General features: G+C 43.1%; 4 protein-coding genes across 5 annotated transcripts; 3 read left to right on the plus strand and 1 right to left on the minus strand.

Moving 5' to 3' along the window:
- Nucleotides 1-28996: 28996 nt before the first annotated feature.
- LANCL3 (LanC like family member 3) lies at nt 28997-65890 on the plus strand. Its single transcript, XM_066177006.1, has 5 exons — nt 28997-29542; nt 56048-56171; nt 57209-57406; nt 58367-58574; nt 59629-65890. Exons 1-5 carry the CDS (start codon nt 28997-28999, stop codon nt 59786-59788), a joined length of 1236 nt encoding a protein of 411 aa, XP_066033103.1. The 3' UTR covers nt 59789-65890.
- A 1977-nt stretch (nt 65891-67867) lies between these two features.
- Nucleotides 67868-82345, plus strand: XK (X-linked Kx blood group antigen, Kell and VPS13A binding protein). Its single transcript, XM_066177009.1, has 3 exons — nt 67868-68121; nt 76236-76498; nt 81512-82345. Exons 1-3 carry the CDS (start codon nt 67877-67879, stop codon nt 82336-82338), a joined length of 1335 nt encoding a protein of 444 aa, XP_066033106.1. The 5' UTR covers nt 67868-67876; the 3' UTR covers nt 82339-82345.
- Nucleotides 82346-83076: 731 nt separating this feature from the next.
- Nucleotides 83077-114543, plus strand: CYBB (cytochrome b-245 beta chain). 2 transcript variants are annotated; one of them, XM_066177007.1, is made up of 17 exons: nt 83077-83195; nt 83469-83581; nt 86823-86974; nt 87888-87978; nt 93776-94003; nt 96357-96452; nt 97869-97979; nt 101355-101439; nt 102391-102536; nt 103343-103533; nt 107072-107201; nt 108114-108206; nt 109556-109809; nt 110092-110254; nt 111079-111225; nt 112395-112519; nt 113217-114543. In XM_066177007.1, the coding sequence occupies exons 5-17, from the start codon at nt 93959-93961 to the stop codon at nt 113341-113343; spliced, it is 1713 nt and encodes a 570-aa protein (XP_066033104.1). In that variant the 5' UTR covers nt 83077-83195; nt 83469-83581; nt 86823-86974; nt 87888-87978; nt 93776-93958; the 3' UTR covers nt 113344-114543. The 2 variants fall into 2 exon arrangements, with proteins under 2 accessions (XP_066033104.1, XP_066033105.1); XM_066177008.1 differs by lacking the exons at nt 83077-83195; nt 83469-83581; nt 86823-86974; nt 87888-87978; nt 93776-94003 and adding an exon at nt 95686-95770.
- An 11711-nt stretch (nt 114544-126254) lies between these two features.
- On the minus strand, nt 126255-133536 carry DYNLT3 (dynein light chain Tctex-type 3). The gene is made up of 5 exons (XM_066177010.1): nt 133437-133536; nt 132453-132494; nt 130534-130657; nt 129530-129607; nt 126255-128461 (listed from the first exon to the last, which is right to left on the minus strand). The coding sequence occupies exons 1-5, from the start codon at nt 133464-133466 to the stop codon at nt 128385-128387; spliced, it is 351 nt and encodes a 116-aa protein (XP_066033107.1). The 5' UTR covers nt 133467-133536; the 3' UTR covers nt 126255-128384.
- Between the last annotated feature and the right edge of the window lie 10008 nt (nt 133537-143544).

Genomic DNA, 143544 nt, shown 5'->3' on the forward strand with positions numbered 1-143544 from the left:
AAAATCCAAAAGGATATTGCCTTGCCTAAAGGCAGTTGTGAGTGGTAATCTGTTGATTCTGTTGGTGCCCACTTGGGGACTCAATGATCGGGAGCGGGAAAGAAATTATTTGTTTTATCCCAGAGGAGGTTTTGAAATATTTGCATTTTTTTCCTTGTGCACGCGGGGGCGCGGCCATGGAGCCCTGGTGTCTGTGACATCAGAGGGGACACGTCCCGGACACGGCGGTGCCAGCGCTGCAGTGCGGCCCCGGGCAGCGGCGCGTGCGGCTGGCAGGGGCGAGGCCGAGCTCAGCAGGGCCAGGCCGGGAGCACCAGCGCCCGGGGAGCTCCCAGGGCTGCGGAGAGGGTGGAGAACGCCTCGGGCAAGGCAGGTGCCTCCGCTGGGGCCGGTGCCCCGTCCCTGGGCCCTACATCTCCTGTCCCTGCGCCCTACATCTCCTGCCCCCGCTGCCCCAGCCGCCTTCTCCCTGCTGCCCGACGCCACTGAGCCCCTTCTCTCTCTCTCTCCCTCTTCCTCCCTGGCTGGAACGATCACCACAATCCTGCTGGTGCTGGCTGTCCTCCGGTACGCACTGAGGGCAGATGCCCAGACAGTGAAGGCCACGGCAGAGGCTATGAGCCAGCATGAGGAGCAGTGCAACCAGGAGATTACTTGGCTGGTGAGAAAGATTCTAAATCTCTCAAGTGACTGGGCAGCTGGGAGTAACTCCTGCTTAGTCTGTGAACAGCAGGGCAGTCATCCTCCAGCACGGGCTGAGTTTAACAGTGCCTGCGTCCCACTTGGGTCCCTCTGGCCTGCTGTTGTTTCCTGCCCGCTCCTCATCTCTGTTTTCGGGTTCAGGGGCCTGAGTACACAGAGAACAACAGGCCTTACTCTAAAGACTGAGGCAAAGAAGGCAATTAAATATCTCAGTCTCTTCCTCATTCTTTCTCAATGTATTTTACCCTCATCCAGTCAAGGATGGACACTCTTCTGAGCCTTCCTTTTGCTGCTAATGAATTCATAGAAACATTCTTATGCTTTTATATGGCAGCTTATATATAACCAGATGAAGTTCTGTTGGGGGTTTGGCCTTTCTGATTTTCCCCCTGCGCAATCCCCTGTCAGCTGCGCAGTGCTCCTGAGTGGCTGCCCCTTCTTCCAAAGGTCCTAAAGTCTGGCTCCGTGGGAGTTCCATCCAAAGCCCCAGCTGCCTGGGCAGGGTGTTGCTCCAGTGTCTCTGACATGAGAGGAGGGGGACACATGCCCAGATGGCCCATGTGGCAGTGTCACTGCTTGAGGCAGCAGGGAGTGGGGCAGGCTGGGGGAAGGATGAGGCACAGACAAGAAGCACCAGCACCCAGGGGAACTTCTAAGGCTGGGGAAAGGGTGCAGGGGCTGTGGAGATAAGTTTGGGAAGGGCAGGCGCAGAGGTGCCCAGGGCTGCCAGCTACGGCCAGTGCCTGTGGGGACGTGCCACTGTCCCCAAGGACTTTCCCAACCTTCTCCCGGACTCACCCCTGGGTCCACCATCTACTGCCCCCAAAGCCCCAGCCACCATCTCTCCATCACCCAGCCCTGTTGTGCCCCTTCTCTCCCTCCTCCTCCTGCTCCTCCAGACCATGGCTGGAAGCATCACCAAAATCCTGCTGGCGGCAGGCATCTTCCAATGCACGCTGAGTGTGGTGGATCTGCCGGCAGTGAAGGTCACGGAGGAGCTCCTGAGGCAGCACGAGGAGCAGCGCAGCCAGGAGATGGCCAAGCTGCAGAAGATGGAGCAGAGGATGCAGGAGCAGAGCAAACCCACCCAGGAAAGTGTGCTCCACTCAGCCCCCAGCAGTGGCGGTTCTAGAACTGCGCTGAAATCATCCTCATGCTCTTTGGGATCTACTTGTTCCCCAGTCAGAAGAGAGCTGGTTCTGGTGGTGACAGCCAGAAGAAACCCACCTGCAGTTCCCAGGAGCAGATGGAGGGGCACAAGCCTTTGGATAAGGTAGGGACCTTCACTGCTTGTCCTTCCCACAAACAACATTCTGACAGCTGCATCCAGCCCTGGGAGCTGGCAGCACCTACAAAGTCCAGAGCACCTGGCAAGGGCAACACCATCAACCACCTGCTGCTCGTGCCCCTGAGACCAACCACTGCACTTTTTCCACCAGAGCTGGGCACTGGGGAAGACCTGCTGATACCACTGCAGCCACAGGGAGCAGCAGCCACAGAACGTGCCATGCTTCCTCCTCTCCCACCTGAGGAGGCAAACAGAGTCCAAATCCCTGCTTCCTACGCAGCCTCTGCAAATGGTCCCAGTTGTGACGGTCGCCCTCCCAGGAGATGCAGAAGAGATTTCCTGCTTGTCCATCTGTTAATAAAATTGTTGATTTGCTTTGAGAAATCCTGTGTCTGTGAGGGTCTGGGCAAGACTGCGTTGGGGGACGGCTCCATCTCCCCTCTGTAACACGGAGATGAAGTTTGTGTTCTCGTTGATGTCTGCAGTGGTGACACTTGTGCTTAGGCGCTTGCCACCTCCCTGCCTTCTCTCATGCTCTTCTTGCCATCTCCTCCTCTCAGCATCCTTTCCCATGCCTTGGAATACCTCTGAACTTGCTTCAAAAGATGCTGCTGAAATCAGCAGTTCCATCGTAGTGTCTTTTCCTCAAGCCGTTCTTTAAAAGATGATTAACCCATGAATTGAAACACCCAAAGGACTGTGGAGGCCATTGACCATCACATCTTGACCAACAGCTGGAGGCTCAGCCACCTCTAGACACAGTTTGATGGGTTCTGGGACACAGCCTTGTGCACACAGACCTCCTGCTTTTCCCCCTGCACTCCCCTCCCAAAGTGGGAACATTGCCAGTGTCTCCCAGGCCACTGAGAAGTCTTGGCTCAGGCAGAGCTGTGTCTTTGGCCCAGGTGTTCAGGCCTGGCAGTGCTAGAGGAGGCACGCGAGAGGAGACAAAATGCTGCAAGGGGGAGTGAGAAGGGAGGAAAGAACTGTGAGGGGCAGGGAGGAAGAGGAGGAGGGAGAGGAAGAGGAGGAATCAGTAGTAAAAGTGTCATTTCCAAATAAATGCTTTCAGGACTAAACTGACATGGCAATCAAGTATCGTTAGGTTTTCATGCATTCATTGGAGTTTTACACCTTTATAGTTCCATGTGTCAAGGGACCTGAGTAGGGTCTCATGGTCATCTTCATGGATGTCAGTCCTGAAAGCAGGCAGACCAGTTCCCCGTGCACTATCGTACAGGTACGCTGCACAATAAAATGAAAATCATTTTCATTCCTATCCCCTTTGAACACACCAAATGTCAAGACATCCGGAGTCTGTTTGTGTAACTGAGAGCATTTCACGTGTCAGCCTCTAAACAAAATACAATATGCATTTTTATTCCTGGAAGAGTGTCACTACCTTATAACATCATTGCTATTTGAATTAAGATGCCTCAAAGGAAAGTGTAACAGGGAACCGTGGGCAAAGGGCTCAAAGGCACCTTAAGCAAGTTTAGGGACAATTCAGAACTGGGGGGAGTGGCAGATTCACCTGAAGGCTGTACTGCCATTCTGTGAGACTTTCACAGGCCATTAACCCGGGACTGCCAAGTCCAGCACTACGCCATGTCCCTGAATGCAGTATCTACACGTATTTTATTCCCCTTCAGGTTCGGTGACTCAGCCTCTTCCCTGGGCTCTTCCTGTTCTAATGCTTGACAACACATTTGGTGAAGAAAATTTTCCTTCTGTCACCAATGTGCTTACGGAAATAGCTTTTGTCACCTTTTGGGGCATTTTCAGGGCCAAATTAACTTCCGGTCAGGCTTCGGCCCTTCTGATTTTCTCCCTGCGCAACCCCGTGAAGGCTGTGCAGTGCTCCCGAGTGGCTGCCCCTTCTCCCACGGTCGTAAACTCCCTGGCTCCATCTCAATTCCAGCCGAGTTCCACGGGAGGGCCTCGCAGGCGGGGCGGGGGCGCGGCCATGGAGCCCTGGTGTCTGTGACATCAGAGGGGACACGTCCCGGACACGGCGGTGCCAGCGCTGCAGTGCGGCCCCGGGCAGCGGCGCGTGCGGCTGGCAGGGGCGAGGCCGAGCTCAGCAGGGCCAGGCCGGGAGCACCAGCGCCCGGGGAGCTCCCAGGGCTGCGGAGAGGGTGGAGAACGCCTCGGGCAAGGCAGGTGCCACCGCTGGGGCCGGTGCCCCGTCCCTGGGCCCTACATCTCCTGTCCCTGCGCCCTACATCTCCTGCCCCCGCTGCCCCAGCCGCCTTCTCCCTGCTGCCCGACGCCACTGAGCCCCTTCTCTCTCTCTCTCCCTCTTCCTCCATGGCTGGAACGATCACCACAATCCTGCTGGTGCTGGCTGTCCTCCGGTACGCACTGAGGGCAGATGCCCAGACAGTGAAGGCCACGGCAGAGGCTATGAGCCAGCATGAGGAGCAGTGCAACCAGGAGATTACTTGGCTGGTGAGAAAGATTCTAAATCTCTCAAGTGACTGGGCAGCTGGGAGTAACTCCTGCTTAGACTGTGAACAGCAGGGCAGTCATCCTCCAGCACGGGCTGAGTTTAACAGTGCCTGCGTCCCACTTGGGTCCCTCTGGCCTGCTGTTGTTTCCTGCCCGCTCCTCATCTCTGTTTTCGGGTTCAGGGGCCTGAGTACACTGAGAACAGCTGGCCTCACTCTAAAAGACTGAGGCAAAGAAGGCATTAAATATCTCAGTCTCTTCCTCATTCTTTCTCTATGTATTTTACCCCCATCCCCTAAAGGATGGAGATTCTTCTGAGCCCTCCTTTTTGTTGCCAGTGAACTCAGGGTAACATTTTTTTTCTCTTATATGGCAGTTAATATACAACCAGATTCAGTTCTAGTTGGGCTTTGGCCCTCTGCACACCCCCCTGACAGCTGTACAGTCCTCCCAAAAGACTGACCCTTCCTCCAAAAGTCATAAACTCTGGTTCCATCTGAATTCCATCTGGTTTCTTTCCAAAGCCCAGCCTGGCTTCGTGTGGCGTTGCTGTGGGGCTGCAATGACTCTGACATGAGAGGGGACAGGTCCCCAGATGCCCTGTGTGGCAGTGTCACTGCTGCAGTGTGGCTTGAGGCAGCAGGGAGTGGGGCAGGCTGGGGGAAGGATGAGGCACAGACAAGAAGCACCAGCACCCAGGGGAACTTCTAAGGCTGGGGAGGGGGTGCAGGGGCTGTGGGGAGTGTCTTGGGCAGGGCAGGTTCCACTGTTGGGGCAAGTGCCCTCAGGGCTCTGGGGGTGGCTGCCCCCATTCCTGGGCCCCAAATTTCCTACCCCGGCTGCCATCTCCCCACCACCCAGCCCTGCTGAGCTGCTTTCTCCCTCCTCCTCCTCCAGGCCAGGACTGGAAGGATGACCAAAATCCTGGTGCCTCTGGGCATCCTCCATTACACAGTGAGGGCGGGCCTTCCATCAGTGAAGGTCACAGAAGAGCTCCTGAGGCGTCATGAGAAGGCGCACAGTGTGGAGATGACCCAGCTGCTGCTGCTGGACAGGAGGATGCAAGAGCAGCATGGGCTAACCCCAGGAAGAATCCTGCTCTTGGCTTGCCATGAGTGGTGGTTCTGGGTTGGTGCTGAAATCCTCCTCCTGGTCTTTGGGATCGACTGGCTGCTCAGGCACAGCAGCTCTGACCGTGATGATGGCAGAGAGTGGGAAACCTCTACCAGTGCCCAGGAGCAGATAAAGGAGGAGGAGGAGGAGGAGGAGGAGGCCTGTGAGGATAATCCTGACTCTCACGACCCACCGGAGAAGCCCTCGGATAAGGTAGGGACCTCTGGCACTTTTGCCAAGCCCTTGCCAAGAACAACTTTCTGAGGGCTGCATCCAGCCATGAGAGCTGGCAGAGCTGACAAACACCTGAACGCCTGCAAGGACATGATTGACGCCCTGCTGCTCCTGCCCCTGAGACCACTCATTGTGCTCTTTTTCCACTAGACCTGAGCGCTGTGGAGGTTCTGCCGCCGAGACGCTCCTGTGGCCATGGGGAGCAGTGACAGGAAAATGTGCTGTGCTAGCTCCGCTCCCGGCTGAGGAGGCAAACAAGAGTTCAGACCCCTGCTTCCTGTGCAGCCCCTGCAAGTGTTCCCAGTTGTGATGCTCCCTCTGCCAGGAAGTGTGGAACTCTTTGTAAATATCTTCCTGGAATTTTTGTTTGTTTTAATAAATCCTGTTTGAGCAAGAGAATGTTGGGAGATGGTGCTCCTTGTGTCCTGAATTACAAAGTGGGTCACTTGTCACAGGGGAGATGGGTTGGTCAGGCAGGACCTGTCTTCCACAAACCCATCCTGGCTGGGCCTGATGCCCTGGCTGTCCTGTGTGCGCCATATGATGGCTCTCGATCTGCTTCATGACCTTCCCTGGCACCAAATTCAGGCTGCCAGGGCTGTATTTCTTCTCACTGCCCAGTTTTGAATACCAGAGACTCTTGAATGCCCTCCTCCTCAGTCCAGCTCTGAACAGTGCCTACAGAGGTGCAAGGGGTTGCTCTGCACTATGTGCTGTGACAGATGGTTTCTGTTTCCTGTCTCTCACATGGTTCTTTCAGTAAGATATTTTGTTTTCTGTATATTGCCAGAAGAGCTGGCTTGCATACCCAGCACCCAATTTATACTTCAGCTGGAGGGATGGGTATAGACCTTTATTTCAGAATAGGCAGTAGTGTTTTGGGGCAGAAGACCATAGAGACCACCAAAGCCTGAACCTGTAAGGCTTTAAAAATATTCAGGCACTGTTTTATTGGTCAACACCTGACAACACCTTCCCAGCTTCTTCCCTTGAAAAATTGTGTCCAGTCACCTTGCAGGGCCTCTTTTTACACATCCAGTGCTGACTTTGAATATTTGTTTTGCACTACAAGCACTTTCTTAAACAGGCAGTCTGTCTAAATTCAATGTGTTGGATGTAAGGACGGGGGGTGTACTGCATCAGTCTGTTACTCTTTTACTCCCAGGGCATCTCTGCCTGTTGCAGTCTCTTTCTTCACCAAGCCAGAGGCCACATTAGGCAAATCTTTTTCCTTGATTCATGGTGTCTGAACCCAACATTAGGTGTGGTTTCCACCCTACCGATCCTTTCCAATGAGTAAAGGTGGAGAGATAAACACCGCTTAGCTAATACGCTTTGTGATCTTGTCAATCCTTGTGACGAGATAACTAACACGGTGCTATTTTGCACATCTATATTAGATATTACATGTCAAACGTTGTTAAAATAGCTTGAAAAATCTAATTTGAATATCCCAGCATCAGAAAATTCAGCATGAAGACTAAATGCTATCCTTTCAAGTGTACACTGGGTTTTACTTGGCATCCCTATTCAAAATACGTGAAGTAACATCCAGTGGGCCTCATCACACTGGCAAGGAAGAAAGGTGAAATTGTGCCCCACCTGACATGCTTGGTGGATATAAAATCACACAGTTTTTATCATACATAGCAGACTGTCTGCTAATAATTCTTAGGAATCAGAGAATTAAAAATTATTAGAAAGATTTGAGGTTCTTTGTTGTTGTTGTTGTTGTTGTTTTAACTGATTTAAATTTACTGTATTATACAAAAGAGATTTGAGTGCCTTCATGTCATTAATTAAAAATGTTAGTAACTTCACAGAGACTGAACTTCAGAAAGCTCACTCCTTTGAAAGATTCTATCAGTGTAAAAACAAATTTTTTGTACTTAAAATGGAGAGCATAATAAAATCCAAAAGGATATTGCCTTGCCTAAAGGCAGTTGTGAGTGGTAATCTGTTGATTCTGTTGGTGCCCACTTGGGGACTCAATGATCGGGAGCGGGAAAGAAATTATTTGTTTTATCCCAGAGGAGGTTTTGAAATATTTGCATTTTTTTCCTTGTGCACGCGGGGGCGCGGCCATGGAGCCCTGGTGTCTGTGACATCAGAGGGGACACGTCCCGGACACGGCGGTGCCAGCGCTGCAGTGCGGCCCCGGGCAGCGGCGCGTGCGGCTGGCAGGGGCGAGGCCGAGCTCAGCAGGGCCAGGCCGGGAGCACCAGCGCCCGGGGAGCTCCCAGGGCTGCGGAGAGGGTGGAGAACGCCTCGGGCAAGGCAGGTGCCACCGCTGGGGCCGGTGCCCCGTCCCTGGGCCCTACATCTCCTGTCCCTGCGCCCTACATCTCCTGCCCCCGCTGCCCCAGCCGCCTTCTCCCTGCTGCCCGACCCCACTGAGCCCCTTCTCTCTCTCTCTCCCTCTTCCTCCATGGCTGGAACGATCACCACAATCCTGCTGGTGCTGGCTGTCCTCCGGTACGCACTGAGGGCAGATGCCCAGACAGTGAAGGCCACGGCAGAGGCTATGAGCCAGCATGAGGAGCAGTGCAACCAGGAGATTACTTGGCTGGTGAGAAAGATTCTAAATCTCTCAAGTGACTGGGCAGCTGGGAGTAACTCCTGCTTAGTCTGCGAACAGCAGGGCAGTCATCCTCCAGCACGGGCTGAGTTTAACAGTGCCTGCGTCCCACTTGGGTCCCTCTGGCCTGCTGTTGTTTCCTGCCCGCTCCTCATCTCTGTTTTCCGGTTCAGGGGCCTGAGTACACTGAGAACAGCTGGCCTCACTCTAAAAGACTGAGGCAAAGAAGGCAATTAAATATCTCAGTCTCTTCCTCATTCTTTCTCTATGTATTTTACCCTCATCCAGTCAAGGATGAACACTCTTCTGAGCCTTCCTTTTGCTGCTAATGAATTCATAGAAACATTCTTATGCTTTTATATGGCAGCTTATACATAACCAGATGAAGTTCTGTTGGGGGTTTGGCCTTTCTGATTTTCCCCCTGCGCAATCCCCTGTCAGCTGCGCAGTGCTCCTGAGTGGCTGCCCCTTCTTCCAAAGGTCCTAAAGTCTGGCTCCACGGGAGTTTCATCCAAAGCCCCAGCTGCCTGGGCAGGGTGTTGCTCCAGTGTCTCTGACATGAGAGGAGGGGGACACATGCCCAGATGGCCCATGTGGCAGTGCCACTGCTTGAGGCAGCAGGGAGTGGGGCAGGCTGGGGGAAGGATGAGGCACAGACAAGAAGCACCAGCACCCAGGGGAACTTCTAAGGCTGGGGAAAGGGTGCAGGGGCTGTGGAGATAAGTTTGGGAAGGGCAGGCGCAGAGGTGCCCAGGGCTGCCAGCTACGGCCAGTGCCTGTGGGGACGTGCCACCGTCCCCAAGGACTTTCCCAACCTTCTCCCAGACCCATCCCTGGGTCCACCATCTACTGCCCCCCAAAGCCCCAGCCACCATCTCTCCATCACCCAGCCCTGTTGAGCCCCTTCTCTCCCTCCTCCTCCTGCTCCTCCAGACCATGGCTGGAAGCATCACCAAAATCCTGCTGGCGGCAGGCATCTTCCAATGCACGCTGAGTGTGGTGGATCTGCCGGCAGTGAAGGTCACGGAGGAGCTCCTGAGGCAGCACGAGGAGCAGCGCAGCCAGGAGATGGCCAAGCTGCAGAAGATGGAGCAGAGGATGCAGGAGCAGAGCAGACCCACCCAGGAAAGTGTGCTCCACTCAGCCCCCAGCAGTGGCGGTTCTAGAACTGCGCTGAAATCATCCTCATGCTCTTTGGGATCTACTTGTTCCCCAGTCAGAAGAGAGCTGGTTCTGGTGGTGACAGCCAGAAGAAACCCACCTGCAGTTCCCAGGAGCAGATGGAGGGGCACAAGCCCTTGGATAAGGTAGGGACCTTCACTGCTTGTCCTTCCCACAAACAACATTCTGACAGCTGCATCCAGCCCTGGGAGCTGGCAGCACCTACAAAGTCCAGAGCACCTGGCAAGGGCAACACCATCAACCACCTGCTGCTCGTGCCCCTGAGACCAACCACTGCACTTTTTCCACCAGAGCTGGGCACTGGGGAAGACCTGCTGATACCACTGCAGCCACAGGGAGCAGCAGCCACAGAACGTGCCATGCTTCCTCCTCTCCCACCTGAGGAGGCAAACAGAGTCCAAATCCCTGCTTCCTACGCAGCCTCTGCAAATGGTCCCAGTTGTGACGGTCGCCCTCCCAGGAGATGCAGAAGAGATTTCCTGCTTGTCCATCTGTTAATAAAATTGTTGATTTGCTTTGAGAAATCCTGTGTCTGTGAGGGTCTGGGCAAGACTGCGTTGGGGGACGGCTCCATCTCCCCTCTGTAACACGGTGTCTTGGTTTAGGAAGACAGGTATCTGCTAGGTAAAATTACAATCAGAGGCTCTTTGGCAAAGACTTGGGAAATAGGAATAGCAGTTCTTTACTAGTATGTAATACAAAGCAAACAAACACAAAAAAAAAACTCCCCCCCCACCAAACAACTACAGCATTAATGACAAACGACAACAGTACCAAGAACCCCGAGGGCTTTGTTTCACAAAACCCAGGGCAGCTTGGCCTCGGTGTCCCTGCAGGATCCTCAGAGCACCAAGCTGGAACAGTGGAAAAGTCCCGGGCTGGCAGCTGGGATGGCAGGGTGTCCCGGCAGGCAGGGGCAGGATGTCCCGGCAGCGCAGGGAGTGCAGGGTCACGCTGCAGCAAGAGGAGCAGCGCCGAAGCAGCTCGAAGGCGAGGCAGCAAGCGCCCAGCTTCTCCTCGGCGTGCTTTGCGGCGGCTGAGATCCTCGAGGAGCGGCCGACACGCGTCTCCCGAACGCCGGAAGCAGAAAAGCACACAGCCGCCTCAAGCTGTGTCTTTTACCTGCGTTATCTCCCCCTTCCACCTTTTGTCCATCTCTTTGTTTCAGCCAAGCACTCTCAAGTATCCAACACCCGGTCCCCTTGGCAACCCGTGGGGAAAAAATTCCCCAGATAAAGAAGGAACAAACCCAACCCCCAACATTATCCACCCCGAATTTTTTTCCCATACAAACATATTACATTGAGTTTTAACTATTAAAAATACATATATATATATGCAAATATGGATGCAGCCACATTGTCATGGGTAGTTCACCCCAAAACAAGGTCCCCTTGAGGTATGCATCGGGTCTCTCCATCCTTTTGCATCACCCACCAGGTGCAACCTGGTCCCTGAGCGAAGACAACCCCACGGATGGGATTGTCTTTGCTGGAGGCAGGATTAATCCAAACAGTTTTTCCCAGCATACCTCTCATGTGTACCACTGGAACCTTATCTCCGTCTGTCTTTTGCAAGGGCTCAGATTGGGCAGGACCTGCTCGGTTGGTGGAACCTCGAGTGTTCACCAACCAGGTGGCCTTTGCTAAATTAGTATCCCAATTCTTAAAAGTTCCCCCACCCAGTGCTTTCAAGGTAGTTTTAAGCAGGCCATTGCACCGTTCAACTTTCCCGGCCGCTGGTGCATGATAAGGAATATGGTACACCCACTCAATGCCATGTTCTCTAGCCCAGGTGCTTATAAGACTATTCTTGAAATGAGTCCCATTGTCCGACTCGATTCTCTCAGGGGTGCCATGTCTCCACAGGACTTGTTTTTCCAGGCCCAGGATGGTGTTCCGGGCAGTAGCATGAGGCACAGGGTAGGTCTCCAACCATCCAGTGGTGGCTTCCACTATGGTTAGCACATAACGCTTGCCCTGGCGGGTTTGGGGAAGGGTGATGTAGTCAATCTGCCAGGCTTCCCCATATTTATATTTGGACCACCGCCCACCATACCATAAGGGCTTCACCCGCTTGGCTTGCTTGATTGCAGCACATGTCTCACAGTCATGGATAACCTGAGAAATACTGTCCATGGTTAAATCCACCCCTCGGTCTCGGGCCCACTTATAGGTGGCATCTCTGCCCTGATGACCCGAGGCATCATGGGCCCATCGGGCTAGGAACAACTCTCCCTTGTGTTGCCAATCTAAATCTATCTTTGACACTTCTATCTTGGCAGCCTGATCTACCTGCTTGTTGTTTTGGTGTTCCTCATTAGCCCGACTCTTGGGAACATGGGCATCTACATGGCGGACTTTCACAGGCAGCTTCTCTACACGAGTGGCAACGTCCTTCCATTCATCAGCAGCCCAGATTGGTTTTCCTCTACGCTGCCAGTTGGCCTTTTTCCACCTTTCCAGCCAGCCCCACAGAGCATTGGCTACCATCCACGAATCAGTGTAGAGGTAGAGCTTTGGCCACTTCTCTCTTTCAGCAATGTCAAGGGCTAATTGAACAGCTTTGAGTTCAGCAAGCTGACTTGATCCCCCTTCTCCTTCAGTGGCTTCTGCAACCTGTCGTGTGGGGCTCCATACGGCTGCTTTCCACTTACGGTTCATTCCCACGATGCGACAGGAACCGTCAGTGAAGAGAGCGTAGTGTGTTTCTTCTGCTGGCAGTTGGTTGTATGGAGGAGCTTCTTCAGCTCGTATCACTTGTACCTGCTCCTCTTCGTCCGTGAAACCGAAGTTTTCTCCTTCCGGCCAGTTTGTAATTATCTCCAAAATCCCAGGGCGATTTGGGTTTCCAATACGGGCACGCTGTGTGATGAGGGCAGTCCATTTGCTCCATGTGGCATCGGTGGCATGGTGCGTGGAGGGAGCCTTTCCTTTAAACATCCACCCCAGCACTGGTAGTCGGGGTGCCAAGAGGAGTTGTGCTTCTGTGCCAATCACTTCTGAGGCGGCTTGAACTCCTTCATAGGCGGCCAAGATCTCCTTCTCTGTGGGAGTGTAGTTGGCTTCAGATCCTCTGTAACTTCGACTCCAGAATCCCAGTGGTCGGCCTCGGGTCTCCCCTGGCACCTTCTGCCAAAGGCTCCAGGACAAACCGTTGTTCCCGGCTGCAGAATAAAGCACATTCTTCACATCTGGTCCCGTCCTGACTGGGCCAAGGGCTACTGCATGAGCAATCTCCTGCTTGATCTGGGCAAAGGCTTGTTGCTGTTCAGGGCCCCAGTGGAAATTGTTCTTCTTGCGGGTAACCAGGTAGAGAGGGCTCACGATCTGACTGTACTCAGGAATGTGCATCCTCCAAAAACCTATGGCTCCTAGGAAAGCTTGTGTTTCCTTTTTGCTGGTCGGTGGAGACATTGCTGTGATCTTATCAATGACCTCAGTGGGGATCTGCCGCCGTCCATCTTGCCACTTTACTCCCAGGAACTGGATCTCTCTGGCAGGTCCCTTGACTTTGCTCTTCTTGATGGCAAACCCGGCTTTCAGCAAAATCTGGATGATCCTCTCTCCTTTCTCGAACACTTCAGCTGCAGTCTTTCCCCACACAATGATGTCATCAATGTACTGTAGATGTTCCGGAGCCTCACCTTTCTCCAGTGCAGCCTGGATCAGCCCATGGCAGATGGTGGGGCTGTGTTTCCACCCCTGGGGCAGCCGGTTCCAGGTGTACTGCACGCCCCTCCAGGTGAAAGCAAACTGAGGCCTGCATTCTGCAGCCAGAGGAATGGAGAAAAATGCATTGGCAATGTCAATAGTGGCATACCACCTCGCTGCCTTGGACTCCAGCTCGTACTGAAGTTCCAGCATGTCCGGCACAGCAGCGCTCAGCGGTGGAGTCACTTCATTCAATGCACGATAGTCCACAGTCAGTCTCCATTCTCCATCAGACTTGCGCACAGGCCAGATGGGGCTGTTGAAAGGTGAGTGGGTTTTGCTGACCACCCCTTGGCTCTCCAGCTCACGGATCATCTTGTGGATGGGGATCACGGCGTCCCGATTTGTCCGATACTGCCGACGGTGCACTGTCGAGGTGGCAACAGGTACTTGTTGTTCTTCTACCTTCAGGAGTCCCACTGCAGATGGGTTCTCTGATAGTCCCGGCAAGGTGTTCAACTGCTTAATGTTCTCTGTCTCCACAGCAGCTATTCCAAAAGCCCATCTGAGTCCTTTAGGGTCTTTATAATATCCATTCCTGAGGAAGTCTATGCCCAGAATACATGGAGCCTCTGGGCCGGTCACAATCGGAAGTTTCTGCCACTCCTTCCCGGTCAGGCTCACCTCGGCTTCAACCAGAGTCAGTTCCTGTGATCCCCCCGTCACCCCGGCAATGGAAATTGGTTCTGCCCCCACATGTCCTGATGGCATTAGAGTACACTGCGACCCAGTATCTACTAAAGCTTCATATTTTTGTGGCTCTGATGTGCCAGGCCATCGAATCCACACAGTCCAAAAAACCCGATTTTCCCGTGCCTCTTCCTGGCTAGAGGCAGGGCCCCTCTAGCACTGGTTATTATTGTTTTCTTGGACATACATGGTAGAGGTTCCTTCGAGGGAATCTGACACAGCATTCCCACCTCCGTAATACCTGGCAGCTTGCTCATGGGAGGCTGAGGCTGCCTTCATTCTAGTGGAACTCCCTCTGTTAGCGTTTCTCTCCTTGAGCTCACGTACCCGTGCTGCCAGGACAGAAGTAGGTTTCCCATGCCACGCTCCCATGTCCTCCCCATGGTCCCGCAGATAAAACCACAGGTCAGCTCGAGGGGTGTACCCTCTCTCTCTTGCTGGGGGATGTTGGGCTCTGATTCTGGGGCCTGTGACTCGCACCGGTGCTACATGGGAACTGTTCCTTCTCATCTCCTCTCTCACCTCTTTTATCTCCTCTTTGAGTTCCTTCACCACCGCAGAGACATGAGCCTGCATTGGGCCACTGATCATACTTTCATAATTTCTGAGCTTGTTGGCAACAGAACCCACTGTCTCTCGGTTATCCTCGGCATTAATTGTTGCGATGAATGTGGCGTATTGGGATGGTCCATGAGTTGCCAGATTCCACAACATGTGCCCTGTGCATTTAACCTTGTCGGGGTCATTATCATGCTGTCCGGTCCTCCCAAAAAGTACTTCCAATACTGCCACTTCTCTCAACTGTTGGATTCCTTCCTCAAGGGTCTTCCATCGCATTCTATTGTTGTGCTCTTGCATTCTGTCTCTGTGGACAAATCTCTCTCTCACACTCATTAGAAGTCGTTCCCAAAGGGAAAGGGGCCCTTGCTCTCTTACAAATACCTGATTTATACCTGAGTCCTGGGTCAAGGGTCCCAAATTCCTTGCTTCAGCACTATCCAGTTGCACACCTGTACCCATAAGGTCCCAGACTCGAAGTAGCCAGGCTGTATAAGCCTCACGTCCTCGTCGTGCAATATCTTTTTGCAGATTACGTAGACTTTCATATGTCAGGGACTCAGTGATGATCTCAACCTGTGGCTCTTCTGTGGACTGTGAGGACCCTCCTTTCTTACCCTTAATATCAGGATCTGACGATTTCACTTTACACTTCCTTGTTTCCACAGGGGCGACTGCTGCTGGCTGTGGCTGCCCTTGTGGTTCAGCTGGAACCTGGACAGTTGTAACGTCTGTGGGTTCCACTGCTGCACCATCAGTCTCTGCCTTCTCGGGGCAGGGGGAGGGTTTTTCATGAGCTGGGGAAATGTACTCCCTCAGCATCTGGCCCATCTCATGTATCTCTTTTACCAGAGCCTCAACCCAATCCGGGTGGGTCCTTTCTGAGGCAGGCTGTGGGGCAGAGTCAGGCTCTGGGGTATCATCCCTATTCTGTGGGGTAGGTATCAGGGTGGTTATCCAGGTCAATCTTCCCTTATCTCTGAATGCTAAACAGAATACGCATATTAGCAGCACCAGCCATTGTATGATATCATTAGCATTCAGAGAGGATTTAAACCCTTCAAAAACTGGTGGGGCAGACCCAAAGAGATGGGTAAAGGGTTGGGAAAAAGAAACTTCCCCCGGTGTCATTTCCTCACAGTAGGTACCATTGTTAAAGTAACTCCAAAAACACACAGTTAGTGTACGATAGCCCTGAATCCATGTGCCTGCCTTCCAGAGGAAATTAAAAATCCATGAGTTCTTCACCTTATTAAGCCATAAAATAAACTGGATGACAGTCACAGTAGCCTTAGTTATAGGGCCCATGTTTAGATAAGGGCCTGCAAATGGAAGGAATACAGCCACAACCACATGCCACCCAAACCAGGCTAAGTTAGACCACATGATGCAGCCTAATGAGGTTTTTATATCCAACGCACACAAAAGAAAGTACTAGGTTAGTTAAGAACTGCTATTTCTCCTCCCTTTTCTTTTCTCAGTGCCCTCAAGCCCCACGTTGGGCGCCAAAATCTGTCTTGGTTTAGGAAGACAGGTATCTGCTAGGTAAAATTACAATCAGAGGCTCTTTGGCAAAGACTTGGGAAATAGGAATAGCAGTTCTTTACTAGTATGTAATACAAAGCAAACAAACACAAAAAAAAAACTCCCCCCCCACCAAACAACTACAGCATTAATGACAAACGACAACAGTACCAAGAACCCCGAGGGCTTTGTTTCACAAAACCCAGGGCAGCTTGGCCTCGGTGTCCCTGCAGGATCCTCAGAGCACCAAGCTGGAACAGTGGAAAAGTCCCGGGCTGGCAGCTGGGATGGCAGGGTGTCCCGGCAGGCAGGGGCAGGATGTCCCGGCAGCACAGGGAGTGCAGGGTCACGCTGCAGCAAAAGGAGCAGCGCCGAAGCAGCTCGAAGGCGAGGCAGCAAGCGCCCAGCTTCTGCTCGGCGGGCTTTGCGGCGGCTGAGATCCTCGAGGAGCGGCCGACACGCGTCTCCCGAACGCCGGAAGCAGAAAAGCACACAGCCGCCTCAAGCTGTGTCTTTTACCTGCGTTATCTCCCCCTTCCACCTTTTGTCCATCTCTTTGTTTCAGCCAAGCACTCTCAAGTATCCAACACCCGGTCCCCTTGGCAACCCGTGGGGAAAAAATTCCCCAGATAAAGAAGGAACAAACCCAACCCCCAACACACGGAGATGAAGTTTGTGCTCTCGTTGATGTCTGCAGTGGTGACACTTGTGCTTAGGCGCTTGCCACCTCCCTGCCTTCTCTCATGCTCTTCTTGCCATCTCCTCCTCTCAGCATCCTTTCCCATGCCTTGGAATACCTCTGAACTTGCTTCAAAAGATGCTGCTGAAATCAGCAGTTCCATCGTAGTGTCTTTTCCTCAAGCCGTTCTTTAAAAGATGATTAACCCATGAATTGAAACACCCAAAGGACTGTGGAGGCCATTGACCATCACATCTTGACCAACAGCTGGAGGCTCAGCCACCTCTAGACACAGTTTGATGGGTTCTGGGACACAGCCTTGTGCACACAGACCTCCTGCTTTTCCCCCTGCACTCCCCTCCCAAAGTGGGAACATTGCCAGTGTCTCCCAGGCCACTGAGAAGTCTTGGCTCAGGCAGAGCTGTGTCTTTGGCCCAGGTGTTCAGGCCTGGCAGTGCTAGAGGAGGCACGCGAGAGGAGAGAAAATGCTGCAAGGGGGAGTGAGAAGGGAGGAAAGAACTGTGAGGGGCAGGGAGGAAGAGGAGGAGGGAGAGGAAGAGGAGGAATCAGTAGTAAAAGTGTCATTTCCAAATAAATGCTTTCAGGACTAAACTGACATGGCAATCAAGTATCGTTAGGTTTTCATGCATTCATTGGAGTTTTACACCTTTATAGTTCCATGTGTCAAGGGACCTGAGTAGGGTCTCATGGTCATCTTCATGGATGTCAGTCCTGAAAGCAGGCAGACCAGTTCCCCGTGCACTATCGTACAGGTACGCTGCACAATAAAATGAAAATCATTTTCATTCCTATCCCCTTTGAACACACCAAATGTCAAGACATCCGGAGTCTGTTTGTGTAACTGAGAGCATTTCACGTGTCAGCCTCTAAACAAAATACAATATGCATTTTTATTTCTGGAAGAGTGTCACTACCTTATAACATCATTGCTATTTGAATTAAGATGCCTCAAAGGAAAGTGTAACAGGGAACCGTGGGCAAAGGGCTCAAAGGCACCTTAAGCAAGTTTAGGGACAATTCAGAACTGGGGGGAGTGGCCGATTCACCTGAAGGCTGTACTGCCATTCTGTGAGACTTTCATAGGCTGGTGAGTGGAGCAGAGAGAAACTCTTGAGGTTGAACATGGGGGAGTATGGGTTCCTGCCCCTGGGGAGAAATGGCCGCAATTACCAGCAAATATTGGGAATGACCTGCTGGAGAGCAGCTCTGCAGTGAAAGACCAGCAAATCGTACTGGGTGACAAGAGTGACCATGAGCTGCCAGCGTGTCCTTCAGCCAGGAGAGCCAGTGGGATCATGGGGTGCACTGGAAAGAGCGTGGGCAGCAGGTCAGGGAGGGGATTCTTTCCCTCTGCTCAGCCCTAGGGAGGCCACACCTGGAGTGCTGTGTCCAGGGCTGGGCTCCTTGGTACAGGAGAGACATGCAGTTATTGGAGAGGGTCCAGCAGAGGCCACAAGGATAAGGAGGGGTCTGGAGCATTTCTCTTGTGAGGAAAGACTGCAGGAGCTGGGCATGTTCAGTCTGGGGATGGGAAGACTGCGAGGGGATGTCGTTAGTGCATATAAATATCACAAAGGTGGTGCCAAGAGGACGTGCCAGACTCTTTATTGTGGCCCAGTGACAGAACGAGGAGCAATGGCCATAAAATAAAACACAAAGAGTTCTATCAGCATAGGGTATAAGATTATGTCAAAGCTGGCAGGGCACTGAAACAGGCTGCCTGGGATGACCATGGGGTCTCCCTCTCTGGAGACATTCAGAACCCACCTGGATGTGTTTCTGTGTCACCTGCTCCAGGTGACACAGCTCTGGGCAGGAGGGTTGGACTGGTTGATTTCCAGAGGTCCCTTGTAACCCTAACGATTCTTTGATTCTGTAAACTTGTAAAATTTATAAGAAACTGCTTGTGCGTGCAAATGTCAAAGGGAAGCATAAAATGTAACATGTAAATCATCTTTTTTTCCCTCCTTGTTGCTTCTTCTTTCCCTGTTCCCTTGCCTCTTCCCCTTCCTCTTCCCTTCCCCAGTTCTCTAAGTCCCTGCCCTGAGGCCAATATTAGAAATTCTCTAATACTCCAATTCCCGAGAGAGCGGCCGGGCTTTTCCCAGGACACGGGGATTTTCCAGGCGCACCTGAAGAACCTCGCAATGGCGGGACCTGCCCGCCAGGGGTCGCCCTTGTCCCAGAGCCTGAGGTGCGCAGTGCGGGAATGGATCGGGAAAATCCCCGCGAATTCCCTTTAAAAGACGCTTTCTGTGACTATGTAAATATTGCTGCATAATCATTCCTTCGCTAAAGAACACGGTTTCAATGTAGTTTCTCCATTTTGAAATTGTGCTGTTCCTTGGAAGGATATAATTTGCTGATTAGATATATGTTTGTTTAGCTGCAGTGCCTCAAGCTTCAAATTTGATTGCGTTCATTTTAATCAAATAACTGATATTATTTTCAGTAACACGGAGTTGTTTGTTCCAAATGCATTTAGGAATTCTTATCTTAGTTATGTCACGTGCTGGAAGTGATATTACTAATTCCTAAAATCACAAAACCCCAGCTCACACAGAAGAGAAAGTGCTGGAAGAAGGAAGCATCTTTTGAATTTATTTAAACAAAAAGGACTCAATTTTAAGTCTTTAATCCTGCTTATGCTGCCCTAAGGGACAGGCTCCAAAACCACACATGATGCTTGTGCCTCTGATGTGAAAGTCCTGTCAAATGTCACACATAGTGAGTGTGACACGGATACACTTGGCTCATGTCACATTGCCCCTGCCTGTGGCTACATCTCTTTTTTCTGCCATGCTTTACCATGTCTTCCTTCTTTCTAGATGCAACCTACCCCGAGAAACTGCCAGCTGCTCCAGCTGCCATCCGTTATTCTTCAGCCTACAGGACAAGGGAGGAGAAAATTAACTAACTGAGGCAGTGGCACTTCACAGCACAATTCCTGGCTCGTGTACCACCCCTTCTGCCCTGGGACCAGAGCTCCTGCTCATCCTCTCCTTGGAACTCTTTTGGAGAAGAAAAACTTGAGCTTTCTGGGCCTGCAAGGCAAGCACCAAAGAGGGCAAACTTTTAAAAAAGCAAGACAGGGAGAGGTTTTGGTGATGGAAGAAATTGCACTTGGCAAGTCACTTTTAACAGAATTGTCTTCCCTCTGCAGCATGCTGGAGACAGAGATGGGTTTTCAGAAACCTTCATTTTCAGCCAAGGATTAAAGTGGGACGTACAAAGAAATAACTAACAATGTTACAAACACATGTAATCATCTGTCCCAACCTCACATGTTTAACAGTCACATCTGTGGGCCATAGGATGAAGAATAGGGATCCAAGGACATACAATGTCAGCAGAAAAATGTTGCTCAAGTTCCACAGACCTTTCCCAGCCCACTTCCAGTCTGCCACTGAGGAGTGTCCATGCTCTCCAGGGCGGGTGCACCAGGGATATGGGGCTGGAAGAGTAGGAGGTTCATTACCTTGTTCCAGAAGTTCCTTCGATGCTATTTTTGTAAGAGGTCATCACTGGGGCATAAATCGCTTGGAAAATATCTTCTCTCACCCTTTCTCCATGGCAATGGTGGGGAGAATGCCAGTGGGAAATTCCTGTGCATAATGAGGTCAGATATACTAGTTTTCCCATTTTTTAACTACCCAAGCAGTGAAAAGCAACTGGAGTGACAGTCAAGGCTGATCCAGACACAGCTCCAGGAAACATTATGCAAGAACAGGACCTTGATGTAAACAGGAGTTCAGGACCTTAATGCAAATGGGAGTCACTGAAAACATCTGGCTGATCGCCTGCTGAGATGGGGTTGCTCTAATCAGAAATAATATTTGAAAGCTAACTCCATCTTTTGAGCACAACAATGCCCAAATCCAAAGGTGGATATGGGAACATGTGACTGAGCACCCCAGCTGGACCTTGGAGCCTCAGAGCCAGCCTGGGCTGGAAGGCGAAGTGACATTAAAGAGAGGGAACAGCCTGTGCACCGGCCAACACGCAGAGGTTTAATTTCTCCCCAGTAGGTAACAAGCGCAGATATCTGTGAAAGTCACTGCACAGCGAATAACAAACACCCAAATGTGGGGCATCCAGAGAGGCGGCCAGCCCGGCCCTGCCGGCACCAGCAGCTGCACTCCAGGCACAAAGCTTTTATTGCAGTGACTACTGCCGGGCCCAGCACCCCTTTAGAAGGAGAAGCTTCTCATCGAACTGTGTATTAGTGCCTGACTCAGAGAGCTGACGGCTTTGCTTCATAATTTGGCTCTGACACAGGGGAACAGACCAGCAAGAGAAGGCAACAAATGCAGGCAAACCCTTCTAAACTAGTTGTGATTCTAAAAAGTACTGTTGAGCCTCTTTACACAAATGATGAAAATGATGCTGTGGCATGAAAAAGGCTGGCTTTACAAACAGTATGGTGGAAACCTGCAAGTAAGCCAAGTACTAAATAAGTGCACATAACTGGATTCATTTGTTTTTAATGCACAATAATAAAAGTAATAATCAGAGAAAGGAAGGGCTCTCTTTTATAATGTTTTTCAGACTCACCACAAGTTTTATTTTCAAATTTGAGCTTATACATACATACATACATATATGTATAAAATGTAAGTTTGTATATAAGTATTAAATATGTATTATTTCCCTTATCTACATTGCCTTTTTCATTGTTAAAGAATTTGAATCATCTGCCTTACACAGAGAAGTTTTAATAACCATGTTTGTATCAGAGATACAGTGGGGTTTTTTCAGCCACTCACTATATCACTTTGTGAAGCCTTAAGTGGCTTAAAATGCCCTTTAAACAGTCTTAATTCTGCTTACTTCAGAGAAATCTCAATTTACAGAAATCTGGAAGGAGGTAATCTTGTTGCAGGGCAGTATTGGTCTGATCCACTCAAGCATGAACTTTTTCTATCAAGTCTGTAAGCAATAATTCTGACCCACATGGTTTACTGAATCAGAGCCTAATTTTGTAATATCTCGTCCAAATTTATATCTTAGTACCTGAACATTTTGCCTTATCAATTAGACTGTTTCCCTGCATAATTCATGAAGCTGTAAATTACTTTTATATATCCTCTGCCTCTATTTTCTTTTAAGAAAGCTGTTTGAAAATCAAATACTAGAAAAACAAAAATGCTCAACAGTGTTCTGAAACAAACTTAGACCATGATGTTGTGAACAGTACTGAGAGCAGTGAGGGACTATTCACACATGCAAGGTAAAACCTAGATGTAAATATTTCTTTGATCATAGTTTACACACTTGAGGGTGCAAAACCAAAATATTTTTGTTCAAAGTCCATTAATAATACTTCACATTATTTTAATTTCTAACTTTAAAATACCCATTAAAATTGCTCGTACTAAAAAAACCAAAATCAGAGTACAGCACCTTTAATATTTCTGTTACCTCCCTCTTGGGCGCTTAACAAGCCAAATAGCATAAACTGCTACAGATGGATCTTTAGCACAGTTTAGCAGAGCTCTATGCATCCCATCAGAGTAGTACAGAGCAGTGAAATGAAGACAGACGGTGCAATAAGTGCAAGAGCTGTAAATGAATGTGAACAGAAATTGATTTTGAAATGTTCTTGGCACTTTCACAAGAAAATATTATCACTGTATTTAAAGAGAAGCATTCCATGCTTTGTTTCAGGATTACTAAGAATAAACTCTGGCCTCCTTAATTATTTTCTCTTCTGAGACCTATTTTCAGTTCAGCTGCAACATATACATAAAAAAACAAGCAAACTACTATGGATTGTCAAACTTCAGTAGCACAAGAATTGTACGTGAGTGCTCCGGGCTCCTCAGGACAGGACAGATATGGAGCTACTGGAGAGAGTCCAGCAAAGGGTCACTATGATTTTAAAGGGCCTGAAACACCTGTCCCACGAGGAAAGGCTGAGAGATCTGGGACTGCTTGGCCTGGAAAAGTCTCAGGGAGGGACCTTGTCAGCACAGAGAAACACCTGGAGGGAAAGTGCAAACAGGACAGAGCCAGAATTTTCTAAGCCATGCCCAGTGACAGCACAAGATGCAAAAGGCACAAACTGAAACACAGTTCTGTCTGAACATCAGGAAACACTTTTCACTGTGAGGGTGTCTGAGCACTGGCACAGGTTGTCCAGGGTTGTCATGGAGCCTCTGTGCTCACATATTCCAAAGCCACCCGGACACAGTTCTGGGCAACCAGTCCTAGGTGACCTGCTTGAGAAGGGGAGAGGAGCTGGACCAAAGTGAGGCTGGACCACTTCCAACCTCTGCCATTCTGTCATCCTACATAGTGAATTGAGCTTTAAAATGTGTCAATCAAAAAAAAAATCTTGAGGATACTGCAGTATCTTGAGTATCAACCTCATTAATTTTCAGTGTTAACTAAACTGTTTCATTTTTGGAGTGGACAAGAACTATACATCCAAAGTCAGGTTATTTTATGCTTTCCTAGGCTGGCAGCTGTAAGTGATAATGCATCAGCATCCCATGGAGAGTAGTCAGTATTCTGCAGATTTCTAAAAGCATCTAGACCAGGCTGCTCTCAGGTGCACAAAGCCAGACCTGTGTGAATTTGCATGATTCTGTGTTCCCTCTAAGCTGCTAACTTCTTAGGGAAAAATGAAAACAGCTGGGCTAGAAGATTCTCAGGAAAAGCCTCATGTTAAAGTTTTCATTTTTGTAAACCCAGTCTTGTCTTACAGTTTTGGTAATTCCACAAATACAAAAACAAAAGCAAAACCAAACCAAAACAAACCCTACAAGCCCCCAAAAACCAAAAGAAACCTCCAATCAAACATAAACAATCCCCACCCCACCAAAACAAGCAATCAAGCAAAGAAAAAAAACACATGGGAGAGGTTTTGTGCTTATGGACAATGCTGTATTTGTGTGTGTCTGTGTGTGTGGACACATCTTGTAACACAAGGCACTATGAAAATATGTCAGACTAAGAGACCCAGACCTGGTCAAAGCATGGCCAAGATGGAAATTTTAAAGAAGGTCAAACGCTGCACTAGTTTTGATGATTCAGAAATTTGGAATCTTCCATTTCCATTATCACATATCTAACTTCCTTAGCATATCGTAAAAGGATAATTTGTTTCTGCAAGTGCTAGCTTTCCTCAAGGCTATAAAACCATTATTATCATTATCATCATTAGTTGTATGTCAGACTCCATGACATTTTCTTATCACACTCAGTGTTACAGCCTGAAATCCCAGCAATGTGCATCATTCCTCAGTGGCTGTGTCTGTGCCCAAAGCCCAGTCACTGTTCCCAGCTCACTTCATCACCTGCTGTGGGCCTCCTGGGGAGGTCCCTGCCCTGGCAAGTAGAAGCATAGTTTCTTAATAAAAGCCTATTATTCCCATCACAGCAATTATTGAGATCAGCTAACACCAAGGCAATAGCAAAATGTACTGGTTGACTTCAGATATTGATTTTTGTTCCTGTACTTTGAAATGCTTCCAAATTCTGGCTGGGACAAAAAAAAAAAAAAAAAAAAAAAAAAAAAAAAAAAAAGTTACAATTAAAATCTTGGATATCACACTGACATCTATTGTAGAAAAGATGCACTTAAGGAAATTTAGAATTTACAATATATGTTGTACTGACAGAATAATTAATGAGACAAAAAGAAGTATTTGGTTTAAATATCAACAGTAGAGTGCCCAGTGGGATTCTTTGCTTCCTTATTCTATCAGACAATGCCAGAGCCATGCAGAGAACTGCAGATGAATGACCGCTCTCCAAGCATACAAGAGTACTTGTGTGCAGTAGAAATCACTTTGAACATTAAAAAAAATGGGATAACCTGCTGGACAAAGAAGCTGTTAATTGTGGCAGACAAGACTGGGAAGAGTTCCACCGTCCTGTTAATCTGAACAGGCTCCAGCCAAGGGAAGGAAAACCAGGGATAACAAAGCCTATGGAAAAAAGTTCCAGATAGGATCAAGGTACTGCCATTTTAATGTTAGAGTTTTACCAGTTAAGCCAAAACTCTGAATTTCAAACTTCCTGCTCTGCAGAAAGCCCTGACGTTTGTGAACAGCTGAAGAGTGATTCACTCATCACAGGTAGTTCTACATAAAGATACTGAAAAATGCAATATTCTCTTCAGAGACTCTGTAACAGATGTTATGTTTCTACCTAAGATGAAAGAAACCCTTACCAAAATTATCCTACCTCTCCAAATGGAAAATGTGACATGTTGTAAAAAAATCAATTCTGTAAGCAATGAGTACATCTACCCACGCTTTCAGTATCCTGTTACAAAAATTTGTAAGTTGCCACAAAACAACCAAACAAACCCCAAAAACTTCTAGTCTTGTCTTTTAAGGAAGAGACATGCACGACTGTCCAAGTACCTATTCAGCATTTCCCACTATCCCATAATTTCTCATGTTGGCCAGTTTCTACCATATTTGGTAATTAAGATATAGTCTCAAGGAAATTCAACTCCTGTTAAATTTTGTCAATCTGAATAGTGGATATAAATTCAGTGTGCTCTTGAAGGAAAAGGTAATTCAGTGTAGTCCTGTCCTCTTCTGATGCGTAATTTTCACTGTGAGTCCATACAGAACAGGGTAGCCCAATCTGAGAAATAAAAAAAATAAATTACTTATGGTAAGAAACCAGAATATACTGAGCAACCAGAAACTGCTGGGGCAATTTGGCTACCCAATAACTATGCTATGAAACCTTTGGGGCTGTCTCCACTGCATGACTACTGGTCAGACTATGCCAGATTTTGGCTACTAGCACGGCCTCTGCAGTGCAGTGATAATTCCATCCTCATCCCCTTACCTCCCCAAAGAACCCTCAACAGAGAATACTATAAATATAAATACTTATTTTCTGATGTGGCCATGAAACAGCTCAGCCTAATTCGTTCCTTTCTGCCAAATGTCCCAGGGCCAGATGCCCATCAAAAGTGAACTGACTGCAGGGCTGGGCTGTAAAAGCCTCTTTGATAAGAGTGTAGATTCCTGGGACAGAGCCGACCCAGGCAGGAGAGGAGCTAACTGCAGAGCTGACCTGCAGTGGCAAAAGTCTCTGGGGAGGAAAGAGCAGCACTGGGCAGTGAAGAACCAGGAGCTGATTTTGATAGGTAGGGTGGGAACTGAGTTTGGGTTGAATAGCAGGTTTGCTCAAAACAGCCTTGAAAACCCTTTAGCACAACCCTGCTGATGCGTTCACAGGATTTAATACAATTCTGTTGCTGAAGCTCAGCTTGTGTATGGAGCCCAGTGTTCACCTTCAGCCCAGGAGAGATGTGGAATGCTGGGTGAGAACAAGACTGCAGCCACATGGGTATCTCAAAATCCTGAAGGCATTCAAAACTGGTACATCACTAAAAAGTATAAAAGATAAATGCTGGATCAGTCCATAAGACATTCAGAGATGCCTCTAGTCCCTACATGACAACTGAAGACAGACTATTGTATTCTCTTGGAAATATCAGGCACCTGGATTCCCTGAAGGAATCTGTAAATAAACAAATAGAAGTGAACCAGCATACATGAACAAGTACCAATAGGTGCCACTTTGAGCATGGGTTTAGCTAGATCCTGAAGTTCTTCCCAAGCCTACTTATTCTGTGATTTAACATTTTATAAATATGTACAGCAAGCAAATGTTCAGAATATGTGTTCTAGAATGGTGGATTTACTAATACAGAACAAACAGCTCCAAGGCTTCAGCTCCCTCCTCCACCCATCACACCAGGATCATATCCCTTCCCTGTACAAGCCATACTTTTTTCCTGGTCCTTGGCTTGTGGCATCAGATTCATAGAGCAAAGAGGAGGCACAGCACGCCCAAAGCAAAGAAACCAAGGAGCTGCAGAAGTGCAGAGGAGTGAGAGGGGGAAATTCACATTTTTTGTCAAGTTGAAGAGCCACACTGGAGGCCCACTTTTGCTCTGGGACTGAAGAGGAGGGGAAATCTCAGATGATCTGGTGAGAAACACATGAACTACACCTGAGAATCAGCCTAACTTCTCCAGTTGTATTAGGACTGCACTTGTGCTTGTTTGAGAGAAAAAGATACAGATAACCTGAAAGCATGAAACTTTTGTACACAAACACATGAGCAGTTTAAGATTTGGGGGGTTTGCTGCTACAAGAAGCAGGTGTTTTTTTCAATCTCTCCCTTTGGCTTTGGTGGTTTAATACTAATAGAAAAGAAATACAGCAGAAACTGTCATCCTCATTTCTTGCTCAATTGCTGCTTGGCATTTGCTAAGCTCTCTTTATTTCAACAGAAGGGTCCCCAGAGCACAGAAGGTGTTCCTTCTTGGCATGTTATTACCGACTTACTTTTGACTCTCATGTAGAAAAATGTTGCTAACTCAACTCATTTTGTTATAAAGTCAGTATTTTTCTTAAATCCTTTGCCACTGAAACTGGCAGAGATCCAGTTCCCTTTACTGGGATGCTCAAAATGAGAGAGCCTTTTTAATTTGAAAAGAAGACTGAACAGATGAAGGAAGCACCCCCAAAATGTAAAATAAATTATATCATAATGAAAAGTAAAACTCTCCAATTTTAACTTAAAAAAGCATTTAGGGAATACATTTTTCTAGAACCAACAGAAATTATGCTGGAAAATCTTTAGCTGCAGTGTCAGCCTTATCAATGGACATCAACAGAAGCCAGTTTATGACAGAAAATAACATATGAATGAAATATCCTAGCCATTTGCAGGGCATTTTCACATTTTCAATGCTCAGGACTGCCAAGGTCTGTGTGGTAGAAACCAATATGGTACAATTGTGAGCAAGCCAGAAAACGGAGCTTTAAGGAACACAGTACAAACACAGAGTAGTACGTGGGTATCTGAAATGTAAACGTGGCAAAAAAGGCACTGAAGAAAAGTGAAGAAACCAAAATCAGAGGGTGAAAGCAAATATCTCTGAGCAGCTCATAAGTCACATAAAACAGAAGGAAAGAGAAAAGACAGATCAGTTGAATCAAAAAGAGGGCATGAAAGTGCAAGTGAGGAACTGCACAGGGTTGAAGGTACTTGGCTGAAACAAGCAGCCAGCACAAAGCTTAGAGAAGCCAGCCACGACTTTAGAAAGGTCTTTCAACATCCAAAGGACAGTGCTCTGGTGCTTGCTACTGCTGTGCCAGCTGCTGGTTACTGCTTGGAGCCTCCAGCAAGCTGCACCTTCCATGTCTCTTTGGGAAGGTCCTCAATTACTGAGGCTGTGTGCCCGGAGAAAGTACTAGAGATTACCAGGTGCCCATATGTCACAGATCTTTGATGAGAGATTCACTTAAGGTGCAGAAGTTCACATCATCAGGGGCAGAAGTCACAGCAGAGTGTGTATTTGTGTCATGAAAGAGTTGCTTGTAATCTCTACTTCAAGATTTTCCTCTTTCTTTTCTTTTCTTTCTTTTAACTAGAATCTATTCACTGACCTAAATTTTCTGCTTCTCATATGCTGTGCTTGGCTCATGCATGAAGGAAAGGGGCCAAAGATGGCCTTGTGCCACCGCTGGTCTGCTGGAGACTTGCTTAGCTTCCCATGTAAATTGGCCTCGGGTTGCCCTCGTTTGGATTTGGCTCCATCCTTCAGCTTTGGCTGCACCAGCCCCCGAGGGGCCGTTCCACAGCCAGGAATAACTCAGCAGCTCTCCGGCCACCCTTCCAGCCCCTGGATCTCTCCAGCAGACCCAGCATTCATCCCTGAGCCAAATGGCAGCATCCCTGATAGCAGCGGGGCGGGGGAGGATGGAAAACCCAATTAACCCTTTCTCCTCGGGGACGCACAGATGGCTCGGGCAAAGGTGATGCACTGGTTTCCCTGTGTGAACGAAGAGCCCCGCGGCAGGACGAGCCGGACACCAGAACCGAGCCGGCCCCTCGCGTGTTTCAGCCCGGCGGTCCGGAGATCCGGGCCGGCCACAGCCACTCCGGGCGGCCGCCAAGAAGCGCTCGCCGAGCGCAGGAGGGGCGGCGGCGGGCGAGGGGCGCTGGGCGGGCACTGAACGTTCTGTGCCGGATCCGGAGCGGCTCCGCCGGGACTCCCGGGCGGCATCTCCCATCGCTCCCGGCCAGCATCACCCATCGCTCTCGCCCCGGCATCGCCCCCACCCTCCCCGTCCGGCGGCCGCGGGCGGCGGGAGCGCCCCTTTCCCGCCTCTCCGCTGCCTCCCCGCCCGCCTCCCCCGCGCTCCCTCCGCCCCCTCGGCCGGCAGCTCCCGCCCGCCGCTCCCCGCTGCGCAGAGCGGCCGCGCCGGCGGGCGATGGAGAGCCAGCGCTGCTTCGCCAACCGCTTCGATGACTACCCGGGCAGCCCCGCGGCGGCGCCGGACAGGGAGGCGGCGGTGCCGCTGGTGACGGCCACCATCGAGCGCATCCTGCGGGAGCTGCCGCCCCTGGGCGGCCCCCGCGGCTGCCCGGGCGGGCTGTACGGCGGCGTGGCCGGCGTGGCCTACATGCTGTACCACGTCGCGCAGTGCCCGCTGTTCGCGCCGTCGCGGGACTCGTACCTGCGGGCCGCCCGCCGCGTCGTGGACGCCTGCCTGCGCTACCAGGAGGGATGCGGCGAGGTCGACGCCGACACCCGCGCCGCCTTCCTGCTGGGCGGCGCCGGGGTGTACGCGGTGGCCGCGCTGGTCTACCGCGCCCTGGGGCTGCCCGACTACGCGCGGCCGCTGGGCAAGTTCAGGGAGCTGAGCGAGGTCTGCGCCCCGCTCTCCTTCCTCGAGTGCGGCTCCGACGAGCTGTTCGTGGGCCGCGCCGGGTACCTGTGCGCCGCGCTGGTGCTGAAGCAGCGGCTGGGCATGGAGGTAAGGGCGGGCCGGGGGCAGCCCCGGGGAGCTGGGGCGGTCACTCGGGTCACGGCGCTGCTGCCGCGCCGGGACGGTGCCCACAGTGCTGGAGGGGGATACGGCGGTGCCCGCGGCTGTCCGCAGCTTGCGCTTTCGGGGAGCAGCTTCAGAGCCCCCGGGGAGCGAGTTCCGCGGTAGCTGTTCCTCCTCAGCGCTCGTCCCCGAAGTGAAAAGCTGCGGCTTTGGCCGGAGGGAGCGGGATGGGGTCCCGGCTGTGGAGCGGAGCGCTCTATCCCGGGGCACGCCGAGACCATCAGCTGTTGGTTGCCGGGTGGTGAATTAACTTGGCAGAAGCCACCCCGGGCTTTTCAAGAGTATTTCCGTAAAATGAAGTGGGTAAGAAAAGAAATTGCGTTGAGTAAAACAGAGTGAGGAGCCCTATAATACGAAGCGGTGCTGTGCTGTAATTTATGGGATTTTCAGAGGCATTTGGTCTTCCGAACTCCAGCGTACAGACTTTCGGAAATCTGGCCGTGTATTTTGCTGGTTTTCATGAAGGAGAGCAAGGATTTTTTTTTTTTTTTTTTTTTTTTTTTTTTTTTTTTTTTTTTTCTGGAAGTGTGAGATGTGGTTATGGTTCAACGTAGTATTGGTTTCAGTAGTCGGGACTTTACCCCAGGATATTGTCATTGTCAGTACAATTCCGCTGACAATTCAGAGCTTCCACTGATTATGGCATAATAATTACTGCAAGTGATTGTGTTTGCTGTGGTGATTGTTACCAAGTGGTCAGTATCTGAGCAGGTAGTTGGTAGATTTTTTTTCCCCTGTCCTCTTGTCAGGTCCAATCTGTGTTTCCTCGGTTAATCACTGATTTGCAAGTTCATGTGCTTCTGGCTTTCTTCCCTCCCAGGGGATGAAGCAAGATGTATTTATAAATAAATAAATGATGTAAGAACTAGTGGCTCTGCCCCATCCAATACCAGTCACTGCAATTGGAGTCTGAGGAAATTCACTTAATGGAGGTCTCAGGAGGCTCGAGGGTATGCAGAGAAGCCAGGAAGAATGTTAAGTCAGTTAAATACTGTGATTGCCTTGAACTAGAATTTATAACCACACTAAGCATTTCGAGTAGCATACCAAGCCTGCTGTTTCTTTGTACAGGATTTTCTGACAGTCATAAGCATAAACGTGGATATGTTATTTGTAACCATAACATAACCAAACTTTTCATTTGATGGCCTTTCCCATGACAGGAAAGTTTTGTAGACATATCACAATCCACTGTGCAGCGGTGCCTGCCTGAAGGGATGGTTTCTCATGGAGAAATAAGCCCTCCCTGTTGGTGCAGTTTGCACTGGGGAGATGTGTTCAGCACCCATGTCAATGCTTATGATGGTGGTGTGACATTTCAGCAGAAGGAGGTGGCACCCTGCACTCTGCTGCTTTATTTAATGCTTTTTTCTATTTGCCTTACATCCCTGAGAGCAATTGCTGAACAGTTGGGAGAGTGGGTGCAGTCACCTCTCACAGGCAGCGTGAGCAATGGGAGAGCTCTCCTCTGTTTGCTTTCTTGGTGAAAAATTGTACTAAAGGCACCTGTAAAGAGTTAAACATCCCCACAGATAAGCCCAGGTATGCTCTTACTGTGGAATCTATTTAGCAGGTGGGTTAATTGCTATTTTGCCAATAAAACATATCCTGTGACCCCATGCTGATGTTTTCATTGATAACATCCTTCTATAGTATTACTTCTTCTGTCAAATTCATGATAGTTTTAAATGCATAGTGCAAGAAACACACCAGTAATCATTAATAAAATCAAATTAATTTTAACAAAGACTTTAAAAACTTGCAACTGAAATATTTTGCTTCTTTGTGAAGAGAATTATGATTTCTAGTCTAAATGTACTCAAGCTTGAGCAAAATTTGTGTCCTTTGATAAATATTCCCAGCCTAGTACAGAATTATTTTAATTAGTACACTGCCAGACCAAACCCTGCATCTTTTTACAAATGAAGAGAGGGATGCCCAGAGAGAGTGCATGTCATTTATTACCCAAGGTCAAACTGTAAGCCAGGTACATCCCAGAATAGAAGCAATATCTTGTGATTCGAAGCGCTGGAAAATGCTACCTCCTGTAATTTGATTGTGCACAGCCTCACATGGCTCATTGCAGCATGTTTTCTTGTTACCCACTTTTTTTTTTCTTTTTTTTTTCTTTTTTTTTTTTTGAGGACGCTGTGCAAATATTTCCAGCATGAAGTGAAATCCATTCCTTACGTTGAAGCACAGCCGCTGCTGCCCGCATGGTTTTTTCCTCCTCTGAAGGAGTCAAATGGTGACCTATATATGAGAAATCGCTTGTCCTTGAAAAAAGCCTTTTGAGGGAATTTTATAATTTATTTCTTGGGTTTGTTTTTTGTTTAATCCAAGCAGGGGTGGAAGGAGACAGCTTTATTTCAGGAGACACCAGTTTAGCTCAGCTGCTGTGCCCCAATACTTCAATTTCTTCCTAAAGAGTCCTGGTGTCTTTAAGCTCCACATGTTCTTCATGAAGTTAATGGGCTGTCCTGAAGGATCCAGTCTGTTGGGTAGCACTGACCTCATGTGAAGAAGGCATTTGCATTCAGCTGGTTTTCAGATTTTTAGGCTAATACAGCATTTTTCCCTGATTAATTAATTGGGATTTTTTGCATGAGTAAGGATTACTTCAGCAGTCAAGGCTTAACAGGATTTGACTTTCATGATGCACTGTGCAATAGGAAAGATGTTTATTTTCATCCCTTCTTTAGTTTCCATTATATTGCAGTCAGTGTTTCCCAGACAGAGACAGGTAAAATATTGTTTTGGCAGAAACAGTGTGTCATTTGTATAAGGTGCATGTACTTTAGCTGTCCTTAACAGCTGTGTTTTTGCTGTTCAGGGGGAAAATTTTGTTTTATTCTCTCTTAAGTACATCCTTTTCTAATGCTTGTAGTGTTGGTTCATTGTGTGTCCTTGGGGAAATCTGTCAGTCCTGCTTTTAATTACCTTCACTCTCTCTCTGTTTGCTTGGGCAAACAGCAGTAAGGCACCATTAAAATGGTGGTCCTATTCCTCCGTTCAGATGATATTTTATCTTCTCCTCATTTTTTCTCTGTGGTGCTTCTGTCCCATTTCGTGGTTGATGGAGCATGGTGTGCCTCGGTCGCTGCACTGCCTTCTGGCAATGTAACTGTCAGATGACGGAGGAAAAGGTACACAAGTTCAAGTGGCTCCTTGTATTACCATCTGCTAAAGATGTTGCTGCCTTTTAGCACAGCTTGGGTTATCTTTTAATAACTGACTGTGTGGATGGGCTCGACTGACTTCCCCTGGCTCAGGGTTGCAGCAGCACAGGCAGCAGTGGTGCCCTGTAGGTGACAGGGCAGCATTTTGCACAGCCTGGTGCTGTGGTTCCATTGGAGACCGTGGTGTCAAAAGACTTTGGGGACCCCGGGAGAGACCCTTGCTGTATTTGCAGGGGTGACAAGGTGAACCAGCACACACAGTGGCAGCAATGTGGCCAAACCTGTTTCCTCAGGGGCTGAGGCACTGGGCAGTCTCTGGAGCCTGTAGAGGCTCTCTCGTGCCACAGTGGTTAAGCTTCCTGTCTCTGTGGCAAAGGGGCATCTCAGTTTCCTTTTCCAGCCCATGCCAGGTCCTGACTTGGTGTGTGTTTCCAGGGGTGTTTTCCTGTCAGAGTGTGCACAGTTCTGATATCCTGCCCAGAGAGTGCCATGGTCTTTCTAGCAGGACCTCGTTGAGGGTGAAGCCCTACTGAAAACCATTCTTACCCTGGCTGCCGTCCATCGCCAGAGCCTCTTCTGTCTTGGACCTCACGAGATTGCAAATCAAGCTGAAGGAGTCACCTGGTATGTGGAAAGCAGGAGTAGCACTGCTGTGGGATGTCTGGGGTCTGGGTGCCAGAGCAAGGGAAGTGTCAGGAGTTATTTTAAAAGGCCGTGGAATGGATGGATGGGCAGTGTGTGGAACGTGATGGGTCCAACCAGTGTGTATTTTGTAATATTCTGGGAGAGAAGATACAAATGAATGGAAACTGTTTTCTTTCAGCTCTTCAGACAATTCTAGATGATGTTATTGGTTCCTTAGAGCCTTCCCTGCAGATAGTCAGCAAGTGTTTAAAGACTATTGTAGAGTAGTTTGCTCCATTTTTTCTTTATTTTCAATCTCTTTGGAAAAAATTGTCAAGTGTGAGAGGAAGAATCTTCTAGAGTCCTGCCTAGAACATGTTCATTTGCAACTCTTTAGCGTGGAATGTAGATGTATTAATGTTGAACACAGTGTTTCTGAAAGAGATACAAATTAAAGATCTTTGAAGGGAGGTCTGCAAAATACCCACCAAACTGATGCTCCTCCAAGTGCTGTAGTGCAGAATCCCCGTGTCAGGCTTTTAATCTCACCTGCGCCTGGTAGGGGAGAGTTGGCCTTTGAGGTGAGTTTTCATTCCTCCACTGTGGCCAGTAAAGTCCTTTCTCTCTGTGGAAGAATTTGACAGTTTATGTGAAACGTTGTGGTGTTTTAAAGGTCAGATATCGTGGTGCTAACTGGGACTGTGCTGATTTCATTATTTCATTTCACACAGGCCACTACACAGCCAGGATGTCTTTTTTTTTTTTTTTTTTTTTTTTTTTTTGCCAGGGGATTAAAATGAGTTAACAGTAAAGATAAAATCTTTCGATTCTAGCCTGCCTCTTTTAAATGTAGACTCTCCTAGCCATGGTTTCCAAAATTACACACAGGGGAAAAAATTTGCATTAATTTGCTTGAATTGATGAATGTAAGCCAGGACTCAAAAACTGAGTTTTTCTAAAGTAAACAGTAAAACAAAGGGAATTATTTGCATCTGGATTTTTTTTAAAGGAATCTGAAATAATTTGGGTATACATTTCAGTATTTTCCTGTTTCTCTTCAGTAAGACAATGTGAATCATTTTTTTTTTAACAGCCTTCAGACTGGGAGACGGGGACATCTTGATAATGGCTGGATTCAGTTCAATGCAGTGGACCCTGAATATTCAGTTGTAGAGTCATAGAAAACTGGAGGTTGAAAAATGTTGAATTTCAAGTGCACTATTTATCAGTCAGCAAAAAAGCACTGTAATACCGACTGGATCCTGCTGGAATTGGAGGTTTGATTGACACAAGTTTAGTGACATAAGTTATGTATGCCGCTGCAGAAATAGGGATTTCAACCACTTATAGCTGAAGAGTGGTATTAAAAAGACAGTTCTGTACAAAAGCACTGCTGTATCTCTGTACCTCTTTGTGCTGTTGGAAGAACATTTGCCTATGCAGCAGCATCTTTCTGCTGAAAAAGCAGCCCAAGCAGTAATACTGATGTTATAATAAGGGATTTTAACAAAAAAAAAAAAAAAAGGAAATATATTTATGCAGAGGCATCTCTTTTATCCGGAATAGATCTCTACTTCCCTATCCTTCCCCTGACTCCTTTAAATTTCATATGCCAGCACTTAACTCTTAAACTTTGTCAGTTCAGTCACCTTCCTCCTTATCCCCACGGAGAGCTTTGAGGTCACCCTTTGGAGTTTGTGGGAAGCAGAGGTGTGGAAGGCAGTGTCCCTGCCCTCTGCAGGGCTGCCTCTGGCTGGAAGGCGAGAGCTGCAGAACAAAGCACAGGAGCTGAAATGAGGCCATGCTTATGGGAAGGTGCTGGGCAGTCACTTGGACCTGTGGAGTGTGTCTGGTGACTGAATTTCTGGAAGCATCTGGAGCCATCGGTGTTGGAAGCAGAGAAGCAGGGGATGTCTCCGGCAGAGAGGTGCAGGGCTGGGCTGAGGGCTGCTCTTTTTCACAGCTTCAGTTACTTGGGGTCACTTTGGTGACACAGGTTCCTTAAATCAATTGCCTTGGTTTTTCAGATTTTTGTGTGTTGTGTTTTATGAGTACACTGAAGAACTTTATTACAATACTGTGTTTCTACAGGTAGCAAATACTTGACGTTGATGTTTTACCCTCATGATTTTTTGGCCTGGTTCTTACACAGGACCAAAAGCCACAGTTAACTGTGTTAACTCACAGGTAGCACTGGATGACACAGCAGAAAGGAAGAGTGTGCATATCAAACACGCTTATGTGGTGGAGTGTGTGGAGGCAGAGACAGGCAGGCATGGGGGAAAAAGACATTTCACAGAGGCTGAACAGAGAGGCAAAGAAAGAGGCAATTTAAAAATTATTTAAAAAGCAAAAGAATTAGTTGCTGGCAGAAATAGAAAAATAGAAAGGTGCAGGCGGTAGCAGAACTCAAGGATGAAGGGAAAAAGGCAAGGAATAATGTAGTCCCCGGAGCAGGGGAGATTTAAAACTAAAATCAGGTTCTTTGACAGATCTGATTTCTATCTGGTAGAGATCTGATGGCCAATGTACTCAATTTAGAAGAAGGTAAAAGTTCAACAGAACAGTAAACACAGGGAGAAGAGGACAGGCAGAGGAGTAAGCTGCATTTTGTTGAGGAAAATTACTATTTTTGTCTGCTTGCTTTTTGTTTGTCACTCTTCCATCCCCATATTCTCTTTGCATACACTCACACATTTACAAAAATAACTGCCATCACATTCAGTGCTTACAAATCAGAGCACAGCCATATATGTTATATTCTATATTTTCTTTAAGGAATAACTGAGACAACTACTGATGTCTGGAAGCAAATACAGGCTTTTTCATGAGCATTGCTGTACTTCTGACACTGACATTTTCTTGTTACGTGCATATAATACTATAAATCAATGTGTAACTTAAAGAGTAATGCTGTTAGTAAATTTTACTTTGGTACCAGGCTAAAGAATCAGGAGTATGAAGGACTGAGCTGCTCCAGGGAGGAAGAAAAGAGCACTAGGCTAACCACAATTACTCTATAAAAGTATGACATCCTTAGCACTTTAGAGCACTGAAATGGAAGGATAAAAGTAAGCTGTAAGTTCCTCTGTAGCCACTTGATACACACTCTTAGAACATTAGATTTTTTACATAAAGATGTAGCACAGCTATGCACCACAACTGGCAGGGTGCAGATGTAAAGAAGATCCTCTTCTTTTGTCTCACCTCCATTAAATCAGTAGATCCCACTTTTCTCTGTTAATTCAGCTGAACAGTGTTAAAATCAGCCTACAGCCCCACTGGCAGGCTGTGTGAAGGTTGCAGAGCAGGTTTCCAGCCTTGCCTCTGAGCAGTATTGGAGCTCTGTCCAGAGGATCAGGGAGTCAGTCAAAATGGGCAAGTCCCATGGTCCTGCTGTCACCCAACTCCTCTGTTCTACCCCCTTTTTTTAAAAAAAACTGAGTTCAATATATGCAATCAGGTCACTATTTTTGATAAGATGATCTGTCAAAACATGTCTTTGTGTCTGTCATGGCAGGGAGTTCTTTGGCCATCGACAAGCATGATGAGGTTAAGCACTGAGTGATGTTGTGTAACCTTCTGTCCACTCCATTACAGCAGAGCTCAAGGAAAATATCCTGTCAAAACCAGTTATTTCTTATCTATGTTTTAGGCTTATTTTCAATTGATACTTAGTGAGCTGGAGTACCAAGACAAAATAATTAAAATAGCTGTTTCATTTTAGGCAAACATGATCAAAAAGTATTTTAATAGCAGTCCAAGCTGTGGCTGAGTCATTTGGTGTTTCTCAGCTCAGTATATTTTGATGTCTGAGAGAAGAACCATAAATCTATTTTTGCAGTAGATCAGTATTCCTGAATTCTTCATTTTAATGGCTTGATATCTTTTGTTGAAGAACAGTGGATCATGAGTGAGATGGAACGGATGTCTGATAGCACTGAATTATCTGGGAGGAAAATAAATGTGACAGATAAATACACCTTCTATCTGTCTGAGGCATTGAGCTATTTTGTGTGGCTAATCCTTTTCTTCACAGGATGCTTCCAGTCCCTCATTGGTACAATGTTGACATGGTTGAGGATTATAAATTGGGGATGTGCTGGTCATGTTTAGATTTCAGCATCAAGGAAATGAAGGCTGCTCTTAAAAGTGTGTGGGCCTGGGTCTAGATGCAGCACAGGACAAATTAGCTCTGTGCTGGTGGGTCAGTGCAGAATTGGAAGATGGTAATTATTGCTTATTCCATACTGGTGGCATTCTGCAGTTTGTCTGCTCACTCCTGACAACCAAATAATATCCCTGCCACAATCAGAGAGCTGACAGGGGCCTTGAGAGGTAATTTAGGCTGCCATCTAGCCTGCAGGAAGGTGTACCTGTGCCTGTCATTCCTGGCAGCCCCTCCCTGACCTGCTCTTCAAACCCCAGTCAGTGCCGAGGGATCCACAGTCTGCCCTGGATGTCTGACACACTGCTTTGTTAGAAAGTCCAGCCTAATGACTAATCTGGATCTTGCTATAATTTAAGCCTGATTTTCCTTGTCTTCTCCATTGAGAAATAGCAAGAAACTTGTTCCTCTCTGCAGAAGCTCTTTATGTTATCATTTCAAGACTGTTACAGGTTTTACCCCCTTTGTTTTTTCTTCTTCTCTAAACAATCCTAATCCTTCCAATTCCCCCATGTGTGTCATGTTTCCTACATCTCTGGTCATTCCCACTGCACTCTGCCAGTCTCCCTCCAACCTTTCCTGAGGAGTGCCAGAAGTTGGACACATGATTGTGGCTAAAACCTTTCTAGTTTAGCAAAGAGATAAGTCTGTTTCTTCCAGGTCATTTTTGCATATACACAGCTGAGTAAGGTGTTTGCATCTCACACCGGCGAGACACTGACTCACCTCCAGCTCATGACCTGTTATTATCCAGCAGCCTTTTAATGGGCTGCAGCTCCTGGACAGGTATTCTTTAGGCAAAGTCTCTGAGCAAGTGAAGTGTTCAGGGTCATGTGGAGACAGGGCATCATTGAACACTGTGCTGTGATATGCAAGATGAAAAGCTTCTTCAACTGAAGGAGCTTTGTGTCATTAATGCCAACTAGAGAATCTCTTTTCCTTTGTTCTCTGAATGAAACTGGGAATATGTTATTCTGCATTGTAACTTGAGGTGTGCCATTACATATCCAGGGGACATCTGTGAACTGATAAGAGTTCTTTTGTGGAAGTACACTTGGAACAATATATTTGAGAGGGCTGTATTAAGTCAATTATTTTGTCCGCATTAGAAATCAAGGAGTAGGTGAAATCTGAAGTGTCTGGAGGTTAAATTAGTCTGTTCTTGTGATTTACTTTAGTTGCTAATGTAAAGATAAAGCTCAGTGTTGTCTCTTCTTTCTGCCATCTGTGAAATGGCTAATGCTATAGTTGCTTTAGTTTTCTAAGACTAAGCCAGTGATTAAGTAGTCAGAATTCCAGTTATAATAGCAATGGACTGCAAAATACACATTCCACATGGAGCTGTTTAAATTTGATCAGAGCTAAGTTGGTCAAATATGAACTCGGTGAAAATTCTTAGCAGTAGAACAGAAAAAGAAACTTGTTCAGGCTCTTTAAATAAATATTGATTTGTTTGTTTTTGGTCTTGCAGAGCTGAATCAATCATGAGCTTTCTTATGTCAGGCTGCTATTTTCATCCATACATGTTCTTTATTATGCCATCAAAAATGCCTGGAAATAAGGCTCATTTAACTGCTACACCTCCAGAAGACAAAATGTAGATGAAGTTGTAGTGTGAATACACTTGTACTTTGATTTTATTCTCTAAGCACTGTGGGACTGCTAGCTTATTTTGGTAAAACAAATATTTAAAAAAAAACCCACACAGGTAAGCTGAGTCAAACTTGGACTTGAGTCTAAGGATCCCTAAATGAATAAAATCCACACCATCTACTGAAGAGTGGATGAGCATACTCACATTTGGATTTGGCTCAGTTGTAGAGCTGAAGCATGGCCACAGCTGGAAGGCACCTCTGGAGATGCTCTGGTCCAGCCCCCTGCTCAGAGCAGGGTCCACAGGAGCAGATTGCCCAGGGCTGTGCCCACTTGGTTTTGAGTATCTCTGCTCCGTGCCTTTCCTAGGTAACCTGTGCTTGGCCACCCTTACAGTAAAAAGGCTTTATTTTTATATTTAAGCAGATTTGCTGTCAGTGGGCACTGCTAGGAGGATCCTGGATCTGTCTCCTCTGCTCTCCCCTGTCAGGTGTTTATACATATCGATGAAATCTCCACAGAGCCTTCTCATCTCCAGGCTCAGCAATCCCTGAGTTAGTACATAGAAAACACACTGTCATTCCTGCTCCATTTGCCTCTTTTCCCCAAAAGCAGGCTCACAATGCCGTTCTACCTCTTCTCACTTCCTCTAGCACCTTGAATGGGTGAAGGAATGCAGTTTTTTTCTCTTGCAGTTGCAAGCAGGGAAATCCAGAAAGGTAAAAAGGACCAACTCAGCACCATGGTCTTCTTGTCAGTCTTGCTGTATCAAGAAAGGGCAGAATATTCTCTTAGTAGCTAAATATTAAGGTTTGACAAAATCGTTCCTGGTTCTGGCAGGTAATTGGGAAGGCTGTGGATCTGAAAAGTTTTGGTATAAAGATTTCTTTTTCCTCTGCTGCTCGAAGGCTTCTCAAGGGCCTCACAGCCCTGCAGCTCTGAGTGTCTGTTAGTGAAAATGCCTGGATGATTGTAGGAGGTAGACCAGCCCCCACCATTAAAAGAAGACAAAAAATATCCTAAAAGTGCCTATGCCCCTGCACTGCAGGGGCATTAACTCCTGACTGTGTTAATCAAACACCTCAGGCTGCTGTTTGGCAGTGGAGTAGGAGAGTTTCCTGTCGTGTGTGATGTGTGAGCAGCCAAGGACGCATCAGGGGAAAAAAGACAAAACCTTTTTCTGAAAGCTGTATTACAGGCCAGGGTATGATAAAACATTCTTCCCAGTGTCTGCAGATGGCCAGGACACCTCTCAAGCATGGGGGCTATGAGGGAGGTTCTTTTCTGTCATTATTTTTGAGGAATCTTTCAGATTCTGCGTGACAGACATCAGACGACTTCAGTGTCCTTCTGGGACCTTGAAATGAAGCTGTTTTATTCCAAGGGCATCAGGATATTAAGCACACAAAATAGGGTATGAAAGGCATCTGGTAAAGAGTTTTAAATATACGTATTTTGACTTAACAAGCTTTCCTTGGAAAACACACTTTGTGATCTGTAGGTTCAGAAACAGTAGCTGTGTAGGGCCCTCCTGTCTCATTTCACTCAGTTCCTCCTGTGGGGCTGCAGAGAACAATCATGTTAAATGACAAATCCAGCAAAAGAGAAGATGGCACTGAGGGTTCCCAGGGCACCGTGTGTCATTATAACATGAGGTACTAGTAATTCCTGTTAGTTAATTACATGCAAGCTAATGGCCAAGTGCTGTGAATATTTCCTTATTGGCAGTGGTGTGATTTGTCTCATGGCTCTTATTCTTCCTCCTTGCTGCGTGAGGTTTAAAATCTTAGAGTAATCTGAACTGTGCCTTCTGACACAGCAGTCTCTCTTTCCCAAAGTCGTCTTGGTTTACTGAGAACTGAGAAAAAGTAGTACAAAGGGAAGACTGATAAAATTTTCCTAATTCTATTGTAGTACCAAATGGCAATCTTTCAGCTAGGAGGGAAGTACTGATAGTAATCCCATTACTTACCAAGTAAGCTACGTTTTAAAGAGCACAGTATTCCACACTTCCTCAGATAAATCCCATGACTCTTACTCTGCCCTTGAAATGTGGCAGTGTTGAATTATAAGTAACTGTCTGTATTTGAAATACGGCTTGGAGTTGTGGGCATATTTCCAGGCAACGCTAATGGCCCTGTATGCCACTGGAAACTCTTTTGTTACTGTCTCTTGCTTCAGAGCTATCTTGTCGATGTGCCCTGGAGTATCTGGAGCCACACACAGGATTTTTACTACATCAGGCTGCTACCACAGTCTAAGGATAGAGTAAAATTCAGATGACTCAGAGGACTGGATCACCTTCATCTGGTTTTCCTGCATTATGTTGTCAGCATTCTTCCTGTAGCTCAAGTTGATATTTCTATTCAGTGGCTTATTGGCATGGCACAAATTGCAGATCATCACACAAAGTACAAGTGGCATGATGCCAGCATGGAGTTCTCCAGAATTCCCCCTGCTTGAAGGCAGTGCTGGTGCTACTTTAAAGTGACTGATTTATGTCTTAGTTAGCCTGTGAATGATGCTGTTGTGTCGTTTACCTCATTTAATTAATTTCACAGGTAGTCACACTCTTCCTCAGCAGCAAATATTTAGATATACTTCCAGGTGCCACATGCCTCATAAAGATCTGCATAGTAGAACTGTGCATATAAAGCAGCAAGACATAGAATAAAGAATTCTTTTGAGAAAAGTGAGATCACTTGTTGTAAACAACAGAATCATAAAATTAGTGGCTGATGAAAGTAGCGAATACCTTGTTTACATTTGAATAGATCTTTTGATGCAATGTCAAAGATAATATTTGAAAACTTAATTCATGCTGGCTTGGATGGGGACATTGTGGATTTGGAATTGGCTGAAAGACCACAAGCAAAGCTAATAAGGGACTGGTGTAGCAACCAGCCTTATTTATTATCTTCATTAATGATCCAGAAGAACCAGATAGCTGGATAAGAATTGCTTTGGCATTTAAACTGAAGCAAGTGCCAGACATTATGCACAGGCAGAGGGAGAGTATGGAAGCAGCTCAAGGGACTAAAAAATGAGCTAAAACAAGGTTTGTTTTTATTTTTTAGTGCAAGCACATACATCTGTGAAGAAATATCTGTAATATTTATCCTATATGCTGGGAAGAAACTGAGATTCAAGTAAGCTGGACATGACAGGGCCTGAGTACATCAGAGTTCAATGCTTACTTTAATGTAAATTCTCCTTACATTCCTTTGCATTTATTCTCCATGGAACGAACAGATAATGTCAATGAGAAGCCATAACCAGTTCTCATTATCCCAACATGGCATCCACGAGGTCAATTCCATTTTGGACTCCCTGCACAGCTGTACCATCCAACACAGATATTATGTATTCCCTCTCTGTGATTCCTCAGACCTTTCTGTTGCCTAAAACTCACCTGAGATGCCAAGACATCAAAACTTTTGCAGTCAAAACTTTCCTGGGCTGCTGAATAAGGTTGGATATGCTTAAATGTCCAAAGCACCTGATTTATGTCTTGGAAATCTTTCTGGGCATCTTTTGATAGATGCCAATCCTGGGATTGCTGTGTTGAGGGTCGCATAAGCCATGCTAAAATTCATAAGCCAACAGCTAAATAACTCACCATCTGTGGAGTGCTGGCACAGATTTATAGTGCTGTTTTTTCTCCATGGTATTTATGCAACTCCTTCCAGTCTTCCCACAGGTAGTGCCAGTTTGCACTCCATCTCACCTGCCATAACTCATCTCTACATCCTCCAGAGGAGGCTGTAAAGCTGCAGCTGGGGAGCACATCCCACCTAGCTCATCCCTCCCAGTCTCCTGGAAGTGCTCTTCCCATAGAGCCCCAAGGGTCTGACCTGCTGCAGCGTAAAAGCAAATTTGGCATCGCCTCTTTTCCCAGTAGCAAGGGCAGAATGTTTTCACCTCTTGTCACCCTTACAGATTTTGAGACCAAATGGGCTCTGAAGAAATTACAGTGCAAGTAGGGGTCTTCCTTTTTATGTGCAATAACCTTGAGATTTCATCACAGACCTGGTAATTCAAATTCACCTCCCTTCTTTTTCTGACACAGTGCAGTGATTTAAGCTGAGGCCTCTAAGCAGAGTGTGCTGATGCCCGGAGCATCTTATTGCACCTCTGATTGAAATTACTCCCATTTGAACATTCTTTGGAGCAGAGCCTGGAGGGAAGTGCCCCAAACTCTGTCACCTGAAGTGACAGCATGAGAAGAAACTGTTGCAGCATGGCAGGCACTGTAACTGCACAGCAGGTTTAAATAACAGTTTTCAAACTGCTTCACACACAGCACAGCATGGACAGTTGGATGCTTCCACTTGATTGCAGTGAGGAGCACTATAGTGTACAAACAAACCTTTCTCCTTCAAGATTTGTTTCCAGTGCTCCATCTGGTTTAATGTCTTGTACCAGTGCTAGATGACTCAGCTACACAAATGTCTGTGGAAAGTGATTCTGAAATGTGTTGTCTGTAACATGCCTAACCTGCTTTTATTAAGGACTGGCTTTATGCTCTGAAACACAAGGGTTTATTTTTCTTCCAGAATTGATGGGCCAAGTTATGGGAGTTGATTCTGTGACTTGGCCTTGCAATATCTGGCAGTGTTGCGACCCATCCCTGAAGGCAAGAGTAACCCAGGTTCTTGTTAATGGATCCCTTGGGGCAGATTAGAATGAAACAACACTGAATGATTGGTGTTTGTAAATATATATATACATAGGGTTTATTTTGAAACAGTTTGGTTGCAAAGGAGAGCAGGTACGTGGCCATAAGATAATAATTTTGGTTATTATGTATAGTAATATAGCAATATAAAAGCATAAAAATAACACTTAAGTAAATGTATGAGGGAAAAGGAAAAAGCATAAGAGTGGAAAGATATCCTACCAGTAGATCCTGCAATGAGATTTGATGGCTGCAATTTTGATGTTTGTTGGTCGAAGTGATGGTCGAAGTCTTGATGCATCAGGGGTGGGGGAATCCCCCAAAACACCAAGTTCAATGGTTTAATGTATGCTTAGGCTCGGTGAGAGTGCCCAGGTACCTTCCCTGGTGGGAGAGCTTTCAGTCCTTTGGTGGAAAGCCTCAGAAATGAGCCTGGGGGTGCTTTGGGGGTCTTTGCTGGGTTGTGACCCTGTCTTGCCTCTCACATCAACCTACTTATGCCCCATCAGAGGGGATGAACACCCTCAGGACTTTTCCCCGGGGTAGCAGAAGGAGCTTTACAATGGAGGGAGGACAGCTGGCATGACCAAAAGCACCATCCCACCTTGCAGGATCTGCCTCTTACCTGGCTCAAAGCCTGGCTGGTGGTGGGTGCTCACACCCTCAGTCTTATGGGGACCAGAGGCTGCATCACCACACACCCAAAAACTCACTCCCTGCCCCTCGGGGGTGCAAGCCCGACCCCAGCAAAGCACAAATGGGAAATCGTTTCAGCCATTAACCGTTAACATTCCAGTCTCTCACAGTCAGGAATAAATGTTCTTACATAGTAATATTGGATGTGCTGGAAGGTGATAAATTATTTATTTACACAACATGGGCTCTGAAGAATTCCAGTTTAATTCAGTTGGAGCAGTGGAGCACTTCCGGAAGCTAAACCAAAGATCATTCTAAAAATTCTTAATTATAGAAAAGTTCAGTTGGTTTGTTAGAATTGCACAATGTGAGTGGACTCAGATAAATTTTGCAGAAATAATTTCCCTAGCTTACTTGAGTCTTGGGGGAGCAGAAAGATACTTTGCCTTTAAACTTGCCGCTTTTCATAAACTATCATTTTGTTCGTACATTGCAAGATAAAACAATTTTTTGTGTTGTTTAACACGTTATCTCCTTTAACACATTTATCTCCTGTCCAGAAAACAGATGTTAGCTTCACTTAGAAGAATTTCTTAATTACCTCTAAAGTACTTGTTTCTGCTTGACTTCTTGTTTTGTTTGTTTGGCTTATTTCGATAATGGGAGAACAGACCCAGAGAATTATCCGAAGAAAGAACAAAACAATCACTGCTCAAGTAGCTGTTAAATAATCATTTCAGTCTTACTCCGATGCATCCTGGCACTTTCTGTTTGGTTTCTGCAGTGCTGCAGTACCCTGAGCAGAGATTGTAGACCTGTTCACAGCACTGAACAAATTGTCACACACATATTATATCCTTCTCCTCCGTGAGTGTCAGATTTTGGGGAGGTCAGGGGCTCTTCTGAGGTGCTGAGCTGTACCTGTATTGTACAGCCGCTGTCGGGCCAGTCCATGCATCTCCAGGTAGCATGTCATGATGGAAGCCCAAGCTTTTATTCGTTCTAAATGTGGGAAAAGAACCCCCATTGCATTGAAGGCATTGTAGTTGGGAGCCTCCGATGCTGGCAGCAAGTGTGTTCTCTTTCTGAACCTTAATTTGAAACGAAGGAATGAGCAGCAGTTAATTTCTGCAAATTTTAACAGTAACAAGCTGTACAGTCTTTTATGGATAGTTTTCCAAGTGCTACTTTCTGCAGCCTCTCCTCCTCCTCCTCCTCCACCATCAATTTTTTTGGTTCCAACACTTATGCCATGAGGCTTTGAGGAGATGTATCTGTTTTCTTATTTAGTTTGGTAAGCCTGTGGATGACGCATGTTCACTTGTACAGAAGAGGGAGGTCTGAACGCTGACAAAACAAGCCTGCAGGCACTGGAAGTAGACTGGGAATTCTGGCAGAGGAAGATGAAAAGACTGGATGATGGTGACAGATAAGGAATGCAGTATTTTTAACATAAAGAGGAAAAAAATATAAGGCTGCCTAATAATGTATAGAATGAAATGCCTGTTTTTTGAGTTTCAAATGTCTCTGAGTTTCAAATGTCCCTGGCATATTTTGTGAGTTGCAGCCATGTAAACAATGCTCAACAAAACACCGAAAAAAAGAAGAAAGAAAGAAGTTATGACACCCAGCAATACACTTCATATGTAAAATTAAATGGATGTACCACTGCTTACATTGTAATATTTGATTAGTTGAAAAGTGGTAAAATGTTTTTGACAGGTGTAGTCCAGGCCAAATCCTGTAGTCCTGACAGAAAAAAAAAAAAAAAACAACAAAAAAAAAAAAAACACAAAAAAACCCACAAAAAAACCCCCCCCAAAAAAAAAAAAAAAAAAAAAAAAAAAAAAAAAAAAAAAAGAAGAAAAAGATTCCCCATGGAAAACTGTAAATGTCTGACAGTCTCAGCTGCATCTGTGAACCATGACCTATGGTATTAGTTTGAAAGGCAAGTGAATTCCTGTTAAACTGACTATCAAGCAAGATGAGAGGTAATTTGATCCAATACAATTTGCTGGTGTGTATATAAACTGCAATCCTTTATTTTAGTTTTTTCAAACTTCTTAGTTTTATTTTAATTCTTAGAACAATATAGCAAAGATCTACAGCATGAGTGCAAAGTCTTTTCTCCACAGAAAATACAGACCATTATTTGGAAATCTGACTTGAGGGGAGTGGTGCCTCATATCTCAACTGTAACTTTTAGTCTCTTTAATTAAGATGCAGAAGATGTTGTGTTGCCTGGCTCATCACAGGAGACAGTCTTCTTGAGAATATTTTTGACAGTTCTTTGAGAGTCTGAGGGAGAACTACTGCTTATAAATGCAGGTTTTTCTTCAATAGGCATAAAGTATGCACAGCCTTGGAAAAAGTGATTAAAAAACCCAAGTATTTTTTGTTGTCTCCAAGTCATGCACTCCACATTGGTTTAGAGCAATGAATGACAGTGCATGTGCTACTCAGTTCCCTCCAAACTGACTGGAATGAGAGTAGGATCAATGTTTTAAGAGTTGGATGTTTGCTCAGCCTCTGCAAGTGAGGTCAACACTTTATTTTGTCAAGCAATTCATGTTCCTGAAGTCTCAGTCTTTAAGGGCTAACTTGGACAGAATTATCAGTCCCAACAGACCATGAACCAGCCCTATGGTGTTACTAGCAAGACAAAGAAACCCTAACAAACTTGTAAAATTTTCAGCATTTCTTACATGATACTTGCCAGGAGTAACAGTCTCCTCAGTCAAGAGCCATTCAGGTCAATGAGGACTTTGATATTAAAAGCCATAAGAATGATCTAATAGTTGAAGTGACTTAGACAAATTGAAAAAATAAAGTGCTGCATGAGGCTGAGAAGGCTCTTTTCCATTACTGTGAGTGATTAAGATATGGTGTTACTTAAGATGAATTGAATGATGAGCATCCTTAGAGATATTCTCAAGGAACCAGCAATCAATCATTCTCTGACCTCATCCTGTACTTTTAATTTGTTGTATTACATAGTTGCCTTCTCTATTACATAGTTGCCTTCTCTATTACATAGTTTAAGTATAATATCTTAGTTTTATTTGGGGTTTGTTTTGTTTTTTGTTTTTTGGTGTTTTTTTTGAGATCTCACATCTCTTACCAATGAAGTAAAAGAATGAAGAAAGAGAAGTGTCCAGTTCTTTCTGGAGACCTTCAAGTCATCTTCAAATATGGCTCATCAACTTTGGTCTCTAGATACAGTTGTAATTTTCATTTGTAGAACTCTAAGCCTAGGTCAGTTTCCCTTTGACTAATGTTACCCTTTACCGACTGACTGGAAATTGAGTTCTGTCCATCTCCTGCTGACCTGCAGATGTGTACAAACACTAATAAATTCCTTCTTCGAAGAAGCAACCTGCTTAAGTTCATTGTAGCAAATGGTGGTGCCCAACTGAACTGGACTTGGATAATTTTTAAATTCAGACTAAAGCCATGGGTTAATGCAGTGTTAGGGGAGGGTCTCTTATTCCCAGTTAAAAAGATTTTGTCTCTTGCAAGGGCTGTTTCATGAATCCTGTTTCCTGCTGCTCTGGAGCTGAAAGAATGGATAGTACTCCTTATGCCTCTGCATAGATTGCCTTCATGAACCAGCCCAAGCACCAGCACAGCTTTGCTACCCCAAGAAATGTCTGCGGAACAGCTGAAGGCATGGAATCACTTCCAGAGAACCAGCAGACCCGCTGTTCAGGGGAAGGAAGCTGATCCAATATACACAGGCAGAGCAGATGTTCCTTGCTTGGTAGTGTTACAAATGGGATGGGATCCTGGGGCAGCACAGCTACAACACACTGGGCTGCCTGTTCCCCCAACAAGAGTGCGAGGGGCCCAGCTTGGAAGGTGTTTGTCATCATAATGCAGCACTGTCAGGGACACCTGTCTGGAGTGCAGGAGGATAAATCTCCCATCAGGAATTGACAACTCTGTGCTGTGCTTTTGGCATGAGCTAATTACAGAGCTCATGCACTGATTTGCTTTTTGACTGAGACTAAAAAGAGTCAAAGGATTTCCCACTGATGAAGTTTATACATGAATAATCTTCTTCCTACCTGTGAGGGGAGAATGGGAAGGAAAGCAGTATGCAGCAGTTATCTTCTGTTTATTTGTAGCTCTCATAAATTGCTTCTGTGTCTGGTGAAGGAGTGGTTGATACACAGGAGCTCCAAACAAGGAGCTGGATTGCAGAAAATTGTGATCTCTGATACATCCATTTTTGCCAGTTCCCAGGGTCTGTGTGTCCATAATTGCTCAGCCATGTGTTATGTGGCTAGTCAATAATGACAATGAAAAAGGAAAAAAAAAAAGAATTTTACATGCCTGTTGAAAAACATTGGGGTAGAATTCTGCAATGTAAGAAAAAGCCTCTCCAAGCAGTGCTGGGTTTGTTTCTCACTTAATTTGCAAATCTTTTTAATGTTTTTAAACACGCTTTTCAATTCACGCTCTTGAATTTGGGTGCAATTCTAGGGAGAGATGCTTGAAATTAAATTGTTGGCTCTCTGTGCTCTGTGGTAACTCTAACCCTCGACTAGGCAGCAGAGAACATGCAGCTGGGGTGCAGACAGCTGCAGTTCAAAAGCCTCAGCACAGGAGTGCATCCCGGGATACCTCACTTGTCCTCCCGAGAAATGCCCTGCTGGACTTGCTGCTGACCAGGACCTCAGCTCTCAGTGGGCAGACTGATGCCTCCTCAATCATGGTGATTATCTGAACTGCTCTGATCTGGGATCTCTGATCCTCCCTGCTTCATTTCTCCTGCAGCAGAGAGCAGGGGGGTGGCGCTTCCCTACTTTCTTCAAGTCATGATAGTGATGGAGACCTGTTTTTTCCTTCCCAAGACCTGGGAGAGCCACTATATTACAGCGGGATAGGTGTATCCAGCCAGGTGGTGCAGCAGAGTAAGAGGTGTTGGGAGCCTGAGTGTAACTAGGAGGAACTCAGGTTTCCCTCTCTTTTCATTGGCCCAGGACAGAGGGAGCTTGAAGAAAGGTACAGCAGCAACGAGATACTCAGGTCTTCTTGTGCTTCCTCCCCCTCCACACACACCCTCTCCTTTCCCATTGTCTCTGCTGGGCATTGTGATTTGTCCTAAGGTGAGAACACCTAGGGAGAAATGTCTTAAGAAAAGAATACCATGCAGGAGGAACTGTGTGATTGCTTGCATAATCACAGAATCCCAGAAACAGTTTGGAAAAGACCTCTGGGATCATCAAATCCAACCTGTGACTGAACACCACCATGTCAGCCAGACCGTGGCACTGTAGTGTGTGATCCAGTCTTCCCTTAAACACCTCCAGGGACAGTGACTCCCTGGGCAGTCCATTCCAATGCCTTATCATCCTTTCTGTGAAGAAATTCTTCCTGATGTCCAAACTAAACCTCCTCTGGCACAGCTTCAGACACTGTCCTCTTGTCCTGTCACTGGTTACCTGGGAGAAGAGGCCAAAGCCCACCTGCCTACACCCTCCTGCCAGGGAGCTGAATGCATTCCAGGGTTGGGGGATGCTATGATTATTGCCACTGACTTTGGTACACAGCCTGCAAAAAGGGTGTGAAATACTACTGGATATTGGGCCAATTGGGCACTCCTCCAATTCTTACCTGGTGTTCTTACCTCAGGACAAATCAAAATGCCCATCAGTGACAATCACAAGGGAGAGAAGTGTCTGTGGACAATGCACACGAAGACCCTGAATGTTGTCACCCACCACACAGGGCCAATTGTTTTTTCTTCGAAACTCAATTTTTAAGTGGACACATAAGGGATTGAGATGCTCATTGCATTTGACCAACTGTGTAGCTGCAGCAGCTGCTCTGAGCCAGCCAGCTGTCTACAAGTGACAGTTGTGCTCCATCCTTTTCTGCAACACTTCATGTTCCCCTTCTGAAGGATAGGTTTGACAGCCGAATTTGATGGGTTTAGTGCTACACAGGTAGGACTGTGTGGAAGTTTTGTGGCAGGTAGGACCTGTAAAAGTTTTGTACTCTGTTAATATAACAAAACTTCTGTATTGTCTCATTTACCAGTAATCAGATTCATCAGGAATAAAGGCAGCCGTCAGTTGCTGATTGGAGTGACCCACAAAACAGGACAGGACTTGGCTTTTCTGTTTCTGTGGTGCTGAGGCAAAGAGCAAGCCTCAAACCCCCTCAAATTTACATGTTGAAAACAAGCAATGCTAATGGAATCTATAGGGCAGTCTGACTTACTCAGGATTGCAGTCAAGTATCATTTTCCAGTGAACTGGCAGAATCATATTAGTAAATGTTCTGAGTGTGACCACACTGTCACATAGTTATGTTAGTATGAGAAATTCAGGGAAGTACACTCTCAAGACAATACATGGTGCTATTAGAGCATCAAACAGACTGCATTAGGGACAGTACTTCTGGAACTAACCTAATTTATTGACCAAAGTCTTCAGGAGATTTAAAACCATGTATTTTTTACCTTTAAAAGAAGGATGTACTTGACAGTGCTCCTGAGGGAAGCAGACTCATGAGCTTCTGTGCCTGTGTACTTGGAGCTGGGTTTCTTACTGTGCCACAGGAGAGGTACATCAATCAAACTGGAACAACACTAAGGGGAGGCAGACTCTGGTATTGTACCTGCTTCTCTTCCATGGCCTCAGGTGTTACCATCATCTGAAAGGCAAAAACCTGGCTGTGACATTGCATGGAAAGGTTCCTGAATGATGCCAGTGCCTGCCTTTGGCAGGAAAAGACCAAGCTGAAGGAATGAGCATAAATATCATGTGCTGCAGTAAATATCATGGAATTACCAAGCTGACTCCAGTGTCTGCTGTCCTGCTGAACACAAATATGTGTATCTTTTTTTGCAGGATTTTGGGTTATTATAACTAATTCACAAGCTCCCTCTGCTGGCCTACCAGCATAGGAGGGCAATGGCAAAGCTCCTATGTTATGTTACCATTTTTTTTTTTAGACTGACACATTTTCTTCAGCTTATTTTGACACTTTGTACAGCATCAGAAGAATTGTACGATCAAATTCATGTAAATGGCTTTTTAGAAGTGTAACAGAGAGAGATTTGATGTGTTAGGTGCATAATTAAATGTTTTTTATGTGCATAGAAGGTTTTTTCCACAATAATGTAACTGTAGCTGTTACCTCCTGAAAATGCTCATGCATCTATCAAAAGATAATGATACTTGGCTTCAGTAATGCCTCCTGTCACAGGAAAGAGCTCTAAGGAAATAAATACAAACCTGTTAAAAGAATTAAAAGCTTATAGTCATCAAATGCACTCCATACAGTATGCAGTTTGATGTAGCAGTGGTTTTCAAAATGAGCCAAGGGGTTTGTACAAGCATTCAGAGGGATGAAAAAGTGCTGAAAACGTTACTCTAATCAGAAGAGCTCATCCTGCTGCTTTCTGCCTAATCCTCAAGGTCAAGTTTTCTGTCTGCAATTTTCAAAATACATACATGGGGCTTAGCACTGTCACAACCAATAATTGCAAAATCTCTTTTAGTAGATTAAAAGGAGTTGTGAAATTATTGACTTCCAACTAAACAATCTCAGGGTGAGAGATTGCCAACAAAAAACAGAATGATGCTCTGTGATTGCTGTAGACATAGCACTTCCTGGCTGGCTTTTAACAGGAATTTACTGAATTAAGGACCTGTCTTAAATAATTCACAAAATTGTGGAGTGCCTTTATGGGAAAAGGCATATTGTCTGCTGTGGCACCAGAGAAAAATGGAGAGACTTTATGAACAATCACAGTGGCTTTTTTACTGCAAGTCAGGTGCCTAGACACAGACAGTGGTACAAATAGATGGTGTTATGGTGCTGCCTGTGTGTTGTGCTTAAAGTAACAGTTCCCATATACTAGGATGTAGCTGTCACCAGCCTGAGTGGAGCAGTTACTTGGCAGCACTCAGCATCACTGAACAATGATGTAGAATAGAAAATAAAGAACTCCAGCAACCAATTGATACAGAAAGTGCAGGGAGAATGTGGAATGCACGTATTCCAAACTGCAATCTAGCGAGGAGACTAAAGTGCTCATTTCTAACATCAGCTGAGACAAAATCGCCTCTTTTGACTAAAGTGGGCGGGCCACCTCTACTGAAGCTGGAAAAGGAACCTGTATGATGTGTGTGTTTGATAAATAGCTGAAAGCTTGAGAGGGGCTTTTTACACGGGCACACAGTGACAGGACAAGGGGGAATGGCTTTAAACTGAAAGAAGGCAAGTTTGGTCTAAATATTAGGAAAAAAATTCTTTGCTGTGAGGGTAGTGAGACACTGGAACAAGTTGTTGTGGAGAAGCTGTTCAAAGCCAGGTTGGATGGGGCTTTGAGCAGCCTGGTCTGTGAGAAGGTAGGAGACTTGGAACTAAATGGTCTTTAAGGTGCCTTCCAACCCAAAGCATTCTGTAATTCTATGGTAGAACAGGTTGTGATGTCTTTAAGAATACAAAAAGGAATTAGGTGAAATTTTAAAGCACTAGCAATATATCTCTTCGTGTCATTAGTCTTCAAGTACTGACATGATAAAGAGTAATTTTACCTATGCTCATATTCTCAAAATGTGTATCTTAGCTCAAGCATGAAATTTTTTTCTAGGTAGCATATTCTCATATTGGCTTTATTCTGCATCAAAGCATCTGATGGTTCCAGGGTATGATATCAATACACCATTTATCGTTTCAAAGCCGTGAGGATGATCAGTCTGTTTCTTTTCTGTCCCTAATTAAACATTACTTCAGTAATCCCCAGGGGCAAGGAGGCATTTTGACTACTCTGAAATGAAAATGAAGTTTGTAGGACCACAGTTGGACAGTCTGTGGTTATGGTTAATGTATTTTATGACTGTTGTTTTGGTCATAAGATTTAGCTGTTTTATTAAAGATACTGTGAGAGACCATACCACAGATTTTTTTTTTTTTTCTTTTTGGTAAACTGACAGAAATCTAAGGAGGTTTTAACACAAAATTGGTAGAAGTAAAATATGTCAAACCAGTGGAGATCTTAAATGTGATTGTTGATTTTTCAGCCTTTGGCAGGCCACTAATAGTGATGGTAAATGAGAGTTTCTCTTCCAATCAGCCGTTTCCCAGAATAAGGAGCAAATGCAAATCCTTCATATTTAAGTGTTTTGGGAAACGGGCAGCAACCCTACAATGACTGTGGATTGAGTGACTTGGTAAGAGGTATTTGTATTTGTAGTTGACTTAATGATTTATTTATTTAGCTATTAGTTAGGACACATCTACCTGGTGTAAGCCCACAGATCAGTCAGAGAAGCCAGAAATAAGGTTGTTTTCAAGAGACACAGGTCATTTTCTTTCCCATTTTCTTTGGTCATGAGGAAGTGGGTAAGGTGGGTTGATTTCCATCATTCATTCATGCTTTTAAATACCATTTTTCATCTGTCTTTGCATGTGAGCTGCTTTTGCATTCTGAAAAAGAGGTGACATTTGTTAGCATATTTCATTATGCCAGCCAAAAGGGTATACTATGTATAGACTTAGGTATTCATTGTGCTCAAGTGTTTTGACTTCTTACAAATACTTTGTACTAAAAAACACTGAACAGTGCATTCTTATCTAGCTGATACTTCTTTATGTGGAAGGCTGGATTTGGTTAGAAGTTCATACCCATTTAAAATACACAATCAGCATTCTAAAACAGTCATTAGTTCTGTTTAAAAATTAAATGTGCTGAACATAAAAATAAGCCTAGCAAAACATGGTTTGTATTGAAAGCTAGTTGATACTATTAAGTGAAGGAATCATTACATATAGAAAATGAACTGATTAAGATTTTTCTAACCCACATGCCTTTGCCTTTCAGAATTACAGTTACTAGAACTTATCCTTCACATTTATTTTTAAAGGGTGAGCTTATTAATGCTTTTAAGGTATGGAATTAGGAATAGGTCCCGAATTTCTAGACAGTAAAATGAGAACTCTGGAGAGAATTCAGTGTTTCTCACCATGTCTTTTTGCTCTCACTTGTTTAAGATTCAAACCATCTTTTTAAATTCTGTGAAGCTAAAACAATTAATTTAAAAATGACTGAAAATGATTGAAGTCTCCAGATGTTAATGGCTTATTTAATATTACTGCAGTAACATTAAAGAACACTAATCAAGATGAGAATTAGGTTGTTCTCCAGGTTGTACAAATACCAGAGTCATTTGGAGCAGCTGTAAAAAAATCCCTTGTTATCATGGAGCAAGGTGAGACACACAAACAAGATCTTTCAGCCATTAGTTTTCAGTCAAGTTTTAAGTGTCATTAATTATCTGTACCATCTTTTACAGTCCAAATGAGAAAATATAGTTTGTAACAGATGTTGTCTCCATATTAAAGCTATCAGTATTTTTTAAACTTGAAGAAGTAATTGTAAATCCTATGATAATAAAATTGTAGCAAACCCAAATGCATTCAGAAACATTTCAAAGCCATTATTCTGATATTCCAGTTAATTTTAGGATTTCTATTTATCTTGTCAAGACTATTTGTACAGCCTTTTCTTTTTTTTTTTCTGTATCATTTTTCTTTTTGCTTTCTCAGTTCTTTTCTCACAAGTTGAAATACATTTCTTCAAAGTACTGCTGCCATATGGGCTTTTCCTTAAAGCTAAAACAATATTTTGGTTAGATTATTTAATTGGCCTAGGTGTTGGTCAGTAATGTGTGGCTGACACAGGACATTGCTGGTGATTGCAGTGAATTGCATGTAATTGGAGTTGTAGTTAAAACCTGTAAAACTGATTTCTCACTGAATGCTTTAAATCATTAACATGGAAACGTTCATGTCTGTGATATATGTGATTTGTCAGTCTTCCTTCTGACACCTCTAAGAGTAAGGCATTAGTCATTTTTAGGGACTGCATTAACCTGTTTGTGGTGCTAAAGTCCCACAAGCATAGCTAGCCTATCTCTATAGAAGCCTGTCTTGCATTTCATTTTTCTTAGCATTTTTTTTGTATTAAGAAAGGCTGATTCTTTTACTGAGAGGTTTCTGAACCCTCATACATAATAGTGATTTTCAGTAATTTAGGAACAATTTAGTAACTCTTCCTTGCTTCCTTTTTTTTTAAATCTTGTCTGTAGAAAAATCTGTCTAGGTCACTGTGTTCCAATAAAGCCTGTAACATTTACTTCTTTAATATTTTCCTTTGTCTTCTCCTAATGCCTCTTCCCCCAGTCTGGAGGCTGCTGTTCTGCAGCTTGCCTGCTGCTTGTTGTCAGCTTCCATCAGACTGAAGGATCTCTGGGAAGGAAAGACTCTTAGAGGGCCTCTTTTCACCTCATCTGTGCAGCTAAAGATTTGACATTCACTTCCTGAGACAGGATGAAACTCTGGTTTTGAGAAACATTATGTAAATCAACTGTGTTATGTAAGGAACTCCTAATAATGATGTACATTACAGCATATTTATAAGATTAAAGGCAGTACTGCATCCTGTGCACTGGCAAAAAAGCAGAGTCCTGAAAAATGTCTTAAAAATGAAATAATTATAATAAACTGGATGTTTGTTTGATGTTTCTGTTTAGGTGCTGACTGCAGCACAAATTAAATCAATTTGCCTGGCCATACTAGAATCAGGAAAACAGTATTCAGTGAAGAAGAGGAAACCAGTCCCACTGATGTATTCCTACTATGGAACAGAGTACCTTGGTGAGTAAAACACACCAACACCTCTGAGAGTGTGCTGTGTGGAGATGCTGAGCTAGTAGGCACTTCAGAAATAAAACACATAAAATCTACAGTGTGGGATTTCTCCTGAACCCATTGGGACAATCCAACCTCCTAAAACTGTGAAGTGGGACTGAGGAGCTGGAGGGAAAGGCTGCTGCTGCCGAGCACTGAGGAATGCAAGAGGTGCCTGTGCTGCAGCAGGGGAGCAGCTTCATTCCCTCTTCTTTCTGCCCTGGTACATAAATCAGCCTTGCCAGCAGAGGCAGTGAGGGGTGTGGTGTGGAGCAGGTTGGTCAGGGCACTCAGGGATGTTCTCTGGGAGCTGCTGTTGCCGTGCCAGCACTGGCAGTGCGGTTTTGGCCATAGCAGGGAGATTCAGGCAGCTCTCCTCACAGGCAGCTTGGCTGCAGCTCACCTGAAACAGGGGTGAAAACACTGAGCAGGGCCCTCATGGGGTTCTCAAGGCACAATATCACTGGAGAAAGTGTGAGATTGGTTCACAGTTCCCAGTTCCCTGGCAGGGGAGCAGGGAGAGCAGTCACTGAGTGGTGTGTTCCACAGACCCTGGTGGGTACAGACAGTTCTTGCACTGAAATTAAGGTGTTAGCTCACCGATACTGTCAGTCGGTAACTGGGAAATACCCATTTATGGCCCAGTTTCAATTTGCATCAGCGAATGCAAATATATGGCCCAGATTCAGCAGTGTGTCAAGAAGAATAACACCTTGAAACAGTATTCAGTTCAGTTCATACAGTGAGTTTCAGTCATATCAGAGTGAGAGCAGAAGGAATTCATACATATTTTTGCAAAGCTAGAGGAACTAGAAATGACAGAAGTAGTAAAATACAGTGTCATGCAGCTAGAAATCTTTTATTCCATGTACTCTTCTAGTATGCATGAAGAAGATGAAGGAACCATGCTCTTGACAAGGAATTCTGTCCCAAGGGAAAGTTGCAATGAGGTGCAGACAGCACCTAAACCCACCCTCTAATTGAATTGTTCCTGTTCTTTCCAGGTGCAGCACATGGGCTTTCCTCAATCCTGCAGATGTTGCTCTCCTATTACGAGTACCTGCAGCCAGCAGATCAGGAGCTCGTGTGGCAGAGTGTGGATTTCCTGATGGACCAGGAGCAGAACAGCAACTGGCCCCCAGAGCTGGGGGAGACAATCGAGCGGGAGAATGAGCTGGTGCACTGGTGCCATGGAGCTCCAGGTGCTCTTCCCACTGATGCTATGCATAGCCAGATGCTGATCACATTGCTTTTCCATGTTAGGTGATTCCATGTAGAAGATAATCTCAGGTTAAATTCCACCAAAGTACCCAAAGGACATCAAGAAGTTACACTTAGAGATGTGGAAATTCATTAATCACTATTTTTCTTCCCCAGAAAAACCTGTGTCCCATCACTGTTCTTGGATAATTACACAAATGTGGCTTACAAGAACACTTCAGCTACTCCAGTGTTTGTTAAATTCAGACCACAAGTCAGCTCAACATTTCCTTAGGCACCTTAGTTGGTTATGTGTCGTGCATTCTCATAAGGTTACCATGAACTGAGCTGTGCAGTGCTCTAGTGAAGATTATGATTAACTTCTTTAAATCTCCTCTAAAAATAAGCCAAATAGCTTTTTTTTTTTTTCAGCAGAAGTTAGTATGCATAACTATGTATAACTAGAATAAAGCAGTGTAGGTCTCATTGAGAAAAAAAAAAAAAAGAGCTTCTTTTTCTCATTTAGTTAAAGTTTGTATCTGTTGCCAGTGTAAGAAATTATCTTACCCATCCTTGTGTTTCTGTCAGTCTAAGCAGGTGAGGTGAATGGGGATTTGCAGCCAATAGAAGGCAGTGCTAAGAGTTTACTGTTTAAAGGCAAAAATGTGACTGTTCTTTTAAAATAATGAAAGTCTGGGAATGTTAGAGTAAACCCTGAAATTCACTAATGACCTCAAAAGATTGAAAGTGATGTTGTCAGAGGGGGTGGATAACCACATCTTACTGTGTGTTTTTAGCATAGCAGATACTCCATGCCCCACATGGAGCATTTATAAGCTTTGCTGACATGTGTAGAGCACCAGATTGCAGTTTTTTAGTGTATTAATCTTTATTTTCTGATCTGTTCTGTGAAACCCTTGGTGTGCTTATTACAAAACACAGTCTCATTGCTCTTTTCCTAGGCATTGCATACCTGTTTGCCAAAGCTTACCTGGTTTCCAAGAAGCCTCAATATCTGGACACTTGTATCCGCTGTGGAGAGCTCACCTGGCAGAAAGGCCTGCTGAAGAAGGGCCCTGGAATATGCCACGGGGTGGCTGGTAGTGCTTATGTGTTCCTGCTGCTGTACAGGCTCACTGGGAATTCCAAATACATCTACAGGGCACAAAGGTGAGCATTCCTGGCTTCTGGATTGAGGGGAATACCAGAAAGTTTCAGGAGCATTTATAAAAGCAGAGTCTGTGATCACCACCCTCGGATGTAACCCGAGTGTTTGAGCTTCAGGGTCAATTCTAGCCATGAGTTTTGGGGTGGGTGCACTCTGTGGGAGCTCTGCAGTCTCATTCCAGGCTGCTTGGGGTTCTCCCAGGCCCCATCCCTGCCTGAGAGCCTGTGTTCCTTCAGAGGGAACTGGGATGGATGTGGAGGAATCACGTGCATCCAGGTCTCCTCCTGATGTGATGGCAGAACTCAGACAAACTGTTTACCCAAGTCCAGGAGTAGAGTAAAACATGACTTGTTATGATTTTTTCAGAGCATTTAACACTATTCCATATTAATAGAAGTGGAAAGTAAGTATAGGATGTGGCATGCAGTTGTTTTATATTTTTTTTTAATTTATCATTCCCACCTTTAGCTTAGCTAGTGGGGTTAATTCTGTTTTGTCTGGATGCAAGCACATGAGATCCAATGAAAATTCAGTCACAGTGCTGCAATTGACTTTAACTATCTATCTCCAGTTTACTGTACAATATTTAAAAACATAGTATTCCATGTTTGTTATTGTTTTCCTTACAGCACAGAATAACAAGAGGAAGTGGTATAGTAATTAAGATGACTGATTTTCAGCCCTTTGCTTATTTTTTTACTTTGTGTAGCTATTTCAGCATTACAGAATTTGTTGCACTGATGTGAAACATTGCTTGCAGCCTAAAAGTTATCAAAAATTATTTGTTTAATGATACATCTTACAGAAATCAGAAGTTTATAGCTCTTGAACAAGCATAATGCACGTAGATACTGCAAAGGTTTGTCTCTTCTGGATCTAATGAACCTCAGTTTCCTGTGGAAATTGGATAGTGTAAAATTTGCAGAAAAGGTTAAATACTGCTCGTTCCATTTTTTTTAAAATTACTGATTGTTATTAAAATGATGCATCCAAACAACAAGTAGACAGAGAGGGACACAAAGTAATAACAAACTCTATTTTTTTTTTCTCTCTTAGGTTTGCAGAGTTCTTATTTACAGAAGAATTTAAGTCTGGTTCCCGGGCACTAGAAAGTGTATATAGCCTGTATGAAGGTTTTTCAGGAACTGTGTGTTTCCTGACTGACTTGCTGCAACCCAACCAAGCTGAGTTTCCTCTCTTCAGTGTCTTTGTCTAAAGACTGATGTTCTCCAGGGCCACATCCTGGAGGCAGTGGGAGAGGGCACCTGCAGTTCCACTTACTTGTCAAGACAGGCTATTTACAAAATGAGATGGGGTACCACTAATGCTAGCCTTAATGTAGCTGGGAGTCAGATCAAAAACAACACACACTGGAGCTTGGGGGGTGGGAAAGTGTGTGGTCAAAATAAATGGATCAGTGGGGAAAAAAAAATGGGGGAGCTGATTGAACCTGATGTCATAGATATTTATCTAATTCAAGTGAGAGAGAAAGGGGCATTATCAAACTTTTAATTTGGTGAAAGAAAAAAAAAGGCAAGCTAGAATTGCAAGGACATGCAAAGAAGAAACCCAAAAATGATGTACTCAGTAGGTTTTAAAAAGTCCTGCAAAAACCATTCATGGAGCAATGCACTAATTGGGGAGGGTGTTGTAGACATGTCACTGCACTGCACAAAGGCAAAATCTGGGATTTTTTTACCTAAACCACATCTGCTGGTTTTAGTAACATTAATTAGGAAAATCTGTATCTTTGAGTTCTTTGGTCCTCATATAATGCATATAATGGCAGTTCTGTAGATAGCTGTGTGTCCAGGCTGCAGTTTCACAGTTCATTTCAGCAAGTGGAGTGTCACGTGTGTAAATGAGCACTGAATTGGACCCTTCCTTTTAGAGCTCAGTCAGTGGCAAGGAGCTGGTCTCCTTTCTGATCTACTGTAACTGTGTCTTGTCAGTCACATGGAAGGTGGTGGAGCCATGGAGAAGACTTGGATTGAAAAATTCTGTAGCAAAGATACAGCAGACAGATGCTTTCTTCATGGTACAGCATTGCTAGATAAGTATTGTTCAGTGATACAAAAGCTTCCTTCAAAACTTAATTACTTTTAGCAGCATTTCTGAACAGTACCCTAAATTTTTCAGATGATAGAAAACCCATTTTCCTTGATGAATTCTCAATATAAGCCCTGCAAACTGAATACAGTCTTGGGATGGCATACTGATCCTCAGAAAAAACCAGATAACAAAACTCAAAATTGCTTTTTTTTCCTAGTTAGCAAAATAATGTATATGCCCAAATGATTTTTAGCTAGAAAATCATTTAGATAGAAATAAATGAGTTGCTCAATACTAGTTGCACTAGCACATATAGTTGCAATTATATGCTGTTTTCTATGTATTATAGATATGATGACATGGTACTTGAAAGCTAAAGAAAACACTAACATAGATTTGTACTAAAATATAGAAAATTAATATCTCTATTTAAAACTTATTTACTATTTATTTATTTTTATTTATATGGGAATAATATCTTTAAAGACAAATTGGGAAAACCAATATGTCAAAAACTGAGGTTAGAGAGAAAAAGCTGCTGTACATGCACTGCCAAACAATGCAGTCTCTCTTCCTGCATTCTCAGCTGGAGGAGATTACAAATTCTTTATTTTTAATGCCTAATGGATTAAAGTTCCAATTTCATTTCAGTGGGCTTTGATCAGGCTATAAGTTGGAGCTGGGTCTTGCAATCCTTCCACATTTTAATATAATAATCCCTTCCTGCTCTTGCCACTGTTACTTTAATGAGATGGCTTGTATTATTATGAGCTGCAGATAAGGATTTCCGTTACCCTGTCTTGCACTGTACAGCTCTAATTAATTACTTAATCACAGAAATAACATAGTTATTAAAACACATAAGTTAAAAGGTTAAATGGTCTTTTAAGAAAGCCACTAATGTCATTTATTTGGTTACTCTGAGCAGTGAGATGTGTGCACACAGAGGGATGAATTCCATAGGGAGGGTGTACACGAGGCGGAATCAGAAAGTCAATGGATATGGGAGTGTGGTCTGCCCAGCCCTGTGGAAATGCTCCTGTTAGATCAGAGCAAAGCCAGTTGGCAGTAGTGAAGATCCCAAATCCATTAGGATTTTTGCTCTAGTTGGTTGCTGTAACACATTTGGCTCCTATATTTTATAACTGGAACCTTCTTAAAGAAAAGTTTAAGGAAGGTAAAACTTGGCCTATCCACTTCTTTTAGAACTGATTCTTCACAAATGCCAGGAAATCAACATTGAGCTCAGTGTCAGTTTTCTAGTGGTTTTTCCTCTTTCTAGAGTTTCTTCCAATTCACATTCAGAGGAGACTCTCATCTTCTCTGTGTTGTGATCAACAGGACACACAAAACAGATCTCCGGTCTCCACAACCATTCTTTATATACGAAGCCACATGTTTTGGAGAGAGAAAGATACAGTTATTTGAGTAAGATTTGGTCCATTCAACAATGAGAAAACTCATGGAACCACCCAGTTTTTGAAATCTAGGTCCCAAACGTCTCTGCAGGTTATGTGAGTTCAGCACTGACTCCAGCAAGGGCAGCACACAAACATCCAGTCTCATGGGATACATCTGGTAAAAATCTTGGAACGTATTTGTTCATCTCTTTCATCAGACGTGGCAGTTTGAGCTCACTCTCAGAGATTTGTGGCTTTTTTTACCTGACCTGGCTGGATTAAGGTGGCTTCTAGATGTGCTGCAGTCACGGATTCTGAACACAGTGCGAATACACCCCAGGGCTCTGTGGAAAATCCCACTCATTAAATGAGCAGGGTTTTTTCATCTTTCCCTTCTTTATTGTCTTACTGATCTCTTCGCTGTACTATATATGCTGTTACAAACATGCTGTTGCAATCTTTATTTGTTGCTTTAAAGATATTGACAGAACAGCAACCTGAGTAGAGCTGTCAGCACTTTTCAGTGTAATAAAAAGTAAGGTCCTCTGTGTACCCTTCTTCCTGCTTTGAGAAATCAATCTTGCAACCTTTGCTAGACATTCTCTGTGGGATGCTGTCTCCTCCTGCTCCCGAATTGGGCCCTTATGGACTGAAAAATGTATTCCTGAACAGATTGTGCCCTGGTGCTGTGGCAAAAGATTGTAGTGTGGGAAACTCAAGAAGCCTCTTTCAGGGTGTAAAACACAGTAACTATGTCATGTTTGCACATTAGTTTATTGGTTGTGTTTAGTTCCTATAGTGTAGGCAATAGGAATTTCAGTGATATAATAGTATTTCTGATTCTGCTGTTAAAGCAAAGAGGATGCATTATGTGGGTATTGGTGCTTATTTGTGATGTACCTGTGTTTGTGTGGTGCTATTTGTGAGTAAAGCTGTAGATTACACATCAGTTTAAGGAGCTATATACTGTTCATGACTTTTAGCCTGCCATCCATAGATTACTGTCAGGGAATAATTTTGAGGGAAACTAGATCTGTAGTGTCCAGATTTATTGATTTCAGGATTCATAGAACCAGATGCAATAAGTTCTATCAACAGTACAGTTCTAGCAAAGATATCCTTATTTATATCTGCTACTCACAACTTCTTGTCATAATAATGTGTTCATTTCACGCCACTGCTTTCAACATCTGCTTTGTTTGCATCATTGTTGCCTTCAGTTTCCCTGCCTTTGTTTCCTAACCTATGAATAACTTGAGGAGGCTGAAGCAGCAGCCCAGGTCTTTTGTTCTTGAAAATAAGATTGATTGATTTTGCTTTAGCAGGGTGTTCTACTAACTTGCATTACATTATTTTATGCTCCCAGATGGCCTCTTCTCACTGGCTGTGTCATTTCCCACCTGCTAAGGAAAAATCATTATCCTGTATAACAACTGTCACTGGTGTTTTACTTCATTAAATAAAACAGAGACTTTCAAGGGAGCATGGTCACTTCTCCAGTGTTTCAGTTCTGTTAGAACAATCGAAACCAAGTGAAATGGCTAAGCTTTCCAAAATACAATTTTCAGTAGTTCTAGGAAATATCCATCAGGGAATGCAAGTAAAGGGATCACCTTTATTGCTACTCTGTCAAATTAAGTAATGCCACTTTGATGTTCTAATACTGATTATATATGGACATGGAAAGAATATGACAAGAATACTGATTGCTTTTTTTAATACTGTGGAGAAAACTGTAGGTATCTGCAGTATTCAGAAACATAGAGGGGCAATATGTGCAAATGGAAACTTGGACGAGCAATCAAGATTTTGTACTCACATAGTTTTCTCCATATACAGTTACAGCATCTAACAACATATTGCATGTTTTATGCCAACAGTGACCTATTTTAGTGTATGCATGCATTTTGGGAATATATCCTTGTTCTTTGGATCTCTGAGGTCTGCCAAGTAAATCTCAGGTGCAGTAATCTTCTCATGCCTTGAATATTCACTGGCATGAGTGCATATTCTAATCTGTAGGAAGATTAGTATATCAGGACTAAAATTGCCCTATAGATTTTCAAAGAGTAATCTTGCTCTGAAGAACTAACAATTGCTGGCTGGCAGCACAGCCGGACTGCTCTGAGAAGACATTTCAGTTTATATAAATATGTCTTAGACTAAATAGTAGCAGCAGAAAGCTAAATTGAAAAGAAATAGGAAAATTACCAAAAATCCCACTATGAGGGGAACAACATACTTCAAAGCCATAAGCCAAAAATGCTCAGGGCCCACAAAACAATACAGCAATTTAGGGATGTGAATAGGCATTTTCCAAGGGAATAGCACAGTGTTTCATGGCACAGGTAGTGGTACAGCAAGCACTGTGCAGGTTTCAGCTGCCTTGAACAGCACTCCATTGCCATTATAGCAAAGTCATGAAATGTTAAAAAGCATTTGCCTGTGAAGGAGTTGCTATAGCTGAACCTAGTACCTATTCCTAGCTTTTAATGAAACAGAAGTGATGTGCATTATCCATGATGAGGCAGTTAAAAAAAATACATTCAAGAAGCCAATAGCACCAACTTTTCAATCTGCCTTTGAATTATTAAACTTGACTAATTTGTACTGCCTTCGTTGGTCCTACAGCCCGTATATTTGAAATTCTACATCATGCTCTCAGAAAAAAATAATTTATAAATATTAGTCTGCTTGAAAATACATAAGGTCATATTTCTTTTTAATGCTTAGAAGGGAGGCACTTGACTTTGTTCCTTGCATGACTCAAAGAGAAGATGGAGGCATTTAGGTCAAGAACAGCAAAACCAACTAGAATGGCAGAAAATTAATTAAAAACTCATTTTGCCCAGTGGCATAATGATATTTGAAAACAAGAGATTTTATAGCGTACTGATATTCAGCAACAGCATTGTATGACTGTGTAGAAGCCCTTAAGTCAATTATATCCTATAGGGAATAGAAAAGAGATTCTAGTCCAACATATATTTTTACTTCATTTGGAAGAGAAAGGCTGTCTGACCAGAAATTTAACTCTACTTCTGTCTTCATTACCATGACCACACAAGAGAGAAGGATTTCCTTTAACAAGGGCCTGGTTTTGCCACTGAATTGGCCTCCTGCACTCCTTTTAAGGGCCTGATAGGCCACCTACTGATGTCAGTGGTGAATCTCCACTTGATTCCAGGCATGTAAGGTAGCTCCTTCCACATGTGTGACACGGGGTAAAACTATATCATTCCAGACCCCAGGCCTACAAACTTTCCTTTACACATGAGTCCCATGGAATTAGTAAGGCTTATTTGCATAGTATGAGGAAAGCACAGGTGTTTGCATGTGCAGGGCCCTATTTGATAGCAATTTATACACATTTTATCTTGATATCTCTGCAATATACGTGAATACCAATACAAATAAAAAGTGCAGGGAACTTAAAAGGCATTATTTCATGTCTAGTTTGTGTTGGTGCCACTTGAATATACACATTCAGTATATTCCAGTGTGTGATGTTCATTCCTTGAGTACGTGCCACACCCTAGATTGGTTTCTCAGTGTTACAGCCATTCACAGCCATGATGTTGTAACAGGCCTGTAGAATCAAGGTTGAGTTGATTCTTTAGAGATGCACCTTATTGTTTGAAAGCAGGACCCCTGCTTTTCTAATATTTTAAACACTGTGATCTTTCAGAATGTGTTTATTGTATTAGTTTTGTATTGTAGATTATGATAGAGACTAGGTTTTATAGCTTTTTAAAAGCAGTGATAATACTAAGCTTCATAGTGGCAGAACAAACTGTGTATATCCATATTATGAATATTAAAGCTGTGATTATATTTTGCCTTAAATAAAAGTCCAACCTTGAACAGTATGATTTTGCATTAGATTATTTCTGTACTTATCTTTTATAGTGCTGGCAACTCTTCCTTCCAGAATAGTCATGACTCAGTGCTACAAAACCTTTTCAGGTTATCAGAAGTAAAATAAATCATTTTAGAATGAGATAAATCATCCAGGCTGCATACAGTGCCTAGGTAAAACACCTCACGGTAGTTTCCCACAAGACAAGACAGGGTGCTTTTGGCCTGTAGATCAACATTTCCCACTCCAGGTATTTATTGTCAATATGCTTAATTCTCAGTTTTCGTGGCCTCTTGCCTTTCCAGAAACACTCCTCCATTCCCAGAGAAGGACACAAGTATTAAGTTCACCTAGGCCTGCTCACAACAAGGTTTCCATCTTTGTCATCACGAGCTGAGCTCAACTTGAGCTGAGTTCCAGATTTGCCAATGCAGTAGTTAAAGAAAGTGTTTATTGGCGTGTTTTGTGCACATCTGGTGACACCCTAAATCGCATTAAAGAGTAGCAGATAAGCGGAAGTAGCCAGTAGTGAGTTACCTCATTAACAATCTCTCAGACTCCTATCTTGCCTTCCTCATGTGCTCCTGTAGGTCCCAGGTCTGTAGGTAACCCCTACATGCAGATCAGCAATTACCTGGGAACAGGCAAGGAGAAACAAAATCTATCACCAGAGCCAGCTGAGCGTGAACCAAGCACCTGCACCAGGAGGAGGACAGAAGCAATGACTGGAGACTCCTGTGCCGGACAGAGGCACAATCTGCCAACCTGGCACCTCCGTTTTGTTTCTTGCCAGGTGCTCAGGTTCAGGATCTCCTGGAGGGACTGCAAAGGCTTGTCTTTTGCGCAGGCTGTCACCTTGTGCTGCTCATCTATGCAGACATTGGCGATGCTGCTGGGGTGATCGTACATATCTCCAGAAAGACTCCAGAATTTTGGACAAAATTCTGAAATTTGGTGAGGGAGAAAGGATCCTGCTGGTGAGGGGGAAAGGCTGAGGGACAGCGGTCAAATGCTGCAGGTCAGCAGCTGCTGTCATGGCTTAGGGTTCTGTGGCCCAAGGAACCTGTGAAGGAAAAGGTCTGGCAAGCAAGAGGAGAGCCAGGCAAAGTGCTAAAGGGCACCTCTGACACTGCCACACAACAGGGAGGCTGAGCTGGGTGCATCAGGCGAGACTTCCCCGCACTCACAACTCCTTTTTTGCCTTTTGTTTGCTTGGTTTTGTTGTGGGGTTTATTTATTATTTATTTATTGTTTATTCGTTAAATTTGTTTATTTATTAAATCATCTCTCAGCCTTTATTGTTGCACAGGGTTATTTTCTTCCTGGTACAGACTTTGCCCTTGCCTCTTCCTTTATTTTATCGCTCTCTACAAGTCCCTGACGGGAGGGTGTAGCCAGATGGGGCTCGGTCTCTTCTCACACGCAGTGATGGGACTGGAGGACACGATCCTGAGCTGCACCATGGGAGGTTTAGGTTGGGCATTAGAAGGAATTTCTTCACAGAAAGGATGATTAGACATTGGAACGGGCTGCCCAGGGAAGTGGTGGAATCGCTGTCCCCAGAGGTGTTTCAGGAAAGCCTGGACGTGGCACTCGGTGCCGTGGTGCGTTGTCTTTTCCAGTCTGAGCCATGCCGTGGCTGTGCGATCCCCCCGGCCCGAGGGAGCGCCCTGAGGGCACCCGCTCGCCCCTTCCCACCGGCCCCCTCAGCTCAGAGCTGTGTCTGCCGCCTGAAAGAGACACGATGACGGGGAGCTCCCCGCGCACCGCCGCGGAACCTTCCTCCGCTTCCAGCCCATCCAGAGCCGAGCCCCGGCCGGGATCCAGCGCCAGGCAGGATCCAAGCCCGCTCAGCATCGACCTCCGGCGCGGATCCAGCCCCCGGCTGCAGAGGCCGCGGGCCGGCGGCGAGCGCGGCGCTCCCTCTGGCGGGGACTGGGCCCCAGTGCTTCGCGGCGGCGGCTGGGCGGGCCGGGCTGTGGTGGCCGCTGCGATGAAATTCCCGGGCTCCGTCCTCATCTCCCTCGTCCTCTTCATGTCCGAGACGGCGGCCGCGCTGTGCCTGAGCGCGGCGTACCGCCACGCGGGGGATCGCATGTGGCAGACGCTGACGCTGCTCTTCGCCCTCGTGCCCTGCGCGCTGGTGCAGCTCAGCCTGGTCTTCATCCACCGCGACGTGAGCCGCGATCGCCCGCTGGTGCTGCTGCTGCACCTGCTGCAGCTGGGGCCGCTCGTCAGGTCGGTGAGTCCTTCAGCGGGCCGGGGCCGGGGCCGGGGCCGGGGCCGGGGCCGGGGCCGGGGCCGGGGCCGGGGCCGGGGCCGGGGCCGAGCCCGGGGGCGCCCGGAGCCCCCCCGGCCTTTGTGCGGCGCGGGCGGGGCCGCTCCCGCTCTGCACCGCCGGGCGCGTCCTGCCGCAGCTGCGGGAGGAGCAGCGTCCTCCGGGAATGCCTCGGGCACGAACCTGCGGGTGGCCCCCGGGAAAGGGGTTCAGCCCTGCCGGGGAGCCGCGACAGCCCCTCCGCGTCCCGCTCCGCGCTGGGTTTCCATCCCTGTGGCTCCTTGCAGATGGTTGTGTCTGTTCGCTGCTGCCTCATCCACAGCGCTTTGCTCTCAGATCACTTCCAAGAGAGAACGGGAGATTCTTCACTCGCTTGCGAGTTTAGAACAACGATAGTACCCATCCCATCCGTGCATCTTGGAACATCAGTCACGCTCTAGTCTGTCTCTTCTTTCCAAACGTGAGCTTCCTGACCCAAATTGCTTTGGAGAATTTTTATTCAATGTCTCACTGAACATACCCTTCGGAAAAAAAAAAATCAAAATATTTAAAGGAAAAGTTACAGCAGTGTGCAACTCCAAGACAAAATGTTTCCTGGGGGCATTAATTTTACATTTATATTCAAATCTCATGTTTAAAAAGAAAGGGAATTAAATGCAGTGTGTCTGTAGTAGAGGCTAGGAGAAGTATCACCAACTTTTTGAAATTCCTAGATAGTGTGTAAAAGAAAGATTTGTTCACACTAAGAAAGGTGAACAGTTTAGATGTTACAAAATACATCACCTTTCAAAAACCTTGACTTCTTCTATAACTATGTATGGATTTTTTTTTTGCTTGCTTTGTTAATATTTTAAAGATGTTTAAGTTATGGCTTAACAGTTCTTAAAGAGCTCTGATTTTCTAAAAGCTAAGAACAAAATGCTTCCACATTTTTGGAAAATAAGAGAGGAACCCAAGAGAAATAAACTATGAGAAATTAAGTACATGACTTTTGTTATTCTAAATCAATGTCTTGAGGTCAAACTTGGAGAGAATAATGTCAAACTAGAATATGTGAAGAAGCAATGGATTTGAGCAACAAGAAGAAATTGAAGGATTTTCTTTTTAATTATATGAAAGGAACATAGATTTATATTTTGACCTTGAGCACCAAGCTTGACTTGACTTTCTGTTTCTTTCTCAACATCAAGTTTTCTGTGTACAGCGCAAATCTTATCTTGTGCAGATCGCAGTTCCTGCTCTCTGGGGAAGTCCCAGCTGCAATCTCTGTAAAACTGCCGTAAAACTAGTGAGCATATGGAAGCCCTCTCCTCTCCTCTGAGGTGTTGCTAACTCTGCACTTCTTCCTTTCTCAAAGATTTACAAACTTAGCATTTCCAGGAGTTTTAGTGATGTTCGAGATGTGCTGCAGCATACTTGTGCCCGAAGTCCCCGTGGCATCATTTAGGCATGACAAAGTGATTTATGTTGACCTCTCTCTAAACCCAGGATAACTGGAATTATAATTACTAATTAAATAGGTTAATACATTCATGCTACCTGAAAAAATTATTTTCTGCTAAAGGCTGGGAGGACTCTGTAAATTAAAAGTTAATTCAAAACAACCTCTTATTACTTTGAGGGAAATGTGTCAGTTTGTAGGATACAGCACAAAAGTCTGGGAAGGCAGAGTGATCTGAGACAGTAAAAGCTTCGGGGTTTTTTTCCTTCCTTGCCTTCCTGCAACTAAAGATTGCTGTATCTGTCAGAAGAGGAAACTGATTGCTTCCTGTCAGATATAGCTCTGCACTGTAAATATTGTTGTGCTTTCAGCACACAAAATACCTTCCCTTTCCCTGCTTTGCACAGGAGGCTTTCTACCCTGTGTGGACTGGCCTGCACTCAAGGCTCAGGTGATAGCTGGAAGGCAAAGTATCTTCTGGTTGTACCATCACTGCACTGTGGTTTCAACTTTTTGTAAGCTGAAAAGGACCATTGTCCTTGGGAGGAATTTTACTCCATCCTTGTAGGCAAACCTCTGCTCCTTTGCTCCAGAGAATCCTGCTGCTCTCAGTCATCTGCTTCCCCCATGTGAAACCTGTCTCCATCCTCCCTTCCTGGACCCTTGTGCCTCACTGGCACAGCCCAGGGCTGCTTGGGGAGGGCTGGGTCAGGTTAGGTCAGACAGGACACAGACAGTAGAGCCTCCCCAGGCTCTGTCTGCTTGTGGCATGGAAATGAAGTGTGTAAGAACCTTGAGGCTGTGTGTGATGACATGCTGCAACAGAGGGCTGACACCTTTGGCTGGCTTTAAAAGAACCTTAACACCAACTTTTTAACTATCTCTGCTTGGTTTGGCATGATACAGAATAGTCAGGATTTCTCTGTTCAGATTTAAATACTCAGATATCAGTGTACTGCTTTACCATCAGCTCATGTGTGTTATGTGAGTTTTTCTTCATCATCTTAAAGTCTAGATTTTTTTTTTCCCTTGCTTTTTTCCTTTAAAAAAACCCCTCTAAATTTTGGGGAATGGTTTGAAAATATCTTGGCAGGGAAGGAGGGTATTTAGCCTTGCAAGCCAAATGATTCAGCCTGTTTTGAATCATCTGAGTGATGGGAAAAAAAGTACTTTCTCTCATAGAACCTTCATGCATGCCACCACCTTCCCCCAACACCCACACTCCACCTGTTCGGGAGGCACTCGCTGTCCTGCTGCTGCCACTGGAAGGACTAAAATTAGGTAGCATCCCTCTTCCTGGAGAGGACTTTTGGTGTACTGTTAATGTACCCTGCTTTAATTTCTTCTCCCACTCCCTAGGACTTTCTCTAAATTCTGAACAATTTGTAGTACAAAATTCCTTTCTCCCTTAGTGGCCTGGCTGTGATCCTTTGGATGCAGGGCATGCCAGAGGCTCTGCAGAGACTTGGCTGGAACAAAGTGACTGCAGGTTTCTGGGCATCATGGGGGATTCCTGCAGCATTTCAGGTCAGTGCCACTCCTTATGAGTGCACAAATTTGTCTAGATGCTTAGAAGATGTATTTGGGTAGGTTTGGTTTTGGGTTTTGTTTTTTTTTTTAATAAAAGGAGATTCTTTAACCATGTTAGGTAAATTAAAATAGAAAAAATTACTTAAAACAGTAGCCAGTGTTACCAAGAGGTTTATTACTTTTGTCTTTTCTCTAGGGAAGGTCATGATGAGCTTTTTGGCTCAGGCTGCTCCTGTGCTAGAGCCTGTCTCTTTGTTTCCTTCATTTGGATGGCACTTGTAGCACGAAGGTCATCTTGAGATTTCAAGTGCTGCTACAATTCCAATACATAATTACTGGATATAGCTTTGCTGGTGCACTGCTCTACACTTAAGGATTTCTTCAAAGTGTTAATAACCCCTCAGAGAATCAGGGAATTGTTTAGGTTGGAAAAGACCTCTGAGATGACTGAGTTCAACTAATAACCCAGCACTGCTCTGTTCACCACTAAACCATGTCCATGAACACCACATTCACATGCCTTTTGAATATTTCTAGGCGTGGAGATTACACCACTTCCCTGGGCAGCTTATTCCAATGCCCTTTCAGTGAAAAAAATCTTTACTAATACCCACCTGAACTTCCCCTGGACCAACTTCATGCCATTTCTTCTTGTCCCATCTCTTATCTTGGGAGAAGAGACTGATCCCCACCTCAGCACAACCTCCTGAGGAGTTGTGGAGAGCGATAATGTTCCCCTGAGCCTCCTTTTGTCCTTGGCCTTCATGATGGGCACCAGAGAACTCCCTGTTAACTTGCTTGCCCTTTTCAATTCTTCAAGTAATGAAAAGATCAAGAGCTGAAGTGCAGATTTCCAACAGATTGACTTGGCCAGTTGGGGCTTGCAGTCACACACTGGGGACAGTGGTGATGGTGGGACCATGAGTTTCCTGGATGCAGGTGTTCCCTCCCAGCTGATGTACTGAAGGCTGTACTGAAGTGTCATCATCAAAGCCAACTGGTGTGAACCTGGCAGTGCTTCCTTCTGGTGCCAACTTCATGGAGAGGGAAGCTTGAGTGACTGCAGGTGTCTTCGGGGCTCTGTTCCCCTGTGCTCTGTTAATGCAGTGTGAGCCCAGCCTGTTCTGTGTGAGGAGATGCAATCAGGGGAGGGCTGGGTCAGCAGAAGGATGAACTCTTGCAAAAAAAAATCTCAAGTAAATATAACAGGTCCCCTATATAGAACACTAATAACTGTTTTCCTCAGGTCATAATAGGACAAGGATGTAAACAATAGACTTTTTTTTCTTAATGGCATCAGGTTTTGTTTCTCAAGGCATAAGGAGAAACAATTACATGTACCATGTAGATAGCAGCACAGCAAATGCAGGAGGAAGCTTGTATCAAACTGCCAGAGGAGCTGCTGTTATGGCCAAAGTTTGATTCTGTGAGCTACAGGAAGTAAAAAAGGAAAAAACAAAAAAACGCTTTTTAAATAGTCATTCATGTTTTGTGCATCTAATTCTGCAGTTTGAAATCTAATAAGCTCTAATGGTGCAGATACTGCTTCAGTGACATTGTACAGAAGCCTTGTCTCTCGTGGGTAGTCTCTCTTTGCAAGTGACCTGCTTAATAGTTCAAAATAGAACAGGTCTAACAACTTCCCTTCCTTGTAGGACTTCATTGGCCGACCTCACTGTAGGAGGTCCTGCCAGCTCTAAACTTTACAACTGTTGATGCGCCACCTTCTTTTCCAGATGGGAAGAACATGTCTAGACTCTCTACAGGCTATTTTCTTTCGTTTATTCTTGAGCAGGTGTGTTAGCTGTCCATGGGATGAACAGAAAGTCAGTGTGCATAAAAGGTAGAGCAATGAGTGAGGAACAGATCTTTGCCTGATGCAGGTAAGTAGATCTGCAGGACTGATAAGTCTTTTGCATGCTTCTCTGAAGAGAAGGATTAGTAAAATTTAAGGATTAGAGAAATCTGCCCCTACATTTGCAGAGTGTGTGTGTGTGGATAGGTCTCAAATAGCTGTTTGTTCTTGGAGTGCTGGTTGGGTGTGGAAAGATCCCTGTTTTCATTGCCTTCTCCCTCTTCACACCACCATTATTTTGCCTGTGTTCCAGTCCCACACGCCCATGACTAAAGGAGGAAATGAGGTGCTCACTCTCAGCAAGCATACAAGGATGGGATTATTCCTCCTACTTACTGTGGAGAAGACAGATGTGTTGCGGCTGAATCACTCTTTGTGGGCACCATCAGGATCCCTGAAAAAGCATGGCTCTTCTTTCTGCCAAGATATGGCAGCAGGGGAGAAAACAGCACCATCCTATTCTTACCTCTTAACTTTCACTGTAGAAAGTAGATCTGACTTTTTTTCCTCAAAGACATTTTAGTTCCTTCAGAGCCTGTGCTGTGGTTGTCAGTGCCTTACATGCAGAGGAGACAGCCAGCTGCTTGCCTTCTGCTCAGGATACCATTTGAAGGGCTTTTGGTGGGGCCCTAAACATCATTGCAGGAGATGGATTGTGCAGAAGTTGGGATCTCTCACTCCTGTCCCTCTGGCAATGAGGTCTTCTGCGGAATTCACCATGCTGCAGGAGCTTGTAACTGTGAAGAAAAGCTGCCATGAAGCAATCCCCTTCTTGTATTGTCTCTTAGTTGTGTTTCATGCTAAAAAAAGAGCCAGGTGGTTCGGTTAAAGACAAGATGCCCAACCCCTCAGCAAGTACTTCGTAGGCAAAGTCACAGTCTGACACAGCAACATGATCTGCATTCATTCTTCATCACAGTTCTGGACCCTTCTCACCTGGATGGTCATTCAAGTGCCTGTGCCCCTCTCACACTCTATTCCTTAAACTTTTAGATTGGTGCTTGCTCTTTTTAGTGTGTCAGCTGCCAGTCTGCTCCGGTTTGAAGCAGTTGCTTGGGCAGTGGCACCGGCTGGAATCCTGAGAGCATTTGTTAATTTTCCCAGAAGACTTGACTTCCAGAAACACTCTTGCATGGGACATGCAGGGCCTGGGAGAAAATGGGCATCGTTATCAATGTAATCTGAATGCTTTCATATTAGCCTTTTTTATTACTCTGTTGTAGTGGTAAGAGCCCCATTTTGCTCTCAGGTTTGTTCATCAAACCATTTCATAACATGTATGCTTTTCTGTATGGACAAAACATCCCCATCACAAACAATATACTGCTACTTAATACCCAGCTAATAAATAAAAATCAATGTTGCTCCAAAACTCAGTGTTTCGTTGATTATAATGTTTGCTATTACAAAAGTGTCAGTAGTCTCATAAATCTGATCTCTTTAATGGAATCACTCCATATTTTTCTACAGGTCCCTGGACTATATCTGCTTCTAATCACACACAGCAAGAGTTCAGAGCCTGATGCTGAGATCCAGTTTTCCATAATATACTCAGACTTGCCCTCAGCTCAGGGTGAATGCATGGCTGTGAATACTAAATGAGACAAAAATGGCCTGGGATCTTTCTTTTTGGAATAAAATCAATTTGTTGGTTTCAGAATCTGTGCTGGCTCCATAAAGCCACAATACTTAATTCATTTTTCACACTTTATTTTTGGCTGTATGGATTCTTTCACGTGGAACAAGATTGACAGGGAGTGAAAAGATTAACGAGGGGAAGACAGAAAGTCACCTCTGTGAATGGAGCATCCAGAGCAGCTTTGAATAGGAAGGTTGAATAACTTTAGTCATAATGATAGCTGAAGCCTAGTGAATCAGGAATAGTACTACACAATCCCAAAACTGCTCTTCATCTAGAGCAGCTGAAACTTGCTAGTGGTCCAGTTAGAGCAAAAAATGAAGTAAAGTTTATTAAAATAAAGAGAAGTAATTTTTTTCTTTCTTCTCCCCTCCCCCTCACCTTGCAGTTTCACCTGTTCCTGTGTTGTTCATTGTTGTTACTTCCCAGACAAGGGCGAATATTTCCCTGTTTGTTTTGGGCCCTGCTTGATGCCCAAGCCTGCCCTTGACACCTTCATACCCAAGTAGTTCCCTTAGAATAGTTTTCATAATGTTGTAGCCAATTAGAAAACAGTCATTGAAAGGAAGTCACAGGAGCTGTTCTTTCCTTGCAGATATCTCTCTGAGGCTGTTATCTTCTTTAATACCCAAGGAGCCAGATTGTTCTTACTGCTACAGCATTTTCTGGAGACAGCCTTTTCTATTCCCCCCCAAATGCATGGATTTGTCTCTGTGCGTGGGTAAAGGCAGCAAACAGTATAACTATGTAATTGATGAGGAGAAGTGTATGTGCTGGCACCAGTTTGTTCTTTGGAAGTCAGTAGGTAGTAGGTTAGACCTGTATAAACAAGAGGGTTTGGCTCCCACTGTGTTTAAAGTATGAAGAGCTGCAGCAGCAGGAAACACTGCATCTTCTTACTTAGAATCTTTTTTGCAAGATTATATTTAATAGTTCTTTAACAGTACAATAAATATAAGCACACTTAAGAACCAAAGCTCCTATTCTTGTGCCTTGGTCAAAAAAAAGTTGATTTCAAGGATTGTGAAGCTCAAAACTGCTCCTTTTCACTGCTCTAGCATGTAACTGGTGTTTTGAACAATTGCTTGGTAAAGTTTTGAGCTGTGTGCACCTGCTCATGCCCTGAGCTTCTCTCTTCAGATATTTTAAGGCAAAGGTATGAAAAGTGAGTTTATTGCCATGTCTCATTAACATATCACAGATGTATAAATAACTAGAAGAAAAAACCATGAGAATCTGAAGAGACACACTTCCAGTTTGGGTCCTAGGTTTGGCATCCTTGTAGTGGATGAGCAGTTAAGGACTTTATTGAGACACCAGAGAACAAGGGCAGCCCGTAGAAAATAATAAAACCTCCTCCCAAGTCTGAGTACTAAAAGCAGTCCAAAGGGCACTGCCAGGTTCTTGTCCTCTAGTAACATGTAGTTCATGTTTACAAGAATGAAATCTGTCGTATTCCAAGTTTACCAGGAGGATAAAACCTACAAGCTTTGCTCTATGAAAAAAATGGCTTAGGATTTAGTATGTGATTGCTTCAAATACCAGAAAGTGGGGACACTTTTAATTCTTTCATTTTTGCCTGTTACTGTGTCTACTTGTTTGCTTGTAGGTGTGTGGAAGCCCTTTACATTTACTTCCGTGCCGAAAGAGTTGAAGAGCCCTATGTCAGCATCACAAAGAAGAGGCAGATGCCCAAGGATGGGTACTCAGAGGAAATTGAGAAGGAGGTGGGGCAGGCTGAAGGCAAGCTGCGCACACACAGGTCTGCGTTCAGCAGGGCTTCTGTCATCCAGGCCTTCCTCGGCTCCGCGCCCCAGCTCACGCTCCAGCTCTACATCTGTGTCCTGCAGCAGGAGGTCACGGTTGCCAGAAGTAGGTGGAGCTGTTATGGCCTTTTTGGTGTTTGGGTGGGAGGGCAGTCAGTCATAGCTGCCCTGCACAAGAACCAAGCATTGGGCAATGGGTTTCATCTCCCTGATAGCTTTTGATGGTGATGTTGCTTTTAATTTTATATCATCATGTTTTAGACTATGACACCTTTTGTAGCACACTTGGGTTGCTATAAAAACACTGATTTGATAAAGTGACCATTATGGTATGAGAGGGAGGCAGCTGGAGGGATCGAGCTGTCTTCATGAAGAAGAAATAAAATTACCTCCGTTCCATTTTGATTTTTGAGCAAAACTTTCTGGAAAATTCCTTAGGGTACCCTGCAGAGCATGTTTTGTCACGTTGCCTCAGGGAAGGTGTACTTTCAGGAATGCAGTTTTAAATATGAACTGAGAACATGAACTATCTTTACTTGTGCCAGACTCTGATTCTAGAATGAAAGGCAGGACTCTGGAAGCTGCTATGCAACTGTGGTCATCTCATCTCTGGACCCAAGCTGTTAAGCCTTCACCAAGCAGTACTCCACAACATGGACTTAACAGGACACATCTCTCTTACTGTGGGACTCTACGTCTTACTTCCGTGATGTGCTCTTGATTTTCTGGCTCACTGCTAAATGGAGAACCATCTCCAGCTGGTCATGGGACAAACAACTTTTCAGTGTAAGAAAGGACTTTGGCACCCGTGTGAACTTGAAGGTGCATTTCTACTGAAACACTGAATAGCTCTTGTTGTATCTCTATGATCCTGAGAGGATCTTTACCAGCTGCACAGCTAGGGAGGCTGAGGCTAAGGTGACACATTATTAATTGAAATAAAGTAAAATGTAATAATAATAATAGTAATAATAGCAGTAGTAGTAATGAAGGGGATAGAGAGGGGTGAGAGGGGCAGATGGAGAGAGATGAAGAAGAAAAGAGCCCAGGAAAGAAAAGTGATGCACAAACCATGCCCCAGCACCAAATCGGCCCTTCCCAGACAGCTCCCTCGAGTTCATACACTGAGTATGATACCAGTGGAATGCCATATCTCTCTGGATAGTTTGGATCATCTGTTCCAGCTGTGCTTCTTCACAGCTTCTTGTGTACTTCTTCACTGGCACAGCATGGGAAACTGAAGTCCTTGACTTAAAGCACTGCTGAGCAACAACTTAAACAGTGTGTTATCAACATTATTCTCATAGTGAATGCAAACTCAGCACTGGATCAGCTACTAGAAAACAAATCTCCCCCAGCCAAAACCAGCGTATCATAGCAGTAGTTTCTTGGAAGACATTACTCCTTTCAGTTCCTGAGTTCTTCATACCTAAGGTAGGTCCTTCAAATAACCATGGCATTTGTGATGTGGGATCGGGACAACGTGATTGAATCCTCTGCTGAACAGTGCAACTAGCAAAATCTCCAGTCACTTTGCTGTAGATGGCATTTACTTGAGAAAGGTCACCTTTTTATTGTCTTTCTTGTATTACTGGTTTTGACCTTACTGGTCATGATTTCCAAAGAGAAGTCCTGTATTCCAGATGATCAGAGAATTGCATATTTAATAATCATTTGTAATGCCCTGTTGCTTCTAGCTTTTTCAGTCACTTCTAGGTTGTAATCACAAGCTGATAAGTGACATTCCTTGGGTGAAATGACCAGAGATAAGCTGGCTCACCAGAGTTTGATGAACCCACTTGCAGATGCAGCAGTTACTTCATGCTTCCCAGAAGCATCTCCATACAGACGTAATTCTAAAATACAGAAATGCAAAAAAAAAAAAAAAAAAAGTCAGGAACGGTGTCAATGTCTGTTAGACCTCATTCATCAGAAAAACAAGAGGCCTAACCATATTCTTGTTGTGTGTATCATAGCTGCTGATATACTGAAACTTTCTGCAGTCTCTTTATCAGCCAGGCCAGTTCTTATTCCACACTTCAGATGTCGTCAGCTTTCCTGGTCTTTGAAATTTGAGCCCTCCAAATTTCAGGCTCTCTTCCATTTGCATCTGTTGTAATTATCACTGTCTTGTATTTTCATTTCCACATGTTTTGTCGTGTCTCCTCATCAGTCTGTTATTTTTCTGGATTCCTATATACCCTGTCATTCTGTGTAAATCCTGCTTGTTCAGGGGTAGTGAGGTTGGTATCACCTGAGAACCTGAAGCGGTTTACCATCATGCTGGGGGCATGGCTTGTCCCTTTCAGATGTTTGAAACTCCTTATTGCTTCCAGTGCTGGCTTGAACACTTCTGAAAAGAGCACGCATCCTTGCCTAGGCCTTTGTCAGCCAGAGCCATGCTGCGTATTTCTTGTGTATTTCATGGCATTCGTTAATTTCTCTGGATGTTTTCTTCTGGATTATTGGGGTCTTGCCAATGTTTGGCATTCTTCAAAACTGTCATTTCCCAGTTCTGCCAAGAATGTAAGGTCAAGACAACCAGAGAGCTGCAAAAGCAGGATCAGCTCTTGAGGTTAGTGATGAGTGACATGAAACTTTGGTGGCTGTTTATCATGAAAAGTGTAAAAATGTTGGATGTAATACAATATTGGAAATCCACATGTATTAACCTAATCTGAGTCCTACTTCTATTCTGTATGCATATAACTATAGTATCCATAATAGATTTCAGTGGTACTTGTGAGGTAGCTCATCTAGAGCAGAATTCACTGTCTCAGCAGTTTCTGAAGTGGGAAGGACCAGGTCTTAAAAAGGACTTTGGATGTAATAACGAAACACAACAAAGTAAATCAGTGCCTCCCTGGATGATTCTGTGAGTGACCACCTCTGATTTGTAAGAAAAAGACAGCCTTTTGGGAATAGGAAGGAAGAAGAGAAATGCCACCTTTATGAGGACTGTTAGAGGATTTGGAACTGTTCCAGGGGAAGATACTTTGCCTTTTAAATTTAAATTTCTTTGTCTGGTCTGGATGAGTAAAAGCAAAAAGTGTCACCCTCTTCTACTTCCATTTTGTGGTTGCTTCAAACCATCTTTCTCACAGAGTCAAAAATCATGTTTGAACTGAAGATTTGGTGCAATAATAAGCTTTTAGGAAAGGAGTAGGACTGGACTAGTGTATTAAACCAGAGTCAGCATGACCTATTTTCTATCAATGGAGAAATGCCTCTTTTGAAAGCTTGAGTTTATAAGATAGGTTTGATACTAATATAGATTCCCTGAAGTGAAATTGGGGAATAAGATCAATGCTTTAGCTTGTCAAAGCAGAAAGCAAGCAAAGTTCCAGCACAGCAGCACTCAGTCCCTGGTGGGTATGTCTTTATGTTCCTTTAACTCTAAGAATATTCTTTTGCTTCGTTAGCTGCTGGAATTTATATTCTTTCACAGCTCAAAACTACAGGAAAGATTTTGTAAAAATTCATAGGACATCAAGCAATATTCTTGACTGAACTGACCTGCTCTTCTGCTTTCAGCTGATGCTTTTCCAAGACATAACATTTAAAACGCCCAGCTCTATGTACCTTTTTGCACATAGGTTTATTGCCACGTGCTTATTTTACGTCATTACCGGAGACATTGTTCAGTGCTGTAAGAAAGTTGTTTAAAAGCTGCTGACTACCTACTAACAATTTCAACATAAACATTTTCAGAGAATATATCTACCACCAAAGTGGCATATATAATGATAAATGCTTTTCACCTTACTGAGTGCCTTGGAAAACTAGATATAGTGACTTAATTATATTCCACAGTAATTCAGAGGGGTTTGTGGATCATCAAAGAAAAAGAGTTTAGCTGAAATTGAGAAAATTGTCTTAGAAAGTTGTTAGAGAACTTAAAATACACTTGTTTCTTCCAAAGGATTGCTTAGAAATTAGTGACTTATAATAGGAAAAAAGCCCAAATCCTGATAATTTTGGCCATATAGCTATAGCAAAACAGGGAATCCAGTTTATTTTTAGGATATTGGCACACAAACTAATTGAAGGCTGCAGAAAACACTGGTTGCTAACCATTGCAAATGTAATTGACATAATAAAGAATTCCCAAGTCTGATTATTTTATCTGATGCAATATCAGCTATTCAGCATGTTAGTAAAAATTGTGAATAAGTATTTATATATTTATGTGTGCAAATACTAAAAAACCTGGAGCAGTGGGCAGTTAGCACTTTGTTTATTCTCTGTGTCCAGTATTCATGTACATTTTAACCTTAATATGGCAAGATAGGATGCCCTCCTGCAGTGCCAAATAACATCTGGTCTCTGCTTTCACTTTCTGCAGAATTTAAATGTGAAACATTCCTTTCAGAGATTCTGGATAGGTGACAGGTACAGAAAATTGGTCTGAATTTAAAGACATTTTTAACAGGAGTGGTTTTTCTTAATGCATGATGCAGATTGATGTATAAAGTAAATTGATGGATAGGAAAACACAGTACAGGCAGGTGAGTAAATATCTCTCTACACAGTCAGAGACAATGTGAACAGTGCTGGGTTTAAAATTTTTTCAGCTTTCAATTTTGAGCTGTATCACATACCTGTTTTGTGATTTGCTTTGACAGAGAACTTCACAAGCACCAAGTTATCTGAATGTCCAAGTTACTCCAAAGTTTCAGCTTTTATTTTGCAGTTTCTCATCTGTGTGGAAAGGGAGTAGCACCCCGTGCTGTGTGGAGTACCGCAGGAATTTGGGAGCAAGCTGGATACTCTTATGACTGAGCTGTGAAATTACCAAGGACAGCCTGTGTATGAGCAGCCCTTAGCAGGGCGAGGAGGGAAGGACACTTATGACTGCTGAGTGCCTTCTTTTTCTTGTTAGCTACTTGAATAAGTATCAAAGGGGGACTAAAATAAGAGCTAGGATTAGAGTAATGTGCTGGCTTTGCCTGGGGTAGAGATTATTTCCTTCACACAGGTATGGGCTGGGAATGGCTCCTGTGGCATTACACCCTGCTGGCAATCCCCAGGAGTGCTGTGATGATGGCTGCACCTGCTCTCCCCTGATGCAATGTCTGCTGCTGAGCTGAAGGTCCTGATTTGTCTTTTCTGTTTGCAGGTATTTTCATGGTGCTTTCTCTGCTGTCGATTGTTTACGGCGCCTTACGGTGCAACATCCTGGCCATTAAGATAAAGTATGATGACTATGACATCCGTGTGAAACCCGCTGCCTACCTCTGCATATTCATGTGGAGGAGCTTTGAGATCGCCACGCGGGTCACGGTGCTGGTGCTTTTCGGGTCAGTCGTTCGCATCTGGGTCTTCCTCATCGTGCTGCTGAATTTCTTGGGTTTCTTCTTCTACCCGTGGATTATCTTCTGGTTGAGCAAGTCGCCGTTCCCTGAGAACATAGAGAAGGAGCTGAGCAGGGTGGGCACTACCATCGTCCTGTGCCTGCTCACGTTCCTGTATGCCGGCATTAACATGTTCTGCTGGTCGGCAGTGCAGGTGGAGCTCAGCGACCCCGACCTGATCAGCAAGTCCCAGAACTGGTACCAGATGACCGTGTACTACATTGTGCGGCTGATGGAGAACGCCTTCCTCCTGCTCATGTGGTACATTTACAGAACGGACTTCTACCTCTATGTCTGTGCCCCAATACTGTTCCTGCAGCTCCTCATAGGGTATTGCATGGGCATCTTCTTCATGCTGGTGTTCTACCAGTTCTGTCACCCGTGCAAAAAGCTTTTCTCCTCCAGCATTACCGAAGCTTTGCTGTCCTGTTTCAAGATCCTCTACTTTATTTGCCAGCATCAGAAATCCACCTTACTGAAAGGCAAGGTGGCCGTGCAATCTCCTGAAAATACTGATGAAGCACAGGGCAGTAGCAAGACAATAGATTCTCAAAACAGGAGTATTCATCAAAGTGTTTCTTCCAATGCCTAATACAACTGGAAGCAAGTAGGTGCCTTCGGGACGTGGCAGATCACCTGCTGGGAACATTGCGTACCTTAGACATTGTGTCTTGTGAATAGGATTTCCTTCTTGCAGGTGTAGCACTGCATGATGGCTGACATGCCTGTTTTTGTGGAGAACAGTGTATGAGTATTTGTGTCTGTGTGTGTTTGTGTACGGAGAGCAATCGTTTGTAGATTTCTATTTCAGAGCTTTTTTGCACATAGGTTTATTGTCACATGCTCATTTTAGGTCATTATTGGAGACATTCAGAAACTGTCCTGATGCTCGTCTTACTCAGGAAGTCTGAGGATGGAAGGCAATGGATTTTATTTCAGATAGGATGTCCCATGGCATGCCACCCTAGCACGGAAACAGAGCCTAGACCTGGACTATGTATGGACTGTAGCTGTGGTCTGTTTTGATCAAATTGTAGACTATTTTACACTCTAATCAGTGTAATAAGATAATACTTCTATCAGTGGTAGAAGAATTGGACTTGCACAGTGCACTGTAGTCTGGGTTGCCATGAAACAGCCAATTAGCCAGCACTGACACGGAAATGTGACTGTTACTGAGGATGGGCGGGGGGTTATTGGCTTTGCACTGTTTCACCCTTCATGTTTACTTCTTGTTAGTAGGGGAATTAAATTTAACACATTAATTGTGGTGTTCTGGAATAGCTCATTTTTCTTTCATTACTATTTCTTTAATACTTTGTGGTGTTCTGTTGTCAGGGTGGTGTTCACTTTATGTAAACATCCAGAGGCTGGGCAGACAGTGTGTACCAGTCCTGTAGGTGCTCTCCAGTGCACATCTCCAGGGAGTGACTCACCCCATCTCAAAATGTAAGTGATATGAATCACTCTCTGGAGACCTGTTACTCAGTGTTAACCAGATGCCTTCACAATTAGTTCTGACTATCCATCTTCCTTTTCGATGGCTGAAATTAGAGAGATGAACACTACCCTGATTGTCAGGGGTTTGGTAGTGCATCAAGTAGGCAGCTCATTGACTTTTTGTACTGAGATAGAAGATGCTGATTCTTTCTTTTTGAGCTGTGATTTGTTATGATTAGTTTAATGTCATTAATTCAAAACCCTTTGACTTCTTTACCTCAGAAGTATTACAACCCTGAAGTCTGAAAGAGAAAATGGAAGTCATTGACTTTTTGTTCTCAGCAATACATCACCACAAATTGCAAGTTTGCAAGTTTCTGAGAAAGCTTTAGCAGGTGAGCACCCAAGAATTTAGTGAAAATACACAAACCCTTAGTATTTTCACAAAGTAAGTGAAAGCTTTTTGCACTTTGTTTGCTTAGCACCTTCCTAACATTTCTTTTGAGTGTTAAACATTATGGCTGCTCATGGAAACAAATAGTTGATGACCCAAAGTATCTCCCAGTGTCTGAAGCTTGGCCTCCATCCTGTCATCGTGCAGGATGTGGAGCTCTTAATAGGGATGACATCATCATAATTATTTTAGAAGTGTCTCAAACTCAGGTCTGGGGTCATTTGTGTTCAAATATGTCACCTGCAGTGCTCCAAAGACATAACCTGCTTTTATTTTTTTCTTTACAAAAGTGTAGATGAATGTCTTCATATTTCAGTTTTATTATGGAATTATGTTTTCATTTTGTTTAATATGTGTCTGTGTATGGCATGTATATGTAGATGTCATTAAATTATTGGTGGGTGGTAATGGGATTTTTGGCCTGATTTTGCAGTATATGCCATGGGAAAATACCTCATATCTGGGGAAGACACCAAACACCTCCATTCTAATTTCTCTGAGGAGAATAGAATAGTGAAGTGACTCCTTGAAGACACGACTGTGTTTCTCTGTACCTTTTTATGTAAAAGTACAGTATAGCATTTTTCTGTACTTTTCTAGATGTAAAAGACTATTGCTTTTTCTTTTCCAGTAGTGAATTAAAGAAGCAAGGGAGAATGTAACCCTTTCTTCCAGACCTGTGGAGTTCAGCCCACAGGCTCAAATTTTCGGATGGTCTTAGCCAAAACTGAGTATGTCTTTATAGTTGGACACTCATCAATATCAATAATCAGGGAATTACAGTGGCTGCCTATCTACAGATGTACCCAGGTCTGAAATGTTAGTCTTTGGGGGAAAATTTAAAAAGTTCCTTCATATTTAGAAGTAGTTCATACCTAAATAGAGGGGAAAAAGCAGACTTTGGACACTGTCGGTGGTGCAGTTGTGATTGTGCCATTTGGAAACAGTGAAACACAAACCTTAGCCAGGTTGGTGCTACAGTGAAATGTTGAAGTCAAATATAGGAGACTTACAGAGCCAGGTGCTCAGAACGAATACACAGTGAGTACCATTAAACCTCACAGACTACTGTATATGCATATTTAGAGTGTGTGCCATATTACTTTTTATTTTTATACCAGTCTCCTGAAGTGCATGTGTAGGGAGCTGAATATTTAAATCACTGTAACGAGAGGGAAAAAAAAATTAATTTATATAGGTTCTATTACAGTCCTATGGTTTTGCCTTAGTTGTGCAGAATAACCAAATACAGTTCAGACACTCCACCAGCACGAGGGGCTGTTGCCTGTGCCGTGCCTGGTGTCACCATGGGCCGGGTGGGGCCCAGCCGGCAGCGTGGCTGCCCTGAGGGGTTTATCCAGCTGCGCTGCCACTGCTGGGAGAAAGGTCCTGAGGGGAGCCTTAGGCACAACGATACTGTGTTAGAGCAGGGTTTACGGGAGCAACTGGGGTTTTTTACACACAGTGTGCTGTAAAGCTGGGAGAGGCAGTTTTTCTCCAGACAATGGCAGTCTGGAGAGTTTTGTTATCAGTACACCCAATGGCTGCATGGAGAGGACAGTATGAGTACAAAGTCTGTCTGTGTATGAATGAGTGATCTCTTGCTGCAAGTTCACTGTGCTTTTACTGTCCTCTATGAATTTTAGAGGGGCCTCTTGTTCCTGGAAGGGGCCTGAGTGTTCCATGGAAGGGTTTAGAGCTACTGCTGAAAACTGTTCTCTTTTGAGTAGTCTTGAGTCACACAAAGGGTGGCTCAGCAAGGGTTATTTGTGTGCATAAGAGTATGCAAGATCTGACACGTGAGTTTTCTTTTGCACTTGTAAAACAACACAAATTAAAACGTTGAAACTACCCCTCAAGCTGTGTTGGTGTCAGTTCTTAGTGTGCTGCTTTCAAGAAATCCAAAGTAGAGGTAACAGCACACTGTCATCTGTCACCACGCAGCAGCAGAAATGTTTTCAAGAACACCTGACAGAAGAATTTATCTGTGACTGATTTAGGAGCTCTTTACCCCCACACTTGCATTGCTGTTTAGCAGAACATTTTGTAAGAGGGGGGCAGTTTAAGGGGCCAGTGTTGTATGGAACAAGATTACTATAGGCTATTCATTGTCAATGAGAGTATTTCCTGGTTTACATTGAGAACTGGGAGGAAATTGTTCCATAAAAAGAATATTTTAACTTCTTTTCTGCACACTTGTTTTACATTCATCTGGATTTACCATATGCTTGTATCTGACCCTGGGAGTATCCAGCAAAATCAGTGCTGAGGACTCTTGTGGAGGGATAGAAATGCACAAAAACCTTTGCAACACATGTAAGTGTTTCTAAATATAAATAGATAAAATAAACACATATTTTAAATATTTGTGTAAATGGATACACTGCAACAAGTTGTAATGTGTGTACATTGCTTACATGAGCACTGAGAAAAGATTTTACAAGTCCTGGTGGTGATTGATGCTACCAGTATATATATTGTGCTAGTAAGGGCTGCACTCCCTACAACATAGAATTGGTGGATACTTGGGACTGCTAAACTGTAATTTTAATTTTAACTTAAAAAAAATTAATTTACAAGCAGTTCCTTTATTTTTTCCCCATAGTAGCTGATAATATCTAGCCTAAAACAATGAACCATTTTCTATCACTTTTTACAAATTTGAAGGCTTTATGAAGCAAGGAAAACAGGAGTTTGAACTCAGATGTTTGCAAGCTAGACATCACAGTACTTATAATCTTGTATTTTAAAATGAAGTTGTGGTGAGTGCCTCAACTCACTCAGGAATCATCACAGAAACATGAACATACAGTAATATGGCAGAGATGATAAGTTTGATTTACCAGAGATAGAAGACTTGACAAGCAAAATGTAGTAAGAATTATGGAATTTCCTACTGACCAAGAAAAAAAAAAGTATAATAAAACTGTTAAGTCTTGGAGTCACCCCAAAATTAGACCAAGAGTGAAAGGTAAGTGTTTCAATATTCCAATATGAAAGCTTACTGAATCTCTGCCCTGAATGAACAACTTCATATCCTGGAAAAAAAAAGGACCGTTTTATCCTTTTTTATTATTATTTTTTTATTACATGCATTGACAAGGAAAATGTCTTGCCAGTGAAATAACATTTTACAGAAATGATGAATGTCTGTAGTCAGGTATGAAAATTTTGCCTTTCAGATGTGAATGCATCTGTGTGTAAAGGCTTCTAATCACCAACTAGCATTAATGGGAAAACACACCTAAGCAGATGATGGACGCTAATTTGTTGGATGTTGTTTACTGAGATCCTTCTGGAATAACATCACAATTGTAACTTTTTGGTCCTGAAGGTGAGACCTGATTGATTTAATGAACTAGGAACAGCCTGTCTTAAATAGGTTATGTGCCTTCATGTTCATAATCGCTGAAATTCCTGTTTTGACAGAGCGCACAAAATGGCAGCAGATAAGTGTTAGATATTTTAACTGCTGAAATGTCTCTCATCAGCTACTTGTTTCATCTGATTAATGTGCCCTGTCAGTGCAGAGCTTTAATCAGCCACAGACACTTCCTGAAAAATGATCGGGAGCAGATTTAGATGGAGAGCGATGCCAGAGGTAGTCAAGGTGAAGGTTAATTCACATCTGCCTTCTAGAGTGGGAAGGAAATGTCAAAAACAATAGCACAGCACCTTACAGATGAGGTGCCAGCATTGCATTTGTGTTTCTGCATGGATTTGCAGTTCTTGCAGATGGAGTAAGTTGTGTGCTGGACTCAACTGCAAACAGAAGGGAGGTGCTTGTGGTTGCTTCAGTTCTGCCGTCTCTGGCCCTTGCAGCAGCAGTTAAATTCTTCAGAATGTGTGTCCTGACCACTGCTCCTCCCTCTCTACTGCTTCATGGGGGTCATTTTAAATAGAAATCAAGGCACTGTGAAATGCTCAGCCAGATTTTTCAGTAGGACTGCTCTTTTGGAGCCAAAGATTCCTGGCAATGAAAAAGGCTGAACTCATGGAATGCATCAATACTTCACTGCCATTTTAAATATTTTAATAATGGTGGGCAGTGCAGTAACTTAAAAGCATCCAAATGTCATTAAAAAAAAAATAGAGGGGAAATAGAATTTTCTAAAAGAAGTAGCTTCGACTTTGGAGCTACAAGGAAAGTAAGAGAATCCTACAAAAGCACAATAATTAGGTGTTTTAACTTTTTTTTTTTCATCCTGTTTATTGTGGTCTTCCCTGCTCTTCTCATTTTTTTTAAGCATTAAGAAGAAAAAAATATCAAAAAGGAGAAAGAAAAATATTTTACGGAAGAAAAAAGTCCCTGCAAACCTATGGAAATGTGCATTGAGGGTAAGCGTAGATTTCTCCACTGATGCTCTTGGAGAGGCATAGTGAAAACCCCAGAAAGGCATCCAGGTACAGTGAGGCAGAAACCGTGAAGGTCATCCTGATCTAGGACATTGCATCATGTTAAAATACATCATTATCTATCTTTTTTGTTTGACCACTTTAATACCAGCAGTCTTAATTATATGTAATATTATATGTATTTGTATATATATAATACATACAAATATAGAAATATGTAATTTTATGTATATTTTATGTATGATATGTATTGCAGTACAGACATTAGTCTGATTCTGCAACTGAGCACAAATAGGCAATTTCAATGGTAATGGTCAGGACAGAAATGTTACCACTGACATTTTATGTGCAGTTTGCTTACACAATTCCACCTTCCTTATGCATGGGAAGCAAATCAATAGACCATGCAATATGTTAGCTAGTTTTTTGAAACCACATGGTAGTTGGATGGTTCCTGCTTTGATCTTGTTTTCTTCATCAGCTGACAAGATGCAATGTGCTGGAAAAACCTGTTTGTTCTTTACAGCAAGATAAAAGATAATTAATTGGAGAAACCTGTGACACTGCCTGTGCTAAGACTTGTTCATGGTGATTTGCCTGTGTGGGTCAGAAATGAACCAAGCTTCCTCAGATTCAGAGGAAAGGGAAAACTTTGCAGGAGACAGGTTATCAGGTGGGAACAGGCCAGGAGTGTAGTAAGTGAAAAATTACTACTGCCTAGACATGAAATATCGGCCTCAGCAAGGATGCTGGTGTTGTGCCGTGAGGATTGATGGTAAGGCAAATTCAGGGAAGGCTGCAGAGTGCTGTAGCATTAACTCATCAGACAACTCAAATGCCAGTGACAGCTGAGTCTTCACCATAATTTACCATTCGCCCAAAATGCAATGGAAGCCCCCAAGGGCACCATGCAGGAATCCATTAGCCATTAACTATCAATCACTTGCCCTATAGTGTCCTTTAGCAGTCAAGAGCTTATGTGTTTAAGCTGCTATCTTAATAGTCCATACATCACTGTTCTTCCCAGGGCACAACAGCAAGTGAGCAGTTGTCTTTCCAAGCATGGAAAGAAAAAAAAAATCACTAGGGAAAAAGGGATATAAAATAAAAAACAACAAACTGTTTGTAGTCTTAAGTGTATCACTCATTCAAAAGAAGTTCTAGTGTAATAGAGAAGTAAATGCAATTTGAGCATGTGTAGGAGTGTATTTGTATGGGGAGAAAAATTATTGACACGGGATTGGAGTATGATTTGGCAGACTCTCCCTGCCAGGTAGCAAAAGTCTCGGTGAGATGACATTGTGTCCCTTGATGCAAAAGGAAGTGCCGTAAGTCACTGTAATTAGCAGTCAACAGCTCTGGTTTTGATCAAGGTGGATACAGCTCCTCAAGCTTTGGCAGAAAACTCTGTGAGAGGATCTCTAAATCCAGCTGAGAAGGAAATGAGGTACCTCCAGCCTATTGCTGCTCCCATGAGAGCCTGAGTGAAAATAGCAGAATATGATTAACCCATCAAAACTTAAGAAGTCATAAATACAAGAAAGCAAATAATAATATTTGTAATAGATAATATTTTTGGAAATTGGAGTCCTAATCTAACCCACTTGTTGAAATTTTGGTTTTCATAGTGATTTCTCTGGAAGTGCTAAAAATGGGTGCCAGGAGGGAGGGGGCTGTGTGTATGAATGAACTGCTGTAAACAGTCTTGCAACAGGAGGCTTTAATAACTGTTCATCCAGTGGTAATTTAACCTGGAAGAAATTAATCCCAGTTCAAAACCCAAGTTATGTGACACTTGTGTCTTCATTGGGTTTCCCAAAGAGATTGATGGATACTTCTAAACTTCTCTTGAGTGTAACTTAAGCCAGGTCGGAGTTTGTGAGATAGTCTCGGGCAAGTGTCCAAGTTATCAGGGAAAATCCAGAAGTAAACAAGCATTGTCAAGACAAATGAGTGAAGGGAAACATAAATGCAGCAATTGTGCGGCTGGAGCAGTGTAATTCTATAATAAGAGGCAATTAGGTATGATTTAGCAGCATATAGGCTTCATGCTGAATCTTGGCACAGGAATCTAGCTGAAGGATAATTTTAAAGCAAAAGCCTCTTCCTTGGTGCCATAATTTATTGTATCATGTTATCTTAGTTAGACACATCCATTCAACATGACATCATTCCTCAGTGTTTTCTCTATTGATTTTACTGAAAATGAACATAAAACCAAGGCTGTGTCAGGTGTCTGGTTGTCAACAGTCATCTGCTGTCAGAGCTGGGTCACCCCCACACCTCCACACTGAGGACTGGGAGGGAGAAAATCAGCAAAAGAATTATCACAGCACTCCTTTGTATTTCACAAGACAAACTGCAGCATGGTAAAGACCTGTAATGTTACCCTGTGTTGCAGGGTTTGGGCACAGGCGTCACACCTGGGGACTGTTCCTGGGTGTGGAGGGGGATGATGCTGAAATAACTCTGTGGATGTGGAGTTATACCATGGACATGAGCTACGACAGCACAGCTCTAGCAGGCTGGGAGCACCTCCTTTATTTGTGGTTGTGGAATGGGGGTGCAAACGTGTGTCAGCAGTAACACAGCTTCAGCAGATCCTATTAGGAAGAACGGAAGTGAGCTGATGATCTCTGGAAGTCCTTTCCCAGCCTGTGATCAGGAATTGCTTATTAGAAATGGGATTTGGCAGCCCAGCGCTGAGAGAGAAAGGGAAAAGCAGGAAAGTGGTGTTGAACAGGGATGCAGCAGGAAAGGAGACACGAGGTCAGGTGCATACGGAGGGAAGGTCCGGGGGGGGACTGAGCAGGATTCCAGCTCCCTCCTCCGTGAGCTGCCAGCGGGTGGCACCGCGGGGCTGCTAAACCACTGACCCGGGCGAGACGGGCACAGGAGAGACTGCCGTCACTCTGCTCACATCTTTCGAGATGTTTTCTTGAGCGGGAAGTCGCTGCTGGAGTCCCTCTCTCCAGGCAGAGAAAAGTTACCTTGGGTTATCACCGGCACTTGTAAACGAAGTGGATCTGCAGCCCTGGGAAGAGAAGTCTCGCAAACAGAAGATGGTTGTATTCCAGGGCCACGTTAGCAGATCATAAAGCTGGTACCCTGCCCAAAGAATGCCATCTGGGCTCCCTTTCCCTCAGTCCTATGCAACGGCAGGTTAATTTTACCTCTGCCTTTATACGTGGGAGATTCCAGCTTCAGTCCAGCTCTTACTGGAAACTACTGACTGCCTAATGAAATGAAAATTCTGTCTGTACTTAGGACATATTGCTGGTGGTGTCTCTTCCTTCCAATAACACAGCAGCGTGCAGCCATTCTGGCCCATTTTGTCGTGGTGCTGCTTGACTTCAAGCCAAGACTGGTGTGGCAAACAGCATCTGGATCAGACATGGATTTTTTTTAATACAGCACGTGGGTGTCTCTTGATGACTGCAAAAGACAGCATGAGGAAGTACTGGAGCAGGGAATTGCATTGAGAGTTACAGTGTAAAGCAAGGAGCTAGAAGGATCTGCCAGTCCTTACTGGAGTCTCATCGACATGTTTTCCCCTGGCTCATATCTATCCCCTTTTCTGCTCTCTCAGTTTGGAATCATTTGTTTTGTAAAGGAGACAGAAAGAGCAGAAGTTTCAGACTGTGTCATTCCCTGGAGTGCAGGCAAGCACACAGAGTGACAGCCTCAGGCTGCGCGTGAAGAGTCTTTTCAGGGAAGACAGCTTGACAAGTCCCTTGTCTGCCTCTTCCTCTTTGGAGTAGAATCAAGGGAGGTTTGGTAAACAGTGATTGCACGGCATTCAAAATGAAGACTACAGGCTACAAAATTAAAAAAAAAAAATTAAAAAACCAACCTAAAAAAAAAGGTTAATCAAGGTCTCTGCTTGGCTTTCCCCCTGCTGCATCAGAAGGAGGAGCTGGATCTTTCACTCTGTTCTTCACATCACTCTCTCTTTTGGGGTTTTTACTTGCAGAATTTTTCATTGTCCCTTTTAGGGACATGTGTGAAACCCCTAGGCCTATTGCAAACACCTGCCATTAAATTTGTACAGCAATACACAGACCATTATTGTGCAGAGCCAGGAGAGGAGCTAAATTAATTCCTAAGCAATGAGGTAAAATTACTGCAAGGAAAGGAAGAACTCTGAGACATTAATACTTTTGCAATACAGTCATGCTGCAAAATGATCAGTGTTCACTGAACTTTTCAGCACAAAGAAGGATGAAAAATGCTCTGTGTAATCAAGTAGCTTGAAACAAATTTTATAAATGGAGTGAGATAGCATTTAATTTTTTCCATACTTCAGTTTTACACTCATTCATAATTAATACACAGCTGACAACATTGTTTTTCTTGTACAGGATGCATTTTCCAAATAAGTACAAAGTATAAAACCTTCAGGTTTTTGTAATAGCAAAAATGATTCATTCATTTAGAAGGTGAAACAAACAGAATTAAATCAGGGGTGATGCGTGGGTGGTTTTGGTACCATTTCTACTCAAATTTGTCTCTTGCAGCAACAGACAAAATTTGCTGTGCTTGTCAGGTGACTTTTGGAGTTAACAAAAAACCCGCAAGCATCAGGGAGCACCAGAACTCACCGGCTGTGGAAGGCCCAGCACCTCTGCCCTTTCTCTTGAGTTCAGGCAGTGAGATCAGCCACTGCATTTGGTAATTGCTAGGCCAAGGGCAGCTGAAGTATACTCTGTTTCATGATCTGTGTTCAGGCTGTCAAAAGGACCTCAGACTTTGCAACTGTTGTGACTGATCCAAGATCAGCCCCTTTAGTGTTTGTAGCCTGCCAGAAACCTCCTGAGCCAATAAATTCATGTTTCAGGGGCTATGGTGCCTGAGGAGCTTCCAGGCCAGGTAAAGCTGCTGAAGCTCAGAGAATCCTGGATACCTGCACTGGCTCACCCCAGAGAAGGCACAAGTAACTTACCCTGAGCTAGGGGGAAGGAAAAGGCAGTGAGAACATTGCCATTCCTGGTCAGGGAGAGAAGGCTTGTCTTCTCTGCAAGAATGGACATCCACAAATCAGAACTGCCCCCCTCTTTTCCTTCCATAGCCACTCCAACTCTTTAACTGCCAGAGGCTACCTCCATTAAAAAAAAAAAAATATTGACACCAGACCCTCTGATGATATCCAGCATCCCTGGAAGTGTTACTCCATCCCTGAAAGCATCCAAGGTCAGGTTAGTTGGGGCCCTGAGCAACCTGAGTTAGTAGGTGACCCCCCTGCTCATGGCAGGGGGTTGGAAGTAGGTGATCTTAAAGTTCATTCAAACTCAACCATTCTATCATTCTATAATTCTGGAATCTATTTGGGATGGCCATCAAAAGGGATTCTGCATGACTCAAAACCATGAAATAATATATCCAGTGATACATGTCCTCAGTTTTGGCCAGAACAGAGAAGAATTTTGGAAGGAATTCAGCCAGGTTTGAATGTACCAGACAGAGAGGAAGGTTAGATTACACTTTGAAGTTTCCATGGACATTGAATTACTGGAAGAGAAATAGTACTAGTGATTATTTATCAGCAAAGATCAGCATGAACTGCATCTCAGTCCTGAGGTGATTAAAAAGAGACAGGTCTGGGGAGAGGTAACTCTTCTGTGCTTTCTACTTTACACTCCAGCATTAGAAGTTATACAAAGTGGTGATACACTTTTTAGCAGAAAACCTGATCAGTTGTGTAATTTATTTTATTCTTTGTATCACAATGAAAAAGTCTCTTTCAACAATTTATATGTATTTGAGTTTTGAAACTTTATAGGTAAAGATGGCAGAAACATTTGAAACAGAACTGGGGTCATGATTAAATGGTTAACTTATTGCCCAAATGAATGAGAAAGGAAACAGGGTGCTGCAACCTTTTGCTCTCACTTCCTCCTGAGAGAAGACGTAGAGGCTGTCCCAGAGAGAGAGGGGCTGTTGTGCACACACATCTCAGGCAGCCATGGGGAACTGGATGGAGAATGAAGGACTGTCCATCTTCGTTGTTGTAAGTACAATTTTTATTATGATTTGTGTCCAGTGAAAAGTTCTACAAAAAGCTGTGCTAAACAGTTCTCACTGTGCCCGTGGAAGATGCACCTGATTATGCTGAAACTGGGGCAGCAAATGCAGAGAAATGCTTCAAGGGAATAATTTTTAAGGAGCTCTCTGGTGTTTCAGTTGCTGTAGGCTTCATTGTTAACAGAGAAATTATCATGTGTTTACTTTGCTCTGTTAGAAATACTTTAGTTAAGCAAAACAACTAACTTTAAAACTCACTTAACTATGTGCACTTCAGAGAAAGCAATTAAAACAATCACCCTTTCTTGCACTTTTCATGAACAGAAAGGGTGTAACTGAAAGTACAGTGTCTTGATGGTATAAAATATTTATTAATGTCAGATACAAGAATTTAGAGCAGGGATTCATGAATCCTTCATTAAGACAACTAGTATTTGAATTGAATTTGTTTATAGTTTTCATATAGGGGCTTTGAAAGTAGATTAAATTAATTCTGAGCAAGATTTAAAAGTATGAAAAATTCTGTTTGACTTTACAAGTGCTAAAGAGTAAACAGGGAAGTCCTTGGAGAAAGTTTATATTCTAGCGTTTTCTTTTTTACTTCACAGTGTGATACAAGGGCTAAAGATATACCTCTATGCATATAATATGTACATGTACATATATGTATTTAAAACATACACAAAACCAACATGTAAGAGCAGTTCAGGTTTTGTGGCTACCTGTTGTTAGTAGATGTAAATATTGAGAGGAAGAAAAAGAAGGCATAGAATTTGCATATTTATGGTGGCTGAAATATGAGCATCTTTATCACAAGAAATCTTTTTGCTTTATGAGCAATCAGTACTTGTGTGTGACCTTGTAATTTAGGAACATAATCCCAGAGCTGTGGCACTTCAGTGCTTTGAAAGGGAGTGACTGTGTTTGCTGTCACCTTCAGTGACTTGAGGAAGTTGAAACTGCCAAGAGGTGAATTCTGGCTTTTTCTTTTCTTTTTCTTTTTTTTTTTTTTTTCCCACCAGAACTGAAATATTAAGAGAATTAAGTAAGAGGCCTATATTTTGCTCAAATAAGGAATTTGGTTTTTGAACCTCAAAACTATAACAAGGTCAGGGTAATGGGGAAGGAAACTAACACTGGAAACCTTACCTAAGTGTTCTTCTTTGGCCTCTACATCTTTACTGCACACTGAGCAGGCACAGGGTTGTCCAGTGCTTGACAGAAACAGGACAGACACAATTCCTACTGATGTACCTCAACAAAACAGAAACATGCTGCCAGAGCGTGCCACTGTCACTTTTAATACATATCCTAAGCACTTAATCCAGAGATGAGCTTGGTGTTTTAATGAGGACTTAGAGATTTCCTCTATACTGCCTTACCCTGATGGAAATCCCTTCATTTCCCAGTATTCATTTACATTTTCAAGATCTGAAATAATCCCAAGTTTTTACAGCCAAAGAACTAGCAAAATGTATGGGTTAGGAGGGGTGAGGAACTGTAATGTCACATTTTCTGAGGTTTCTCCCAGTTCTCAGACTTTGTCTATTTTATGCACCACTTAGTGAAACTACTCAGACTGAGTGCAGTGATACAGATTTGTTTCAATATGGGATGTGAAATCAGCCAACCAGCTCCAAGAGGGCAAATATCCAGATTCATTATGATTTTTTTTTTTTTTTGCCAGATGACCTTGTAGCTGCCTAAGAGTTAATTACATCTCTTTCCCTAAAAAACCTGCACCTCAGGATGTGTAAGTGGGAGAAAATTCTGCAGTACAGCTACAAAGAAGCCTGGTTTTGAGTAGTCTATATGCTACCAAAAGGGCCTGTGTTGAATATTCCCTGCTGACTGATTTCAGACCCTCTTCTTGAATTCAGTCCTATGTGTAATTTAGCCAATCTAAATTTGGATCTCAAGTTTCTTTGTCACAACTTCCAAGTCTTCCTCTCACATAGGTTAATGTGTCTGTGGAACTTCCATTTGTAAGAGTCCCTAACCTTCAATGGTATTTGAGATTTAACTGGACTCAGATTTAAACACTTGTAGTATGACAATCCTGATACAACCAACCCTAAGATCCTTGACCTATGAAAACGTTTCAGCTGCACATTGCTGTGTTTTGGGGTATTGCCACTCCTGTACCCATGTTCACACATCAGAGCCTATTTATACCAGAAAGATTTCTATCACCTCTGCTGAAAACTTTATGCCGTGCAGTACAGCTCTGTGTGCAAACTGGAGCACAGGGAAGTAACCGACTGTTATCTGAACTGTGTAAATTCAGATGGATTATTTCTAACAACAAACTGTAAGCTTCCTGTTTAATTCTCTTTCAGCTTGTGTGGCTGGGCTTAAATGTCTTCCTCTTTTGGTGGTACTATCTTGTGTATGATGTCCCAGCAAAATTCTTCTACACCAGAGTGCTCCTTGGCGTAAGTACAAGATATTCTTATTTTGGCACAGACAGAACACACCACAGTTTTCAATAGTTTTTGTTGATCCAAACTGGATCTAGTGGCTGGAGCAGCAGAGTAGTGTAGAAGTCACATGCAAGCAGATAACTGAATGCAGGCAGATGTCCAGTGCTTCTGAACAGAAAGCTGGTACACAAAATAGAGAGATCCCATTCTAAAGATGTTTTCAGCTAACTATTATCCTCCTTGTAATTAAATTAACCATTAATTGTAGCTACTTTATTAAGAAAAAGATGAATAAAATATTGCCCTTGAACTGTTGTGCAGTCATTTCTCCTTGCAATTATTTTTCAGAGTGTGAATAGTTTATAAAGACATTGGCTCTGAAAAGCAATCATCATTCCTATATTCATCAAGAACGTGAGTGGTGGTCAGGTAGTGAAGTGATTCTGGATCCTGGGCTATTCCATTTAATCCAACTGGTTAATGCACCATTATGTGTCCTACTACAAACTTGCTTCCAAAGCTACCACAGGTCATGAACAATTGACAGGGAAAATTAATTTGCTCACATATTTTAAAACCCTGATCACAGACATAAAAATCAGCCTAAGCTTCAGATTACAGAGCACAGCATTTTGCTGAAGGCTTGCAAAGCTGTGGTTTAATTCTACAAAGCATGAAATCCCACTCTGCGTACAGCTTCTGGTCTGTGGATCAAATCCTGTCCTTTGGTGCAGTTCCAAATCATGGTGCAGTTGCCTTTGAAGTCACAGAGACTTGTGCTTGGATAAGTAGGGCTCAGTGTAACCCCAAACAGCTAAAACCTAAAAGGGTCTCAATACATGCAAGGGCAGCAAACATTATTTTTCTTCCCTTCATTGTATTTTGATTAATATAGTCATTATTCTTTCATTTCAAACAGTTCAAGAATCTTAAATAATTCAGGGTGTGAAGACCAACATTAAGGAAACAGATTCCTAAAAACTGAGGCAACAAATTTACTTAGACTCCTTTACTGGCAGAGAACTTAAACCACTTCTCTTATAAGCTGCCCATTTACCATAACCCCCACCAACTAAAACCACAGACTCCTTGCAGCCTTGAGAAACAGAACTCTACTAATGGCACAGATATGCACCTGTGTTTGACTGTTGAATGCCACATGTAACAGGGAGCTTTTTATACAACCATATTAATTCAAAATTGCAAACAGGAGGTGTCTGTTTGTCTGCAGGAGTGTGTTTTTCCTGCACATGTGTTTCTGACTTGACCAGACCATGATTCCATTAAACATTCATGGTGTGAATGTGAACTTTAGATCTCACACTCTTTACAAGTTGTGATGTAATACATAAATGAAATCTATGACTATCCATGCCCTGGATAATGTCTTAGATAAAGCTTTTAATAACAGCATCTCTCTAATTACAGCGTGCTCTGGCTCTTGCAAGGGCCCCTGCAGCCTGCCTGAATTTCAATTGTATGCTGATTCTGCTGCCAGTATGTCGAAACCTGCTCTCCTTCCTCAGAGGATCAAGTGCGGTAAGATGAAGAAAGAATTTCAAAATTTGTGAAAGATAATAACCTAAAGAGACTTGCAAATATACCAAGAAACTTTGTCCAAGTTCCCCAAATAGAGTGTATTTTGAGGATGTCCTCTTATAAGCAGCAGATAAGCCTGGAGTTTTGCTAAAAGCAAGACAGAGGTCTAATGCCCATGGGGTACCTAGAGCTCTGTTGAGAGTTTAGCTTTGAATTAATCTCCTTTGAGTTCTCCCTTTTTATCTGCCTCCTGGGCACGGTCCTGCCCTGGATGCAAAGTCCCTCTTTTGGCTGGCAGAAGCTGTTGGTGCTCACACATGTCCACTGTTGGTCATTGATGCTACACCCGCTTAGAGAGGGAAATATTAGCCCCTGCCTGTCTTTGCATGCTCAGTCCTTGACGTAGTCTTTTATAGATTTTCAGAATGGAATTATTTTTTTCAGCTGGCTCATAAATGACATTCTTTCTTGTCTGAATTGCATTTCCATCTCTGATTCACAGGCATTTTGACTTTTTCTAGCTCCCAAATGAAAATGTAATACACAGCACAGAGGAACTGACACAAAGGAAAGGACAAGTGATCCTAAGTGACAGCTGGAGAGGCTTCCTATTATAGTACTGACTCCATCACATGTCCAAAATCTAGATTTCTGGCTATTGCAGCTGAAATAATGCAGACAATGCAGGCCATGGTCCAGTGAAAAAGCAATATTCTTCTCAAGTTCATGAATTGTCCTTCCAAATGTATAATGATCCTCTCTTTCTGGACACTTTTAACATAAACACAACTGACAAAACCAGTTCCCAGAAGTTGTTTTTCATCTCTAAACCCAGAATAAATTTTTTAATGCAAATGAGACGGCTTGTGGGGGCTGAAAAGGCAAAGCAGAAGAAGAAGTGATAAAATAGATGCAGTATTTCAGGAGTCCTTCATAAGGGAAGAAAGTGGAATATGAAGCAATAAGAAAATAACCAGAGACAAACCAGGCTGTACTTCCATCTAGTACATACATCCTCACAATGAGTGTGGCTGAATAAATGAGATGTGCCTGCCACATAAAACTCTTAAATAACATTTAGGAGCAAGGCCACTGCTCTAGCCTTTCTAAGGAATAACGCTTAGGAATATAAAAATGAAAATACATGTCAGGCTTTCAGTCTTTTTCTACACTCCTTCAGATCCTGAGATGCTACAAAACAGATAGACATACCCTCCACTCATGTAAAAGTAAAAAGGATAAATCTGTAGGGTTAAACTTGTTATTGCCCTGCCCTAAGGCAGATCAGCAAGTATCAGTCAAAATTCAGAGCTGAATCCTCTGGCTGCAGAAGTCAATAATGAATATCAATTTAGAAGGAAATAATGTTTCTATGGATGAATGCAACTGGAAAATAATGATGAGCTCTTGATCATAGAAGGCATTTTTGAGATTGCACAGGTGAAAGCAAGCTGGGCAGAGGTCTTCTGAGCTCAAAGCAGTGAAAGAGCTAGGGATACATATGGAGACAACTGGAAGGCCAAACCCTGATTCTGGGTGTTGAAAATTGTATTCCAGCTGGGACTTTGTGCTACTTGCCCTGAATTGCTCCTCTCCTAGCATGAGTCACTTAACTTTTTTAACCAAGATCTTGGGAAAGCTGTCCCTCTTGGTATCAAGCTACAGAGTCAGTCCTTCTGCCTTGGGCACTGTGATAGAGTCACTTGGGCTACACTCGGCATAAAAGTGAGTCCCAGGCAGGGAGATACAGTTCCATCCCTGCTGCCTGCTGGCAGCACACACTTCTGCTGATAGCTGGGAATGAGGAAGCAAAGGGCTCTGTGAGCAAGGAGGGCAGGGAGGGGCATAGAACAGGACTCTTAGACAGCTGGTGTTTGTTTAGCTCCAGTTGCTTTTTTTTGCAGTAAAGTTACACCTCAGGAAGGATGTAATTTTAGATCTTAAGCAAAACACGCATGGCCCAGTGAGCCACTGGCAGTGGCAGCACTGTGGTGGCCTTAGCACAGGGGGACAGCTATTTATGCTTGTTGTGCTGTTGCCTCTAATTAGCTATGCTCTGCAGGTAACAACTGTGAGGGTCTATGAGAAAAATCATTTAAATGTCAATGAACTTATTGGAAGAGTAATCACCTTCCCAACAGCAATGTCATTAGAGTCAAGAAGAGGAAAGAATTGTTCAAACCCAGCTTTCAATGGGAATGTACTGAAAAGTCTTGCCCTCTCCATCCTGCCACCCAGAAATCACAAGTTACAAAATTACTTGGTTTTAATTGAAAGTATAGCTGTGTTGTGTTTTGCATTCCCATCATGGCTGTATTCACTGTTCTTAATGAGCCCCATGACTGAAGGCAGCTGGAGCGCTCTGCCATTGCTTTGCCTTCACTTCTTAGATCAAGTGGTTTTGCAAGGGAGTCAAGCACTGCCTCACGATGCTACACTTTATTCTACATTTTTTTTGTATTGTCCCTTAATATAGGTGATACAGAAAGTCCAAATGTCTCCCTGGTCATTATTACAGTCTGAAGCCATTGTGACAGCCCCAGAGTGTTTGCCTCCTGTGAGGAAATATTTGTGGTAGTTTGCATAGTGTTTTCTTCCCTTATCCAGCCAGCAAACCCAATGCAAACATACAACATGTGACAGTCATGCCTTCTACTGTGTGGAGACAGCCAAATGTCAGCTTTAAAGGGACTTAAGGTTTTAGGAAAACTCCTGGTGACTGCAGCACAATTCAGATGGGGCCTGTTAGGAACCTATCATCATTAGTAATTAAAAGATCATTCTGTTTTTCTTTAGAATTAATTTCTTTGGTTTGTATCTGCAGAGATTTTTGCTGGGTTTTTTGGGGTAACTCCAAAACCAGGTTGTAAGTGAATGCCTGGGGAGTAAATCCAGTATTTTGGGGAAGGAATGCCTTCACATCACTGCCATGATAGGTGTTAGGTGACTGGCACATTTGGGGTAGGAGCTCCCAGAGACACTTACACCCAAATTTGCAGCCTGTTGCTAGATCATGAACCACAGTAGGATCCTGGTGCTACCAAAGCAGTCACTCTGCCATGGCAGACTGTGATCCCTCCTTTTATTTTTAACATGCAAATTAAAACAGCTAAGATGTATTCCTTTGTCATACTGGATGTTAAATTTTTTCTCCTTATCAAATACTTTGTGTTCAGTGGGATGTGTTAAAACATAATCTGGAATTCCTGTTTTATGAAAGACATGGAGAAATATTTTTGTCTATATTTTGGAATTCTAAATTTTTCCTAGCAATGCTACCAATGTGCTCAGGGCTTCTGTTTTTGTCCCTGCCTTTAAAAAGTGTGCATAGTCAACACAAACAGTCTTCAAATACCTTTTTCTTTCAACCCAAAGTGTTGCTCTACCCGTATCAGGAGACAGCTGGACAGAAACCTCACCTTTCACAAAATGGTGGCCTGGATGATTGCCCTTCACACAGGTTCGTACTCTAATGTTTCTTTCTTTATTGCTTCCTTGTGTATTTTATGTGGGATCCAGGTGGCATTCAAGTTCTTAAGGATATGGGCAGAGACCTGATTTTATTAAAGAAGTCAGTGTGGCTCAAGACTTAAATCAGTTTCCAGATATGTGCCTACTGTCAGGGAGCAAAAGATAAGAAAGAATGCCTTTATTTTGAACTGTCAGTACCATTTCTGATAGTTTAATGAAGGGTATTTAGCAATGTCCTGAGAACCAGATATGCTGTATTTAATTCTTGTTTAGATTTAATTCATTATCTGGGATGTCTGAAACAAATAATAGAAATTACAAAAAAAAAAAAAAAATATCTAAAAAACTTGGACCTGTTTTGAAGGTAAATAAGTATCTGCTTATAGAAGGTGGTTCAAATTTTGAAAAGCATTGTACAACTTTACCCTACTCACATGTAGTAAAATTTGAGTGAACACCTCAGCTGGTTTAGGCTTTTAGATGCATTCAGCCCAGCGAGAATATTACTAATGATTATTAGCAAAACTGCAGAACAAATCAGCACTAGCAAATGTGACCTCAAAGAAATCCAGATTCACTTCTTGGCTATTTTACAGAAGTCCTGGATGAGGATGATCCTGACAAACAATTTAAGCCATTCCATGTTTCAGTTTCCTGCATGTTAGGGTACTACTACTTGAATTGTCGAAAACCTTTGTTGACCAAAAATATACTGGAAATTTCCCTTTACTTCTTTCTGTTCCCCACCTAAAACCTATAAATTTCAGGTGGTAAAACTTAAACAGTAAACCACATTAGTGATCTAAAATTTTGATGAAAAGGGCAAGAGCAGCAGAGCTTTTAAGGTGCAGTTGACAAATGTGACAAAGTTTCAAATGTTACCCAAAAGTTATGGAGTACTTGTGGTCAGTGCTGGTTGTTCCTTTTGTGTCACTCCTAGCAATTCACACCATTGCACACTTATTCAATGTGGAGTGGAGTGTGCAAGCCCGTGTTGAAGAGAAAGGCACTCTGGCAGCTGTGCTTTCTGGCCTTGGAGACAAACCAGATGAAAGCTATGTCAACTTTTTCAGAAAAACCATTGAGGTAAGTGATAACTACATTCTAAAGGGTCATCATTATATTTGTTTAGGTGATTATATAAGATCATTTGAGCAGAGTTCCTGTTTCTGGTGTCCATAGTCTGGGTTTGGTCCATCTTGCAGAAAAACCTTGTAGAATCCATTCTTCTATATTTGCCAGTAATAACGTTGCTGAACTTTAGTAGTTTAAACTTTTTCACCTGAAGATTTCAAAGCAGCTCCAAAACATTATGTAAAAACATACCCTGTAAAGCAGTGTTCTGACTTAGACATGGCACTCAGAAAAGTATGCAGAAATCAAGGCAAAAGTTTTGAAATTGGGTGGCTTAAGCTCTGATTAGTGGAGAAAAATTGGGTGGCTTAAGCTCTGATTAGTGGAGAAAAAGAAAAGAAGGGACTTCCCCTGCTCCTCTGCAGAGCACTGGGCATCCAAACTCTGCATGAGTTAGGAGTCCCATGGCTGTGCAACACCAGAAGAAAGGAGAGTTTTCATTTAGCTCCCGAAATTTGGATGTAGGACTCCAGCTCTTAACATCAGAGCTGTGCAAATGTATTCACCTCCCCAAACCAGTCCTGTTGAGCCATGGCAGAGTAAGACACCATGTTTGGTGTGTTAATTAATGGAAAACCCTTTCTCTCTACTTCCAATTACCTTAGTAAAGGTAAATGTGCAGTGCAACAAAAGTGAAGTTTTGGCATCAGATGACTTAAAGACTTGTAACAAGGTAAAGGGTTTGGTAAGTGGTGGTTCAAATGGCTCTGCCTTGGTGCAACCCCTTCCTTAGGCCAACGTGTGCAATTATTTCACAGAATCCCATTGGGGGCCTCTATGTGGCTTTCACATACTTGGCTGGCATCACTGGGGTTGTCATCACACTGGCCCTCATCCTCATCATCACCTCATCCACCAAAACCATCCGGAGGTCATATTTTGAAGTATTTTGGTACACCCACCACCTCTTTGTCATCTTCTTTATTGGCCTTGTCATCCACGGTGCTGGGTGAGTATTTGCACTTACCACAAAATGTCTGATAACTACTGAATCTTTGTTTAAAGCCCCCTTCACAGATGGGTAAAGGGACTTCTGTCACTGAGCAGCAGTTGTTTTTGATGGTAGTGATGGGCCAGTAGAGGCTCTGAGAGTCAAGAGGCTCTCACTGATATGTGCAACAAGCTGTCCACACACAGGAGGTTTGATGTGACTTTGGCATACTTAAGCTCACTGGCCCTCAGCTTAACTGTAAAGCATTTTTCCAAGGTTTCTGTTTCTAACTGTTAATTTACCTTTCTGTCTTAAAAGGAATTTCATCACACACATGCATGTAAGGAGATCTCAGTATAAAAATTACACAGAGTCTAGAATTTTACTGGATAATGAAAACCATAGTAATACAGATTTATGTTTCAGGCTTGGATGAACTTGTAATAGCAGCAGCATTTAGGAATAGATTTTACCTGTTTCAACTTAGAAATAGACATTTGTAAAGTTTTCTAACTTTCAAATGCCAGACATCTTTTTCCTTTGTTCCTTCATTCCATGTCTTTTTCTGAAAGAAAACCCTAATGAAACAGTTTTAGCACTATACAAACACAATTTTAGCCCTTAGAAAAATGAACCTTAGATCCATTTTAAAAACCAAAGAACTGACAAATAAAATAAAAAAACTAAAATATCCAAGCTACGTTTTGATAGTTCATAATTACACTACATTGCCCATTTTAAAGGAAATACTACATGCAATAGAAAGTGTGATTTAAAAACGCCAAGAAAATTGACTATTCCAAACCACTTCCTTACAGTCCATTAGTGCCATAAAAAAGACAGAAATGAAAGTAAAACAGGAAGAACAAAAATAGAAGGCAGACGGGAATCACCCTCAGCATATTTGTCCATTCCAACTTTCATAACAAGGAAATGGTTTGAACGAAACTTGTGGGAGGAAAAGAACAAGTGGTTCGTGTTTTCTGCAGCAAACATTGTATAGTTACTGACACAATGTCCAAACTTGCCAGTAGTTACTACACAATACCGTCAGAAAGCCCTTTGAATTTTTATTTCCTTCAATGTTCACTGTACTCCCACCATCTTAATTGTACTGGAATGAAAAGAGTTAGGGCAGCAGTAGTTGTCAGCAAAGTTCAGCTATCCTTTGGAAGCAGATATACAGAGGAATATTCTCATCTGTAGAGGGAAGGATGCTTTCCAGCTGTGAACTCAGTGACCTCTCTTATTTGGCCTTCAAGGTAATAATGACATTTTGAGCTCAGAGAAAATAGACTAAGAATTACGAGATGGGCTTGTTATACTCATGGAAGGCATCTCAAGTGTGCAAAGATGGATGTCATGGAATGAATGTGAACTGACAGTCTCCAAGCAACATGTTAGGAAGAGGCATAAATGCCAGTTTATCTCGGGAGAGAAGACTGTCACACATATATCTATACAAACACACATCCTTGTTTATACAGAAAGCTGAGTCAAAGGTTATTGATAACATCAAAGGGGCAGATTCAAGAAAGGTGGAGAGAGACTATTTACAAGAGCATAGAGTGACAGGACAAGGGGGAATGGCTTCAGACTGAGAGTAGATTTAGATCAGATATTAGGAAGAAATTCTTTACTGTGAGGGTGTTGAGGCACTGGCACTGTGCCAGTTGAGGCAACAGGCACAGAAAAGCTGTGGCTGCCCCATCCCTGGAATTGTTCAAGGCAAGGCTGGATAGGACTCTGAGCAACCTGGTCCAGTGAAAGTTGTCCCTGCCTATGGCAGGGAGGTTGGAACTGGGTGATCTTTAAGGTCCCTTCCAACCCAAGCCATTGTGATTTGACTCTACCCAAGCCATTGTGTGATTTAATTATTTGACTCTACAATAATTCTTGTTTGTTACAAGCTGTTACAGCACTTTTAAAGCACTGATGTTTATTTGTGCATGACCTGTGTGTCACAGAAAAATGTCCCAGATTTCCCAACACAGTAAATGTAAAGAGGAGGGAGTACAGAGGTGCAGTTCACTCTTTAGAAGTTCAAGGAAAACCTTAAGCCAAAAAACAAGTCATTATAAGGCTGTACTGCTGAATGCTTAATTACAGTACTAGAAAGAGCATCTACACTGACTGATAAGGGGAAATAAACTTTTCTTCTTTCTCTTGTACAGGATGCTGACACTGTCAAGCCTCCAAGAGAGCATAGAGCAAGGCAAAACTCCCCAGGCCCTCTTTCCCTGAAGCAATGGGGTGGGCAGTGAAGGAAATGGCTCCTCCTGTTCCCGTAACTCAACCCAGAGGGGGCTCAGCTGAACCCGTTGTCATTAGTGGGGAAGTGAACTGTAACTGCTGATGATCCTGCAAATTGCAACTCGTGATGCTGCTGGGACAGTGTCACTGCTTCCCTTTATTTTTCAGACAGGATATTAATCAAACATTTAATGAAGAAGAGGTTCATTAGTAATATTTATGAGCAATATCTTATCTCTTAACACTGTGCAGAGGTTTTCTAACAATCCTCTGAAAAATCTGTCACTTAAAGCTAGGCATGCATATGGCTTAGATACCATGGGGTTTTTTTTGAAATATCAGAAATGTAGTCTAGTCCACAGAAACTGAGCTAGAAGAGCAGAAAGAGAAGTCATAGGGAGAAGATATCAAATAGTGACATTGGCATAAAACTGAACAGCCTAATAAGAAGCAGATTGTTTCTAGGGAAAATTCAGCAGATCTTAATCTGAATTTTTCTACTAAGATTCTGAGGTTGGCAGAACTCCAGAAAGAGGCAGGAAATAGAGAAAGAGAATAGATTTTTGCCCCTCAAAACTGAAATTACCTCTCTGCATCAGTTCTGCCACTGGAAATACAGCTGAACTGGATCAGTCAGGATTCTTTATACCAAAACAAACAACAACAAACAAATAAACAAAAAACAAACCAAGAAAGAATATTGAGGCCAGATAATCAGCTGATGCAAGTTCCTATAGCTGCAATAGCTGCTTGTGTCAAAAGCATCTGAAATCATTCATAGCACCTGAACAGCTGCACCACAACATTAAAGGGAGAGGAAGGGCCAAAGGAATAATGTGTGTTGGAAAAGGACCTCCACAATTCTAAAATAAACAGCAGAAATAATCTCTGTAGTGGTCAGTAGCAAATTGATTACTTATCTATTCTAGGTCTTGGGTTTTGGTTGTTTTTTTTGTTTTTACTTTTGGTCAGTTTTTTTTTAATTGAAGAAAAAAGTAGGATAACTCAGAAAAAATGAAGATTTCTAATTGTGACCACATCCTGGAAGTGGTAATGGACATAACTCCCACTTCCTCACCTAGTCTTGAAATCAGGACTTTATCCCACAAACTTCCCTCCCCATTTTTATTTCTTTGATGGTAACTTTGTGGGCAGATTAGAGCAGTAAAGCTGTATCAAAGCTGTAGCAGTGCAGAAGTCAACAACTCCATATAAATAGAGTAGTACATAAATAGAATAACAATAAGGAACAGATACTTTAATTTTCATTTCATCGCCTTAATGACCTTTACTTTTTTCCCAGTCGCATTGTACGGGGACAGACAGCTGAAAGTCTGGCTGAACATAACCCAGAGATTTGCCACAAGAACTTCAGTCTCTGGGGCAAGACTGAGGCTTGTCCAATCCCCCAGTTTGCAGGGAATCCTCCTATGGTAAGAACAGCTGGCTTGTGTGTAAATTCAACTGAAAATGTTTACAGTTTGCTATTTTTTCTTAAATTGCATAGAAAACCAGACATATAACCCTCAGCACTCTTCAGTGGCAGCTTTCTTTGCATGAAGCAAGAGGTTTCGACACAATGGGTTGTAAGCAGAAATGGACTCCAGACTGACAACACACTTACAGTGTGCTGTAAAATAAACACAACTGACAGACAAAGCAAAAGAGCAAATGGTACCTGAGAACTTTTTTATCCAAAAAGTAAACTGCAAAGTCATGGCTCCTGGGGATACTTAGAAAATGCTATAATTCTCATAATAAATAGTTTAACATTATTAGTGGACTAATGATCATTAGCAGAATATAACACCCCTGGAAATGTGAATTTGAAACTTCAGCTTTTATTGACTAACCAGGCTGGTTTTTTTTTTCACATTTCAGACTGATCTGTTAACAGAAACCACATCCTTTCCTGCAGTAATACAGACCTGAGTCAATAATGCCTTTAAAGTTTTATTCCACATTTCACTTGGTTACATTCTTTTTTAGACAGAGACAAAATTACTTACAGGAAAATACCTTGCTCTAATTCTAGTAGAAATTAAAAAGCCAGCTGCAACAGTCAACGGAGACAGAAATTCCCTCTCTGACCAGAGTTTTGAAGCTATCATATATCTTAAGAATTCCCTAATCTTGTTGATCAAGAACACAGATTACTTGAAATTCACCTCTGCTTATAGAATTTCTGGGATTTGATTTGATCTAAGTTGCCATCTTGTCTAGTGGAAGATGTCCCTGTCGGCAGCAGGCGGTTGGAACTAGATGATCTTTAAGATCTCTTCCAACCCAAACCTTTCTATGATTCTGTGACCTTCATCACCTAACTTGTTTTCTTCTGCTTACAGACATGGAAGTGGGTGGTAGGTCCTATGTTTCTGTACCTGTGTGAGCGGCTGGTGCGGTTTTGGAGGTCACAGCAGAAGGTTGTTATCACAAAGGTAAGTGCTGATGCTGCACTTAATACCAGGCAAAGCATCACCTTCTTTTCCAAATGTTGCAGCAAAGGCAGAGGCTCCTATGTACTCAAGTTATCAGTGGAAGGAATGTTCTGACTGCTGTCCTGTTGCCAACATCTAAAATCCAAATGTAGCCTCTAAAAGTGAGCAAGAGGAGGTAGCTAGCTAAGCCACAGGACTGAGTCTTAGGCAAAAAATGGATTTTCTTTATATTGGGTGAAAAATTCCACAGTGCAGAAATTCCACAGACCTGAGACTAATTTAAGACCCTGAACAAATGACCCCTGAAAACAAGTTAGAGAATATTTATTTTACGTATCCAATTCTAATGCTGAGCTTTAATTCCCACGGTATGTTGCAGAGATATTAACACTGATTCTGAAAGCCTGACAGCCAAATTAGCACAGCACTAAGCTCAAACATATGAAAACTGTCCTGGCCTTTCCCAGTGTAATTTCCTCACATGGCACTGTGCTGCATCCTGAGGACACACCCTGTTCAAACCATAGCAGGGTTTGGGGGATGACATTAGGTGTCTCTACCATGCTCTGTAATTATTCTGACACACTGGAAAAGACCTAAATATTCATGTGCTTTTGGTAATTTTACCAAAATATCCTTTGATATTGTACGCTGTATTTCTAGGGTGTCTATTTAGCACCGTTAGCAGAATATTCCCTTCACAATCCTAAACACCGCTGTTAATACCTAAATTAACTGACAGAGAGACTTGATTTTCCCTCTTGCAAACCTCTTTTGAAAAATGAAAATAATTTTGGCAGACAACTTTAGGATTAAAAATTATAGTGACAGAATTACTGGTTTTGCTTCTAGAACATTGTTTCTAAAGAATAGCCAAACTCCCACCCAACTAAAACAAGAAAACATCCATTTCCAGTGGTACTACCTATCCAATATCTGTAGGACAGCCCTATGTTTTTGTCCCTATATTTACAGTCAGGCCCATTAACTCTGTGCTCAGTGCCACTGAGTAAGGCCCATCTGGAATTCACAATGTGCACACACAGATTTAGTGATGTGTTACAAGATGTGCCAGCCTGACCTGTCCCCTTTGGAGTGACTGCAACTGTGGTGTGAAGAAATACTTCAGCCAAAACATCAGCATCCTCTGCAGGCTATAATCTGCCTGTCAGGTGCTGTTCCTCACTCTCAGTTCTGCTGGGAGGAAAGTTTCACCTGCTTTCCTTGCTCTCATAGCAGAGGATGATGTTAGTGATGGTGGATGTAAATACATCAGTGAGATACATCAGTGATCAGTGAAGACAGACATTTTCTTTTCCTTGTTTTTCCCATTGCCCTTCTCACTGTAGGTGGTCATTCACCCCTTCAAGACAATTGAGCTCCAGATGATGAAAAAAGGCTTCAAGATGGAGGTTGGACAATACATTTTTGTCAAATGTCCAGCAGTGTCTAAACTGGAATGGCATCCCTTTACATTGACTTCTGCTCCAGAAGAGGATTACTTCAGCATCCACGTCCGTATCGTAGGAGACTGGACAGAGGGCTTGTTCAACGCTTGTGGGTGTGATAAACAAGAATTCCAGGAGGCATGGAAGTTGCCCAAGTATGTACAAAGAGTCTCCATGGTAAAGTCAACAAACACCTATGCCAGTTTAACTTCTGCTCAAGCAATTTGATGGCACCAGTGACACAAGCCTTAAATGGTGATACAGATGTGGGTCTTAGATGCTTTTTTACAGTTTTTTGTATCAACTCCACCTCTCCTTTTGCTGACTAGTATTCAGTCCAAATATGTATCATAGCAGACAAATGTCTTTCAACTGTTATTTTAAATGGTATTAATAAACATTTGCTATTGATTTAATAAGCATACTTTCAATTCCAGGATAGCTGTGGATGGCCCCTTTGGAACAGCGAGTGAGGACGTGTTCAGTTATGAAACTGTGATGCTGGTTGGAGCAGGAATAGGGGTCACCCCCTTTGCATCTGTCCTCAAGTCTGTCTGGTACAAATACTGCCATGATGCCACCAACCTAAAGCTCAAGAAGGTATTATGTCCTCTTTCCCAGATCCCTGTAACTGTTTAAAGGCCAAGGGCCCAAATCAAAGCAGGCACAGAAAAGGTGATCAGGCTCCAGGCATGCATGAGTCCTACAAGAAGGAAGAGTCCAGTTGCCTCTCAAGGTTAGCAGGAGGAAAGCAGGAGGATCTAAAGCAAAATATAATGAAAGGACAAATAGCCTACAAGCCTAATCACACATGCTAATCCTGGCTGTGGCCCTGGGGATTTCCGGTTGCAGTGGAAATGGTGTTCATCTACTTGAGAAACACAAAGTTCAAGGCACTAATACAGCCTGGGAAAATAGTGCATTCCTTGCCCCAGCACAAAGAGAAAGGCTTTTCATAAGTGGAAGAGCAATGGAAGCATCCTCCTCTCCCCTCCTGTCCCTGGAAACTCCCTGTGCAGGGGTGTGGGGGGTCATACTTTGCAGTTATGGTCATATTCAGAGAACAGAACTGGTTTTGTTACCTACTTTATCTTGCCTGCCAGCAGACAGAAAGAGAGTTCACATCTAAATCATTTATTTATGTCCTAACAAATGGTTTTACAAGGGGGTAAGTGGGGAAACATTGCAAACTAAAAATGAGGAAGAGAAATAGGTAGATATTTCCTTGTTTTTCCAGTCAGTCATTCAGCTTTATAACCCTCTCAGCATCAAAATTCCTGAATAGCTTCAATACCATTCTACCCATCTACTGAAGTGTTTGGGACATTTTTAAAAGAACTCTATAATCCTCACTCTGTCAGCAGCATAAACCCAAAAAACAAAAGTGCCTGTGTCCCCTGACAGCTCATTCTTGTCTCTTCCAGATTTATTTTTACTGGCTTTGCAGGGACACTCATGCCTTTGAATGGTTTGCTGACCTCTTGCAATCTCTGGAGGCTCAAATGCAGGAGAGGAATAACGCAGAGTTTCTGAGCTATAACATCTACCTTACAGGCTGGGATGAAACTCAGGTAAGCTCACAGTGGAGGATATCAATGCCATAAAACTGGGGTTAATGTTTGAAAATTTGCTTTCATAACTATTCAAATAGTTTTTTATCCTGGCCATCCATCTGGCTCACAGAGGTTTTGAATGCAGGCAGGTGTTATCCATCAGTAGTTACGTGGGATCAGCTGTTAATGTGCACTCACTTCCTTTTTGGTTTCCTCTGGCTGTGCTTGTGGGAAGCAGGTTTTGCTCAGAGGAGGAACCTCAGCTGACCATGTACCCGTCTCTAAAACAGCTGATGCTGCCTAAAGCATGTAGTTAAGAGCTTTAGGAACCAGGGGAGCTAATGCACAAAGTTTGAACAATGGCAGCTTATTTGTTTCAGGACTCAAGAGTCCTCTGGTCTTGTGCTGATAGGTTGCTATGGGGATGCAAAGGAGAAGACACCTGAGAATGTGGGACTGAGTCAGGAAAGGCTCTCACTCTGTTACTTTTGGTGATGTTTTATATTACAGTTATCTCACCATTGCAAAATTCACCATGTGCCCGAAGTGCTGTAGGTCAGCTAGACAGACAGGGAGGGGAGCAGCAAGGAAGTTATCACATATGCAATGTCGAAAAACCAGAAAGGAATGAAAAGTCCCACATTTTTTTCCTTGGGGATAAAGTTACCTGGAACTTTTTTTTGTCTCATGTAAAAGGGCTACAGAACTCTGTAAGGCCTGAACTTATGCCTCTAACCACATCTTCTCTTCCTTGCTTTACTTAACTTAGCTGGCCTAGCTGAAGTTACACAGGGAAGACCTCCTCATACAGATCAAACCTTCCAGAGAACAAATTGGTAGGATTTCATTATGGTCAAGAGAGTCACGTTACTCTATTTGAAGGGAAAGGATTTTTTAATTTGCAGTCCTATGTTGGAGTTCTTAGACTATACTTATTCATTGAAAAAAACCCTAAAATTAATTGCTGTGATCAATGTGTCATAGCTTTAACTCTTGAGATCACCCAGTCTGGGGAGAAGGAAGTGGTAGACAATGATAGTCAGGATTTTATCAGTCTTAGCTTTCCTTGCAAAACACTGTAAAATCCATAATCTCATTAAGGAAATAATTCAATCAATATTGACATTATTATTTTTAAGCAGAACACAATGCTGCCATATTTAACTGTCCTCTTTCATTTCCAACAGGCCACTCACTTCGTAGTGCATCATGAGGAAGAGAAAGATGTGATTACAGGACTGAAACAGAAAACCTTGTATGGAAGACCTAACTGGGAAAATGAGTTCAAAACAATTGCAGGGAAGCATCCTGGGTAAACCAAATTTATAGTATCTGTGGACTTCCTCTATTTAATGGCCATACACAGCATACAGCACAGTCTTGTTCCTTTGGTTGATAAAGTTTGAGGAGAATTTTTTTTCCCTATCTCCAGGTATCTTCTATTCTTTTTTCAGCCATGGACATGATCTATGGTCTTGACCAAATTATTTTGACATAGAATTAAAAAAAAAATCATTTCTTTTTCACAAGATACTTCTTGGAGTGTCTAATTACTCGAAGAAGATTTAGAAAGAAAATTAACCCTATCCTTCCAGCTGAAGTAGATAGGAATATCAGGTGGTGTCTAAATACCTCCAAAACCACTTTCTACCTCTAGAAACCAAACCTGAATACAGATGACCTTTAGCTAACCACCCAAAATTTGCAGGAAAAAACAGAATAGGTCCTCTCAAGAATTTGTGCCATAAGCTCTTTGAATCTCTATTTCTTTGATTCAGTGAGGTCAATAAACCCGTCTTCACTGACTACGGCTGAGCTGAGATTTAGCCCAGCACTTGTTTCAGAAGCAGCAGTAAGTTTTAAGGGGTTATAAGGTTTATGGGATAGACATCCACTTCTACTTCAGTTCCTTAACTGGGAAAAATCTATAAGACATAAAAATTATTTACATGGAGAATATCCAACTGCTCCATACCTAGTTTCTGACCATATTTTCATTTTCTTAACAGCTCCAGAATAGGTGTTTTTCTCTGTGGCCCTGAAGGCCTGGCTGACACACTCAACAAACAGAGCATCAGCAACTCAGAAGCTGATCCACGAGGAGTACACTTCATTTTCAACAAAGAAAATTTCTAACTCCCAAGCATGTGGGAGTCATTAAATGCAAAGTCTAAAGACTGAATCTATTTTTCTGTTTGGAGTCTGGGAAGGACAGCCCAGTTTCTAAATTTCAGCTACACTAACGCAGATCCCTTTGCTTCTTGGGAAATATTTTGGGTCTCCAGTAGGATAAAAGAGTCAAGTTTTACCTTAGGCAAGGTTTCACTGCCCTCCATGTGCTGGCTATTTAGTAGAAATCTGTTTTCTTTGTCTGTGTGAGGGGATTTCCCCTCAATTAACTGCCTTTATCCTCCTATTATTCGCAATGACTGCTGAAGAGTGGAGGCTGCCATTTGCTTTTGGGAGCCAATTCACACTCATAAAGCTTAGTGCTATTAAACAATAAAGCATTCTAGCATAATGCTTGCTATTAGGAGGCAGCTTATCCTGGCTGCACCAGTCCCTGGAACAAGGGGAGTTGGAAAAGGGTGACTGGGAAAGTTAGTTCCTTAGGAGAGGAAAACTCCTTTGCACACCAACACCTTCCAAGCTTCCAACAGGAGCCTTAAACACCCTCTCCAAGAGAGCACAAATGCAGCTGTAAAGAAGCTGCTTCTCCTCCGGAAAGAGAAGAACTGAAAAGGAACCACCTGGGCTTCTGAGAAGCAGCCCTGCTGCAGAGGGATGACAAGGATGGATTCAGTCCAAGTCCCACACCTGGCGTGTGAGTCACTGCTCGGCTGCTTTGAGCACCCTCACTTTCACATCTTCAGGCTCACGCTGCAGGGATCCATACAAGAAGAGGTTTTGTGTTTTCAAGACTGCCATTTCTGGTTTTCAAGGCAGAAAAAAGCTGTTGCTAAATGATTTAATAGGTACTTTCTGATGCACCCTTAGATGCAAACAGTGCCTTTAGCCCTATTGCTCAGCCCTATTGTTCCTCTTTGATGGTGAAACAGGCTTTGAGAAAGCAATTCACTTTATTCACGGTTAGGGAATAGCTGTGAGTAAAGTTTCTGATGTGCACAAGATTCCTATAGACAGCACAGTGCCTCTGTGTGGACACTACAGGTAGCAGGTTCTTGAAAATAAACAGAAAAGGGAACCCAAACTTATAATGATAAGAGAGGGGGGAAAAGTATTAAAGCCAGCAGCACAGGAAAAGAAAAAAAAAAAAAAAAAAAAAGGAAAAAAAAAAGCAAGTGCAAAAAGGCTTGAAAAAGCCACAGTTTAGTATATCATGTCTTCCATTCATCCCAGTTGCCTGCTTAGTGACGTTTAAACTCCACAGCCAAGCCCTGCAACAGCTCCTGCACAACACAAGACCTTCCTGGCAGGTTCTTGCAGCCACAGAAGAAAGCTGTGGTCTCCTTCTGCTATTTCAGACGACCTTGTGCAGCCATCTGGTTGCATGTAGCATATTTTACACCTCAGCTTGCCAGACAGGATATGTGTTCTCCCTTCACAGCATTTTAAAATGTTATCCAGGCTCTGAATGCTACTTCAGAAAGACAGCCCACCAGTTCCTATTTATTAATATCAGTTATCAATGAATGTTGGCAAAGGTCGACTCTTGGGGAATTTTGCAGTTCTTTCCCTCAAAAGGGCCATATTCAAATCCACATCATTCTATCTGAAACACACCTATTAAAACATAACAGAACATCAGTATAGCCAAAGAAACTTCTTCTGTGGAGTGAATATTGGAACTGAAACATAGTTAGGGTCTCATCCTGTGCAAAGAGCACTGATATATTTGCCCTTGATTTTAATGGAAATGTGATCAGGCTTCATAATCTTATAAAGTGGGCAAAGAGGAATTGCAAGGGGTTACATGGAGACTGCATATTTTTCATAAGAGGAGTCTTAGAGGGGCGTATTTTAATTCACCATTAATTTTCTATACATTGGCATGTTTGTTCTTAAAACACCAGGGATCTTCCCTTACTCAGTTGCAGACATTCCCTGACCAGCTGCATACTTGTACCAGAGCTTATTTGTCACCTTGAACTCAGATACAGTAATTCTCTGTTTGTTAATAAATCATTGTCTTCCTAAAACCTATGAAAGAATAAGTGAGAGTTTCTCAGTTTTTTTCAAAAGTTAGTTTTATTAAATCCTGCTAAAATAGCAAGCCATGCACCATCAGTCATGGTCTGAATATGAATGTTTTCTTAAATCTAGGATATAAGATTGAAATAGATAGCACTGGAATACAAATATAAGAAGCAAACTAGTTTGAGTCCTAAGGGCAGTGAGCTACTCCTTTTTTTGTGGCCAAATGCTATTGCTTGCAATCTGACCACCGCTATCAGCTGGGTCTTTGGCTGAAAAATTCCTCCTTCTATGTATTACATAGTGTACTGAATTCTGATATCTGCTTCAGTGCCAAAAAATTACCTACTCAAATGACAAATGTTCTGCTGAGGGCAAGAGAAGGAAAGAAAAAAAAAAAAAAAGGCAGTTATTAGAATAACTGTTTCAACTAATGGAAGCAATTAGGAATTAAATTCAAAGTTCACTTATGGTCTCAGTCGAGGATGTTTTCCTTCTCTTTTTACATAATATTTTCTCTGCCTTCCCATATGTAGTCATCTGAAATAAGCAGTTAATTCATCAATATCCTCTCTCTCCAATCCACTGTAGTTAGCCTTATATGTAAAGGCTGTGACCCTCTCGGGCACTGGGCAGCTCTGGCTCCCATGGCCTCACCTTGACTTTGGAAACCGGAATGGGGCTTTGGAGGGGACCTAGAACTGGGCCATACTCAGGTGACATATTCAAGCAAGAACTTGGTATGACTGGGTCTCATCTAGCCCCACTTACTTCTTTACTCCCTATTTGCCAAATGTAATATGGGCAAATGAAACACAAGTTTTCCTAAGCTCCAGGCTATGAGAAAAAGTGCTACTGTGCCTGTTCACCATGATGGTGGGAAACCACCCCAGTTGCAAAAGAGATCTTCCTCTTTGAAGTCTTGTAAGACTTTCCCTTCTGGGTGGGGATTTTCTGCCTTTCAGTTCTCAGATGGTGGGTTAAACTAAATTAGAAATGGAAAAGAAAAAAAAAAAAGCAAACCTAACAAAAAGCTGCCTGTGAAACACAAGGTATTATTAAACAAAAAAATAGTATTCAAGTCCCATTATGGCACTTTTTCTGAGGATGCTGCTCTATTTTGGAGTGCTTTTAGCAAGTTAATGTTGACTGCTTATATTTTTTTATGTTTCCATGAGTCCCTTGTAGAATTCAGAGCCAACTGTCTGAACACATAGTGTTGGGGGTTAGGTTTGTTCCTTCTTTCTCTAAAGAATTTTTTCCCCACAAGTTACCAAGGAGACCAAGTGTTAGATACTTGAGAGTACTTAACCAAAACAAAGAAGTAGACAAAAGGTGGAAAAAAAAGATAACACAGGTAAAAGACAAAGCTTGAGGCAACTGCGTGCTTTTTCCGGCGTTCGGGGAGGCGCGTGTCTGCCGCTCCTCGAGGAGCTCAGCCGCCGCAAAGCACGCCGAGCGGAGAACAGCTGTTGCTGGCTGGAGAAGTTTCACTGTGGCCAAAGAGATCCAGTCCTGAAAAATCTGCTATCACCGGTTCGACCTGAATCCTGAGTTTTCTCTACCACCCGCAGAAACTGAGCCGCTTTCTGCCTCGCCTTCGGCTTCTTCGGCGCTGCTCCTCTTGCTGCAGCGTGACCCTGCACCCCCTGCGCTGCCGGGACATCCTGCCCCTGCCTTCGGAGACACCCTGCCATCCCAGCTACCAGCCCAGGACTTTTTTCCACTGTTTCAGCTTGGTGCTCTGAGAATCCTGCAAAAACACCGAAACCAAACTGCCCTGGGTTTTGTGAAACAAAGCCCTCAAAGTTCTTGGTACTGTTGTCGTTTGTCATTAATGCTGTAGTTGTTTAGTAGAAAGGGAAAGAGTTTTTTTGTGTTTGTTTGCTTTGTATTACATGCTAGTAAAGAACTGCTATTCCTATTTCCCAAATCTTTGCCAAAGAGCCTCTAATTATAATTTTACCTAGCAAATACCTATCTTCCTAAACCAAGACACATAGTTATCTATGTTCAAAGGATAGCATGTATTAAGATGCTACAGTCGTAAATGTTGGCAGGATCAAGATCCTCATGCCTGACTGTGCAAAAAAGCATCAGTTGCACAGACACAAGCTGGAGTAGTCACTTGTCATGAATGAAACATTCAGTTTTACATTTGGTACAGACCCTAACAACCTACAGGTCTCATTTACATTCACCACACACAAACCAGCCCAGACTAACAGCAAAATTAATCCCAGTGGAGTGGAAAATTGTTGAAAGACTTGCTGAAAGATTACAAATGCTTTCCAATCCCATTCTGCACCTCTGCTGGCCCCTTTCCCTCCCTTTCCTCTGGGACTCTTCTGCCTGGAAAACTGGTGACTTTCTGCACGGAGAGCTACCACTGGTTTCTCTCGGTCCATTTCTTCTACTAATTGCTTCAGTGCCCCAGCTTCTCTTGCTCATTCACTTCCTTCCTTCTCCCAATCTCTGGAAATTTCCTCTAAATCTCGAGCTCCCACGATGATTCTGCCAATGTTTCAAGTAATTGTGCCCAATGCAAGTTCAGGGAGAGGCACAAAGGCTTCACCCTGAGCTCCACCCACTGGAGTTAACATCTCACAAAACGTGGTTCTGCTGCAACCTCCCCTGTCACTACAGACCAGGGCAGTAGCCACCTTTGGATTGGCAAACCAGACTGTCTTGGACCTCTACAATAATATTTTCTCCTTCTTCTTTAATGCTTTTAATGTTAAATTCTAAAATTTAACATTAGAAAGAAATTTATGAGCTGCTCTGCTTTAGATTTTCAGCATGTGTGAGTACATTTGTACATTTATTATGTAAAAAAAAAGCCCTGCATTTGACCTTTATTTCATTTTGATTGTTCAGAAATGAGGGACATGGCCAAAAAACCAACCTTACTGCCCCCAAAATACTGCGCCACATTGCAAATTATCATCATCATAGAGGGAGGAAGGGATGGAGGAAGGAAAGGCCAGTGAAGGGAGAATCAGACCATCCATACCCCTTGGAAGTGATGTTTTCTTATTCTGGAAGCAATCTGCCAAGCAAAGTGTCCTGCAAATAACTTTTTAGTTGAATTTGTTTTATACTTGTAGGTCAACTGTGTTTAAGACCAGAAAATATGCAAATACCATTCACCTTAAGTGTTTTGATGTTTGGAACTAAGGAATTGCAGAGAGTTGTTTGGCCAAGTCATTTTTGAAGTAAAGATGCTTCCTGTGTTGGTTTTGTCATTTTATACTCCTGTGAGTTAGACTGGACCATGCAAAGGTCTGGGATCTGCACTGAATGATGGAGAGCACTGAGAAAATTCAGGAGGAATTTTCCTGGGTGCAGGAATGGCATAGGGAAGAGCTGGAACAAGGCAATTCCCGTAATCTCCTTGCAGGCCGGCCAAAATGAAGCTGTCAGTACCAGTGTAAATAGGGCATTTTGGCACAGAAATTGTCCTATTTCATATCACAGACTCTTTGCCTTTATAGACCAAAGAGTTTCCTACCCTGCAATGCCATGGCATGTGTGAATTTCCCTGCAGGACAACCCAAGGCTGTACTAGTTCCCAGGAACTGATAATGAAGGCAATTGCTGTTGAGGTTTTATCACCCTCTGCTTTTTTCTCATACTTCCCTTTCATCTGAGCAACCAGTTCTAGCTCAAGCCTCTTTTCAGGTGGTGAATTCACTCAAGCCCTCTGAAACCTTACCCTTGCTCATGCAGCAGAAAGGAAATAATCAGCAAAGACTGCAAATCAACTGTAAGAAACAGTTTCTAAAGCAAATTCCCCTGAGGAGACAGAAAAAGAACCCTGTAGGTTGTGAAGAGCCATCTTCTGACTCAAAATAATGTAAGTTCCTCTCAACAACTGTTAGCAATTCATGCAATACTCTCAATGTAATAGGGCCGCAAATGGTTAAGTTAATATGTGGATCACTGTCCATCACTCTTGTTCATCTCACATGCATAAATTAAGGACTTGATAGCAAAGACATGTGGCTACAAGCCAGAGGAAATTATGATAAAAACAGTGTGTAAAGGACAGCAACACGAGTAGCAGTGAAATTCTGCTTACAGAGGTCTAACTGATGCTCAGTGTCCCGGTATTAGCTTGTATTCACTTTACAGGAAACCTGTGAAAATTATAGTCTCTGCCACAGCTGTTGGTGCACCTGGAAGGGAGCCATTTCCCAGCTATTTCACATCCTCTGCGTGGCAGCTGAGTCTGTGTTACAAACATAGCCAGGGAATCTTGCATCAAGTTAGCCATTGTTGTTGGTAATTTAATGAATGTCCCATTGCCTACATTTGCATTAATCTGTCAGATGATCAGCTGGTACCACTGTAAAAGACATCACATTGAATGAACTGACAGTCTGGGGACTGCAGGTTTGTTGTGTAGCCTCACAGCACTGCCTGGGCCATTCCAGCAGCTTCACCCCAGGCAAACACTCTGAACTCCCCAAGCTTTCCTCCTGGGTAACCACAGTGATGTGAGTGTTGGCCTGACCCCTGCAGTACAGAGCCAATATATCGGTGTATTTACAGCATCTCCTACTGTTCTTTGTTTACAGCCTGCAAAAAGACAATACCCTATTAAAGCCCTTTATGCGCTGCTGCCCTCTGTAAGTGCTTTATGCTCTAAAACCTCCCATGGTGGTGGGGTTGTTAACTGTGAGTGAGCAGGGTACAGGTAGCAGTGGCAGATTAGAGAGGAGGTCTTTGTAGTGACATCTGGGGAGAGGTCTTGAAGAGAGATGATCACAGAATGGTTTGGGTTGGAAGGGACCTTGAGGGTCATCATTCCAACCCTCCTGTCATGATCAGGGACAACTTTCACTGGACCAGGCTGCTCAGAGTCCAGTCCAGCCTTGCCTTGAACACTTCCAGGAATGGGGCAGCCACAGCTTCTCTGACAACTTGTCCCAGTGTCTTACCACCATCAGAGTAAAGAGTTTCACCTTTATATCCAATCTAAACCTACTTTCTGTCAGTTTGAACCCATTCCCCTTGTCCTGTCACTCCAGGCTCTTGTTAAGAGTCTTGCTCCATCTTCCTTGTCAGCTCCCTACAGGCACTGGAAGGCCACAGTTAGGTCACCCCAAAGCCTTTTCCTCTCCAGGCTGAACAATCCCAGTTCTCTCAGCCTTTCCTCATAGCAGAGGTGCTCCATTCCCCTGGATCACCTTGCTGGCCTCCTCTGGGCTCTCTCCAAGGTCACTGTCCTTCCTGTGCTGGAACCCTCTGTGCAGGTGGGGTGTCAGCAAAGCAGAGCAGAGGGGCTGAATCCCCTCCCTCACCAGCTGCCCACGGTGCTGTGGATGCAGCCCAGGATATGGCTGGCATGATGACAGACACTGGATGAGTCTTAGCTTGTGAGGCTGGGTAGAAAAAACCTGCATCCCCCAACTGTTCACTCTGCATAAAAATCTGCATTTCTCAGACTTAGTCAGAGGGTGACAGATACAGACAACTGCCTACTAGGAAAATTTACCAGACATGCTTGCATTTATGTAAGCAACAGAAACCAGGCGCAAACCCAGGAAAATTATGAAAGTCCTCATGTCACTTTCAAGTCATTTGCAAAGACTAAGCTGTAACCCATTAAGATGTCACTTCCCCTTTAGAAGTAACAGATGTTCCCTCCTTATTTAGGTAATCTCTACAGCCCATTAATTTCTTTCAAGCTACTGGGTAGCTTGAAAGAAAAAAAAAAAAAAAAGGAAAAAAAAAAAAGAAAAAAAAAAAAAGATTTCATCCCTACCAAAGGATGAAAACATTGTTCATTGCCAGGTAATGGGACAGTTTTTTTATTTTGTAACTGCTTAAGGAACGGTGTCAGCAGAGAAAATACTGGCGGGGCAAGCTGGCAAAGAGCTGTTTTACATGCCAAGTAGGTATTTACTCCTGGTAAGGAAAGTGTCTATGGGAAAGGCTGCCCAGGACTTTGCATACCTTGTAAATGTCACACATGCTACAAAGGGAACCTCTCACCTCATTGTCTTGTTCTCCACCCAACTCAAGAACGCTCTCATCTTTTAAAAAGCTAATAAAACAATTTCTTGCTAATACAACTACTAAACTTACTTCTCTTCCATCTATACCTGAAAAATTATTTTATCATGTTGTTGATTCTCCCATTTTCATCTTGAACTTTCTTCTGTCTGATTTCTAGCTCAGTGTGACTCTCAATGCTGTGAATAAAGTTTCCAAGTAGGAAAGTCCCTACCCCTCAGTTGTTTTGCTCCCAACAGTCAGCACCAACATGCTCAGCAATGACCTTCCTCAGAGACTTCATCTCTGTCCTTGTCTTCAGGCAACTGCTGGGCTCAAATTCCTTTCTAGGACCACTGGGTTTGGAGTTCCTGATATTACTTCTTTGTGTTCCTAGGGCTTCTCGTGTCTATCCATTTCAGTTTTCTCTCCACAGTCAAATGAGAGTGTAGTTGGGATTTTCTTCTATGTTGAATAACATCCAGCATAGCTGGGCATTGTTCCAAACTTAGTGCTTCTGGATGACACAGTAACAACACTGTGAGAATAACAATACTACTACTGCTGCTACCGCTACTGTGTTCTGGAGAACCAGAAACACACATTCCAGTGGCCACAATTTGAGCAATGCTGAAGATCAGTTTCCAAGTTAGGCTTTTTTGTTTAATCTGTTTCCCTAAAGAAATGAGACAGGAGCCGAGGAAATGAACAGATTTCTGAAAAAGGGAGGGATAGAGACCAGGTTTTTTAAATTCAGATACATGTCAGGGTTGGCTCTGTGAGTTGGAGTGAGGAAAATAAAAAGTAAATTGGAAGCTCAATTCTTTCTTCAGTTTCTATTTCAGCTGTTGGTGTTTCCTTGCCCCTCCACACTGTGTCTCTGCTTTGCTTTTCTCAGTTTCATGTTTGGCTTATAAAAGAGAAAGTATTTAGGAGACTGTACAGCTGCTTGACCAGCTGCAGTGGGTGAATGAAGGAGGTTGGCAATATGTAACACCAGCTTTATATTTAATTCACTGACATCTCTTCAGCATCAATAGATATTATTACTCTTGTGATCTAACACATGAATGTCAGCCCTGTGTCCCTTCTCAAGGGAAGGCATTCTAAATAGAAGCAAAGCTGATATCAAAAGTATGTCACATCTGTAGTTAAGCATGAGTACAAATATTTAATTTTACTGGGCTCAACAGGTAGTACCAAAGCAGCCCAAGTCAGAAGATGGGTGGGTGACTGTCACACCCAGCTCACAGCTGCAGCTGTGGCCCTGACTCCGGAATTCCCGGAGGGGAAAGAAGAGCAGCATCTGTGGGCTATCTGCCAGCCAGCAAAGACAGGCAGTTGGCAGCCTTGTGTTTCCTGGAGGCTGTGACAATTTCACAGAAAATATGGATTTCAAGAGGAATGGCACAACCATAACTGCCCCTGGCTGTTGTGTAACAAATTTCTGTTGCTTGCTATAACTACAACTTCTAAGCCTGCAGCCAGGGCATTTCCTCCTTGGCTGGCCCCACACCAGCCACCCCAGGCCACTTCTCTCCTGCTGTAGCTGTCCCTGGAACCAGCTGCAGCAGCAGAACTGCCTGTTCAGAGAGGTCTGGGTTTGCTTCATGGGGAGCAACCCATGGAGACCAAACTGGAAAGCATGCATTTTCCAGTTGTTACTCAAACAAAGCCTAAACTTTGCACAAACACACACACCCCTAAGGCAACTGTGTAAGTTGCTTATGATGTCAAAGCAATGCTACAAAGAGATGAGCTTGGAAGATCTCTGCTCTGATCCCTAAGCCTCAGCTGATCCAGATATAAATTTTAAATTAAATCTTCTCAGTTCCTTCCTTTCTAAAGCCAGCTTTTGCAAGGTTTTTCCTCTGCAAAAAATCATTTCAACTACTACTCAGAGGACCTGTAATGAATGCCATGAAATAGGCAACTACAATTTGCTCACAACTTCACCAGACCACGCAGCTACAACTGTGCCTACTGTGTAAGATTAATTTCCTAAAACATTTAACTCAGGCATGAACACTATACAGCTATTACAGCATTCTCTGTGAGCTTTTTACATAGTCATAAATATATTTCAGACTAACAAATGACCTCACTTGAAACCCTGCAGTAGATCCTTATCAGATTTGGCCAGACCACTTTCAACAGCTGCTACAGAAGACCACACAAGAAAAGAAAAGCCCCCAGAGTTATTGACAGAGGTTGGATAAAGTCATGACTGTTTGAAACAGAGTGCTGTGAGCACCAGTAAAGGCAGCCACAAACTTGCTGTTACCTCACCCTCTCACTTCTGCTGGCTAATATCTAAATGCTGAATTGTATTATCTCTGTTTGGATATTTGTTTGTATGAACAGTGTTGTAGTCCTTGTCTTGACGCCTAGACATTGGTGAAGTGGAAATAAGCAACATGAGATGAAATTTTAAATGAAAAATATTGTCTGTCTGACTCAAAATCTTTAGGAATATGGATAAATAAAAAGAGATAAATGCATTTAGAAAAAAAAATATATGTGTATGTGTGTGAAAGTTCCATAGAAAGATCATACTACTTTTTGTCAAATAAGGACTTAATTTCATTCATCCTCCTTCCCCCAACCTCTAATTTTACCCAGCTGGTCATGAATAAACACTGAATAACAGATGCCTCAAAAATTGCAGTAAACTCTACAAAATCATAGAGCAGGGAATGTTTGACGTCCTCCTAAGGTGATTACACATGTGTGGATGTTTTGCAGGTAGGATGATAATGTTTCATACTCTAGGAGGTGCTGTTTAGAAATTATTTTAATTACATCCAATACAGGTCTATGACGGGGAGAACCTGCTGACTAGAAAGAAGCTTGAACGTGTTGCAGCTGAGCCAGTTAAGTCCATCTCCCCACCTTCCCCTCTGGATGGGGATTTTTGATGGCTTTGATTCTGAACCCTGTTGTCTCTATGCTGTGAAGCCTCATAGGCATAGATTACAAACTCTGTTATTAATTTACCAATAGACTAAAACTGTAAAATTTTAAAATGTCAGTCTCACTACAAAACTTGCCTTTCCATCTCTTTTGCTTCAAATACTTGTGCTCTGTGACCCCAGTTGGTCCTTTGCATGAGGGTAAGCACCGGACACAAACCATAACCACCAGGGTGGTGTTTCTGTGACTCTTATTCCCCTTTTCAAGTCATTTTAGATCAGATGTTCGATGGCAGTTTCAGGGGTGTTTGCAGCTGCCACTCTAGAACCACCCTATCACTTTTTAGAAAACTTTTATGTAACAAATAAAGCTGCTGCCACATATGTTTCCTGTGTCTGGAAACAGATGCTTGCTGGAACATGGGAGCTAAAACCTCCGGTTACTCAGGGGTGATTTAGACTCACCGAAATAGAAAAACCTCCCTCGGTGGGCACGTGGTGTTTGGCTGCAGCTTTCTTTGAGGAGGGGGGAGAAAAACTATTCCCTACACAGCCAAGGTCCACAGACCCCTTACCTGGCACAGACCCCAGAGGCAGAGCAGCTCACAGGCAACAAAATATAAATGTGACTGCACAGCTTTGGAGCCAGGGTACAACTGGGTTTCTGGCTGCATTTACAGGGTATCACCTCTGAGCTGATACTCCCCAAGAGACAAATTGGTGCTGGCTTTGAGCAGGGAAGGTCCTTACAGCACACAGACTGAACTTCCTGACTCGGGATATTCTGATGGAGGTGTACGCTGGCTCTGTTCTTTTATCAACATCATGACTGTGCTAAAAAAATCCCTCTCCAAATTAAACGGGAACAAAATGACCTCGTCAGATGGCGCAGGAGGCAGCAAAGCACATCCCAATAATCAGGTAAGAATTGCTCACTACAGGAACTGCTCTCTGGATTAGAACAAACCCCACCTGTCTCTACATGACAGCCACTGGCATACAGTGCTACCAGGAACTAATAATTTCTTTCATGGTGTATTTAAAACATCAATGTGCTGACATTCAGGTCTAACTCCACATGGCCTAGCTGCAAGCTGGGATTTCAGTGGCTTCTGGGACTGCTTTAGATTGCATGAATCTGAGTTGAACACACCAGACTTTGTACTGGTGGCACAGATCGAGTGTAATGGGATCACAGCCGTCAGAAAGATAACGAGTTGCTGGCAGACACCCAGCAGGCAATAAGAAGGAAAGTAACAAATCTGCTCCCTTACTTTCGCACTTCTCTGTTTACATTAACAAAGCCTGCGTGGGAAGAACAGCAGGTGTCTTTCATCATGAAATCATACACGGGAACACAGAGCTCCCTGTACATGGGCTGTACCTTAATTCCAATAAGATCCCCATTGTTAACCACAACTCGTGCCCCTCACTGCCACAAAAAAAGAAAAAAGTATGTATTGATACATACCATTGATACGAAACCAAAGAAAATACACATTGCTAGAAAATACCAGTGAAATGCTGTGGGCCTCCATAGCCTGCAATTCATAGATTTATCCTTGAAATGGACTACTTGGAAAAGCAAGTAATCTTCAGCATTTGTTAGGAGTTAAAAGTAGCTCTGTGTACCCACAGAGGACGGGGAAAATAAAGACAGAAAACAAGTTAAGTTTACTAGGACATGATGCAGAATGAAAATACTTTTCCCAGAGTTTCATAATAATCTTTCTGTAGTAAAAAAGCTTTCACTTGCACCATCAAGATTCACAATAGGGTAAAGGTGTGAGAAATACTGGTGTAAGAAATACAGGTGTAAGAAATTAGGCCAAACCTGGAACAGGACTTCTACAAGATCCTGTCTCTAAAATGCACCTTCAATGTATTTCCCAAGTTCTCACTATTGTAGACAAGTGCAGGGAAGTAGGAAGAATATTTTTCTCAGTTACTTTTTGTATTGGTCAAGAACACAAAGCAAAATACAACTAAGGCAAAACTTTATTTTTTTGGTCAAAAGAAAAATGAAACAGTCATATAATTAAGCAGTATTTTCTAGGCTTCTCCTGCAGGAGGATCTTCACCAGGCCTCATTAAACTGATAGTCCTGCTAAGTGCATGTGGTTTTCAAGTAAAGCAAAAATACCAAATGAGATTACAAGTGGCTATGTGGAATATTTCTTCTGATGATTGCACCTCAATACCTATGACAGGGGCACAACAGCCACCACTGTTTTTACTCACCCACTTCTTTAACCATACTGATCATACCAAACCTTTTTCCAGTTGCTGCCCCACATACTTCTTCACATTGCATAATCCCAAATATAAGGGAAACTACTGTATTTTTGTCAGTTCCACAATATGCTCTTGGATGCTGGAACCTGATTCAGAAATTTCTATCATAATCCAAATAATGCTTAATTATTAATCTACATTTGAAGGTCAGTACAACATACACGCACATTTTCACACAACACTTGCCTTTGGCAAATGCAGTATTACAGTATTAATTTTACTTGCACTTCGGTAAAAGCTGAATTTTATTTGTCTGCAAAGCAAGATATTTTGAACAGTACTGTAAACTACACACAGACAGGGCTCCTTCTGTAGTGTCACACTAGCTATACATATACACAATTTAAGCAGTAAAATATTCTTTAGCTTGCTCTTTGCACATGACACTTGTTCCATACCCTAATAGTCAGTTATCTGAAAAACAAACCAAACAAAACTGCGTGAGAGTGCTTTAATATTCATTTCTTCAAATTCAGAACAGTCCTACAGTACTGTTAGGCTGTTACCAGTCTCTTTCAAAGACATACAGTATAAACAAAAAATTCCATCCTTAAGCAGCATCTGAGAAAACAACTTAATGCAGCTGCCACTTAGTGGCAGCAATCGTTTAGGCATTTTTGGTATTGATACATCTCTTAATCATATAATTTGTGCATTTATCAACAAAAATGTAGGCCCCAATCCAGCAAATACTTGCAGGTGTGCAAATGCTTTTTTTCCCACGTGGAATATTTCAAGTTAAGACTCATCAGATGAGCAAAGTTAAGCACTTGCATAAATCCTTAGAGGGAAATTCTTAGTGCTGAAAATGTAACTGTTTTATTTCACAGGACTAAGATCCAATTCTAGAGTTAGAGAACGCAGGAAAACTCTCATAAAGAACAGATACATTACCTGGACAAATACTTTCAAAGCTAACAAGAACCTCTAGAAATGTGTGTGCCTTCCCACTGATCACTTTAATCCTACTTGGAGCATGGGTGCAGTCATACTGCCGCAGCTCCTGGCTACTGCATGAGGAATCAATAAAGTGCTTGTCACAAATTCTGTAATCATGGAATAAAATCAAATTTAAGTACCTTCAGAATGTTTCCAGATTTACAAATGATGAATTAAGGGCTGGTATCAGATCCCCAGCATGTTTCCCTGAATTGCTAACAAATATTATGCTCTTCATTTGAAGACAAATTAGAATTCTGCTAGGTCTGGGTATATTTCACCCCTGTCCCAGCAAAGTCCTCCTCTGCCTCCAGGGGAAAAGCTTACCTGGATCTGGTGTCCATGTAAACATTCATGCTTGACCAAAAGGTGATGCTCATGCAATTTCACAAGCACCAGCATTCCAAGGGAGAGTCTGCTCTGTTTAATCAAGCATGGAGAACCAGTATTGTACACAGAATACCCACTCTGAATTGTGTTCATAATTTGTTCCCAAAGGCATCATAATCCTGAGAGGTCTTGCTTGCCCTTTGACATTTCCTTTGATGTGTTTTTATCCTCTGGAATAAAATATCTTTGATAATAGCTTTAACATAAATTCTACTGATATTTGTGGCAACTTTTCATTCACATACTTGTAAATATTTAATTACTAAAACTTTCTCTTCAGATAGATACATATATATATATATATTAAATTTCTTTTGCTAGCTTTCAGATAACTAATCTATGAGAACTGGCTTAGACTGTATGCTCTCTGTAGAGAACTTCTGTATGCTCCTCATACAGAAACAAATAATAGTTTGAAATATTTAGCCATATGTTAGGATGATTTTTTAAAGGCTTCGGTGTTGCTCCTATTTCTCTTCCAATCAGCTACAGGAGAATAGCAACAGCAAACACATTGACAATGCAGTTCATGGTTCGGTTTTCCCATCTTACTGTGCAGGTTCCTGCAAGAGATTATTACAAAATTAAAATAGAACTCCATTGTCTTTACTACAGTCACTTTATTGAAGTGTAAATTATGCCAGATTACTATGAATATTTAACCTGCAGTTTAAGGGAAATAGTAGTATGTCAGCTTGATTATAAAAAAAACTAAAACGCTCAACACATTTTCATTAACTTATACATTGTTTGCTACCTAATGTGGGCATTGCAAACTTAAGACAGTTAACAGAACAACACCATTCCAGTAACTTTCTTTAAAAGCTGGACTTGCAAAAATCCTTGAAATTTCCAAACTGAAATTGGTATGACAATCAAACAAGAAATCAGAAAAGGACTGGATCAAATATATTCCAGTGTATTTTACTTTCTGTTATTCTTGCTCTTCTGTTGTATCAATGCCTTACAATCAAAAGAAATATGAAGATTAAACTGTGTTTACTTAACTTTATATTATCATTTATTTTTAAGCTTGGTTGACTTTTTGAGGCCCTCTCTGTTTTAAACTTAAACCTTGGCACCCTCTTCTTAAAAGACCTTTCTGAATCTGTGACAGACAACAAATTATTTTAATTTTGTTTGCCTGTGATATTCTCAACCTGTGAAAAAAATCTATTTAGAACTAATTTTGAAGCAATACAATGCATCCAAAGCCTGGCTGACAGTTACACAGCTGAAACACGAAAGTAAGTCCAACTATTTCTATTTTTCACTGAGTTCTTTTCTCCTCCAAAGTAGCTGTCCCCTCGCAGCAAGCAGATATGTTTAGGCCTACCCACGTGTATTTACTGTGAGTAACATTTCTGCTCTTCAGCTGAGAGGATTAAATGTTTTGACTCTTATTTCTGAATGAAAGACTTTTCTATTCCTGCTTCTCACAATTTACAAAGTAACTGCTCTTAATACTGGCACTGACTGATAACATTTTTTGCTGGGATTGTAAACAAACACCTCATCTTCAAAATTACTGCTTCCAGTCATTCCCAAAAATGTTTAACCCAACTACTACAACTGAGCAAGAAGCAACATTTCTCTTATTACAAATTTTCTGTTTGGATGGGCAAACTTACCATCAGTTGTGGTATCCCAGAAGCATGAGCTTGCTGTGTGGAGACCAGCTCCACTCCTCTGCATCACTGCACAGGTAACTGCAAGATACAGGCATAAAACCAGGGAATTACAGCAGAAAAGGTGAATCATTCAGCATTTACAAACTCGAGCCTGTATTACATTTCCAAAGGGCTGGCATGTGGCATTCAGCTAAGACAAAACCTTTTCTGACAACCCCTACGGCCCCAGTATTTTTCTCAAGAACTTGTTACTCATTTCATGATTATTTTTACTCACATGAAGACAACAGCTTCAACAAAACACTGGCTAATAGGATTATGGGTTTTATCTTTTAAACTACTTAGATATGGCTTGTGCCCCTCAGAACGGGATTGCAGGTGCTGTCCTCACAGGTAGAGCAGAAGTCACACTTGATGAGAGTTGTTTCCCAAAAATACTTGTTGACCCCTCTCTGAAACCACACTCCAGTAATGTGCAGCTTTTCTAGACTGACCTTCTATGGTCACAAAACCACTGACAACCTGAGTCCAAGACTTTCAAAACAGAACAGAGTGCAAACACTTGCTATAACATCAAAACTTCACAAAAGGAGAAAATGGGTTACTTTCTTATTTACCTTTTTTTCCTTCCACAGGTTTACACATAAATATAATGGGACATGACCCTGCATACAGGACTAAAGTCTTCCAGATGTTTCTATTTAGAGGAGGCTTAATCTGATTGAAAATATTATTAAAGATAGCAATATTTTCCTGAACTGATACTAACAGGTTGATATAATTGTCTTGGGGAAATCAGGAAAGACCATGTAATTCTGTGTTAAGTGTTGCCAGCATGCTCAGCCCAGGTAAAACTGCCAGAGCTTTAACACAGGAATAACTAAAAATCTGTGTAACGGAAGAGTTCAGATACCTGCTCTGTTTTGTTTATTGCATTCCCCTGAACCTTTCAGGAATTATTTATTGTGGCTGCCTGTGCTACAAGTACAGCTGCTTGTACTTACCAATGTACTTATAAGTTTTCCCAAGTTTCACCAGATGGGTCAGCGACTGTTCTACTATAGCAGCAGTCCATTGGTTGACTTTGTTGTGATTATAATCTGCCTTGCCTAAAACACTTTCTATGCACTAGAACAGAGGGAAAAAAAAAAACCTTACAGTAAACACACTTCAAAATGTAGAATTATAAAATGTTTTGCATAATCTGAGGGATTTTTTTCTGGCAGTTAAGTTACTTTAAATCACTTGAGCTCATTAGGTATCAGGTGCTGAATGGGAAGTAAAATGACCTTTCTTGGAAATTTATCTTTAGTACATATTTACCACAATATTACAGGTGTAAAAATGAGGCTCTAACTAAACATTTCTTGCAGGAAAGACCTTAGTGATACCAAGTGAATGGATCTATTAACCAGTGAAGATCCCAACACATCCCACTGTTCCTAATGACTGCCAGCTCCAGTTTGCCTTTCAGAAGCTGCTGTAATTGGGATGGCACTACTCAAATCAATAATATCAGCTTGGGCTGGCCAACCTTTCAGAGCATTTAAGCAAAACTCCAAAACCTTCAGAGATAGAGTGACAACAGTGAAATGAACATCCCTGCTTAAAAGATGGGGAAGATACTCAAGGGTCGTATCATGCAGCATAAGAAACATCTGAACTGCATGAAAATTGGATGTTCTCCCACAGCTACAGATTTGCCAACACCTGCTTAACACTTAAAATGATTGAACAAAAAGTCTCCTCTCAAACTGCAACTATTAAATTGTATTCTCTGCTCCTGAGAAATTCAGAATTATGTGCTGATGAATATTTCTTAAAGTTGAGGAATTTGCTTAAGAAATACACACCTGGAAAAGGCAAGAGAAATAAAACTGTGTTCTCCTCTGACTCACTAAGATGTATCCCCTGCACTAATCCCCCACTAACAGGCTGTGTAAGAGACCCGTGTCCCACATTTTGAAAAGCCCAGTTAATTCTGGCCACACTGCACAAAGCTGGCCAAAGTGGAAACAAACAGTCACAAAACACAATAGAAGACAGAAGAGGGGCAAGATCCCTCAAGGATTTTGGTCCTTCCAGACGTGTACCCAGTGCTGGAGCTCCTTGGCCCTGGTGAAGCTTCCAATCAGAGGCAGAAACGCCTGGCTTTACTCCCAGCGTCTGGAGTGCCACACCCTATTTGGCTTTACAAGGCAGGGACAGTTACATAAAGGGCTGAATTGTTGTTTATCCAACATCCAAGAGCTTGCTGTGGCGTACTGGTGCAGCTTCAAAGAGTGCAGGTGGGAAAGGATCTGCAGAGCCCCTCTAGAAACCCCCGTCTCAAAACACTATTTCCCTGCAAAACCTGAGAGCTTTTGTGAGCCACAGCCTTCCCATTAATCACTTTCTAGTTACTAGGCATTTAATTTAGACTATCAGGCTACTCATTTTCATCCTGTTCTATCTCTGTAAAAAATGTATATTGAAAGCTAGAACAAGGAACTCATAGAGTGCAACTTCCCACACATGCCAAGGCTAACTTCCAAGTCTGATAACATTGTTCAAGGCCTTGTCCAGTCAAGTTTTAAAAATCCCTAAGGATGAAGACTGTTCCTGCAACTTCTCCAGTGACTCTCTAGCTGAAAAAAGAAAAAATAAACTGAATTTCCCTTGCAGCTTGTGACTGTCACCCTGACTCTTTCCACTGTAATGCAAATCTGGCTCCTCTCTCATCTACCTTCTCCTCTTTAGGTAGCTGAAGACAGCAATTAGATGAAGCTTAAAGCAGCTCCAAGTTATATTGTGTCTTTATATAAATACTAAGTCTATTTAATTTTATATTCATCTGGGATAGTCAAGAAAGATAACTACTTTCACTACTGTGCAAAGTATGGTAAAGAATTTCTTTGAAATACAGCTGTTGGCTAAAACCTACCTCCTTAACTATGTTGTGGGCCTCATCAGCATTGAAGATCATCTGCAATAGAAATGAATTGTTATTATTATTATTATTATTATTATTATTTCTGTCAGAAAAAAACCCCAAATTATAGTTTTAGGAACACATAATGATTAGTTATTTGCATTGTAGGCTGTTAGTACAATTTTAAAATACTACTCTTTTTCCTCAGCTGCTCACATTTGTTATTTAGCAGTGCGTTTCTAATGATGTTTGAGTGGGGCGAAAAAGCTCAGACCTCAGTGAACTTTGAAACAGGCTCACTTTACATTTTCTGTAAAGATTAAATTCCACCGTATCTATGCTTGTCACATGAATATTCTCCAGGAAAAATTAAACATTTTTTTTTCCTCTGGGTCTTAATCTGTGTTTTTACTGGAGTCACAAACTTGCTATCCCACAGGCTAGGTTTTGCTTCCCAAGGGCAACACACGGTTTTGCAAACCTAATATCTGAATGACTGCTTTGCGCAGTCATTACCTTACCTAAATACCTTTGTCAAGCGCAGAAAAAGCTTGCAGGTTTTAATTCCTCCCATTTTCTACTCCTTCCTGCTCACGGGCACCTGGCTTGGCTCACAAAGGAAACACGGCCCGCTCCCTTGTGTTCACAGCCACGAACTCCAAACACTCGGGCAGGGGCAGACACCTCAAGGGCATTCATGCTTTAAGTTACTTGGAGTTTTGATTTATTTTCATGTGAAAACTGGCGGCCAGAGCCCTGAAGCGGCGCCCGGGGAAGGATCGGCTCCTCCGCTCGTACTGGCAGCACCAGCCCTTGGCGCTGACCGGGCCCGGCACTTCGTGGGATTTTACCACGGAAATGGGGGGTTTCCCTGGAAAAATGGCCGCAGTCTGACAGCCCCAGCGGCAGCACCGCGGCTCCTTCCGCGAGGGAACACCCACCCCGCGGCCCCGGCCCCTGCGGCGCGGCGGGCCCCGGGCTCGGCGGCGGCCCTACCTCGTCGTTGTGGGGGTGAAACTCCTCCATGGCCGCGGCGCGGGCGGCGGCGGCTCCGGCGGCTCCGGCGGCGGCGAGTCCTGCGCGGCTCCGCCTCCGCCGGGCGGGAGCGGCCGCGCCGGGAGGGGAAGGGAAGGGAAGGGAAGGGAAGGGAAGGGAAGGGAAGGGAAGGGAAGGGAAGGGAAGGGAAGGGAAGGGAAGGGAAGGGAAGGGAAGGGAAGGGAAGGGAAGGGAAGGGAAGGGAAGGGAAGGGAAGGGAAGGTCCCCGGCGCAGCAAGGACAGAGACACGTCTGGGGGTGTCCGGAGGCGGTCACCAAAGCTGATCAGAGGGATGGAGGAAAGGATGAGAGGACTGGGGTTGTTCAGCCCGGAGAGAAGAAGGCTTTGGGGTGACCCCATTGCGGCCTTCCAGCGCCTGAAGGGAGCCTTAAGGAAAGATGGAGCAAGACTGTTTACGGCGCGTGTAGTGACAGGACAAGGAGGAACGACTCAGAACTGGGAGTGTAGGTTTAGATTGGATATTAGGAAACAATTCTTTACTGTGAGGCTGGTGAGGCACTGGCACAGGCTGTCAGAGGAGCTGGGGATGTCCCATCCCTGGCTGTGTTCAAGGCCAGGCTGGATGGGGCTCTGAACAACCTTCTCGAGTGGAAGGTGTCCGTGCCCATAGCAGAGTAGTTGGAACAAGTTTAATGTTCCTTCCAACCAAAACCATTTTATGATTCTGTGACTGTCTGAGCGAGTGCTCCTCCCCGGGATCCTCCGCCGGGCAGCCGCTCCTGAGCTGCCGGCATTGCCGGACAGCCCGGCACAGGCGCCGTGTGAGCACAGTCCCTCCAAAGAGCGGAGACTTTTTCTCTGTTACGTCGTTGCTCTTGGGAAGTCAGCAGCATTTATATGTAAACCACATTTACCTATAAATGTAAAACTTACATACATTTGCTGGACGTACAAAGCTCTCCCCCAGGAGCCGCAGTTCCAGAGGGGCCGTCATATCCGTCAGCCTTCCTGCGTTCCCCTTTTCCCCCGGCTTGGAATGAATTCGTGTCAAATATCCGATACAAAGTCACCATTAGTTACCAATAATGTTGGCACCAGGGTTCCGGAAAAGCTAATTTAATTTCGGGTTCCCTGAAGTCTCCTTCGTTATAGAGAGAATTGATCCTGAGTTTTATTTCACTCAACACGGACACACACACACACACACACACACACACACACACACACACACACACACACATATATTTATATATAAATACATCATATCTTTGCTGTGTCTCTGAAGTTGCCTGGGAAACAGGAAAGGCACCTCATACAAAACTGCAGAGTTTACAGAGAGTGGCGATTTTGTTGTTGTTTCAGTATGGGTTTTTTAAATGATTACTATTATTTGGGGGGCGAGGGTGGAGGACCGTGTCTGGGAATCTTGTGTAAGTTTCTCTCCTGTGATTTCTCCTGTACTTCCAAACCAGATTAAACACAAAAGAGAAGACCAAGGCTTCTAGTTTCGGTATCAGTGGAATATGTTTGGATATATAGACACCTACTTTACAAAAGGGTCTCTTGTTTAGTCTTAATTATACATTCATTGGAAAGTTTGTGTTTGAAAAGCATGAAATACAGAGGGAAGTAAAATTAAGCAGATTTTATTGCCCTCCTCTGGACACAGCTTTCATGTTTAGTATTTGCTAATGGCCATGGAAGGAGAAAACTGAAGGTGAAGACTAAATCTCTTCAAAAGCAAATCTTCATGAGCAAGTGCAGAGGGATGTGGTCATAGGAAAACACAGGAAAGAAAATCTCCTGCAGTATAAAAGTTTCTTTTTTTTTTCTGTGACCTCTGCAGTACTTTCGTGAGCTAAGCTAGGGATGAAATTACATGCTGACTTTTAGTGAAATGAAAGCTAATGGAAGCATTTGTTGCATATGCATTGGCATCCTGTAGACAAAACTAAGAGTGTTTAAATAACTTATCCTCACCTCCTGTGGATTTTTTATCCTTTGTATCCTTTAGAGATCTCACATCTTTACATCTCCATCTTTAGATGCAGTATAGTATAAAACAAGAGTTCCTAGGCTGTTTTTCTGTTCTGTTTAGAAACATTCAAAGAAAGTATTTTTTTTTCAGTATTAGCAATAATTATGTCACTGAATCACATGGAAAATAAAAAAGGTTCCTGAATGATTGATGAATGTGTGTGTATGTGAGTGTTTGTAGGTTCTAATGCAAAAAAGTTACTTATCCCTCCTCTCCAACTACCCTTTGTAGAGAGGGGGATAGCAGGAGGTCCAAGGAAATGTTAAGTCTGTGAGATTCAGCTCAACATCTAGAGAGCCACTAGAAAAACAACAAAATGACAAAATAATATTAACTCAGGAAGTATTTACAAATAAACACTCAGCATCACCCATGAGCATCCAACACAGATGTGTCAAGGGTATATGTCAAATAATCTGATTTTATTCTTTGGTAGGACAGCTGGTTTAATGGATGAAGAGGAAATGCAGAATAGGTGTGGTGTTTTGTAGTAAATTTGTCTTTTTGTGCTCTCCCACATAAGAATATGTAATCTGGAGAAAAACTAACCAATCATTGCTAATAAAGGTTTATAAAAGTAGGAGGAATAAATGCAAGAAGATGGGTGGGTTTTTGCTCTAAGGGCTAATTAGTATTAGTCACAATAACTTGAATAATGGAATAAAAAGATGCTTATAAAAGCTTGTTATTGACAGCATGTTGAAAGAAGTTGCAAGCATGCTGAAAGAGAGGATCAAAACTAAAAATACTGAATAGGTTGGAGAAAATAACAACAAGAGGTTTCATAGAAACCAAGACATCAAATGTACAACTACAAAATAGGGCCTAATTGTCTAGGCAGCAGTGCTGCAGAGAAAAATATGTAATTACAACAAAAAGGAACACAAGTATGATGTTATAAACAACTAAATAAATTGAAGGGTACCATGAGGGGCACAGAAAGCAGTCTTTTTGTTCTGCTTGGTGTTTATCAGGCATTGAATGTAGCTCTCAGCCCAATGTGATGGTGGGACAGACAGAAGAGTAATTCTTCCTGAAGGCAGCACTGAAAGGAAGCTTAAAAAATGTGATTTGAGGAGGAACTGCATTTATTTTATCACCCTTACCCAGACTTCTTTATGGATGTCTCTGAGTGCATAGTGATTTACTGGAAAAGGTGATGAACAAGTCAGTGCGTAATGAAAGGTAGGACCAGAAATAATGCCTTTAATTAGAACTCAGGGAGATTTATGTCAAATATTAAGAAAAAAACCCAAAAGGATAAGAATAATAAAGCACTGAAGCAGACCTGCTTTTGAAGTCACCTCCTCTGGATCAATAACATCTTGTTAACATCTGCCAAGCATCTAAGTGGCCTTTAGAGAGAGGGAAGTATTAAATAATGCTTGAGCTAATTTTAGACACAGATTTATTCAACTTTCCCAACTACTGAGGGGTTATTTTCCTTTCTTTCCTATAGTAAATTCACTATTTCTTATCTAAATTCAATAACATAAATCACCATTATTTTTCCCTTTTTTTTCCCCTGAGTATGACTAATGCTCTTAGTGATTTCACAAGAGAAATAAAAAAAAAAAATTAGCAAGGAGCCAGCACACTTCTCTTCAGGAGGAATTATCCGATAACATTGCTTAATTCCTTCTTACCCTACTGAAAATTGCAAACTGGAAAATGTAAATGGGTTGGCATTATAATCAGTTCTGAGAACTGTGATAGGAAATGTGAAAAGTGCTGAAAGTAGTGGCTCAGAAATACAAGCCTAAATGTGAAAGAACTGTAGGCTTTCATCCCTCAAATGCAGAACAGGAGCTTTTAATGAGAAAGAGAACAAGCAGTGAGGTTGAAATTGCTCGTTGATTAAAAAGCAAATATTTGAAGAGGATTTGGTGCTCTGGAGAGGTGGCAGTCTGTGCAGGCTGTGCAGATCCTACGCTGCCTGAGCACAGCCAGGAAAAATTGTGAATACTAAAGCAGCCAAAATCATCTGCCTCCTGTCTGGATTTATCCTTTACATTGTAGCAAACATTTAAACATCCACATCCACGTTGAACTGTGAAATACAAAATCAGTAGAATTCTGTTTAATTTTTCTGACTTAGTTCCTGAGCTACACATGGCTGGAGAAGAATCACAGTGTGCTGCTCTTGTTCTTGCTCTCTTCCTACATGCTCACTGCTCACTACCACAGGGATTGGAACAGGGGATGTCCTGGTTTAGGGATCAGATGGGCCCTTGGAATAATCTATATGGCACCTCTTTTGCTGGCCACATCAGAGATGCTTGACCCCAGCAGAAGTTTTAATTATTTTCTGTTCTGAGTTTTGGGTTTGGTTCTTTTCTGAGAGTTGTTTTAGTGTTAGTGCAGTGACTTGCTAGAAGTTCTTTGAAGAGCTGAATAGCCACTAAACAGCTGCTTAAAAAAAATTCTTGGTTCGAACACACATCAGGTCAGGAGCATTATTGCTACACAACAAACAGAAACTCCTGAGCCAGAGGAGGAGAAGAGCACAGCTTCCATCACTTCGTTAGCTTTGAAACTTGCTTTAGCAGGAACTGTACCGAGTAATATCTTGTCCTTGTGTCCAGGTAACTGTACAAACATACTGGGATGTACAATATGTACAAACACTTGGGAAAAAAATTGATAGGCATTTTAAATGTCTATTTCATGGGAAATGCTGACATTTCAGATCTTAGAGTTTCAGCAGAAATTTGAATGAAATGCTGGTTTTGAGAACTGCTCACCTGCTCACCTAAGGCAAGGTGTTTGTTGTGGCTTCCATGACAGGACAAAACAAGCCTTGATAGGAGCAACTTGCACTCTTTCACACTGCATGCACACACTGGAGCTAGAGCCACCTGCCAGCAGCAAGCAAACATGGCAATGAAGAAGAAAAAGTGTTGGATGAAGGTAGGACAAGGCACCAAGAAGATGTAGAAAGAAATTGTCTGAAGAACCGATTGCTGCTGTGCATGGCAGTGATTAACCAGTGCAATGAATTACCTCAGAGAAGCTTTTACTTGTCCTTAAAGATGTTCTCAGGATTTTCATGTTCATATAAACTTCCAGCATCTTCCAAACTAAAGCTGAGGAGAAAAAAAGGGGGAAACGATATAAAGAAGAGCTGTCCTGGGAACCAGCTCTTCATTATTTACCTTGGCACCAAACAGAAGAAAATTTAGTGATGTGTCTTGATGATGATGTTAGTCTTTCCAGTTTTCAAATATAGATGTATTAATAAAAATCTATACAAATATATATGTATAGCCTCAAAGAAAGAGATAGAGGGTCTTAGGCTTGTTGATACTGTCAGTGTTGGTCCTTGAGAACAGTTTTCTCTTGCTTTTAAACTCTTGCCTACAGAGAGAACACAGGGATCTGATTTCTCACTTTGTTCCCTTCTGTGCTGGCATAGAGGTCCCAAACAACGGCACAAACCTCCTGTACTGACTTTACATGGTGATGTGCAGGCAGTGGCTGGGGGGCTGCAGGAGTGGGCTCTGTGAGGAGACACCAGGAGCTGCCTCCATGTGTGGCACAGCTGGTTCCAGCTTCCTTGGAAATGTGTCCAGCACTGCCCAAGGCTGGGTCCGTCAGCCAAGCTGCTGCCTCAGCCCAGCACACGGGCAGATCACAGCTCCCTCTGCACATCACAGCTGAAAGCAGCACTTTTCTCCAAGCTGCTGGCTGTCAGCAGCAGTTTATTCACTGATACTCAGCAATTAGAGACACAAAAAGGCAGCAGCGTGGCAGGTATTACTTGAAGGCCTTTGAATATCAACTTTCTTCGAGCAGGAGAGGAAGATGCATAATCATTTGTTCTACTTCAGTCATTTTCCTCATTATGGGGTAAATACAGAACAGGAACAGCAGGAGCAGCTCAGGAGCAGAATGCTGGAGGAAAAACCTAGCACATATCACAGGACTAGGCATTCTCCATCCCATTACTTGGGTTTTTTTCTGAAAGTCACATCTTTGTTCCAGTAAGATAAAGAAATGAGAACATATCTAACCAAAGCAAGCATTTCAGACTAGTTTCTACATCTATGATAAAGTATAATAGTGCATTAACATTTTTGGACCAACTATAGCTGTAACTTGGGATTCAGAAATTCAATATATGATTGTATGTGTGGCTGGAAAAGACACTATTTCCCAAGTAGATCGAATGAGTGCTATAGAATATATTTAACTTTTCCAAAGACAGTAGCAAAGCAATGCGCAAAGCAATTTAGTTGGAATTTCTAGTGATCAAAATTTAAAAATAGATGTCTTTAAGCAAATAAATTCCATGAGTTTATACATTTTCTCTTTTTTTTTAACCTAGAAATCAGCTGATTTCAACTGAGAAGGGCTCCAGATCTGTTTGTTCAAAATGTATTGAATTACTTCCTCCTACAAATCCAAATTCACCACAGATGGTTCAGGAGCAATGTGTGATCTCCATATTGAAATCTCAATTTATTTGATTAACTTAAATACAAGAGTAGCCTCCCAAGTCAGAGAACCAGAAATAAGTCTTATTGAGGATATTCATATGAAGGCTGATAAATTTGAATGATTTCTGAGACAACTGTTTTTCTTGTCAAGATTTCTGTAAAAAGTCTTGTATGGTAAAGAAAATTACCTTCAGTGTCCTCATTGTGCAAACATCAGAATGTACCAAGACTATTCACATGTTTGCAACTCTTAATTTGCTTCTGGTAAGTAATATCAGATAATATCTTAAAATACATGTGATATGGTGTTGTTTTAAGTATTATTTAAGCAGTCATCATAATGCTGTTGTAAGATTATAAATTATTATGAGCTTGTGCCCAAATACTCCCACAACATGTGTTTGAAGATGCCAGATTTCATGATATATAAACATTTAAGTGCAAATAAGAACTGTTTTTAAAATGTTTTGTTTAAAAACATCCAGCCTGTGAATTTTGTTATAATGTGCTGTGCATAAAAACATCTTAATCTCAGTGTTTTATAATTTTGAAATGCTTCAGTATGACCATTAAAAGTAGGCACACTGCTATCCTGTTCTGGAATGCAAGACCTTAATTACATGAAAACTAAATAAAACATGTTGCTCTTTAGCATGACCAGTGCACTCATCTTTTACACTGTTATTTGCTTTACTGACATGAAAATAACCATTACAGGATGGGGATGCCCTTTTGACATTTTCTTGCTATGACTGATAGAAAATGCCATACCATTAGATGCTGAATTAAAATCTGGCAAGAATGTTACATGGATGCACTTACAATTTGGTGATTTTATTTTCTTCTTGTGGTTTGGGAAGAACACTAAACACACCTTATTTTTAAGGTGGAGCAAACACCACAAGAAGCTGAGCTGATGTGAAGGCTCAGTGCCAACAGATAGAGTAGTCCAGCCCCTCTTCCCTGCCTTGTGCTGCTTGGGAGGGGAGGAGGTGGAGAAATTAGGAGTGAATTTAAGTCTGGGTAAAAGGGATCAGTGGGAGGAAGATGCTTTTAAGATCTGGTTTTATTTCTCATTTTTCTACTCTGATTTGGTTGGAAATAAATTGATTTCCCCGATTAGAGCCTGTTTTGCCTGTGACAGGAACTGGTGAGTAACCCCTCCCTGTCCTCATCTTGACCCATGAGCCTTTCATTTTATTTCCTCTCCCTGTCCAGCTGAGGAGGGGAGTGACAGAGAGACTTTATGGGTACCTTACATCCCTTACAAGTGTTCAAGGCAACACATTTGGGCTGTTTTTATAAGTCACTTAAATGATGTTGAAGAAGCACTTGATTCAAGATCATAGAATCACAGAATTATAGAATGATTTTGGTTGGGAAAGGACCTTGAAGACCATTTAGCTTCAACCTCCTGTCAGGGACAGAGACCTTCAACTAGATCAGGTTGCTCAGAGCCCCTTCTAAGTCTACAGCTTTTCTCTTAGCAGTAATTGCCTCATAAAGGTACTACTGTGAACAAGTGCATTTAGCAAAACATCATGCAAGTGAAATAAAAACAAATTAGAGACTTTTTCTGTGTCTTTGAGTTTTCTGAATGGTGAAGAATTATTTCATGAAATAAATGGAAGAAAGGAAAAAAAATTACAAAAAGCAATTTTTTGCTGTGCAGATGTACGTTTGTCACCCTAGTTATTTTTCCAAACCCTGTTTTAAATGCAGAACATAGCTTCTCCGTTCCTAAGCAGTGTTTTTTGTCAAGGACGAGTTGAACCAATTCGTTTGAGCTAAAATGTCCTTTTAGTTTCTGACCAGAATGAGAAGCATTGATGAATAAAGCCTGTCTTAAATGTTTGTTGCTGGTGTTAACAAGTACCTTTGCTTGCAGCAGAATAATTCCATAGAAAGACAAATTTGAGGATTGAAGAGTTGGTACACCATGTTAATTAAACAAAACCCTGCAGTTTTATACACTCATTTTCTGGTTGGCTTACACCAAAGTATTGCAGTGACTCAGGATGATGCAAAGACATTGGTGAAATATCTTGGCTTTAGAGTAATTCAGTAGCAGCAAACACAAGAAAAGGAAGAGTTTTGTCTGAATCCCCAGAAATTTTTGCAATGCAAATATTATTGACAGGCTCTCAGGGTCTGTATCTGCATTTTCAGCAAAGTAACTGTTGTCATCTTGTAGAGTTCTAGGGAGGTTTTATTAGAAGAAGTGCCATAGCTCTTCATGGGTGCAGCAAAAATGTTGAGGTTAAGTGTAAAAAAAATAATTATAGAGCTAGGGGAAGACTGTTTCTCTTCAGTCTCTAAGGTGTGGAATTTCAGGGGTGTTCTGGGGGTTTTTTTTCTCTGCATCTTCTAAAAAGTCCTGTATCTTGTCAACTGACAATTAGTTAGAATTCTGATAACTAACATTTAGTTTTCTTGAACTATATTCCTGATGGACCTTACAAATTTTTTATATAGGGAATCAGCTGGTTTCATTAAACATTTCTGAAGTCCATAGAGGCCATTAAAATTATTTGCAATAAAATATTTGTAAAAAACATAATTATTTTACTGATTAATTTGTTAATTAGTAAAATTATAGCTAGTTATTTTGAAGTAAAATGGTAATTATAAAAATGTACTTTGGTACATTTAGGATGAAATTACATGTTTGGGTCCCAGTCTATGCTTTGCAGGTCCATCATAAATGTCCAAGTTCTTTCAATGGTTTTTTCAGTGTTGCCTGGAGAAATATTTTTCAACATGGAACACCAGGTACCTGGATATTAACTGAACCCTTCTTTCTGCAGCACTTCATTCTACAGCTCTGACTTACTTTGCACAGTTCTTTCTTGTGAAAAAAAAAAAAAAAAAAGGCATAGGTGGCACCAAAATAATTGTCTAAATAAATAGTACGCACAGTAATGGAGTTTGTAAGAGCATTCCCTTAGCTTGCATGAGTCCATTCTAGGCAGTAATTCAAATATTGGCTTCATGCAGCAGAGTGAGGAACTAATTAATGCCTTCTCTTATTCTTTTTCTTTTGAATGTACTAAAGAAAACCAGGAGAAATTAAATAGATTCCTCATTCTATTATGTGAGAAAGGGAAGCACAAATGTGTTGCTGCATTTGTTTTTTCTGAGTCTGCTTTAAACTTCTCCTTTAAAAGGAACAGGGGATGCTGTAATTACTCTGAAAAGCTTTTTGTAAACAACTGCTTTTCTAAATCTTTTCGGTGGCTGGAACAGAAATGGTCTTATCTCAGAAGAGCTAATGTCACCAGTTCTCCCTTTTTCATTTCTAAGTCTGTGACATGTAATTCTTCTGTTGGTGTAGTAACTAACATTAGGAAAAACCTTTGCAAAGTGTTGTGCTCTTGTACAAGAGACTTCATTCTTCTTGTATAACATTTCCTGAACCTTGGTTTTGAAAATGTTTCTTCAGTATGGAGAGGAAGAGAAGGCTAAGGTGACAGTGAATAACTGGAACGAAGCTTGGAAAATGCCACTTTTCTCTCAGAGGGAAGCTTGGCTTTGTAATAAGAAAATCTCTTCATGTCACATAAGTAAAAACAGTGGGTCAAGTAAGCTCAGGGACAAAAACCTCTGACTTGCAGCCCAGTGCCATTGTAA

Source organism: Chamaea fasciata, unplaced genomic scaffold (assembly GCF_029207755.1).
Source record: "Chamaea fasciata isolate MVZ Bird 193981 ecotype frontalis unplaced genomic scaffold, bChaFas1.0.hap1 SCAF_2, whole genome shotgun sequence".
Lineage (NCBI taxonomy): Eukaryota > Metazoa > Chordata > Aves > Passeriformes > Sylviidae > Chamaea > Chamaea fasciata.

Coding starts and splice junctions, on each gene's coding strand:
- LANCL3 (XM_066177006.1), top strand. CDS start 28,997: ATGGAGAGCCAGCGCTGCTTCGCCAACCGCTTCGATGACTACCCGGGC. Junction 29,543..56,047: donor AGCAGCGGCTGGGCATGGAG/GTAAGGGCGGGC, acceptor GTTTCTGTTTAG/GTGCTGACTGCAGCACAAAT. Junction 58,575..59,628: donor TACATCTACAGGGCACAAAG/GTGAGCATTCCT, acceptor TTTCTCTCTTAG/GTTTGCAGAGTTCTTATTTA.
- XK (XM_066177009.1), top strand. CDS start 67,877: ATGAAATTCCCGGGCTCCGTCCTCATCTCCCTCGTCCTCTTCATGTCC. Junction 68,122..76,235: donor CAGCTGGGGCCGCTCGTCAG/GTCGGTGAGTCC, acceptor GTTTGCTTGTAG/GTGTGTGGAAGCCCTTTACA. Junction 76,499..81,511: donor GGAGGTCACGGTTGCCAGAA/GTAGGTGGAGCT, acceptor TTCTGTTTGCAG/GTATTTTCATGGTGCTTTCT.
- CYBB (XM_066177007.1), top strand. CDS start 93,959: ATGGGGAACTGGATGGAGAATGAAGGACTGTCCATCTTCGTTGTT. Junction 94,004..96,356: donor GACTGTCCATCTTCGTTGTT/GTAAGTACAATT, acceptor ATTCTCTTTCAG/CTTGTGTGGCTGGGCTTAAA. Junction 96,453..97,868: donor ACACCAGAGTGCTCCTTGGC/GTAAGTACAAGA, acceptor CTCTAATTACAG/CGTGCTCTGGCTCTTGCAAG.
- DYNLT3 (XM_066177010.1), bottom strand. CDS start 133,466: ATGGAGGAGTTTCACCCCCACAACGACGAG. Junction 130,658..132,452: donor CCCACAACATAGTTAAGGAG/GTAGGTTTTAGC, acceptor CCTCTGTTCTAG/TGCATAGAAAGTGTTTTAGG. Junction 128,462..129,529: donor CTGGGATACCACAACTGATG/GTAAGTTTGCCC, acceptor AATCTCTTGCAG/GAACCTGCACAGTAAGATGG.